The sequence below is a fragment of the Ruditapes philippinarum genome, unplaced genomic scaffold (assembly GCF_026571515.1).
Source record: "Ruditapes philippinarum isolate M1 unplaced genomic scaffold, ASM2657151v2 ctg911_1_1_1_1, whole genome shotgun sequence".
Taxonomy (NCBI): domain Eukaryota; kingdom Metazoa; phylum Mollusca; class Bivalvia; order Venerida; family Veneridae; genus Ruditapes; species Ruditapes philippinarum.
In genome coordinates, this window is record NW_026856278.1 from 29762 (window position 1) to 152045 (window position 122284).

General features: G+C 30.2%; 2 protein-coding genes and 5 long non-coding RNA genes across 11 annotated transcripts; 2 read left to right on the forward strand and 5 right to left on the reverse strand.

Moving 5' to 3' along the window:
• Positions 1-1713: 1713 nt before the first annotated feature.
• On the forward strand, positions 1714-13252 carry LOC132746071 (uncharacterized). Its single transcript, XM_060735140.1, has 4 exons — positions 1714-1800; positions 6622-6782; positions 7220-7439; positions 9776-13252. The coding sequence occupies exons 2-4, from the start codon at positions 6630-6632 to the stop codon at positions 12712-12714; spliced, it is 3312 nt and encodes a 1103-aa protein (XP_060591123.1). The 5' UTR covers positions 1714-1800; positions 6622-6629; the 3' UTR covers positions 12715-13252.
• Positions 13253-61826: 48574 nt separating this feature from the next.
• On the forward strand, positions 61827-118694 carry LOC132746073 (uncharacterized; the record flags this gene model as incomplete). 5 transcript variants are annotated; one of them, XM_060735146.1, is given in 3 exon segments in its annotated part: positions 61827-62112; positions 118044-118218; positions 118530-118694. In XM_060735146.1, coding segments are annotated over 2 exon segments (340 nt in total), but the record flags the coding sequence as incomplete, so codon positions are not given.
• On the reverse strand, positions 82006-83251 carry LOC132746076 (uncharacterized). The gene is made up of 2 exons (XR_009627941.1): positions 82561-83251; positions 82006-82249 (listed from the first exon to the last, which is right to left on the reverse strand). It is a non-coding gene; the product is annotated as an uncharacterized LOC132746076 (long non-coding RNA).
• LOC132746078 (uncharacterized) lies at positions 88058-90564 on the reverse strand. The gene is made up of 2 exons (XR_009627942.1): positions 89951-90564; positions 88058-89319 (listed from the first exon to the last, which is right to left on the reverse strand). It is a non-coding gene; the product is annotated as an uncharacterized LOC132746078 (long non-coding RNA).
• LOC132746072 (uncharacterized) lies at positions 96825-99626 on the reverse strand. Its single transcript, XR_009627938.1, has 2 exons — positions 97739-99626; positions 96825-97058 (listed from the first exon to the last, which is right to left on the reverse strand). It is a non-coding gene; the product is annotated as an uncharacterized LOC132746072 (long non-coding RNA).
• On the reverse strand, positions 101190-103871 carry LOC132746075 (uncharacterized). Its single transcript, XR_009627940.1, has 2 exons — positions 102493-103871; positions 101190-101887 (listed from the first exon to the last, which is right to left on the reverse strand). It is a non-coding gene; the product is annotated as an uncharacterized LOC132746075 (long non-coding RNA).
• Positions 106676-117082, reverse strand: LOC132746074 (uncharacterized). Its single transcript, XR_009627939.1, has 6 exons — positions 115952-117082; positions 114522-115549; positions 110361-113741; positions 109367-110247; positions 107907-109157; positions 106676-106928 (listed from the first exon to the last, which is right to left on the reverse strand). It is a non-coding gene; the product is annotated as an uncharacterized LOC132746074 (long non-coding RNA).
• Positions 118695-122284: the final 3590 nt, after the last annotated feature.

Below are 122284 nucleotides of genomic sequence, written 5' to 3' on the forward strand. Positions count from 1 at the left end.
ACTGAATATTATTCGGTCGTTTTCGGACAGCAGAATAAATTCGGATAGTGGCCTTTTAAATAGCCACGTTTTTTTACATATTTTGTATACAATTATTTAAGTCATAAAACTTAACTACCATTTAACGTATTTAGTATTCATCCGTCCTTGCTATACACTAATTCGTGAAGACAGTAGTTCGGCTACTACATAGATTTATTTTTTTCGTTTAACAAAACAGGATTTTTTTTGGAAGTCGTTTGTCACCGGGATTTGATGACATTGTACACGAACATAAGATAAATGATGGTTGCAAACATCTATAATACCTTAATACCTTAATTACCATTTTGATCTTAAATTTAAACATTTCTGTGTTCCAGTCCAAAGTAAACTAGGAATCATTCTCCCTGTGCTGAGCATGATAAAGTGAGGTAATCTTTTTACAGAAGGAAAGCCAAATACCATAATTAGCATTTTTTCGCCCAATTGCCCTGTTACCGTAAATCTAAAAATTATTTGTAGGCTTAGTGTATTTCAGGCTTGAGAATTGGGCCATAAAAAGCGGCTCAGATTTCTCAGCAAAACACCTGTCAAGAACATTAAGGGTCAATCTCAATGTAATTTAATCTCCAAGAAACAATTGCGCATGACATAAATTATTTAAACAATGTTATTCAGCATTCTTAGATACTAGCGCAGACTTAGATACAGTGTAGCTAATGTTAAAGGTTGTAACATCCAAGAAACCCTTTAAATCCGATTTATGTAATATTTATGCTTATTTTCCATTTTAATATTGCTTTTAATGACATTGTATTACACATTTCATTACAGGAAAATATCAAATAAAGAGGAAATAAATTGTTTTACCAAGTTTTTCATATGTCATTTCTATTGTATTAAATGACTCACTAATATCATGCAATATCACTTGTTAAATAGAAATATTTCAAAAAGTTCCCTTTATCAACAAACTTATCTAGCTTATCTTAAAAAAATCGTTGACAAGTCTTTTTTTTTTATATGCGGGTTACCCCGATACAGCTTATGTTTATTTTGAACATCAAAGCCAAGGAATCCCACCTGAGTAGGCGTATCAAACAAATGAGATAAAATGTGACGGTCTCGAGAAATCAGATATTCAAGGCTGTTTGATCAAAGTCCAAAAGAATAAACTAGTAATAAGATAAGAGGAATTAAATAATATTAAAGTTGCTTGCAATTTTTGTTACAGATTTTATGGTTCTTGTTGTTATGGTTATTGGTTATTGTCCTAGACAAGAGGCAAATAAACATGAATGTTAGTAGAGCAGTAAACGGTATCGCGATAAAAACTTAATATAAGAAAATTACTGTCGTCCGGAAACATGACAGTGTTAGTTGCCTATAATTTTGAATTCCTTGCAAACACATGACAAATCAGATACTTTAACCTGCACATGTAGAAACTAATAGGGTGATATTATCATCAATATTTTTTATGCAATTGTAATAGTAAATGCATAACCGGTATAATTATCTTTATTGTAAATTTAAAATTAAATATCAGTAAATTAAAAAAAAAGAGATAAAGAAAGAAAAAAAGAACGATATAAGGCAAAGGAGGACAATTTCCCGTATGTGTTTTAAACCATGGCCTTACTTTACATCTCAAACTGCCAGTCGTTCATGTGAAAGATACGCATGCGCTTTGAATTTGTATTAGATACGCATGCGCTGGCTATAGGTGAAACGTGTTCATAGACAGTTACAAGGAGCGCCCGTCTCGGAATTCAGTCCTGGATACATATCAATTCGGAAGAGATTTAAGAAGTCAGGGTAAACAGAAAATTATTTAATATATTACTTTACTGTAAGACATTAATATTCAACTATTCATTTGTTATAATCATTCAGCATTATTTTATGTTAAAATATGTAAAAATCATCTTGTTTTGTTTGTCATTGAAACACAAGTTTGAGTTATATGACCTTGAGTATATCAAAGTGTTAACCTGTCCGTGCTCTGTCTTTGCCCTGTCCTTTTTTTGTTCGTGGTCCGCCTGGGCTCTATGCCGTTGGTTCTTGTTGCTGGGTCTTATGGGGGTTGCGTTCATTGAACGCCGCCTTTCCCTGTTGATCTTGTTTATCATATTTTAAGAAAAAGCACATATTTCAACTAAAACAAAAACATCGAATTTTAGGCTGAATGCAATTGTCTAGATCGATATTGGAAAAAAATAAGTGTCTAGCTGCCAAGATAACCTTTTTGCTTTTATATTGATTATTGCTCTATAGCTCACTTGAGTTTTTGTGATCACAATTTGTCCGGCGTCCATCTTCATCTTCTCCGTCGCAATCGTTTTTACAAACAGCTTCTCAGAAGCCACTGGGTCAAATTTATGAATTTTCTTGTTGATGTTTCTGGCATGAAGCTGTACTAAATTATTCAAACGGTTTTGAACATCTCAGTCAGAAGGGCTAAAATAGATTTTTAAAATGAAATCCTTAAAAAACATATTCCTGGAAAGTGCAAGCCTAGAGCTTAAATAGTTTGTGTCTAGCATCATCTACGGGACCTGTTCAAACAACTTTTCAAATAATAGCTCTGGGGTCAAAATTGGTTCCGCCCAAGGGGTTCATTGATTTTCCTTAAACAGTAAATATATCAAACACTTCTTCTTGAAATCTACAAACGCTGTATCTTAGACAATTAGCATGATACTTTGTCTGGTGGACAGCTACTAAAATTGTTCAAATTACAGCTCATGGGTCAAAGTTCTGCGGATCTAGATTTTCCTAATATAAATACAGTAAATAATAAAATAAAAAGATTCTTCTCTAAAACTTAAAGAGCTAAAGCTAAAGTTTTTGGTAACATTGTCAAGTAGGCCTCTACAAATTGTTCAAATCCAAGGATCACAACTGGCCCTGTCAAAGTGGAAAATAAATGTTGCCTTATATCTTAATATTAAAAACCAATAAAAAGTTCTTCTACTTAACTATATAAGTTTGAACATACATATTTGGTATGAAACATTGTCTTGTGAACCTCTACAAAATTGTTCAGATTTAAGTGATAGAAATGCATGTATCACTCTACTAAAAATTGTCCCCGCCCGGGAGTCATAAAACCAGTGACTTCCAATAGTATTCAGTGGCTCCGATAGTAACCATTGACTTTCCATAGAAACCATGAATATCCATAGCAACCTATGTCTTTCCATAACATCTATTTTCTTTCATAGCAACCAGTGTCTTTCAATAGCAACCAGAGACTTGCCATATTAGCCATTCACTTTCCAAAGCAATCATTGACTTTTTAGCAACCCAGAATATCATAGCAAGCAATGACTATCCATAGCATCTTTTTTCTTCCATAGCATTCATAGAATTATTTAGGGACCAGTGACTTTCCATAGCAACAAGTGAATTTCCATATTTACCATTTACTTTCTATAGCAATCATTGACTTACATAGCAACCTGTGATTTTCCATAGCAGCCATAAACTTCCATAACAACCTAGGTTTTCCACAGACTTTCATAACAACCAGTGACTTTCTATAGCAGTCAGTGACCGTCCATAGCAAACATCTTTTTCACTAGCAACCAATAGCCTTCAATAGCAGCTAAAGACTTCCATTGCAGGAAGTGACTTCCATCAGCAACCATTGAAAACAAATTCCTGCGATATTTGCACATTCCTGCGTTACTGGGTATACACGGTGGTGATGCATAGACCACATTTCTTTGTTTATCTAGGGGTTACCTACAGTGTTCACTTCATAAAAAATGCTATCTTTGATATAAATAGCTAATTCACCTCCTTTATGAGTTTGTTTATCTTAAGTATGATATTTATACTCAGTTTGTATCCAGGTATGTTCTTTTAAAAAGCACTCTGGTTATCTTACATAAAATATCAGTATGAGGAGTATTGTCAATAAAGTACTTTATTTCGACTTTTGTTTAACATTAAGATTACCAGACATAACTGGGCTAATTGGTTGAAACTTTATTTAAATATATTAAATTTGGTGTTTAAACCATGTAGTTAATCAACTTACGGGATCTTTAAGCATACCAGGGGTGACTAGGGGCCTATAACCCCAACCTATCATGTTGACGAAACGGGAGGCTAAAGATCTATGCACCCTCACTTCATACCCCGGGTTTCACATTTGTAACTATAAGGGTTGAGGCCAAGTTGATTAAGAGGATAATTTTTAATGTATGCATGCAGCTTATTATTGCTCGGATTTCTTTTTTATTTATAATTAAAACCTTATAGTTGTCAAAGTTGTCATTTAATCTAATTCTATAGACTTTTTGACATATTTGTTAACCTGCAGGTCTATGAATTTAAACTTTATAGACGGGGACACTGTTTGAATGGTTTGATACGAAAATGTGACTCCCTCGGTATACTCTGTACGGGTGAATTATCAATTAATAATAACCAAGACAGAGATTAATTTTTATAGCCTCCAATAGTTCCTCGGGGTGTTATTTTAGCATATTATTTGTGATTCATTTAATTTCTCATAAAATTCAACGATATTCTAAGAAGCATAAACACAAGCTGTATTAGGACTTTCTAAGATCATCTAGTGGATGTTTGCCTATTTTTTTTCTCAATACATCCGCGTGATTTATGTAATACGCATCGCATGAACTGCTATGATAAAGATACGACTATTTGTTTATTTCAAAGATACGCATGTAATTTTGTGATACATACCAGATTAACTTGAGATAGTTCTATGCCTGTATCTTGCAATAATATTTTATGATAGTTACGAATATCATCTTGTGACAGATACGCATATTATTTTGTGATTGTTTAGCACAGAGGAAGGTAGTCTAGTACTGGTGTAACTCTCCAGGAACGATGGTTAGGAAACTACCCACCTATATGACTGAAATACTGTTGGGAAAAGGCGTAAAATGAAACAAACAAACAAACAATTTTGTGATTATAGATACACATGTTTTTACGATATCTACGCTGTTTTTGTGTTGTGTTTATGCAAGATACGTATGTAATCCACTGATAAATACGCGTGCAACATGTCATAGAAACACATATAATCTAATATTGTGATAGAAACGCATGTATCACGCATTTGATAATATCAACAAATATTATTTTGATATTGCTGGGCTTATTTTGATTAGATCTCCTTAATTCATAACAAAGATTTTGATCAAGCAGGAAAGTGGCCCATTAATTTTTGTTAAGATTAAGATGTTTCTTAGCAGTAATCAATATGAAAACCTTTGCAATGAGGATGGTGTTACAGATTGTTTAGAGTTTTCTTTTTTAAAAGCCTTTCATATATCAAAGCTTGTGTTCAGTGTCAGCTAAAAATTGCTCGAAGAGGCATCTAAGGTCATTATCAGTAAAGCACGTCTTGCTTACTTGTCATGTAGTTAATTATTATTTCAGCAGTAATAAAGGTAATTGTAATGAGAAGTGATAGAAAATTATTTGTGATTCATTTAATTTCTCGTAAAATTCAACGATATTCTAAGAAGCATAAACACAAGCTGTATTAGGACTTTCTAAGATCATATAGTGGATGTTTGCCTATTTTTTTTCTCAATACATCCGCGTGATTTATGGTATACGCATCGCATGAACTGCTATGAAAAAAGATACGACTATTTGTTTATTTCAAAGATACGCATGTAATTTTGTGATACATACCAGATTAACTGGAGATAGTTCTATGCCTGTATCTTGCAATTATATTTTATGATAGTTACGAATATCATCTTGTGACAGATACGCATATTATTTTGTGATTGTTTAGCACAGAGGAAGGTAGTCTAGTACTGGTGTAAATCTCCAGGAACGATGGTTAGGAAACTACCCACCTATATGACTGAAATACTGTTGGGAAAAGGCGTAAAATGAAACAAACAAACAATTTTGTGATTATAGATACACATGTTTTTACGATATCTACGCTGTTTTTGTGTTGTTTTTATGCAAGATACGTATGTAATCCCCTGATAAATACGCGTGCATCATGTCATAGAAACACATATAATCTTATATTGTGATAGAAACGCATGTATCACGCATTTGATAATATCAACAAACATTCTTTTGATATTGCTGGGCTTATTTTGATTAGATCTCCTTAATTCATAACAAAGATTTTGATCAAGCAGGAAAGTGGCCCATTAATTTTTGTTAAGATTAAGATGTTTCTTAGCAGTAATCAATGGGAAAACCTTTGCAATAAGGATGGTGTTACAGATTGTTTAGAGTTTTCTTTTTTAAAAAGCCTTTCATATATCAAAGCTTGTGTTCAGAACTACTCAGTGTCAGCTAAAAATTGCTCGAAGAGGCATCTAAGGTCATTATCAGTAAACCTGAACAATTGCAATCGAGTTTATCAGTGTCGATGAGACTTAAAATTCAACAAAATGAATTAGCACACCTTAAAAGGTAAACAAAAGTGTCGGGTGTCGACGGAGCTTTATCAATTATATCATGCCTTTGTATAATATTAACCGATTTATCAAAATTCTTTATGCTTCAAAGGATTTGATAGCTCAGGATATCGCTATATTTGAGCTAAATACTCTATCTTCATAAAACAAGCAAAACATTTTATAGCTAGATTAATTATTTTTGTATTTGTAGGACTAGATATGGCAGAGTCTGCTGATATTGAGATGGATATTGGACATAAAGTTTTAATTAAAAAGTTTATTGTAATAAAGAAATACATGCATCCTGATCCTATCATTGATTGTGATACAGGTGGTAAATTACTCACCGCTACAGACAGACGAAATATGAAGGTAAAATATAACCTTAAAGAAGTTTGATACAAAGTGCAATTTATTTTATAATTCTTTGGCTTTGGGTCATAGTGTTGACTCGGATATTTTGCATTTGATAGCATGTATATAATATGAATATATTTATTTTTAGGTCAATCTGTATAACTTTGTAATCAGATCATCACTACACGTATTTTTTGCCGTCTTCTGTCGTTTGTTAAAGTGTATGTAGTTATCTAATTCATTTGTTCGTTAATCATGACGTCGTCTTTCATTTATGACATGCTTAAATCGTCCAGACCATTTTGAAGTAAGATAAGTCTTGTCTAGTTTTATAAAGACAGTTGAAACCAAGACCAAATTGTAACTTTTTAAAACGTTTTGAAATAAGTATGGTAAACATTGTTTGACATAATACATGATATATATAAATAGTGAAAAATACTATGTTGCAGAACATGGATATAAGAGAGAAAAAAGATAAAATTCTGCGGAATGTTAAATCCAAAGGTGCTAAAGGTTACAGGGATTTTGAAGAGTGTCTAAGAAAGACTGGTCAAACTTTACTGTTAAAGCTGATGACCTGTGCAAAGAATGGGCAAGACACTAAGAAGATAGAGGATCAGCTTGAGAAAATGCCATTGCTAAATCCAGAGTATATTCAATATAAAAGAAGTAAGTTTACTCTTATCACAGTGCTTAGGATTGAGATTGAAATGGCATGTTATATTTAATTATTTTCCTCGTAAATCACAATTTGTCGTTAACTTCAAGGCATTTAAACACCTCCCCACTTGGACCAAACGTAAAAGTTCATTGAGACAAGTACGATATTAAGCGTGTAACATGATTTAAAAAGAGTTGTAAGAGGAGTAGCGCGCTCCCATTTCTCAGTGCTGGACAAAAAAAAGCCCTGCACATATTTCTGTAAAAAATATTGTCTCAGAGACCTTGGTAATTTAATCTATTTGATCTTAAATATGCGTGACACGTAGACCTCATGATAGTACGTTATATTCAAATACTATGTCTAATATTATCTCCAAAAATTATACTCCCCAGAGCTTGAATTGATTGAATGAGCATCATCTTGTCCTCCTTCACAACATTAGAGATAAATTTTATTCATTGATATAAAGTGCAAACATTCTTGGGTCACTTTATTTTATTTTTACAGAAAAATGGTATAAGTTTTCTGGTGCTGAGCCACCAAAATGGACTCTGCCCTACAATCGATATATGTCTATAGTCTTATAAATACATGTATAGTTCACAAATATAACATCCTCTCCCTGAAAACAAATGTTGAACAAAGCGGAGATTTTCTGCATGTAACATTTCTATATTTATAATCATACTTGAGAGTCAACAATATCTCTATTCTCTTGGAGATAATAAATTTTAAAGAATTTATACAGGGAAAACATTGAAGTCTTTTCGTGTTGAACTGCCAGTTGACCCTGTGGAATGTTTCACTTAGTTTAAAAAATACATTTTACATTACTACACACCTCTTTAAATCGATTCCTGTGGAACAGCAATGCCTTAAAGTGTAGTTTTGTTTTCTCATTGTGGTCTTCCATAAACGTTATATGAACAATGACCCTTAATTCATCTGGCCACGCCCTGGTAACATCATGTAATCCTATATAGAAATCACATTTATGCCTTCTTAATGTTTACTTATTATTCCACGAGCTTAGATATTTAGCATGTGACATCTTCAAAAATATAAATATCCATGTTTTTAGGCTACAAAATTTACATATGTTCCTGCCCTTATACGGAAAAAATATCGTATACATAGAACACAATTGGAATCATTTAATTTATATACTAAATATGGACTTATAAAGGAATACATAAGACTTAGACGGTGCTAGGGGGCGTGAGGGATGTTGCACTTATTCATTATCCCTCATGTACAGACTCAATCAAACCGAGTCTGCAATTCTTATGTTATTTTGTTGTGATCAATGCTTCCGAGGGATCACTTTGTTTCCAGAATTTTTTACATTGCCTTATGGTTAAGGTCCTCGACTTAAAATCACTACATCCTCACTGCTGCGGGATCAAATCTCTTCAAAGAATTTTGATTTTTTTAAGTGAGCGAGCTATCGAACTAGCTTAAAGAAAGGTCGCTTGTTCTAGTCAATTGTCTAGGTATTCCTTAATTAATGTATGGGCTTCCTAAATAGGTCATGCTTGCGGTCGCCATATATGACCTTTAAAGTGTTGGAAATTTTTTTTTCAAATACAACAAAGTCAATCTGAGAAAAATCACTGTACATAGAGCTGAAATGTATTGCATGTATATTTAGCATTGCATGGAATATATCTAAAACGGTATATTCTTTGAATATACGATATGGAATTTTTATTCAAGGCATCCAAATTTTGGGAGGAGTTAGATTTCACAAACTTCATTATGAAGTTTTATGTTTATACACTATATAACATAGTGTTAATGAAAACGTATTAAAGAAAGAAATATATGAAACTTCAATTTTAGACATAGAGTACTTTTTTTCTGTATGCAAAAGACAAAAAATAAGTATAAAGTATTTTACAAATCATATTTTTAAAAGTATTCATGTTTTAAGGAAATTGTACTTTTTATAATAGGTGCTATTCATCTATGAAACTTCAAATTTATACCTTCTACAGTTTGTCCCAATCAAAACATGAAGTAGACAATAACTCCAAAATTATGCAAAATAATAAAAGCAAAAAACTTCCATGATTCCCGAAAATCCCCTACCAGACATTCATTTCGAGAAAATCTATTTATTTTTCAAAACAATATAATTTTATTTGGTTTTCATAACTGACCGGGTGACTTTTTGAATTTCATATAAAATTACGAAAGAAGTGTTAATGTAGTAGAAGAAAATATTCAATCTAAATTATAATAAATATGTATATGTTAAACTATCTTTTGACAAAAGTTATGGTTCTCATTTATTACTAAATTTATAACTTATTTCTAATGTTCTGTTTTCATTATTTAGAATGGCTGAAAAAGCTGATCGATCATTATCGAAAAACCCTGCTGCAAGTCTCAGCAACACCTTTACATCCAAGAGGTGAAAAATGTAGCTTCCATGAGATTTATATTCGACCAAAAATAACAAAGGAAATAAAAGGAGTAAAGGGGGAGACAGAGGAGGTGGAGGTTAAAACAATGTCAGAAATCTTCACAAAGAATGGAGTTCCCCAAAAATCTGTATATGTTCTAGGAGATGCAGGGTCAGGAAAAACTAGCTTTTGCAAATATCTGGTTAACTGTTGGTGCGTGGCACACAGTCCGGAAAATGAAGCAAACAATGAAACTGAAGATGATTATGAGAAACATGGCGATTCGAAAGAAAAGCAAGGGGATGAAAATGATGACCTTGGAAAGGATACACTTAGGAGTGGCATTGAGGAATCTGGAGCGACGGCGGCAATGAAGAAATTAAAAATGACAACTGGCCTTCAAATGATGGATTTCAAAAGTTGTTACAGAAATGTATCTGAACACGAACTCGAATTTGATGGTGTTAATGAGATGGAAAATTTTGATTTCTTGTTTTACGTTGCCCTCAGGCAGAATCAAAACATTCACTGTATAGATGAAATGCTTAAAAAACGATATCAAACGAATTTTCTAAGTACACTTCTGGACGACGAATCCAGTAGAGTTATAATCTTGCTTGACGGCTTAGATGAATGGCCTTCTGAAAATATCCCCGAACATAGTTTAATGAGAGAGTACACAATAATCACTACATCACGACCATGGAAAGTTCACACTTTGAGCGAGGTGCACATTGACCATTCACTGAATCTGAGAGGTTTTGATTTGAAATCTGAAAAAGCAATGGTATATAGGACAATCTCAAAACTGAATGATATTAGACATGATACTAAAGACAGTAGAAATTGTTTGAAAATATTGAACGAAAAGTCTTTGGTAAGTTTTAAACAGGTTCCAATTATGCTTCAACAGCTCATATGCCTTTGGTTTGATGGTAAACTTGATAACACGACAAGTTGTGCTATCTACACGGGAATGTTAGAACTTATCTTTGCATGGAATGACATGAAAATTGCGGGAAAAGATGCTGAAAGAACGAAGGGTTCTCCGAAAATTGAACTCCCAAAGTATCTAGCTGATAAAAATAATTGTAAATTTAATAGCGATTTTATTTATGATGTGTCAAAGTTGGCTTTTGAAACACTGTTCAATTGTCCAAAGGACAAGTCCTTGACATTTGACATGTCTGTATTTGATCAACAAGAAATATCATATGATGTGCGAGAAAGATGTACGAAACTTGGAATACTGACAGAAAATGAATGTCCAAATGGCACTGTATCAGAACCTCCAGCCATAATGTTTTCTTTCATTCACAAATCAATCCAAGAATTTCTTGCGGCAATTAATATTGCTATCAATTTCAAAATAGAAATAGGTTCATCCAGTTGCACACACGATGTTGAATTGCAAATATTTTGCATGCAGTTTGTTGATAAAGTTTTACAGAAATGTTCAACAGTAAATGACATTTTACAGCAGTCAAATGTTATTTCTTTGCTTTCTGGTCTAGAACCTCAATTAGCAACAACAATTTCAAAGTATATACGTAGTATTGTGTCAGAAGATCCACGTTTTCATGCATATAAGAAAACAATCGATTTAACTATTACAGGCTTTTTTGAAAGACCTCCAAAGTGTGTAACTGATATTCAAAAGCTAATCTTTGATTCAATGGAAGAATGTAATGCATGTCTTAGAGCAGAATGTCCTGTTTTTTATTTAGAAGATTTGGTCATTTCCCCGTGCGATCAGTTTTGTGATTGTGATTTTGTTTTCTCAAGTATTGATCAGCAACACATTGATCTTCCCTCTGTGAATTCTATTTATGTAAATACCATTGAAAGTAGTAAACTTGAAAGTAGTAAACTTATATGGTATTTACCACATTTTCAGCATCTTGAAAAGATTCATGTTAGTTTTGCATATTCATCAACGGGGTTATCAAGTAAACAACACGTTATGGATGCTAGTATGTCTGTTGTCAATACAATTAGGGCAAATATTTCAACATTAAAATCACTGTCTCTGGAAGGGAATCCAAAAAATAAAATATTGTACCCGATGTATACAGTAGTTGTAGGCAACCTTCATAATATGACCAATCTTGTAGCAATAAAAATGACTAATATAACAATAAGTCATGATAATACTACCAAACTCTGTTCTTTTCTTCAGAGAAACAATCATCTTCAACAAATATGTCTTCATATAGTTAATTGTGAGTGTAGAAACCAACATGATTTAGAATTATCAAAGCACCAACATCTTCAGTGCCTCTTTTTGACTGGTAATGTTAGTGTTACAGATGCTGATGGTACCGCACTTGAATTACTTAGATTTGAGATTTTGAAAAATAGTGCCTTTGAGAAAATATTTGATTTTATCAGAAAATCTCACAGATTGAAAGAACTTTATCTTTCGTCAGATTCTTTACATTATTGTAGATCATATCATACAAACATAACAACGAACCTTATCTCAGCATTACAAATGTTACACAATCTCAGTAAGCTTGAGTTACATGATTGTAGGTTAACTGGCAATATAATAAAGTTACCCTTAGCGATGGAATGTTTGAAGCAGATTGATCTTAAAGGTGTCTGTATGAGCTTAACAACATGGAAACAGTTTGTCGATAACCTTCCTTGTATTCCTCATACTGTATATGTGAGTATATTAAGCTGCTGTATAACAGGAGATGGTGAGGAATTTAATTATGATTGTTTAACATTAGTGTCATCAGGATTTAGAGGACAAAAACGAAGTGATGCCATACAATATGTCAAAGATCGGGAACATTTATTTTACGTTTATTACAATGTTCTTAATTTTTCATTTGCAACAAAGAGGGTGCAGACAAGTACTTAATATGTTATATGTTATGTCGATGAAAAACGATTTTGACAAAAATCTTATGTATTTCGATAAGGACACGATGTTTATTTACGTTTTATTTCCTAGACAATATTTGGAGAGGAAGGATGTTCACATTTAATTGCCCGTGTCTATATTTCCGTCCTGTTGACAAGATGTTATCGTTGTCGTGCTTCCGTTTGTTGAGTTTCTTTGCTGTATAACTTTAAAATAACTTTAACTGTTATAGTCGCGTCATTTTTTAAAACTAGTTCTTATAATGTGCCCTTACGCACATGGATATTATGCTACTTTTTATAGCGAGGGAGTGAGTTATACCACCTGATTAAACGAAAACAACAAGCTGTTTCAGATTTGTTGCGCGTTTTCCCAACAGTAAAACTCTAAAAAAAATAAACTTTCTTAGAATATTCGGAACGGGAACCTTCAAATATTATAATTGTGAGCCAATGTTATTTGTGATTTTCAGTGACATGCCCCCTCACGAGTTTAAGCAAGCATTGTTATAATGTTTCGCGAGTAGCTCTAAAATATTACACTCTCTAAGAATAGGTGTAAGCATGTGTACAGATGAACATGCCAATTTGACACACTTTTAATGAAGATCAACAAATTTAATTTCTTTGATTTAGCAAAACAACCATTTTTATAATGTGATTCGTATTATTAAAAAAGAATACATGCTATCGCCAAAGAACTTTTTAAGAATTATTATGCATCTTGATATTTTGTCACATGTTAAATGGAAATAAGCAGTGTTGTGGCCGCCGATTTTTGAAAAACAAGAAGTATAGTCATAAATCCCAATTGTATGATTTTATACGTAGAGGTTTTAGCCTTTTTTCTTTTTCTTTTTTGTTTTATGTTGAATGTCATATGCTGTAAAATGAGATAAGGGAGAGATACAGTGCCCTTTGATGTATCGAGAAGGATGTAAACACATGTAATAAAGTAAAATGATTTACTTTTATATAATGTCAAGATGAAAAAAATATAAGAAAAATAATCATTTGAAAGGATAGATTAAGGATAAATTGGTAATCAAAATTTGAAAAGTTTATTTGAATACAATATATTATAGAAATTGCATGTACTGTTTCTGAGGATTTCTTTCTATAGTTTATTTATGATGCCTGTTTTCTTTTTTGTTTCGTTTATAATTGTATTCTAGATAGGGTGAGTATTATATGCATTGTAGGTATAGATGCGCATTGTTCTCAGTATAACAAAAATTACGTTATACTGTATTATTTATTTATACTGATTTTCGAATGATTTTTTCCGTGTATTTGAATGTTATTTACAGCTTCTTTGAATTGATATGAATAAAAGTGAATCATGGACTCAATTTGATGTTAATATTTTTTGTCTTCGTTTAGTTTTATAGAAGTTGAAATTGTTATACAAATATTTATGGCTGCAAGAAATAAAATTTCATTATTTCAGTAGATATGTTATAAAAATTGTCTTGATGTGATATTTATTATTTATGAGTGGAACTTACATATTTAACAGGTTTTAGTAGAATTAAGTAATTTTGTAATTTTTTAAGCTATTTTGTAATCGACTACAAGTTAATTATGTTTGTAACATGGAATATAGATTTAATTTCTTTCGAGACATATAAAATTACAGGTACATTTTAATCAATTCTTAAGTGATTGCATTCTAAGTAATGGATATTTCATGTTGAATCCATCAAGTATATATGACTGTGTGAACATACAATTACATGTACATGTATTTTAATGCATATTATCAATTATCAAAATGTTTCTTCAATTCTATGATAGATTAATTCACGTTTAGTTTTATTTTGCCATACATGTATGCATACATTATTTGACCACTTGGACTGTAGAATTATTCCGTCTAGTAAATTTGTCAACATAGAATAGATAACAAATATTATAATATAAAGGCTATGGAAAAGTCATTCGTATTTACAAAAAGAAAACATAAATAAACACTGAAAGTCAAACTTTAAACTTTATAATAAAGTATAGCTTTAAGTTGCAATTTCAAACTTCTAAGGGCAAATTTAAAGATTATCAGTGAATAATGATTGTGGTACATTTCGTTAAAAAAATAAAGGTTTTCTTGCAATTTGTTTATTATAAATGCCTCTGAAAGTTGAACATAGTTGAACATGTACATTGTATGCATCGAAAATAAAAACAAACTTTTCACTTAAAAGTGCCTTTCTGAATTTATAGAAAATATAGTAATTTTACTTATTTAGATGAATTTATTTGATTGGAAGTAAACATCACAATACACGAACAAATAAATACATTGTCGATATGTAGTAGTACACATTCATGATTAATTTAATTGTTATATTAAGTTATGCTATAAAATATTGTAATATAAGCAAACTTAGATACATATTTTTATAATATTTTTTATGTTTTTATAGTTTTTTTCTTCATATTGGATCTGAACACATAACTGCCATGACAAAATATCGTATAAACTTTAACTGTCTATTGTTTTTTTTTCATTTCATCCCTATTGCGTAGGACAACGTTTGCAAAGTAATTAAAACGAACATTGTATATAGGAAAGTAGAAAATATAACATTTGTAAAAGATACAGACAAAATATACATTTGTAGCCAACCTTAACACAAATGAAATGTCTTCTGTCGTTGTCAACAATGTCTTATCACAACATCTCCTTAACTATTTGATGAATTTTAACCAATCATGATTCTTAGTTGATCCTTTACAACAGGTAGGTAAATGGTAATAGTCTGATGTATAAGAAGGTCACAGGAAATAACAATATACTTGAAAAATAAGATATTAAAAAAAATCAACTTTTCAGATACTAAAATGCCCAGAACCAGAATATTTGGCATGCAGTATAAACTTGTGGTTCTCTAAATGACTTACATAAATCATGTCCCTGGGGTAAAAATAGCACCGCCCTAATGGTCACTTAAATGGCATAGGCTTATATTGGAAAATGCGTCTTATGTTGTGAATCTACAATTCCTTAAGTGACGATAATTGTCTTACGGCATCGCTAAGTAAACATCTTTAACAGATATATAAATCATACCCCTGGGGGTAATATTTGGCGACATCTCGGAAGTAATAAATCTATATTTACTAGTACAGTACGGATATCTATCAGAACCTGCAGAGCCGAGATTCGATATTTGGCATGTAGTATCACTCGGTGGTCCTCTACAAAACATATGTAGATTATGCCCCTTGGATCAAAATTTCCCCGCCATGGAATCATTAAATTAATATAGACCTGTTTCGATAAAATATTTCAGTTTAAGTTTGTGAAACTACCGGCCTGTCTACCTGCCTACCTACATATTATAAATTGAAAGCTTCATTTCCTCATAGAAAATATATTTCGTAATAACTACAACCTTTTATTACCAACACAATAATATTTAACATGCATATATGGATAGGTTGTTTCATAGGTCAAAGGATAATATGATTCGAAAACATTTTGAACAATCTTTAACGGTGATGAAATAGAGATTACAAAATAATGAAGAGATAAAAGATTCATAAAGAGGGAAGCCAACCTTTTTGAAGGAGAGGACTACCATGAGCTATTGTAGCTCTCGGTCCAATTCCTTTCTGCTTAAATTGTAAATATTTAACATGTATATATTACCTTGAATAAAAATATGTTTAAACCAACCTTTCGCTAAAATTCCTTTTGGTACGCATGTGCAATATTCAAAGAAGTACATATTTTATTTATTTTTCTTTTATTTAATCTTATTAAAGCTTCAACATTGTTTGTTACCAAAAAAAAAAACAAAAAAAAAACAATTCTATGTTGTTTCAAACGAAGTATTTCAGTAATTTTGTCTTGAAAAAGTGCATAATATCAATGTTAAATCTTCATCAAAAGCGTCCCGAAGAGCTATTTATAGTGCGTTAGTATCCAAACAAAAGAAGATATTGAAACGAATCGTCAGCTATAGAGGGCGGACCGGCAGATTAGAGGCATCAAGGTGATGCAATATTGTTTATGTATTTCATTTCCAAGTAAATTTCATTTTTCAATCTTAATTCTTTTGATATAACAAATGTTTGAAACGATTAATAAAAAAAACAAAAAACAAAAAAAAACAACAGAAAACAGACAACATTTTTAACCTTTGGAAATGACGTAGGCCGCTTTAAACATAGTGCTTAATGTATTTGATTTTTTACCAGAATAACCAATTGATATATAAAGGATATTTGTTTGTTTTGCATGTAAGATTGAAATATAATTTCACTAAGTGAACACCAGATGCAATATTTTTACGAGTGGCGTAGCCACGAGTGAAAATATAATAGCTGGTGTTCACGAATGAAATATATTTCAATCTTATACGTAAAACAAATCAATTTTCTTTTTATTTCATGCTTTTTAAGTGATTTTAAGTATTTTTTACTGATTTTTGCCACGTAACGTCACGCAGTCTCCTTTGTGACGTCATCACATAATGACGTCACATCATTAATTTTAAAATATAGTTCTGTTAAATTTCTCTAATTTTGTTACATTTTTTAACATGATGTATGGTGACATCGACTTTCTTTTCCTAAAGAAGCAAAATTTATAAATGGCGGCATTTATTTCTGCCTGTTATTCCATTTAGTTATGATTTTCTTTTTATTCGCATTTAGCTATAGTCCGGCTACAGTGAAATTTATATTTTATAAATTTCACTAGTGGTTTATCAGAATATAATCATCTGATATATTACAATAAAACACCGGAAAGCATGAAATAAAAGGAATTAAATCTTTGCGTGAGTTAACCATTTTTAAAAGGACTTATTCAAATGTTTTTTAAGTGTCTATACAACTTAAGCATAATTGTTTACATCGTCAACGTACAGTGTAAAATATATTGCTCGACTCACTAAATCAGTAGTTTGATACGTTTAGTCATATGTCCTATTCTAACCTTTTATTTGAATCAAAATGAACAGATTTATTTCACTGAACATTACATAATAGGCGATCAGCTAAATATTATTTCCATTGTATAGATTTTGAATATAATAGAAAGAAAAATTTTATATTTACATTCACATTCATTACATATTATACAATAAATCAAACACAGTAAATAAAGGTCATGGTTTAAACATGGGTTAAGCACATAAATTTATGACATACATCATAAGTTATAATAGTTATTTACATTAATAAATACAAAAATACACACATTATATTTATGACAAAACATTACATTAGAAAAAGGAAACCCTGCCAATGTTGGCCCAAATATTAAAAAAAAATTAATTTAAAACTTAATGATTTTTAATGTTGAGTTTGCTTAGATATTAAAAAAATATTTTGATTTTATTATTAAATTATCTTTTGGTATGGTTTGTTTAGGAAAAACAATTTTTTCAAAATTTAAATTACCGCAAAAAAATTGTTTAACCCGCAGTAAATTATAGCGATATAGTTAAAAAAAAGCGGGGAAAAAAAATTTTAAAATTTCATGAAGTTCGTTTAAAAAAAAATGGCATTAACTCTCGGGCTTATTTAAAAACCTAAAAGGTTATTCGGTAAATAAATTATCTCGTTACTTTATATTGAGTTACAAAACTGTCTATATTATTTCAAAATTTTATTTTATTTTTTTAATGATTATTTTAAATTTCTCACTAAATTTTTCTTTTTTAAAATTATGATAATTCTTATCATCATGGTTTGTTAATTATTTTATAACTCATAATTATTTGTTTTATATCATTGTACTTAATTCCGATTCATTTTTTTCCCATTCAATTTGATATTTTATAACTTTTAATTAATTAATTCGTCATTTCACTGGTTCGATTAATTGTTTGTTAAGTTGAGTATCAATTATTTTGAAAAGCAACTTTTTATTATATGAAGCTGCCTCGGATTATTAATTTATCTATAGTTTTTTTTTATTAAATTACCTTTTGATTATTTTCTTTCTGTTCCTAGAGTGATTTTGTTTTGGATGTTTGTGCTAACAAAAATACGTAAATACCTCTAATATATTGGAGTGACCCATCATTCTAATCTCTGCAAACTGAAATACGTTATTTAATTAGAATCAACATTATTAACATCATATAAGTATAGTACTCAATTTCAGAGAACACTTATCGAAAGCTATTTTTGAACATTCGACGTGTTTGTTTGTATTTTTAGTAGGGCAAACAATTTTTTTTCTAGGTATGCTATATATTTTACAGCAAATTGAGAAAATAACCATATTTTACTTACACCACATGTTTGTGTTTGTAAGTCAAGTCAAATTACCTTTATTACACACATTTCATGTTAACATGTAAAAATATTTTGCAGAGCCAATTTGAAAGCATATGTATATCACATTTTCTGTTGTTTTTTGTTGTTGTTGTTGTTTAAATATCTAATATTCATAAAAGCTCGGACTCATGTTATATATAATTAATTGGGGGTAAATAATAACAAATGCATTAATAAGTGTGATAGACACTTATTTCTAAAATAAGACAAGTAAAATGTTTATAATAAAACCGTGCACATTATCTGCTCTGGTGTTATATATATAAAGAAAGTTTTAAACATTACGCTAAGAGTGATTGCAGCGCATAAGGCATAACAGATAAGTAAGCAATTGTTAATATTTACTAACAAAACCCTCTGACAAGCATACAGTAATGATTTACATGATTATGAATTCAATTATTATATTTTTCACTATTTATAATATCAGTATGAGTTTATATGAATGAAAATAAATAAATAAATATTAATATCATCATAGAATTGCTATTATTTATTATGATAAATTTACTGTAATTTATTTCATATATTTCCTGTCTATCTTATTACAATAATAATGTTTGTGATATGCAGTATAATTCCGTTTGCATCTTGGCGACTATATGCTTTATCCATATGTGGATATTCAATAACTGTGCCATTGGCTATAACCGATTGTTTGATGAATAACACACAGTTTTGTTCTATTCATTCGTACACACAAGTAGAACAAAATAGTAAAATAAAACATGTAAACAGTATAGTAAAATATACTTGTTAAAAAATAATATTAAAATGTAACCTTCATTTTTATAAGGCACTGAATAAGGATGCATTTGCTAAAACCAACTAGGTAACAAAAAAAGTGCTGTTTAAAATGGTTTGATTTTGTCAAACGTCTAAATAAGAACAGAAATGATATTCTTTTACGGAATGGTTCAGACTTTTGATATAACTTAGATTTACCAAATTAATCTACAAGTCATTTAAGAAATAAAATATTGTTAGCTGAAATAATCTTTTTAAAAAGTGGTATTAATTGTCCCAATAATAAATTGCAACCCAGAATTTGCACAAGGTATCATTTACGATGGACAAAAATGATAAAAAGCGGGCAAACACGGACGAACAAATCCTATTCGAATGTAAGTTGAAAACCTGTTCATGCACGGAATGATTCTTTATCTTTCTACCCAGCTGCAACAGAATGTGATTAGCATTTTAATACAGTATTAAGAACGGCCTGTCAGCAAATCCGTACAGTCAGACTAGATTCTACAACGTTGTATGACTTAAGAGTTAATGCTTTTTTTATTGATATCCAAAGATAAACCAGTCCAATGAACCGAGGTCTGGCAAGTCCATTTAAGAACTTCAACCGTCTAAGATTATTCATTGTAGCTGAATTATTTAAGTTATGTAAAAACATCCTCGGGATATATTTTAACTACTGTAACTTGTTTGATACAAATCTTCATGTAATTGATCATTATCAGGGTTGATCTATTAATTCTATAGGAATTTGGATCATGATCAAGCTGCTAATAGCTTGTCAATCATAAATTTTGAAAATTGGAATAGAGATAATAATCTTTATAAACAACAAATAAACATATATATTGTTTTATTAAATTATGCTTAATATGTTATTTAAAAGTAGTTTTTATGATATATATATGTGTTTAACTGAATGTGATTTTTTTTATTTATTGAAATATTTTGGATTAAATTGTTAAATATTTAAGGTAATAAAGTATGTGGCTTTTTATTAACTTTGTCTGAAATAATGTCATTATCCTTATAATGTTTGGCCAAAGTTTTAGTTTAATAAAAACGCATTTTACCATTATATTTATAGTTAAATTTCTAATTTCTTTGCGTTATAAATATTCATTAAAAATATTCATTCATTAAAAACCTGTAAGTTTGCTTATCAAACAATAAGTCCCTGTTTTTTTACTTCTTCTTCAAAAAATGATTTAAATTGAGAAAAAAATGACACAAAAATGATAGGCGTTACAACTCCTATAACTTAAATCGGGCTAAAATAGCTTCAATTTATGTTTGAGTATTTTTCGTAATTATCTATATCCGTATCTTTTTGATTAAAGTGCCCAAGTTGATCTTAGAAAAAATCTAATGTATAATATCTAAGCTTCTAGACCTCAGTAGAGTTCATTTTAAAGACATTTCAGTCACGTTTTCTGATAATATGTGGACAATAAATCATAGATGATATACGTGTTCACTACAGTTTCTATGATTTTAGAAGTTACATTGACAATTGTTTTCTAACGAGATTCTTATTTCTAAAACAAATGAAATGCGTTATAGTACAATTATTTAAAACAGTTTAACGTGAATCGGGTTTTGGCAAGCAAACGTCAGAAATAAAGTCTTAAAACTTTTAATCATATTTTTGATTTATTACTGTGCATATTTGTTAAACAGGTATAGCATCAGAGACTGTGGTAGAAACATGTGGCATGTATTATAAGTTGGGTAGTTACATTAGTGGGGTATTTTTTATAATCTTACTTTCCACTCTTTTGAAGAACTATAGACAAAACTCTTAGCCGTACATGTCGGCAGCAGTCTGTAACAGTGTTGTTATTTGTTATTTAGCTTACAGTTTATAGATTTTGTTTATATTTCAAAACACAAAAGAATGAGCGAATCATGATTAATATTTCTTACAATGTCATCTATCTGTTCTACATTTTTATAAAACTTCGTATTTAAAAATCAGAAGATAAGATAATGAACATTTTAGTTAAAACCAGTCACCATAATCACAGAATTACATATTATATTGAAATTAAGGTCAACTCTAAACAATGCCAAATAGCCTTATACATATTTTACAAAAATGACATTCCCATTTCTTCTTTGGGTTTCCGTTATTTGTCTTAAAGAAAAATCACTTTTGATTTTGTAAACTTGTGTAGTTTTGATAAAAAAGAAACAGAATAAACTGATCAATTTAATAAGTTATAATAAAGGTCCTGTTATTGATTTACGCCCGCCAGATTCACATTTGTTCACTTTTTGTTAAAGAAATTTAATAGCCCTACTGATTTGGGTGTCAATGGGTCAAATGTCACGGACATATTGACCTCGGTTTCCTTCAAATAACTTCACAACCCATGTATGGATTTTACGTAAATCAAATGTATGAACAACAAAATGGTACTTTACAACACATTTTTTAATATACGGTATGGAATAACGGTCTGGAATTTGGAAAAATAAGAAAATGTCATTTAAAATTAAATTAATTGTCAATTTGTATATAACAGTAGGGGGCATTATATCTATAAGATTAGTGGTCAGAGTTGGCAATACAAGCATGTGGACAAAGTACATACTTATTTTGCACAGATAGAAAACAAACATTACCTATTAAACATTCCATGTATCATTACTAAATACTAAAATATATAAGGTCAAACAATACAGTTACGTCTATCTAGTCCATCTTTTACAATTAAACAAGTCATATTAGGTAAAGTGAATGGCAAAACATGGTGTCTGTTAGACTATTTTTACAAGTGAATATTATTTATTGAAAACTTAATTTCCAATTCACTTAGAAAGAACAAGAAGATATGTTACGTAACAACTGCAAGACAATATTAGTATTCAAATTATACTAAACATATATATAAAAAGGCTATTTCATAGGTTAAAGGATAATATGCTTCGGCAACAAATATGGAACACACTTTTGAGAATATGAAAGAAAGACTAAAAGGTAACAAAGGGATTAAATATTCATTTAGAGGTAAGTCAATATATTGCTAAGATACTTTATGGTAGGCATATGACATAATGAAGTATTTCAATAATTTTATCTTGGAAAAGTGCATCATATCAATGTAAGCCTTCCTCAAGACAGCGTCTCCATAGCTTTTTATAGCGCTTTAGTGGCTTTTTTTTCTTGAAAAATAGATGGTATGGAAACGAATCACCCAATTATGAATTTACATAGAGAAAGCGAAAAGGTATTGAGGTGTTTCCATATGTCTTATATATTTTTTTCGGCGGGAAAATACCATTTCTCGCATACTTTTATTTGATTTTACAATTATATGGACGGATTTTTCTAACAATAACATATTGAACGTTTAACAATTCTGAAGGCCGTTGTAAACTTAGTGCTTAAAATTATTTGTTGTTTTCTTTTTGTCAGAATTACCATGTGACATTAATACTTAAATATAAGTGTGAGTTAAGGACTTACCCAACTGCTTTTGACTTCAGTTTTAATGTTTCTTTACAGCTTTAGATTATATTCAAGTTCGCTGTAAATATGTTGCCAAAACTTTTTCTTTATTAAAGATTATCATCACGTATTTTTATGAAACATAATTATTTACCATTGCAAAGGAAAATCCGTTAGCTACATATAATTGTTTGCATCGTCAATGAAACATGAAAATGTATTGCTTGGTCTTTAAATAGAATAAGAGATCGGTAGTTTGACAGGTTTATTTAAAGATCACTACCCTGACCTTTTTTTTTGAATACCAATAGATTTGACTACAAACATTAACGCGTGTTTTTGTTATTGTAATCACACATTTGATCATTCAAATTACAGAAATAACCGAAATAAGTGTCATGGATGTGTTTGTTTTTAAATAAATCTGCAGTTTGTTTTCTTAATATGTTATTTGCTCCAAATTTGTTCAACATTAACAGATTTGTTTTCGAATTCACTGAACATTTCATGTCCGTCGGCAATAAGCGGTCAGCTAAATAGCTTTACTATTCTTTATGTGAGAACATTTTGTGGAAATTTTTAATTCTTTGATAAATCAGGTTGATACTAAAATTAGTTAAAAATATACAATGTATCCTTATAGATTAAATGTATGATAAATTACAACTCTATCCTTACTGGAATGATTACATTTTTTTTATATTTATGAGAAAAGGGGATCCTCACCAATGTTTGCAAACTTTCTTTAAAAAAGAACTTAAATAAATGTCAATAATTTGAATTTACATTTCTTCATTATATTTATTCAAGAAATATTGAATATAGGTTATGTTAAGCATAAAATAAGTTTTATTAAATACATAAATTTAAGAAATACAACAAACTTGAACACAACGACAACAACAACAACAACACCGACAGTGATACAAATAATAATAATGAAAAAAACACCTTAACTTATTTTTGCTTGACAATAAAAAACTTCTTTGCGTAACTTGAAATATAAGATAACACGAATGTATAGTTTAGATAAAACCAAGCGCATTAACTCTTCCGGTCTTATTTGACGTTTGAGAATTTTACACCAAGAGTTAATGTGGTGAGTGCATATAGCATAACGGCTGAGGTTTATATTGAGTTAGAAACTTCCCAACATACATTATAACATTAATTATTATACTTGTTACTATCATAGCTATTGTTATTATTACATAATTATAAAAATTGTTATCTTTTTTTCAATTTAAATTGTTATTATTATTACTTATCTTTTTTTTCAATCATTTATACATTTTAAACTAATTTTTTGTTTAATTTTGATTAAGTTTATTTATTTCACTATTTATTTATTATTTGTCTTCCTTTTTATTATTTGTTTTTATTGATTGATTGATTCCTTTATTTTTTCAATTAAATTAAATTCAATTTCGTTTAATTTAATTTAATTTAATCAAATCAAATCCAATCCAATCCAATCGATCTCATTCTAATCCTTTCCTTTCAATTCCATTCTAACCATTCCATTTATTTATTTATTTATTTATTTATTTATTAACTAATTTATCTATTCCTTTATTTCATTATTTATTTATTTATTTTTTCATTTATTTATTAATTTATCTTTTGTATACGTGTCCATTAGATCCTTCGTTCTTTTGGTTGATGATTAATTAACTTAAAAACTTTTTTCATTAATTGATTATTGCAGCTATCAAATAAATTATTTAAAAGATTCTGCTTTGATTTATTAATTTACTTTTTTTAAAGTAGTTTTCGACGGATTATTTTTGGTAAAACTACAAACTTCTGTTCTAATAATTGAAACTATTACAATGATTATGATTTGATGGTCAGTACTATTCAGTTTGTAAAACAAACAAACGGTAAAACGTACTTGTAAAAATACTATTAGATAAAGCCTTAATGTTTGTAAGACTCGTTAAAATATGGTATCATTTACTAAAAAATGGCAATGCAAAAAAAAGTTATTTTAATTCATTTGATAATTGTCTACGTGATCAGTTTTATGTAAATATATGTATATGTTTTTTCTAAAATATAAATTAGATTTATCAAGTTTATCTAACATTCATTTAGGAAAAAATGTTTTAGGCTGAAATAACCCTTTTAAAGCTACACTCCTCCTGAAGAGCCAAAATTTTTTTTAAAAAAAGATATCAATATTGGGAAAAATTCACTTAACTTTAAAGAGCGGTAAAACATTCAAATTCTAATATATATTTCACATGTTATGTATAGGATATCGACCGAGTACGAGGTCTTTCTGTTTAGGAAAGACCTGATGTACGAGGCCGATATCCAACTTACACACCGTCAAACTATTGGCTTGAGCAATGGCTGATCCGAAACATTTGATGTAATGCACAAAGATAATTTTTAACACAGCGCACAAACAGGTAAGCTTTTATCAACGTTCTGCTTTTATATAGTATATATTTTGCATTTAACTTTGGGTTTTTTTTTAAATAATAATAAAAAGGCTAAATGTGTAATTTGTCAATAATAAAGTGAATGGGTTTGTAATTGAATTTATGTAAAAGAATGAATAATTGTGTTGATAGTATTTCGTATCCGTCATTTCAAATTCTAGAACATTTGCTCCCCCCCCCGAACAGTTGCCCTCTCGGACGTATGCCCCCCTTTTTTGCTTGTAACTTGTCAGAGGTCATCTCGTGTATATATTTTATGTATTTTATTTTTTTATTTATAGATGCTAATTTTTAAGTTTTCACAAATTTTCGCGAGATTTTTTGTTTATTGAAGCAAAATGGAATTTCGACAATAGGCGATGAATTTTAATTTTTGTAACAAACAATTCAACAATTAATTTTTTTAACATTTTTAAAACATGGGGGTGATGGCAAATGTCCAACCCTTCCAAGGATATGGGGGGGGGGGGCAATGTCCGCCACTGCAAAAAGGGAGAAAACTCCGAGGGTGCAACTGTCTGAGGGGCAAATGTCCGATACCCAGCACACCATGAAAGACTTACATATGTATATTGTTGCATGACAAGTGTAAGATACATGATCCGAAATTATAATTTATATAGCAGATTATAAAGTGTTCTAGAATAAAAATAATGAAAATAAATTTTTAAACTAAATCACTTATAACTTTATATTAACATTTCTTTTTCAACATTTCTTTTAATAATATCCTAATCGTTTTTGTCGATATTTTAATGGGAGATGTCTGTCCATTGTAGACCAATCCACTTTGAGTACTTGTATCTGCATGTCACTATAAGCAAGGTTTGGTTTATATCTTTAACGTTCTTTGAACCTAAGCCCTGGATTCGATGGTTTTCAGGGGAAATCAGTTTTGATTTTTCGCGGGTTGAATAGAAAGGTAGGATAAAGCCAAACTAAAAGAGGGGGTGGGGACGGGTTAACGGGGATTTAACAATCTGATTGATCCTGAGGGTGGGAATGTAACCAGGGACTTTGCTATGAACTGTCGGTAGCTGCGGTTTCCTAGGCAAAGCGTATATCAAATGGACGTAATTTGAATCACAAATGAGACGGACATACTTAGGTTATATTTTTTCGATATGAAAGTTTGGTACAATTTTTATTTACTATGAATTTTTTGTGGATTAGATGATTTAGAATCGTGATAAGTATGCGGTCGGTGATAACTGTTATAGTTTCATAGAAATGAACTTAAAGCACCCATTTTTGTTATATTGTGAAATTAATGACAGAAGAAGCGCTTAGATTACTATTATTTTGAAAAATGACGCGATTAGAAAAATGCATAGGAACTCGAGAACGGGACCGCAGATTGCGGCGTATATTTTTCATCTTGTAACGGTTTTTAAAAACGTTTCTGCTACATCTAAATATCTTTTAGTATTATCCGAGTGTATGGACTCAAAAAATATATTATCAATTGAACCCAATCTGTCTCTTTTAAAACTGGTCAAATTTTACGGTATTATAAAATAAAGTTTCCTTTTAAAAGGAAAGGCTTGCACAGTTGTGCCTTCATCCCAACCCTTTAAAATTGTTTTTTTTTTTTTTTGGTTTCAATTTATTATCACATTTTGTTTTTGAATTACGGTATTTGTATATCATAAAGGGTTTATTTAGTTCTCTTATCTCTATTGTATAAAACTAATAAAGAAAATGATCAATCGTAAAAATACTAACGTGATACTGAAGGAAAACAAGTGTGCACATTTCATTTCCCCTTTTTCGCAGCGAAATCATTCCTTTGCTTTATAGACAAGTAAATGCACTAAAATACTTCGTTACGTGGTACCAATTAATAAGCATGTATCAACTATATGTTACACGATCACAAATAGACGATGCGCTATGACCATTCTCTATTGTATAAACTAATACAGACAAAAAACAATTATAAAAGAAACTAACTTAAATTGCGTCTTGAAAAACAATTGAAACGGAACAATTTCGTTTATAATTTATTATGGTAATCAAGTAAAAATAGAAATCCTATTTATATAAACAAACAGGGATTACCGAAGTAACTAAAATAGCTTAGATTTCCGTTATATTACTTCGTCTGATTCTGCAGTATGACGGAATCGCCCGAATTGTCACGATTGCAATCGGAACTACATCGGCTATTATCATTAATCCGAAGAGTGACGGAAAAGGCCGAAAGGTTGCGATTGGCACGATTGCGGCTGGTTTCCCGTTCAATCATGCACCAACAGATGTAAGCAGGAAACCACCTAACCGGAACAAGTTTTCCATATGAAATGGTGGCTGCAAGCCAAAAAGACAAGGAGTGACATCCGTCATTTGCCGCAACGTTTTCGGCATGAGTTTTTCCCCTTTGGCTACAATTGATTACTACTTTTTTCAGAATTTTGTTCCCGTTATTTTTGTCAACTATCAGGTATCGTCCGGATATAACGTCAACGGTTTATTGTTTACACGTGTTGACATGTATAGGCGGCATTATAACGGGCGTATTCGTGTATTGATTTGTTAAAATGGAGAAAACAGACACTTTAGTAATATGGTCCAACTGATTTTGCCTAACTGAAATAAAGTTTCCTTTTAAAAGGAAAGGCTTGCACAGTTGTGCCTTCATCCCAACCCTTTAAAATTGTGTGTTTTTTTGGTTTCAATTTATTATCACATTTTTTGGGGGAGGCTATGCCGACCCAATGTTAATAACCGTCCGTCAAATCTTACTGCCGCGGTAATCAGGTCAAAAAATAGTACCTTGATTTTTTCTAAGCTGACTCATCACTCATCACAGACATTTACAATATGAAAATATTTTCATTCTTTAATTTCATATCTGCAATTTGTAAAGATAATAATTATCTGAAAAATTCTTGATTTTTTTCAAAATCACTACTCCGTGACGTCATACTGCCGCGGTAATCAGGTTTAGGCATACGTACGTCTGTAATAAATAGTTCTGGTATGAAAACCCTTCTACATAATAACTTTATCAATAATTTTTTAACAAAAAGCATAAATGAAAATTTATAAGTAAATGCTTTAATTAGGTGGCAAATATTCTTTATTATTTTTGATAACAATTTTCCAATTACTACGCAGCGACCAACTGTTTATGACGGGTCATTAACTAGAACGTTGCAACACCGTAGTCTCAATATCATGCATGTTCTTTTGTTGATATAAACCATTAATAGTCCTTAATATTTTTTAAAGACAAATAATGGTAAATTGTCGCTTTCATCAGAGACATGGATCGTGCTTGCGTGATAACTAAGGAAAACTAACTTATTAGTACACCCTAGGAGACTGTACGCGGAAAACGCTCATAAACCGCTATATCATATAGCTGTAAAGTGAACAGTTAAATGACAGAAATATGTGGTCAAATATGTTTTAACAAGGAAATATTTATTTCAGAGAAAGACGCAAAGATCAGTCTTCAATCAAATGAATGACCCCGTATTGTGTAATTAGAAAGCTTATTCAATTCTAGGGCAACGCATCATAATTTGATAGTCCATGTGTAATAAAATTCAAATTTTCAATACAGATTATGAGATACATAAAAAATATTAAAGAATAAGAAGCTTAAAAAAAAACAAAAAAAAAAAAAACAAAAACGCATATATATACGAATGACTTACAGTCGAGCATCGGGAATTCATCAACATATCTTACGAAACTTTAATTTGAAAACGATATTTGCGCGCGCTGAAGTGATTAATGTTTATTTGAAGAAATCAAATAAAAAAACTTATATGTTTGTGTTCTAAAAATAATCGGCGGCATAAGAGGAATTTCGTATTCATTTTACAACACTTGAAAAAATACTGCAGAAAATGTGTTGTTGTTTTTTTGTTTTGTTTTCAACAAAAGTGTGTGTGTTTTAAGTTTATTTATACTCGGGGCCGGAATAACCATATGTCCGAGATTATAGCATCGGGGACGTCTTTTTCAAGCCGAATCTTCCTGGTAGCCCATTCTTCGTTCGTTGGTGGTAAAGGAGACGACAATACTGTCAAGGCATCAACTTCCTGACTGACGACAACAAAAACGGCATTCATTAGCGCCAAACCTCCAGAGTAAGTCACGACAGGTCAACCAATCACCTCTGGTACTTGAGATGACTTGACTTTGACCTGCCGTGTGCCTTCTCCGCGACGTGCACGCCTCTGGAGGGATTTGGAGAAGTTTCAACAAAAACTTCCAAAACACGCTATTTATAACACCATTCATATATATAGCACTGACGCTTCGATGTTCTCATCTATTTGCGGGAAATGGTCGACAGGGAAAACCCTACGTAATAACCGCACACCCTGTTAACAATAGATTTTCCGCTGTTATATTTCAAGCTAGTGAGGTTTAAAAATACATGTAGAATCTATCTATTAACTACCATAAGTTGGTAAAAAAAAAGATATAACTTCCTGATCAATTTTCACTTAGGTTGATTCAATTTTGAATAAGCTTTGCAGATATGTATTTTTTCAAGAAATATTTAGTTTTAATAAATATCCGAAGCCGTCAAAGTCAGCGACGAGTAATGAAATGGGAATAATTTTCTGAAACGTGATTTTATTCGAGATTTGCTTCGGGAGAATACAACTTTCTGTCCGTAGAGCATGAATATTAATACTCATCACAAGACAGTATCTTATTGATCTCAATTATGGTACATGTAAATATGTATAATTTTTATGTTCAATAAAAATGTTGCATAACTTGCAGTTGTTATTATCATTCAATGATAATAAAATGACATAAAGTATTTATGATGAACAGTCCTAGAATATTTTGTAAAATGTTATTGTTATCTTATAATGAACAGTCGTCATACTTTCTGGTATGTCATTTATTATTGACAGTTTAGGTTTTTCAAAATTTGCAGGATATGCAGTCCGAATGTAGACCTCAATGAAATGTTCTGGAATATTAACAAAATGAATAGTCAACCATATTAACCATATATATGAATGGTTGAACACAACAGTAAGGATAAATGACACAATGTGCATATCTTCATATTTTGGTAATAATTGAAATAACAGCACATTTTAAGCAAAAAGAAAAGAAACTATAAGTCTGAAACATTCTGTCATAGCCTCCCCATCAGCACATTCAGTGCTTTGATTTTAATTACGGTATTTGTATATCATAAAGGGTTTATTTAGTTGTTTTTTTTTTGGAAAACCGAATATTTTTTGTCAAAACGATTTGAAATCTATTCTCTATTGTATAAAACTAATAAAGAAAATGATCAATCGTAAAAATACTAACGTGATACTGAAGGAAAACAAGTGTGCACATTTCATTTCCCCTTTTTCGCAGCGAAATCATTCCTTTGCTTTATAGACAAGTAAATGCACTAAAATACTTCGTTACGTGGTACCAATTAATAAGCATGTATCAACTATGTTACACGATCACAAATAGATAATGATATGCATGGGCTATTTTTAGATTACCTCACCAAGAAGTTCAGTATATCTAAATATAACTCGATCATGTGTGATTTGGTAAGCAGGACCACCCTTTGAAGACGGAATACTAAGTACTACAGTGTATAAAACTAATACAGACAAAAAACAATTATAAAAGAAACTAACTTTTGCGTCTTGAAAAACAATTAAAACGGAACAATTTCGTTTATAATTTATTACGGTTTAAACCGATAAATCAAGTAAAAATAGAAATCCTATTTATATAAACAAACTGGGATTACCGAAGTAACTAAAATAGCTTAGATTTCCGTAATATTACTTCGTCTGATTCCGCAGTATGACGGAATCGCCCGAATTGTCACGATTGCAATCGGAACTACATCGGCTATTATCATTAATCCGAAGAGTGACGGAAAAGGCCGAAAAGTTGCGATTGGCACGATTGCAGCTGGTTTCCCGTTCAATCATGCACCAACAGATGTAAGCAGGAAACCACCTAACCGGAACAAGTTTTCCATATGAAATGGCTTGCAGCCGTGACTGCAAGCCAAAAAGGAATATTAAAACATGATCCATAGATAAATATTTTAGGCACTCATCTCGTATTCATTACTAGAAAAATTAAAACAAAAATCAAGCATATCAAGGGGGATAACTTACACCGAACGTTTCGGTAAATGGCGGATGTCACTCCTTTACTTTTTGGCTTGCAGCCACGGCTGCAAGCCATTTCATCTGGAAAACTTGTTCCGGTTAGGTGGTTTTCTGCTTACATCTGTTGGTGCATGATTGAACGGGAAACCAGCTGCAATCGTGCCAATCGCAACTTTTCGGCCTTTTCCGTCAGTCTTCGGATTAATGATAATAGCCGATGTAGTTCCGATTGCAATCGTGACAATTCGGGCGATTCCGTCATACTGCGGAGTAATATTACGGAAATCTAAGCTATTTTAGTTACTTCGGTAATCCCAGTTTGTGTATATAAATAGGATTTCTATTTTTACTTGATTTATCGGTTTAAACCGTAATAAATTATAAACGAAATTGTTCCGTTTCATTTGTTTTTCAAGACTCAAAAGTTAGTTTCTTTTATAATTGTTTTTTTTTGTCTGTATTAGTTTTATACAATAGAGAATGGTGACTGTAGTATTATTCCGTCTTCAAAGGGTGGTCCTGCTTACCAAATCACGCATGATCGAGTTATATTTAGATCTATTGAACGCAATTCAACTTCTTGGTGAGGTAATCTAAAAATAGCCAATGCATATCATTAACCTTGCCACGTGCTGATCTATGTATCATAGTTGATACATGCTTATTAATTGGTACCACGTAACGAAGTATTTTAATGCATTTACTTGTCTATAAAGCAAAGGAATGATTTCGCTGCGAAAAAGGGGAAATGAGATGTGCACACTTGTTTTCCTTCAGTATCACGTTAATATTTTTACGATTGATCATTTTCTTTATTAGTTTTATACAATAGAGAATAGATCTAAATCGTTTTGACAAAAAAATATTCGGTTTTCCAAAAAAAAAACAAAAAAAAAACAACTAAATAAACCCTTTATGATATACAAATACCGTAATTAAAAAAAAAATGTGATAATAAATTGAAACCCCCCAAAAAAGAACAATTTTAAAGGGTTGGGATGAAGGCACAACTGTGCAAGCCTTTCCTTTTAAAAGGAAACTTTATTTCAATATACCGTAAAATTGACTGAATTTTAAATTAGCAGATTATATCAAATTGAGATTAGATAATTAAAGACCACCCGCTCGCAATATATGAAAAGATATTCAAAGGTCGGATAAACAATATGTGAAGCCGGCACGGATTCGGATTTATGCGCCGCAATATGCGGTCCTGTTCCAGAGTTCCTATGGAAAAATGTTAAATGTTTCCTAACTTTGATATGCTATCCATTTATTTCATTCAAAGATTTAATATAGAAATGTTGGAATAATTATAAACATTATCTTGTTTAAAAGAATGTATCCAGATTTTGTCAGACAGGAATATTATGACAATCATTTATTTACATTTTATTTTCAATTTTTGATTGCATTTCATGTTTTCTTTGTCTACGCATAGGCAGGTCTATTTTTTCACGGGTTTTTCATGACCGGGTCTGTCTGACTAGAACAGACCTGTGCACGTGCAAAAGATAGACCTCATAACGGACTTTCTTTTGTTAAAACAGGTCTATCCGAAAAATATAGACCTGTCACAAACAATAGAGGAGGTGTGTAAGCGTCGTATAACACTGATTTTGCAGTATTTTAACACCATATTTCTACTGAGTTACTAACGCAGTAAGTGCTGTTTTTGCATATGGTTACCACTTTTTGTAATTTTCGTGGATTGTAATTGGCGATTGCAATATGTAAATTACTTTATTTGTTTCACTTACAATATTTTATATTTAAATACATTTCCAAATTTTTTATTAAAATTAACATGGATCTGGGGGCGTGCTGCTTTAAGAAATGTTATTATTTTTCTCCCGCATAAATAACTACAATAAAGCGCAAGGTTAGGCATTTCACATGAAACTTGTATTTCCTACTTACATTACAACTTTTTTAAACATACACTTTTAATGCAGTTTCGATGGACTCAATGATAAATGGCGGACCATCTCGGACGAACTAAACCCGTTCAAATGTAAGTTGAATAAACCTTTCATCGGGAGTCATATAATCTAATATCACAAATCCATTTGAACGTTAAAAGTCATAACAGTCTTAAAGTCATTTCAAGTATTCGCAAAGACAAAGTCTTTAAATGATGTAATAAAACATTCACATTCATTACATGTTATACAATAATTCACACAAATATAGTAAATATAGGTCAGAGTAAGCACATAAATTTATGTTATGCATCATATAAATTTGTATTATACTGATTTACATTAATGAATACAGAAAATACACATATGAGCCTATGACGTAATAAAACATGCACATTCATTACATGCTATATAATAATTCACACAAAAATAGTAAATAAAGGCCAGAGTTTAAACATAGTTTAAGCACATAAATTTATGTTATGCATCATATCAATTTGTAATAAACTGATTTACATTAATGAATACAAAAATACACATCTGTGCTTATTATTTGACTAAAAATTACATTAATTACATTCTTGAGAAAAAGGAAATCCCGCTTATGTTGGCAAAATATTAATGAAAATATATCATTTATAAAACTAAAGTAATTCAGTGTTGAGTCAGCCTATAACTAGATATAATTTATTTAAATATTATTGAATAAGATTTGGATTAAAGATTATGTTTTAGTTGTTAAACTTTATTTATCAAAAGCAAAACAAAGAGCAAAAATACGTTCAATATCACCGACAGTAATTATAAAAGCGATAATAATTATCATAATAAACGCAATAAAATAAGATAAATTATATGAATGTATCGTTTAACTAAAAACATGCGCATTAACTCCTCCGGTGTTATTTTCAATCTTCACACCAAGAGTTATTGCGTAAGTACATGTTCACTTTATATTGAATAATATCGATATATATTATTACATTTATTATTATTCATTATAACTATTTTTGTTGTTACTCACTGATTGTTTTCGTTATTATAACTTTATAATAATTCTTATTATTACGGTTTGTTAATTATTTTGTAACTCATTATTATATGTTATATATTATTGAACTTAATGTCGATTCATTTTGGGTTTTTTTCCGTTCAATTTGATATTTTATTACTTTTAATTAATTAATTCGTCATTTCACTCGTTCGATTATTTGTTTGTAAGTTGAGTATCAAAAAGTGTGAAAAGTAACTATTACTTAAATGAAGCTGCCTTGATTTATAAATTTATCTATACTTATTTTTATCAAAGTGCCTTTGGATTGTTTTCTTTCTATTCTAAGAATTCCTTTGGATGCTTGTTCACACAAAGATATGAAAATATCTCTGATATATTGGAGAGACCTGTCATTCTAAATTCTTAAATCTAAATAAGTCTTTCATGAGAATCAACATTATTAACATCATACAAATATAGTTCTTAAGAGAACATAGTATCGGAAGCTATTTTTGAACATCCCGGGCCCCGTGTTCACTAAGGAAAGATCAGGATCAGGATCAAGTGATACTGATTTTATTTTCATTGTTTTATGTTAATAAAATTTCTCGTGTTTGCTAGAATTGAATGGTATATATTCGAAATGTAAAAAATGCTGATTTGCAAAGAAAAAAATCTGGAAACAAAGTGAACACGGGGCACGACGTTTTTTTCTTTATACGCGTTCGACAAACAGAGTCGAAAATTGTTTGTAATTTAAATAAGGCAAACAAAAAAAAATGTTTTTTTCGTGAATATGCTATATATCTCACAGCGAAATAAGAAAATAACAACGTTTATACTAATACTACATGTACGTGTTTGTGAAAATATTTTGCAGAGTCAATTTGAAAACATATGCATAACACATTTTCTTTTTGTTGTTGTTGTTGTTGTTTTTTTTTATATATCTAGTATTCATAAAAGCACGGACTCATGTTATATATAATTAAAATAATTTACTTAGGGTAAACATTATAAATGCATTAATGAATGTGATAGGAAATTATTTTTAAAGTTAGACGAGTAAAATGTTTATTATTATAAAATAGTGCTCATTAACTGCTCTGGGTTGTAACTACCACTGACGTTCGAAGGCGGCACCCCTCTGTGTTCCTTCGTGTGTTTTTCGTGTCTGTATTGTTACTTGTTTTGAATGTTTACATGTTTTGTAATGTCCGTCTTGTTTGATTGTCCTTGACGGTAGGTATTTAATCACCCGCCTCCCTCCCCTTTTTCACCCTTACAGCCCTTATCTCTTTAATTCCAATATGGCCCGTTTTAGTTTTTGTGTGCCCCTCTCCTTTCGCCGCCTTTATATCCACTCCCGATTTAGTTTGGTACCTCTGAGTGCATTGCTTGTGTGTGTCGGGGCTGCGTTCTGTGAACGTTGCATTTGCTTTGGTGATCTTTATTCTCGTTTTTTATATATATCAAGAAAGCTTTAAACATTACGCTAAGAGTGATTGAAGCGCATAGGGCACGAAAAAATTGAAGGCAATTGTTAATATTGACTTACAAAACCCTCCGACATAATGATGATTTTCATTATCATTAATACGATTATTATTTTTTTACTGTTAATTATATCAGTACCATGCATTTATTCTATGTCTATTTTACATAAATATAATTTTCATTTTGTTTTATTGCATTTCAATCAAATAAATATAATGAATTAATAAATGAATGAATGAAAGGTGGAATTGAATTGAATGAATAAAAAAAATGAAGTAATATGAATGAATGGATAAAATAAAATATAAATAAATATATAAATGGATTAATAGATTTGCTTTTATTTATTATGATAAATTTAATGTTATTCAATTTATATATTTCTTTTTCCTCTTATTACATCTTGGCGACAATATACTTTAACCAATATGTGGATATTCATTCATTTGGCCATTAGCTATAACCGATTTTTCGAAACATAACGCGTATTTTTGTTTCATTCATACACAAGTAGAACAAAATAGTGCAATAAAACATACAAACGGTAAAACATACTTGTTAAAATACTATAAGATGTAATCCTTTTAACTAAACCAACAAGGCAACAATAAAATTGCGGTTTAAAATGGTTTCATTTTGTCAAACGTTTAATAACAGAAATGACTTTTTTACGGAATGGTTCAGACTTAATATGACTTAGATTTACCAAATAATCTACAAGTCATTTAAGAAATATAATAGTGTTAGCTGAAACATTTTAAAAATTGGTATAAATCGTACCCATAATAAGCTACAACCCTGGATTTGCACAAGGTGTTTCTGTCATTTACGATGGACACACATAATAAAAGGCAGACAAACACAGACGAACTAAACCTATTCGAATGTAAGTTGAATAACCATTTCATGCACAGGAGGATTCTATAGTTTTCTACCGAGCTGCAACCGAATGTGATTAGCATTATCATCCAGTATTAATCCAGGCCGGTCAGCATATCCGTACAGTCAGACTAGATTCTTCAATGTTGGATGACTTAAGTTAATGTTTATCTTGATATCCAAAGATATAACAGTCCTTAGAACTGAAGTTTGGCAAGTCCATTTAAAAATTTCAGCTAGCTAAGGTTATTCATTGTAGCTGATTTGTTCCAGTTATGTAAAACCATCCGTGGGACATATTTTAACTACAGTAACTTGTTTGATACAAATCTACATGAAATTGATCATTATCAGGGTTACTCAATACATTCTATAGGAATATGGATAAATCTGCAGTAAGATAATAGCTTGTCAATCATAAATTTTGAAACGGGAATAGAGATAATTATCTTTATAAACAAAACAATAAAACTGCATATTGTTTTATTAAATTATGCTTAACATTTCATTTAAGAGTAGTTGTTAGGACATATATGTGTATTACTGAATGTGAAATATGTTTTTCATTTATTGAAATATTTTGGATTAAATTGTTAAATATTTAAGGTAATAAAATATGTGGCTTTTTATTAACTTTGTCCATTATAATGTCATTATCCTTATAATGTTTGGCCAAAGTTTTAGTTTAATAAAAACGCGTTTTACCATTATATTTATAGTGAAGTTTCCAATTTCTTTGCGTTATAATATTCATAAAAACCTATAAGTTTGCTTATCAAACGATAATTCCCTGTTTTTTACTTCTTCTTCAAAAAAATGATTTAAATTGTGAAAAAATGACACACAAATGGTAGGCGTTATAACTCCTATAACTAAAATCGGGCTAAAACTAGCTTCAATTCATGTTTGAGTATTTTCCGTAATTATCTATATCCTTATCTTTTTTGGGGGCGCATGCGCAATGCGCCCCCAATGTAATAACGACAAATTCAGATTTACTATGATGTGAACACAATTAGTCAGCTACCTACGCTAAGCAAAATAGTTCCAAAACTTCGCAGTAACTCCAAAATCATAGTTCCCTATCTATTTTAAAATTGACTGGCCAATTTTGTACTAAATTTAGCAATCGTCTTTTAAAATTGTATGTATATTTTTGCTTTACGCGATTTTAATATTACTACGCCAGCGGTCGATTATAGCCAAAGTACTTGCATAAATATAGTACAAATTACATGTAGTCACAAGTTAATTAAGTGTCATAGAACTCAAAAATTTAGCAAGTAATGGAATACGGATTTCAGATCAGCTAACTTTAAAGCTTATAGGGCCTAATGCTTCATAAGTGTAAATTTAAGAAAAACAATGCATGCGTATGAATACGAACTATTTTCGCCCTTACGTCATTTTACCGCAATCGCCATTGTTTACAAGTTCATCCGTGAAAGATTGAGAAGTTTATATAGAAGTTCCACGTGTTAAAACGAGTTGTAGGTTTTATTTTACAAAAACCTTATCTCCCATTTACCTAAATGTTGTATAACTTTGCTTGTTTTGCATTTATCCATTTATCAGTGGCGAAATCGTCGTCAAATCGTTGGCGATTCTGGTTGCTTACCACAGGAACCTGGAATTCTATCCAAAACAAAAAAATAACGATTTAAAAAAAATCCCAAATCTATACTATAAAAAAACACAGTATATGTATGGGATTTTTTTTAAATCGTTATTTTTTTGTTTTGGATAGAATTTCAGGTTCCTGTGTTGCTTACAAAAAATACAAGGACTTAATACCGGATATGACTTTAAATACAACGTTATTCAAGATGACTGATGTTCATTGTTTATATTTCATAACGTTGATATTTAAGTTGCAATCAAAAGCTGTATTTTTTACAAATTTTCTTCACAATCGGCCATTATCGGGTAAAGCTTTTTTGTACTGAATTGACCTTATCAAATTTTAAGTTTAGCAGTTCCTTCCCTTGAAAGTCCTCCCTCAAACCATTTCCTACCCAGACATTTTTGACCCATTTTTTTTTTTTATATATTTTTTGGAGGTGAGTTATTTACATCTAGCGTATACATATTGTTGATGCTTACCTTACAGCTTTTTTAAATAAAAAATATACAAGTTCAGTAATGATGTCTTATTACATTTTCTCAAAGAATGAACTGGATCCACGGTGCATAATCCATATTTGTACCCTCTTTGCGAAATCTGCTGAAACGGTACCTATCATTCACTGCTTAAAACAAACCCAGCGGTGGATAACAATCATGTAAAATTTCATTGTAATAAGGAAAAGAGCTGAGGTATGACACTTAGAAACCACAGAACACTAGATTGTTTTATTTATGTGCTGATTCATCATGTGCCAGTCTCTCATGTACTGCAACTTCATAATAAGCTAAAAAAATCGACATGTCTTGCCTTGTCCATCACCTCGGCTTACAGACACTTCACCCCCCAGACACTTCACCCTAGGCCCTTTTTTGCAGACACTTCACCCCTCATTTTAATAAATTTGAGTAAGGTTATAATTATATTTACACTGGGGATTAGCATTGAAAAACCCTGACATTTGCTTAGTTCTGTGTAACATCTATACGCTACCAGTACAATTTTTTTTTGGAAAAAATGCGTTTTGACTCAAATTGATACTACATAACTGACAGGTATTCATGCCACATGGTTAATTTAGAATTTTATCCAGGGAGACATGAGAATTATGCATAATATTTATACACATTTAAAGTTAAACCATGCATAATATATTGATTTCTTATTGGAGTGAAAAAAATGAGTACATGTACATAAATAATGTTCGGAAGTATAAAATGAACTAGGTACAAATATTGCTCTGTCAGATGTAGTTATACTTGGTTTTTATCACATATCACTTATCAATATGAAATCATCCATTTTATATATGCCAATTTTGGATGGGAATTTTGACAGTAATTTTGGGACTTTAAAAATAAAACATTTGAAAATTTGCTGTCTTTTTTTATTGGGAATGTAAATAGTTTTATAAGGGAAAAATGCTGTTCTATTACAAATAGAATAGATAATAGTTACAAATACTACAAATAATATATCAGGGATTGAAAAACGAAAAACAACAACAACAACAATGCTTAAAAAATATAAATTTCCTACATGTTCTGACTCATTTTTCTTTTTTGAAGACATTTTTTCTTTTTTGAAGACACTGTTTAACTTACTTTTTTCTGGCTAAACATTTGCCAAATATTGCATTGTGACATTTTAAAAAAAATTTGTGGAACATACTGGAATCGCCGCACGGGCTTTTAGTAAGTTTTTACAAAATAGAATCAGACAGAATTAAGCGTTGCATTCAACAAATCAACATCAGTTTTGCCCATCAAACACAGGGGATTTATTTTGTGCTCTGTCCTACTAGTAAAACTTGAAAAATGGTTTCAAAAGAATTGAATTGAAATTTGATTAATTTATGCTAGAAATTTCACACGTCCTGCAGGACGGGCATTTTTGGGAGATTAACTTGTCCAGAGTCATTTTTACTCGTATTTATCATTTATGAGCGGACAAGTGGATTTGTCAAGCCTTGATTAACTATAAGTGATTAACCACATTATTTCCATAAAACTTATACTACATGTAATTACATTGTTTGAGATAATAAATCATTTGACTTACTAGTGAAATAAGTTTAAGACTGCATAATATTGATATAAAAGTGAATTCAGTTAGTGGGTTCCAAACTACAGGTGGAAACTGTTCTATTTTCTATTCAAGTTTTTTTTTGATGAAACAAAACTTAATCCTGACAACAGTTATATATGCTTAACAGTGTTGTATTTTGATTATTTTAAAATCTGTTGAAAATATTCATATTAAATTCATGAAAAGAAGTTTAAAAAAAAAGAGAAAGAAATGAGATTTGGGCATAATTTTTAAGAAGGTAAAGATACTTCAATGAAAAAGTAAGATAGGTAACAAAAATCAATCAAACGAAAAACTCATTTAAATTTCAAGTTGTTCCTGACATGTCTAAGTTGTTCCTGACATGTCAGAACAAAATTAATAATTTTTTTTTTTTGAAATCTGGTAACCTTGAGCTATGTTCTCTACCGATTGAGCTATGATTCCGACAATTATTACTCACTTTTACAATAATTATTGTTAGTCAATCATATCTGGACATGCAACATTCAACTTACCCATATATATGCCTTTAAAAAGGACTGTTTCGACTATAAATACTTGAAATTATAAAGAAATTGCCCTATTATTCTTTACAGTCTATTGTGTATAGGCTAAATTTAGGAGACACTTTTTTCTGACTTTGATATATATATCCATCTTACTGTAGCATAACAAAAGAGAACAATAGAATTCATTCCATAACAATAGAATATGGGGCCATGGCCCTTTAATAAACAAAAGGAAAAACAATAGTAATGGTCCTTAATCCCTTTTCGGTCACACGGGCAAACATTTTCTTCAAGTAAGACCATACATTATATATGTTAGAAAGTTAAAAAGGAAAATGTTCATTTTATATATTTTATTTGGTTTAAAAACTTGCTAATTTTCCCAAAATTTTTACCAAAAGTTTCTCAAAGTAAATTTTTTTGACATTAACTACATAAAATTTTGCAATGTTTTTAAAATTTTTTTCCAGGGGGTTTTTTCAGATTGATGAAGTGAAATTTTAAAAACCCATTTGAGGATGGCCCTTTTTATGAATGGAATCACGAGGATTTAAGTTTTAAAAGGGATACCCGTCAATGTGGGGCAACCTTTTAAGTTTAAAAAGATGACACAATTTTTCCCAAAGTCATGGGCATATAAATAAGGAGGGACATGAATTTATTGTAAAACACTTTTTCCCTTAAAAAAAACTTTCTAAAAAGGTTTACATTTTTTAAAACCAACACAGGGCTCAAAGTTTTTAAATTTAAAATCTTTAAAAGCTTGGCACTTAAGAGCCAATTGTTATATTAATTAATTTCAATATCCCTTTTCAGTTATGGCATATCTGTTGTTAATTTAGGAACAAAAGATCGATAGCAAAAACATTTTAGACCCGTGTCATGACCGAAAACCAACAATATATGGGCAAAATCCGCCCCAGTCTGATTCAGATCCATAAACTGTTCGCTATCAGTTATCTTACTTGTAATAAGGTTTGTAAGCGAACAGCTCGATGGATCCTGGATCCAGAAACCAACCTGGTCTGGATCCGATGCTGGTCGCAAAAACCCATTATGTTTGGTTTTGCTCATGACATGGCTCATTTGTGACATGTAATTCACTTAAATTGTATTTTGAAATTCAAGTTTTCATTCCTTTCACCTCAAGGCATTTGACATTGAAATAGTGACTTCATGTAGTAAGCAGACCTGGGGATGATTACATTGATCAGTAATTGATTAAATTACAATTACTTTCAGATTTTATAGTAATTGATTAAGATTGATTACTCACACTTGCCTCTGTAATCAATTGAATTACAATTACTTTAAGAGAGTAATTGATTGATAATTGATTACATTGAATGTACATTAGACCACCCTAGAATTAAAAACCACCCCCGCATTTAGGACCATTTTTAAAAAGGTTTGTTATGCCAATGGTTTCATGATCCAGATTTAACCACCTGCTTATTCACTTCTAAGACCACAATATTCAGTCCAAATTTTTGTTTCAATTTTAATGTGACTAATGAAACACTTAAATTAAGTCAACATCTATCAAGATCTTAAATTTGTTGCTATGATCTGCTTGAGGGCTGTGATTTCAAAAGGTGTGAAAAACTGTTATTGCATGAAATTAGGTGAGAAGGTCCATTTTAGAGTGGTACATTGTTGCATTCAGCACATTTATTTTTTTGAAAAATTAAATTTTTATTTGATTTATGTACATCATATAATAAGTGATACTGTAAAATTAAAGTTAAATTTCTTCAGAAATATGTTTTCTTTTTATCAGATTAAATATCAAAGCATTTTTTGATAGCGTCTTTTATAATGTATTTGTAGTTACATGTTAATATACATATTGTTTATTCATACAAAATGACTAAAGTAGACCATGGTCTTAAAGTATGTAAGATTAGACTATTCACTTTGTTTCAGTCTGAATAGTGGTCTTAATTGAGGATTTTGACAGTATAAATGTAAAACAAAAATTAAACTGTATCATGTAAAATAAAGGCATCCTTTGAATTTAAATAGTTTTCTGTTAAATCTGAAAGTAATCAATGTCAATCAAAATGTAATCATAATTACTGTCTTGATTTAGGCTGTAATTGATTGATTACAATTAATATAATCAATTTTGGGCAAGGTAATCAATTACATGATGATTACAGTGTAATCATGTAATCAAATACAAAATCAATGATTACAATTAATGATTACCCCAGGTCTGGTAGTAAGCAGTCAGTAAAACCTAATCATCTCATCTTGACTTAGCTATATATAGATTATCAGAATCACTCACATTTACAAATTTATATGACTTTAAAAAGTTGTGTTACTAAGCAAATAAATAGATTTAATTGGGGTGACCATAGTCAAAGTAATGCACCTAAACCACTTACCTTTAAAGATATACTATGCTCATCAGTAAAATATTTTAATCATGAAAATGTATTGAATTCTATGCAATTCTTTTTGAATATGTCTAATTTGAATGAATTAACTATGCATTGGAAGCCATGTTCCTTCTTACGAGACAAAAAAAATTTCGTCCTTCTTAAAAAAACTGTCAGTTTCCTAACAACACTATATATTTATATTGTGACCAACTATAGCATGTGGTGTTTTAACATTACATAGCTACTTTATGTAAACACAAAACATGCTTATTTTATGTTTACAAAGAGACTGTGTAGCAATTATCAATGTTCTATTATATTTAATATGGATTCTTTAATGTGAGAAAGCAATCCAGCTAGCTTTAAAAAAAGGCGGTGGTTCTACTCAGCTGCTCGTTTGTGAAATCTGATCAGAGGGGTTGAGCTCTGGCATTTGTCGCGCATTTTTTGGTTTTATACCTTTATAAATCAGAGTAATTCTAACAGAAAGATGCTGAAAAAAAGTTAACATACAAGTATGGAATATCTCGGTCAGCAATAAACTTTTTCAAAACTCTATTTCAGAAAACAGAGATGCTTGTTTGACAGATACAGTAATAGTAGGAGTTATGAGGGAAGATAGAATGCAGTGATAACTATATTGAGGCACCACTTCATCACCAAGAACATGAAATGAATTATCAATGTTTTCAATGTGTTTGAACACCCATTTTAAATAATACAGCTCAGAGTGAATTTTTCAAAATAATTAATTCTGTTTTCAAAGTTTTTTATTTAGATGTTAGTTGATCTTGTCAAGTACTTAATTTTTTTAGGGATGGCAACAATTACTAAAATGAATACTCGAGTACTCGGTCATTTAGAGTATTCGGTTACTGGGATGATTTCCAATGATCTTTAAATTTTTATCACACAATATCAACACCGTCTGCATGCTACCTTCATTTCTATTTTAATTCATAGAATTTGTAGCTATAAATAGGATTGCAAGAAATACATATAATAAATATAAGCATAAGAAATGTCAATGACAGCATTTATTATATACCTATAAATTTTCTTCCTAAAACACAGGATTATCTTGAAGTGCAAATAGGCTTCAACGGTTAGAAAATTCTGTATTATGTTAGAGACAAATACAGTACCATATATGAAAGGCCTGGACTATTTTTATGCTCCCCAAAAAATTTCGGGTGAGCATATAGTCGCCGCCTTGTCCGTTCGTCCGTCCATCCCCTTTTCTTGTCCGGGACTTAACTTTGAAACAACAACAGGTATTAACATGAAACTTTGTAGGTAGATAGATCTCATTGAGTAGGTGTGCAGTGCACAAGAACCATAACTATGCCTTGCTTAATTTTTGAATTATTCCCCTTTGTTTATTTTACACTTTGAACTTTGTCCGGGACATAACTCTAAAACTATAAGAGGTATCAACATGAAACTTTGTAGGTAGATAGATCTAATTGAGTAGGTGTGCAGTGCACAAGAACCGTAACTCTGCCTTGTCTAATTTTTGAATTATTCCCCTTTGTTTATTTTTACACTTTGAACTTTGTCCTGGACATAACTCTAAAACTATAAGAGGTATCAACATGAAACTTTGTAGGTAGATAGATCTAATTGAGTAGGTGTGCAGTGCACAAGAACCGTAACTCTGCCTTGCTTAATTTTTGAATTATTCCCCTTTGTTTATTTTACACTTTGAACTTTGTCCGGGACATAACTCTAAAAGTATAAGAGGTATCAACATGAAACTTTGTAGGTAGATAGATCTCATTGACTTGGTATGCAGTGTACAAGAACCGTAACTCTGCCTTGCCTAATTTTTGAATAATCCCCCTTTGTTTATTTTACACTTTGAAATTTGTCCGGGACATAACCTTTAAACTATAAGAGGTATCAACATGAAACTTTGTAGGTAGATAGATCTCATTGACTTGGTATGCAGTGCACAAGAACCGTAACTCTGCCTTGCCTAATTTTTGAATTATCCCCCTTTCTTTATTTTACACTTTGAACTTTGTCTCTAAAACTATAACAGGTATCAACATGAAACTTTGTAGGTAGATAGATTTCAATAAGTTGGTAAGCAGTGCACAAGAACCTTAACTCTCCCTTGCCTAATTTTTGAATTATCCCCCTTTGTTTATTTTTACACTTTGAACTTTGTCCGAGACATAACTCTCAATGTAAAAGAGATATCAACATGAAACTTTGTAGGTAGATAGATATCGTTGAGTAAGTTTGCAGTGCACAAGAACTGTAACACTGTCTTGCCTACTTTTGGAGTTATTGCCCTTTGATCATTTTGACACTTTGAACTTTGTCCGGGACATTACTCTAAGCAGTGCTTAAGAATTATTACTCTGCCTTGCCTTATTTTGAAGTAATTGCCCTTTGTTTATTTTTACTTTTTGACTTTTGTACGAGACATAACTTTAAAACTATTAGAGATATCAACATGAAACTTTGTAGGTAGCTAGATATAATTGGATAGAACTGCAATGCTTAAAGAACCTTAAGAAAGCCTGGTCTAATTTTGGAGTTATTACCCTAATTTCATTTTTACACTTTGAATTTTACCTTGGACATAACTCTGATATCATCAGGCAACTTTATAGATGGATAGATCTAATTGAATAGAAGTGCAGTGCAAAAAAAAACATAACTCCGCTTTGCCTAATTTTGGGTTTTTTGCCCTTTGTTCATTTTTTTTATACTTTCCAGTGTCCAAAACCTTCTCAGGGAGCATCACCCGGTTCAACCGGTTCTTGTTAATGTTGGTTCTGATCTTAGCTGTGTATAACATAGTATATGGAAACGGCAACCAAAATAATAAAAGGTGTGGCTGGTTTTGCACAAATTACGTATTCATCTGTCAGTCATAATTTATTTCTTGACAGCTACATTTCTTTTTCTGAAATTTCTTATATAAGTGTAGTATAATGAAAATCATTTATACTTCAAACGAAAAGGTATATTATTAAAGGAAAATTATGTTGTAGTAGCTTTCTGAGGCTATGCATTTTTCTACTTGCAATGTTGGAAAATTGTTATCTAGCTCGCCCTTTAGTCTCGCAAGATATCAATTTCCCACCGCTGCTCATAGCAAAATGAAAAGCCTCAGAGAGCTACTACAACATAATATTCTGTATATATATTTTTTTATAATTAACAAGTTTGGGCTATCCTTGAACTTTTTTTTTATTTAATCAAGTTTGATTTTTTTAAAATATATTTATATGAATGCATGCAGCTTTGAAATAGATTTTACTTATGTATATTTGGCAGCAATTTCATATGTAGCTCTTCGAAAAAAAATCACTTGAGCAAAAAAAATTTTATAGGCATAAAGTGATACCCGTTCTGTCATCATCAGTTTTTGGTTTTTAGCTCACCTGAGCTTGCTCAGGGTGAGCTTTTAGGATCGGTGAATGTCCGTCGTCCGTCCACAATTGCTTGTGAACACTCTAGCGGTCGCATTTTTGCCTCAATCATCATCAAACTTGGTCAGGATGCTTATCTAGTTGAAAGCATGGATGAGTTCGAACATGAGTCATCTCGGATGAAAGACTAGGTCACAAGAGCTAAAAAAAGAAAAACCTTGTGAACACTGTAGAGGTCACATTTTTGACCCAATCATCATTAAACTTGGTCAGGATGTTTGCCTAGGTGATAGCTCGGATGAGTTCGAACATGGGTCATCTCTGATGAAAAAGTAGGTCACAGGAGCTATAAATAGAAACACCTTGTGAACACTCTAGTGGTCACATTTTTAAACCAATCATCATCAAACTTGGTCAGAATGCTTGTCTAGTCAATTGCTTGGATGAGTTTGAACATGGGTCATCTCTGATGAAAAACTAGGTCACAGGAGCTAAAAATAGAAAAACCTTGTGAACACTCTAGTGGTCACATTTTTGACCCAATCATCATCACACTTTGTCAGGATGCTTATCTGGTTGATAGCTCGGATGAGTTCGAACATGGGTCATTTAGGATGTAAAACTAGGTCACCGGAGCTATAAATAGAAAAACCTTGTTAACACTCTAGCAGTCACATAAAGTCATTGCTGGGAATAAATCGAACATGGGACATCTCGGATGAAAAACTAGGTCACAGGAGATAAAAATAGAAAAATCTTGTTAACACTCTAGTGGCTACTGTTGTGATCCAAATATTCTGTTAATTGGTCTAAAAGTTTGTTTTGATGATTTCTAAGTCAAGATCCAACATGGGTCATCTTGGATGAAAAACTAGGTCACACCGCCCAAATATGGAAAAGCCTTGTTAACATTCTACTGGTCACATTTTCGACTCAATTATCATCAAACTTGGTTGGTCAGGATGCTTGGATGAGTTCGAAATCGCATGTGAAACTAGGTCACCGGAGCTAAAAATAGAAAAATCTTGTTAACACTCTTGTTGCTACTGTTTTGATCCAAGTATCCTGGAAATTGGTCTGACAGTTTGTTTTGATGATTTCTAGGTCAAGTTTGAATATGTGTCACCTGAGTAAAAAACAAGGTCGCACTGCTCAAATATGGATAATCCTTGTTAACACTGTAGTGGTCACATTTTTGACTCACCTGTCGTGAGACTTGGTCAGAATGTTTGTCTAGGTAATTGTTTGGATGAGTTTGATAAGTCAGGTGAGCGATCTAGGGCTATCATGGCCCTCTTGTTTTGTATGGTTTTATTTAAGAAATATTTTGTTCCAGTTATTTACAGATGTTTGTATGATTATTGGATTAAAGTTAAAGTACACTGATTTTCTTGTTATACACTACAATCCATTGTAACATCTTGAAATGTTTTCCATGATATATACATATATATTTATATATGGAATAACTATATGGTCTCAACCATGACTTGGTAGTTTTTAGCTCGACTATTTGAAAAATATGAGAGCTATTGTAGTAACCCAGCGTCCGCGTCTGCGTTGGTTTAAGTTTATTTTAAAGTCAAATATCTCAATTATTGCTTGAGATATTCAATTGAAACTTACAATAGTTATTTATAGTAACAATGTACATCAGATTGACAAGTTGGATAACTCTGCTTACAATATTAAAACTTCACATGCATTTAGGGTCATAATTGTACATGTAGGTTACTGACCAAGATCCATAATTTTATCGAGAATTTAGGCTTATTTTTCTCCCCTTTTTCAACTTAGAATTTAATGGTAAAGTTTTACTTGTAAGCATGTTATCTCAATAACTACTGAAGGGTTTGTGCCTTTTTTGGGACAATTTTATGCATTCATGATAATAAAGCAGTGATTTACTTGATAAAACATCTTAATCCAAGCCTTTGTACCTTTTCGGTCAGTTTTATGTATTCATTGGTAAGCATTTTTATACTCAATAAACACCCTTGTGACAACTTTTTCGAATAGTCGAGCCTTACTGTCCTCAGACAGTTCTTGTGTTTGTATAATAATAACTGAACAAAAGTTTGAAGGAGTTATATTTCACAAGGTATGCAAACAATAGCTGTTGGTAGGACAGCACACTCAACTATATGCTTAGTGCTTGACAATAGAAGAACCTTGGTTATTTAAAATATTTTAAGTTCAAAAAAGGACCAAAAATTTCTTTAAACCCAATATTCTACAGATATAAGCATTGGAGAGAGTCCTAGCTAGTATGCTCGCAAAGAAATGTATAACATTTCAATTTATTTCAAAGCCAGATGTCTATGGAATACGAAAATATCTTGAAGCCATAGGCAATCTTTAACAAATGGGTGCCTGATCGGGATCAAGTGTGCAAAGTTTCAATGCCATATGTCAATGGACTTCGGGAAAAATTGAGGTGATAGACGCCAATGTTCAGATGACTAGGATAATTCTACTTATTCTTATCGAATAATCGAGTAAAATGTGACATCTGCTTTGAAAGTAGGAATGGCATCTGCTTGTAACAATAGACCACTATACAATCAACATAATGCGCCCCCAGCAGTGCTTTCAGCGCTTTGATTTATTAAAGTGCCCAAGTTGATCTTAGAAAAAATCATATCTAATGTATAATATTATATAAGCTTCTAGACCTCAGTAGAGTTCATTTTAAAGACATTTCAGTCACGTTTTCTGATAATATGTGGGTATAAATCATAGATGATAACCGTGTTCACCACAGTTTCTATGATTCTAGAAGTTACATTGACAATTGTTTTTCTAACGAGATTCTTATTTCTAAAACAAATCAAATGCTTTATAGTACAATTATTTAAAACAGTTTTGCATGAATCGGGACTTGGCAAGCAAACGTCAGATATAAAGTCTAAAAACTTTTAATCATATCTTTTTTTATTTATTACTGTGCATATTTGTTAAACAGGTATAGCATCAGAGACTGTGGTAGAAACATGTGACATGTATTACAAGTTTGGTAGTCATATTAGTGGTTTATGTATTTTCTGATCACAAGATCAGTAAATACATAGCTAACATCCACGGTCTAACACAAAATTTCCTAACAGTTCTAACAACGCAAAGTAGTTCTCACTCAGAACTGCTTAAAAACCAGCAATTTAAAAGAAAGAATAATTTTTAATGTAGGCAGTTAACGAATTACAGTGCATCAAAAGTTTAGAGTAGTCAATAGAAATATGAGGTTACAATCACAAATGTCGCGGATGAATATCTTTTTTATCCAATGAAAAATGTTCGGCTATTTCCGTAAAGCTTAATCAATGAAAATGCTATTTTTAGCTATGTCGATTACCGAATACTCCAGAGCGTAGTACACAAATAAATCTGACTGTCGAGTAGTGGAATATAAACATGTCGTACTGTTTTGTCGAGAAGATTTTCGCTAAATTATTTTCATCAGTGTTAAACAACAGGTTTATCGTGAACAAAATACCTCGAAATTAGTAAGGATTACAAACACGAAATGGAAATTCTCAAATTAGAATTACAATGTATTTGTTTTTATTCAAGCTACATATGTATTACTTCACCGTGGTGCAGAGGTAGCGCGCTCGTTTAGGGTGTGAGAGACCTAAGGTTCAAATCCTAGCCGAGGCAACTTTTTTTTTTGAAGTGTCCTTTTTAAGGAAGTAGCCACGATATGCAAGGATAAAGTGTGGCTGTCATAAAAAAATGAAAAATGATTTTTTGATGCAACTCTAGTCATGCAAAATTCCATATGTATAAATCTCAAACTGTTATAGACGCAGTCGCTGCGTAAGATTAATTATAGTATATAAAAATAAACTTATACAGGAAAATACATACAGATAGTCAGTATGATTTAGATTGAAAAGATCAGAAAATACCACAGAGGTTGCAGCCCTTTGATTTTTTATAGTCTTACGTTCCACTCTTTTGGAGAACTATTGACAAAACTCTTAGACGTACATGTCTTAAAATGTCATCCATCTATTCTACGTATTTATGAAACTTCGTATTTAGAAATCAGAAGATAAGACAATGAACATTTTAGTTAAAACCAGTCCCATAATAACAGAATTACATTATATTTAAATTAAGGTCAACTCTGAACAAAGCCACATAGCCTTCTACATATTTTACAAAGTGAACATTCCCCTTTCTTCTTTGGGTTTCCTTTATTTGTCTTAAAGAAAAATTACTTTCAATTTTGTAAACTTGTGTAGTTTTGATAAAAAAGAGACAGAATAAACTGATCAATTTAATAAGTCATAATATAGGTCCTGTTATTGATTTACGCCCGCCAGATTCACATTTGTTCATTTTTTGAAAGAAATTTAACTGCCTATTACCCTACTGATTTGGGTGTCAATGGGTCAAAGGTCACGGTTATATTGACCTCGGTTTCCCTCAAATAACTTCACAACCCATGTATGGATTTTACGTAAATCAAATGTATGAACAACAAAATGGTATTTTACAACATTGTTTTTTTAATATATGGTATGGAATAACGGTCTGGAATTTTGCAAAATAAGAAAATGTCATTTAAAATTAAATTAATTGTCAATTCATAAATAACAGTAGGGGGCATTTTATCTATAAGACTAGTGGCCAGAGATGGCAATACAAGCATGTGGACAAAATAATACTTATTTTGCATAGATAGAAAACAAACTTTACCTATTAAACATTCCATGTATCATAACTAAATACTAAAATAGATAAGGTCAAACAAGACAGTTACGTCTATCTAGTCCATCTTTTACAATTTAACATGTCATATAGATAAAGTGAATGGCAAAACATAGTGTCTGTTAGATTATTTTTACAAGTGAATATTATTCATTGAAAGCTTAATTTCCTATTCACTTAGAAAGAACTAGAAGATATGTTACGTAACAACTGCATGATAATATCACTATTCAAATAATACTAAACATATATATCAAAAGGCTGTGTAATAGGTTAAAGGATAATATGCTTCGGCAACAAATATGGAACAAATTTTTGAGAATATGAAAGAAAGAATAAAAGGTAAATAAAGGAATTAAATATTCATTTAGAGGTAAGTCAAGATGTTGCTTAGATTATGTGTGGTAGGCATATGACATAATAAGGTATTTCAATATTTTGATCTTTCAAAAGTGCATCATATCAATGTAAAGCCTTCTTCAAAACAGTGTCCCAAGAGCTATGTATAGCTCGTTAGTGGTGTTCTTTTACTAAAAAGGGAAGATCTGGAAACGAGTCGTCCGATTTACTAATTTACATAGGGAAAGCGAACCGGTAAATAAAAGGCATTGGGGTGTTTCCATATGTCTTACTTATTTTATCGGCGGGTAAATGCCATTTTTTTTCACATACTTTTATTTGATTTGACAATTATATGGAAGGATATTTCTAACCATAACATATTTAACTTTTAAACTTAGCGCTTAAATTTATGTGTTGTTTTCTTTTTTGTCAGAATTACCATGTGACATTAATATTTAAATATCTGTGTTAGTTAAGTACTTAACCAACTGCTTTTGACTTCAGTTTTAATGTTTCGTTACAGCTTTAGATTATATTTTACGTTCGCTGTAAATATGTTGCCAAAATATTTTCCTTTATAAAATTTTAAGATTACGTATTTTTATGAAACATATTTATATCTGCAAAAACAAACATTCGTTAGCTACATATAATTGTTTAAATAGTCAATGAAACATGAAAATATATTGCTTGGTCTTTAAAGAGAATTAGAGATCGGTAGTTTGATAGGTTTATTTATAGATCCCTAACCTGACCTCTTATTTGAATACAAATAGATTTAACTACAAATATTTTTGTTAGTGTTACATTCGAATTACACAGAAAGGGTCAAGTTTGGATCTATAAATTTGTTTGTTTTTAAATAAATCTGTAGTTTGTTTCCAACTTTGCTATTCAAAATAAACAGATTTGTTTCCGAATTCACTAAACATTAAATGTCCGGTGGCAATATGCGGTCAGCTAAATAGCTATTTTATTCTATACGTGAGAACATTCTGTGAAAATCTTAAATTCTAGTATAAATCAGGTTGATACTAAAATTTGTTAAAAATATACAATGTATCCTTATAGATTAATTGTATGATAAAGTACAACTCTATCCTTACTTGAATGATTACATTTTTTCAAATTCTTGAGAAAAGGCAATCCTCACCCATGTTTGCAAAATTTCTTTAAAAAGGAACTTGAATTAATGTCAATAATTTGAATTTACATTTCTTCATTATATTCATTCAAGAAATATTAAATATAGGTTATGTTTAGCATAAAACAGCTTTTATTAAATATATAAATTAAAAAATACAACAACAAAGTTGAGACAACGACGACAACAACAACAACACCGACAGTATTATTATTATTACTAATAATAATAAATATCATAATAAAAACTTAATATATTTTTACGTGACAATATAAACTTCTTTGCGTAACCTAAAATATAACATTATACGAATGTATAGTTTAAATAAAATCATGCGCATTAACTCTTCCGGTCTTATTTGACGTTTTAAAATTTTTCATCAAGAGTTAATGTGGCGAGTACATATAGCGTAACGGTACAGGTTTATATTGAGATGTAAACCTTCCGTTGTTACTATCATAGCTATTGTTTTTGTTTACTTATTTTCATCTTCCTTTTTTTTAATTAAAATTGTTGTCATTATTACTTAACCATTTTCTTCAATTATTTATACATTTCAGTGATAGTTTAATATTGATTAAGTTTATATATTTCACTATTCATTTATTATTTTCTTCCTTTTCATTATTTGTTTATTGATTGATAATTTTATTAAATTATTTTATTTTATTCTATTCTTTTTATTTTATCTTTTTATTTATTCTTATTTGATTTAAATCAATAAATTATTTTTAATTAATTAATTAATTAATTTATTAATGAAAAGTATCTATTTATCTATTAATTTATTATATGATTTATTTGTTTGTTTGTTTATTTTTTCATTTATTTATGTTTTTTATTCGTGTCCGTTCGATCCTTCGTGTTTTTTTTGATAATCAATTAACTTAAAAAGTTTTTTTTTTCATTAATTAATTATAGCACCTATCAAATTAATTGTTTTAAAGATTCTGCTTTCAGTTATTAATATATTCATTCACTTATTTTTGAAAGTAGTTTTCGACTTTTTTTTGGTCAAACTACACATTTCTGTTCCAATAATTGTTTGGATGTGTGTGCACACAAAAATACGAACAAGCCTCTGATATTTTGGAGTGACCGGTCATTCTATGCTGTTCAAACTGAACAATTTATTTCACGAGAATGAACAATTTGAACATCGCCAAAGAAAAATATAGAAAAAGATGTTTTTCTGTGATAATGCTATATATTTCACAGCAATTGAGAAAGTATCCACATTTTGTACTCATGATATGTTCTCGTATAAATGTTTTTGCAAGAGTCAGTTTGAAAACGTACGTTACACGTTTCTAGTTTTATAAACTAATATTTATAAAAGCGCGAACATATGTTTGTATGTAATTAATTTATTTTGCTTGAGGAAAATGCGATTTTATTTGTTGTAAATGTCATAGGAACTTGTTTTTAAAGTCTAAAATGCACGGTAAGACGAATATTATGTCTCGAAAAAAAATCATCAAGCGCATTAACTACTCTGGTCTTATATACATCTCGTATAATCAAGCAAGCTTTAAATGTTTACAACAAAAGTTATTGAAGCGCATATAACTCTTAACGGCTAATTGCTAGTAGGGCAAAACACAACAGTAAGCCATTGTTAATATTGACGTTTTATTTTTTTTATCATAGTAATAATTATATATTATTAATATAATTATTATTTTTATTATTATTATTTTTATTATTATCATTATTATTATAATTATTATTATGATTATTATTATCATCATTATTATTATTATTCATTTTTTCATTATTATAAGTTATTATTATTATCATTATTATAATTATTATTATTATTATTATTATTATCATTATTATGATAATAATAATAATAATAATAATTATTATTATTATAATTATTATTATTATCATAATAATAATAATAATAATTATTATTATTATTATTATTATTGTTGTTGTTGTTATTATTATTATTTATCATTTAAATTGTTATCATTACCATATATTATATGTATCTAATAGAAAAATTCATTTCAGTTCTTTTATCATTTCAATTGAATTAAACTAATAAATGAATGTAGGAACGAACGAACGAACGAATTAATTAATTAAAAAACTATTATCATCAGTTATTAGTTATTATCAATTATGAGAGATAAATCGAATTCAATTTATTTACTTACCTTATTCATTAAAATATTTTATTTTCCTGATTCTTATAATATGTATTCATACTTTATTTTTTGTCTCATTCGTATGCATGTTCGTGCATTTCTATACATATATTAAAATATCAATATAAAACATGCATACGACCATAATAATGCATACGAAAATTAAAAAACTGCCCTAAGAGACTGGGACTGAAACTAATACAATGATAATGATTTGATGCTCAGTACTTTTCAGATAGTTTCTTTACGACAATTTGCTTTATCCGAATATGTAATACATGTATTTTGACATCGGAAATAACGAATTGGCATGGCAAAACGCACAATTTCTATCTAGTATGCATAATTTCACGAAAGTTACTGTAGTAAAGTTAGTAAAACAAACATACAAACGGTAAAACGTACTTGTAAAAATACTATTTGATAAAGCCTTCATTTGCTGAAAAATGGCATTGCAAATATAAAATTATTTTAATTTATTTGCTAATTGTGTACGTGATTTGTTTTTTATAATAATTCTTTTTTCTAAAATATAACTTACATTTACTAAGTTTATCTAAAAGGCATTAAAGAAAAAAAATGTAATTGAAATAACTCTTTTAAGAAGTTGTTATTACTTTTCTCCCGCATAAATAACTACCATTGATCTGCACAAGGTGTTGAATTTCACATGAAATGGTATACAGCTATTGTTAAACATTCACTTTTTATACAGTAACTATGGACTAAAATGATAAATGGCGGACAATCACGGATGAACTAAACCAATGCGTATGTTAGTTGAATACACTTTTCACTGGGAGTCATACAAACTAATTGATATCACAAATCCAATTGAACGTTAAAAGCCATGACAGTCATAAAGTCATTTCACGTATTTCTCAAATACAAAATCATTAGGTGATGTCATAAAACCATAAAAAGCAAGGACAACGGCGGTTATTTTGTAATTAAGACAAGCGTAAAAGTATTAATGACTTTAAAGTGTAAAATTGTGCATATTTAAAAAACGTACTACAGTTTGTTATTGTAAACATTACATAACATAATATTCTAAAATCATTAAATAGTGGTACCAGACAAAGCTGAAATTGTTATACACAAATGTATTCAGGCGGCACTGGCTATAGGAAGATCCGTGATATCAAATTTGCGTAGTAAAAAAAGCAATATAAATATTGCGATTCCATGAATGTAACTTTATACATTTGATTAAGTACTTCTTTTAAATTCAAACTTCTAAATGCAATACTGAATAAAGTTATCTTATCTCATCTTAACTTACTAAACGTTTATTAGGCAGTTACCTGTTGAACTTATATACTCTATGAATTATGCGTATCAACATTTTTTCTTACTGAATATGAGCCGCGTCACGACAAAACCATCATAGTGGGTTTGCGACCAGCATGGATCGAGACCAGCCTGCGCATCCGCGCAGTCTGATCAGAATCCATGCTGTTCGCTTACCAACCCTATTACAAGTAGAGAAACTGATAGCGAACAGCATGGATCCTGATCAGACTGCGCTGATGCGCAGGCTGGTCTGGATCCATGCTGGTCGCAAACCCATTATGTTGGTTTTTTCATGACGCGGCTCATATAAAATATTCTATTATTTTATACGTTTGTTATTCTGTAAGGCCATACAATTTCTGGAAGGGGACCTATATTGGGAGCAATGGAAATAAATAACAAATTTGTTTTATTATAGAAATTCCACGAAGGTCCAAAAGCCTATAAAACAAAATTTGAATTTCTTACATAGATAAACTGGGGCACGTTAGACAGAAAAAAAATATGCAAAAGAAAATTATGGAATATAAAAAATCAATTAAAATCTGTACTTGTGTGCCATTCCTTGCACGAACGGAGTGCAACGCTTTTCAATTGAGGATCTTTTTTATGATTAGAATAATTATTCTGGAAAATGGAGTGATCGAATGAACTGATAATTGAGCCGTGTTACGACAAAACCAACATAATGGGTTTGCGACCAGCATGGAACCAGACCAGCCTGCGCATCCGCGCAGTCTGATCAGGATCCATGCTGTTCGCTATCAGTTTCTTTACTTGTAATAGAGTTGGTAAGCATCCTGATATGCACAGGCTGGTCTGGATCCATACTGGTGGTAAACCCATTATGTTGGTGGTTTTGTCGTGACGCGGCTCATATTTCTCACACAAGTTATTGGTCTAGACCTTCATCAAATGAAACATTAATCTCTTAACATTCCAGTCCTGTCATGTCAAAAATAAACTCAGTGGAGTCCTTTAAAGATAGTGAAAAGTGCAACATCTCCAAAACTCCCTTCACCCCTAAGTAAGACTACCTTTGCTGACAAAGGACTCACTAAATATTTAGTTACTATTATATTTTATATGGATATGATTGGAATAGTTCGTGTTTTTTTTCCATTAAGTAAAAAGGAAAAACGTGATACATGACGAATCATTCTTTACCACGACTAAAAATTACGTCAATAGACATTTCCATCAATGCAGTTCTAGCAATTAACTGAGGTTCTTCTATAACTTGTAAATAGCTCCTTAACATCTTCACATACGTGATTCGTAGTATTAATGCGCACTAAAAATAGTTCTACTAGTATATAGACAGAAACAGCTTTGTACAAGTTATACATCCAAAATAATATGATTGTGACTTTGTTAGAATAAACTAAAAATGAGTACGGACGTCCGTGCCCGCCGAGTGGTTCAGATCGAAAACTTTTAACCCATTGCCCTTCATCAATGTGGCTTCGGGTCCTGCCAGGAACGTTTGACTCTTTCACGTAAGGCATCTATCCTGCTAGCTAATGGAACGTCCATGGTTCTACTCTGGGTGTCCGTTCGTATTGAAATAATGCACAAAGGGACACCAGTAAATCTTGAATGTCGCCATGTATTTAAGTCTGAGGATTAAAGTGATTTACCGGATGTACAAAAACTTACAGAATATAGTAGGTAGGTATAGTATAGAAATGTTACGTAACAGTGTTCTGTACTCGTACCCTGCTGGGAACCGGTCTAAATATATAATGCGTTATATTATTTTTTCGTTTATTGGCAAATTGCAAATTGGCATTTCAAATGCCTTCGGCTTTACTAATATGGTTAAAATATAAATTGTAATAAAATGGATAGACCTCAGTATAATGACTATATTTTACGACTAAATCCTGTCCGTGTTCTGCCTTGTGCCCTGTCCTGTTTTGTTTGGGGTCCTCCTTGTTTTGTTTGGGGTCCTCCTAGGCTCCTCGCCACTGGTCCTTGTTGCTGGGTCGTGTGGATGTTGCGTTCATTGAACGTCTCCTTTCCCTGTTGATCTTGTTAACCATATTATATGTATATATAAATAGTTTCTTCAGACTCTTGAGTTTGACATTTCTCATTTTACATTCTATTTCCGGTCATATTTGAGTTCTAGTAAATCAAGGAATAATGTAAATACTTTAGATATGAAAGTCATGATAATTTTCAATATCAACTTTCAACATGTAATATATTGACAGAAATATGTTTGATACATTCGAGTGATATTGTCATTTTGTATAATCTTGATAAAATGAATAGAAAAATATTGCGTATAATATTGGAACCGCACTATTTGATATAAATGATTGAGCCAAGATAAACAATAAATAAATTTTTTTTTCTTCAAAACAAAAACATAAATATAAATATGGCTCTAAAAATACGGTTATTGAGTTTCAAATTTGAACAATTTGTAAATGTATATGCATAACTGATTTTGTTTGGTATTAAATGGTTCCCGAATTGTACTGATAAAACTTTGTTTGGCCGAAAATAAAAAACAACCTACAAATACCGCGCTAGAAATATATATTGAAGCAAAGGTTTATATCATGATGTATTTAGTTGTTATAAACATTTCAAATATTATAGATCTAAAATTACATGTAATAGAAAATAGGTATACAAATAATCGTTTTAAATTTTCAATTGATTAAACACAGCAAAGAGCATTAACTCTGTCGGTCTTATATATTTACAACTGATATCCGTTAATATATACATAAAAAATGTTGTATCAAGCGCAAATAACTCTTAATGGCTTACATTCTGTTTTTTCGTCATGCAGGAACTTTATGGGAAATAACTCTTACACCCTTATCACAATAAGTACACTTTTTACTTATGTGAGTACCATCTCCCAACAAGCGTGATAACTCTTGGAGGCTTGGTGAAGAGCGTAGAATGTAATAAATGATATGAAAAATGAATGTTTGTTATGTCACATTTTATGTAACTCATATATTTTTTTCACTTTTCAATTATTTTTTATTACACAGTTGGTTAAATGCTAGTTAAAAATATAACGTATGATTAATAAACTTTTATCATTAAATAAAAAGCAAAAACAATATTTTAATTATACTGTAAAACCTCGATGTAATGTGCACCAATATGCTACAGGCGGAGAAGGGCGGGTCTCTCGGTCATTCACCTCTTATCATGTATAAAAATGTCACGGGAAAGTGTGATCCCTCGAAAGCATTAATCACAACAATATTACATGAAAATTGCAGACTCGGTTTGATAAGGTCGGTACATGAGGGATAATGATAAAATGCAACATTCCTAATGTCCCCTAGCACCGGTTTGAGCGGTACTCCATTTTCATCCTTAAAAGTGTTTGAATCAATGATCCTGAAAGACCAGAAAAAAGATAATATAACAACAATGAAATGAAGAATGGGGCAACTTTATAACAAGTCAAAGTTATAAAGCGCGCAGGTGACAGTGTGCAGATTTTCTGTTTTGTTGGCATTTGACGACTGTTTAAAACGGAGGTAGGTCAGGGAACCATTGTTTAGGTCTATGACAACTCGGGGCAAAAAATACTTTAATCTTTAGCAATGACCCGCCAAATTTACTAGTCAAATCAAAGATTACTCGTGCAAAGACTGTTCATATCTTAGACAGTATTCTGTATTTCATCTGATTGATCTTTACTGTTACATTTATACTCAGTAGTGTTGCATTTAACTTGTTTATTGTAACAATGCTATCGTAAAACGCTCTTGTGTTTAAAAAAAACCCACTCTTAATCAGTAGTAACAGCGGAACAAAATGAATTTTTACAGTATAAAATGAAAAATGATGAATGTTTCGTAGTAATAAGACACCTTTAAGTGTATGGTTAACATTCCCATAGGCAGTCAGATATATACAAAGGACAAATAACTGACCTGTTTAAACATTTTCTATTTCTGTTTGATTTCATAAGTGATACGCAGGAAAATGAATGACAAAAGTATTAAAAAATTATCTTATATACTCAAATCTCGCTAAAATGACTTTTCTTTAAGTCCCGGCATGGATTTCTGTATCAATTCTATGTATTTTGGGTTTGAGGCGCAAATATATCTAATATAGTATATAAATTGGACAAAATCTAGACGCCGACAGAACCAAAGAGTAGTTAATTCATGTGACTTGAACAAACCCTGGAAGTTACAATAACAGATATTGTTGATATTGTATCATTGAAACAAGTCTAAGTCATTCATTTGACATGTTTCTTAACGTTTCCAGAATTCACTGTGACAACTATTGTTAATTCTTAACGCTCTAATCTGAACTACGTGGGTCAAATTAAGAAACCACCATTTTATTCTTTATAAAGAAAAAGTTTTGTCCCTGTGACTGCCTAGTGTATTCATTTTGAGGACTATTACAGAATAATGAATGAAAAAATCAAAATCGAAGAAACGAAACTTTTGCCTGTGTCTCCCAAGAAAACACCAAAATAGCGTACTTACGTCAAGGGACATCAGCAATGAAAGATTATATATCTTTTGAGCTTATTGACGCCAGAGATGACAATGAATATTATCTTTTGCAAAGAACGACTGACCTTCTGAAATAGTATTTGATATATAGATTTTATAATTTCATAGCATAGTCTTCAGCTTACATGCCTGTCCTTTATTATATATCGTTGCCGAATTTACATTATTCAGGATCAAATTTCCAATGGTAGCGTTAGTTAAGTTTTTGACGAACACGTAACAATGGCCATAGTATCGTGATGTTACTGTATTTATGAATAAAAGCAATAAAAACGAATTAAATTAAATAGTGATCGTTCAAATTGTCATTTATTAATTTTTTATTATAATCAACATTATTCAAAAAGCTTAACCTTAACAAAGACATCAAAGTAAATTGAAAAAACGTAAATAAAACGTTTTGTTTTTCGAAAACTAACACGTCTTTTGGGGTTTGTCATTGAACCGACATGTACTGTATTTTTGAAAAAAAATAGCATACTTATATATCTTTATCTATTTCAAACGTAGTTATCATTCGCATTTATCTACATTAAAGTATTATGGCCACGTGAAGTGTGTTCGAGTGTACGACTGCGCCCATTGACATAAGAAAAGCAAGACTTGCAAAGCACAAAGAACCCTTTTACGTCGTAATTTTGCGGACAAAGGCTTTTTTCATATCAACAAATTGATTCCCACACTGTTTTTTAATCATTACAGTATTGAATATCATTAGATACTGTTTCTGTTTACATATTGTTTTGGTTACAGCACATGCGTATTCCTTGTGCGTCACAAGTACAGTTTTAGGTGCGTGTAATAGTGGAAACCCAAACACTGGATTTATCAATTTGCGAGTAGTTTTATGAAACAGGGACTTAATAACAAAGGTGAGAGGTTTCTTTAATTATTTTTAGCTCATTCTATAGAAGACTCCTCCCACAGAGCCTGCGCAGTAACGTCTTTTTTTCTAGGTCAAACCCCCGCTTTGTCCTTTGTTCTCCCCTTGCCACGTCGGCAGTGTTAGCGCCATCTTGTTTTTGCGCAGAAAAGAACATTGAATGCCCTAGTTTAAATACAATTTTACAAACCAAGCACGAAGGAGAACATTTCATAGAATAACAAATTAAAATTTCAAAGAAAGATAATATCTTTCTTGTATTTTCTGAAATGTATTACATTGATTGTGGTCATAAAATTAATTAGAATGAAATTGCCGACATAGAAATGGAAACGAAACAAGCCAAAGCACAATTAATTCTTTAGATTTAATTTTATTTCTTTTACTTAGATCGATTTTAAAAACAAAATATTTATTTTTTTGAATCATTCCATCTTGTTATGTAGATATAAAATATACTATATTTGGTCACACCTATGTTTATAATGTATTGATTACTGGGCTGTATAGTAATGCATGATTTATCATTTGTTATTTCTGAATATATAAATTTTATATATATATTAAGATGAAAGTAGCATATAGTAATTTTATATTTTATAGTTTATACAATATTGAAACATTTTATGAAAAAGAAATATTGTTTAATACGGAATTTACTTTAAAAAGTACGCATGTTTATTTATAGTCCTTATTGGTAAACCAGGCGGACTTATGTTCTAGAATAATACATGTATTAATCAGGCGATGTTGGAGAGAAACATTGATTATTCTTTAAAACATCTGTTTCAGTCGGACATTTTTTTCTACTTCTACTTTAAGGCAATCCAAATTTCTTTATATTCACTCACATACAACATTATATGATATGATATATATTATCATGTCTTACAGATTATTTACAATATCCATACTTCTATCGTATATTTCTAACATCGTCAATGTAGTCAGAAAGTACAGTTGGTGTCAAGCACTTGATATCGTTAGGGCCAAATATTTTATATCAAAATTTGTTATACTTCTTTATTTATTAGAATGAAAAAATGGCCGGGAAGAATATTATTGAAAGGGCTTCTTTGTAACAGACAATTTTGTAAGTTTATTAGCTCGCTCTTCAGATATAATTGCTGGTTACCTTAATTTCATACCAATATCATTTAATACCTAATTTAGCTCTTTATTGCCCTAAGTTAAGAAAATGATATATGACGTCATAAGATTTGACGTCAATTAAACATAAATTGTTCAAGAATGATACTGAATAGCTTGTACTCTTTAAAAATGATATCTATGGTAAAGGCAACTTGAAGTTTCAATGAGGGACTTTGATCCTATCCTTGGACTTTGATGTTGTCATGTTAGACAGCTAAGTCAGTTCACGCCTTTTCTCTTTAAAATCATGACACTACATGTTTGTAATGATCAGCCGGTCATGACTTATCTAGACACTTAAAGTCTGAAGCTATATGAATTAAAGTACATTGAGTAATACAACATAGAGTTGTATAACGACATAAATATCAATTAAGTTAAAATGCGGTGAATTTTCAGCTGCGAAAGCATGGTCGCAGATATGCCGCACTCGCAGTATGGGGATAATTAGAGGGGACTTTGAGATCAGAGCGGGACCTTTAGTAGGGATATGAAAATTCAAAAGGCCATGTCCCCTTGGTGTGGGTGCCGAATTTGCAAATGACTTGATACTTTATACTATCTTTGAAATATCGCAGCTCGATACATTGTAGTTCTAATGGTTCTTTCAGTTTTCATCCATTCGCCCGTCCGTCCATTAATCCAACCGTTCGTCCGTCAGTCCGGTCAAACATCTAATGGTGAATGAGCTTCATACCGTCCATAATCTTAGTTTATGTGGTAATCTTACTGGTTTATGTGGAAAAGTGTCACATTAAGATCAAAGTAAAATCACATTAACCCCAAATGATTGCATGTATGTCCGTCTGTCCGTCCGCATGTCTGTTAATCCATCCATCTGACCGTTCGTCCGTTCGTCTGTCCGGGCGAACATCCAATGGTCTATGAGCTTCATTCCGTACATAACTTTAGTTAAAAAAAGAAGGAAATCCCACTGGTATATGTGGTAATTTTACTAGTTTATGTGGAAAAGTGTCACATAAAGATTAAAGTAAAATCACATTAACCCCAAATGCTGGCATGTATGTCTGTCCGCCTGCATGTCCGTTCATCCATCCATCCATCTATCCAACCGTTCGTTCGTCCGCACTCACAGGAGAGTAATTATGTGGCTAGAGGAACAATAGGTAACTTTGATGTCATTCGTTCCGTTATGCTTTTATGTAGCTATTTTCTTTTGTGTGGCCAAAAAGAACAATAGAGAGAGCAATAGAGTAGCCACATAATAACTGTCCTGTGAGTCTGCCTGTCCGTCCATCCATCCATCCGTCCATCCAACCGACGGTTTGTCCGTCCGTCTGCCTGTCCGTTCGTCCGTCCGTCCGTCTATCCATCCATCCATCAATCCATCCATCCATCGAACTTTGGTATTTTAAGTAGTATATATAAACATTGTATTGTTTTATAAACAATATAATTTTATTTGTTTAATAACATTAATAATATCCTACATAACCTCAAGAACATTACAAATAAAAAGAATATTACCATTATTTACAATATTACCTGTACAAACAAAGGCATATTTTCTAGATTTACAACAAAATAATAAATCATTATAGAGTATTGCTTAAATAGAAGAATATTCTTCATATAAGCAGAAAATCGACTAATAATAATTGTTAATGCAGTAGTGTATCTTTTAAAAAAATTTTTATTAATATCATTTTCACAAGAAGAACAAATGAGCCGTGTCACGACAAAACCAACATAATGGGTTTGCGACCAGCATGGATCCAGACCAGTCTGCGCATCCGCGCAGTCTGATCAGGATCCATGCTGTTCGCTATCAGTTTCTCTATTGTAATAGGGTTAGTAAGCGAACAACATGGATCCTGATCAGACTGCGCGGATGCGCAGGCTGGTCTGGATCCATGCTGGTCGGAAACCCATTATGTTGGTTTTGTCGTGACACGGCTCATTAATGTATTATGTACCAGTCAGTTATTCTTGATAATATCACCAAAGAGTAATACAAGGCCCCCCTTAAGTCCCCATCCTGCAGATCCATGGTATGAAAAATGTTCCCCCTTTTCTCGCTTTTCATGGGATAATTTTGTATATCCTTAAATATTTTGGCGCAAAATCAAAACCCATACATTCATATGGGAATGGGGAATAGCGGGGAACATATCCACTCGTTGATCCTCACTCTTGTGTGAATATGAAGGGTACTAAAAGCAGTTGAGGCATATTATAAAAAGCAGACTTGTTGTTTTGGTCAATTAAACATGTAGATGTAATTATCAAATCGGTGTAAAGTGACTGATGTATAATAAATTAACCAGACTTTATGTCTGCATTTCATGATATAAAGATTTACATCTAGATTTATCATATCTACTGAAAGATAAAAAAAAGTCTACCAGTACATGTATATCGTAGATATATCGTCAGGTATCTAACTTTTACTTATTCAATGAATAAATAATTGAAGTTTAAATTCACAAATTTAAATTACAAAAGTGAACCATGTCCAAAATACCTATGAGATAAAAATAGAATGAGATAACAAAATGAGCTAATGATGATAAGAACTAAGTTTTTGAAAAATCAAACTTATTTAAAATCAGAAGAGAAACTGATTATAAACAGTTATTATGTATTTAGTACAACAATTGTAAAAGAGGAATAAATAAATAAATAAATCATAAATTAAACTGCTAAATTGATTCATTCAATCTCTTAATTGATTAATAAATTAATTGATTGAATTGATTGATTGATTGATTGATTGACTAATTGATAACTCATGTACCTAAATTTGAATTAGCTATAAAATTGATTTGCTTGATTAAACAGCTTCATGTTACAAAAGAGAATGATGTGAATGCGCTTCAAAGTTTATATATATACATACATATATAAATGAAAGCGTGACATTACTTAACTAACGTAAGCCTTGTATATCGATCTATATATAAATATGCCACGTATATAAAGGAATACCGATGACTTGTCTTTGGTAAGACATGCAACGGAATTCCCCGTATATTTTCAAGTTTTTTTTAAATAGTTTATCTAAATTATGCTATAATCATATGTAAATTTAACATTTGATACATTTTCTTTCTGATATAAACATAACAACTGTTACCGTCTATACGTGACTTCATTCTTTAACATAATTATAACAAATAAAACTTTAACGTGTAGTACTCTATTGGAGTGTAACCTTACCTTACTCTACAAAACTACTAAAGGTTAAGAGTAAAGGTAGCTTATCCCCCCCATTTCGCTCAATAAACCTATACTTTTTTGTTTCAGTTGTAATATCAAGACTTCAATACTTTCCATATGAATAAGTTGCTACGTTAAAAATTGTCGTTAATACATCGACATGAGTGATATATATATATATACATATGTGTGAAAATATTTGATTTGGCGCACAGCCTGATGCAGTAAAAGGAAAGATCTTTTAAAGTATGTAACAGTATTTAACATCCAAATATTGGATCAATAAACAATATCAAACTTGATAAAAAGATTTAATCTCTTTGAATAATGTTAAGTGGCTGATATAAAAATGGCATGTGACCAAAATTGATTGTAACAAAAATATTTTCTCTCGTATCCCAGGGCATCGTACAAATCGATTTATATAATCATTTTTAACGACCATTTGTGCTATAATGGCCTAATTATACAGGTGACTGATGTTATATTTCTTTATGCAGATTGTTCACCAGTCAGCTTCCGTTATTTTTTCGTCACCCTTAATTTTGTCATAAATAAACCTCCTGTTTTTCTTTGCCTTAAATTACAAGATATTCTAACGTATTGGTTTATATTTTTTTGTAATAACAAAACGCCTGTTGTTTAAAATATTAAAAAAATTCCATTCCAAAGATTGATGATAGAATAACTGATGATGAATTAATTGATAGATATACGTGAAATAATGCTATATTATATGATGATATATTAACTGATGATGTGTAATGATGATATATTAATTGATGATATATAAACTAATGATATATAAACTGATAATATATAAACTTATGATAAATGAATCGTATATTAATAGATGATATAAAAACTGATGATTTATAAATTGATGATATTTTATTTGATGATAAATTAATTAATGATATATTGATACATAATGATGATATATTAATTGATGATATATAAACTAATGATATATCAACTAATGATATATATCATCATCATTATCATTATTATTATTATTATTATTATAAAAAGTCGATGATATCTTTACTTATCAGCCCCTTTAACGTGCATATGTTTAATTTTATGCCTTTATCTAAAACATAAAAACATGATTCATTGATAACTTTGTAAATAAACTTAAGTAATATAAAAACAAATAATCAAGTGACGAAAATGAGGAGAAATGGTCATGGTTATTTTTTGTGCAAATTATTACTCTTGTAATTTGTCTGTGTATAAAGTTCGTACCCTCTTTTAAAAAGAAAACTTATAAATATTTATATATGATATATTTTAAAGACGCATGCGGAAAATAAGCGTAAACAGTTTATTTTATAAAATTGTCCGTGTAATTACACAAATCATTCAGCATGTATGTTTTCAAAATATTTACGTCGACTCGCCTACGGATTAAAACAAACACAGACCCTAGGACTACGGTCACTTATTGAATATACACATTTGATTTTCAGAAAATTTGGCTTTCAAAATTGATAAAATATTACACATGTATAGCTTTGTTCACAAACTATTCACGGTATTTTGGACATCTTCCAAATCATGAATAAAAATATAGCCAGTCGTTAAAACTGATAACAATTTTTAAAACATGTGAAAGCTTTCAGGAAGAAAAGGTAGATAAAACTAATAAGTAGATGCCGAAGCCTTAAGTAGATGCCGATCTATTAGTATTGGTTGTGACGTTGCATATTCTGTTTTATTTCAATTTGTAACAATTAATACATTTGTCACACTTGATTAACACGTCTGCATGTATGTCGATATATTATTTCTTTATAAAATATGAATATTTTCTTTTTTTTGAAAAGAGAAAATAATTAATATTTTCTCACATTAAGAATCGACACTCCCTTATCATATTTATATAACAAATGCGTAACGCCAATAAAGCTGATTAAACGCATGTTTCAATGCGAGACGATGGCCTATATTTCAGTTAATCACTTACTAATTAAAACAAGTGGGTGGAACCGCTTTCTCAACATAATGTGCCAGTACTTTACAATAAGTTTTATTTATTAGTCACTGTTATCAGTAAAAAAACACTTAATGTGAATTTTTATATTTATTGCGAAGTACATGTAAAACGGCGATATGACGGTAATATAGATCGTTTATTTAAACACTACCACGCTGTGTAAATGTGTACTACGAGTATCGATTTAACGAGTATAAAGTTGTTTACATGAAAGGGAGACAACTGGTATTTTAAATGGTTATTCCCGACTGCAGTAAAGTTCATAATAATTGTAAATAATTACATCTTTTTTTTTGCTGTATAGAATATGTCTCGTTAAAAAAAATACTATCGAATATTCCCCTATTACATAGTGTAATAAGACTACAAAAATAAACCTTTTAAAAGCTGCATTCCTCCGGACGAGCCAAAATATTTCAAGAACATTAAACTTGGGGAATGTGTACTAAGATTTTAAGAAAAGTAAAATATTAAAGATTCAATTGATAATTTATATATCTTGTGTGCAATTAATGACTAATTTTTGCATAAATTTATCAACAATTATTTCTAACTGCGTTAGTAACGCAGTAGGGGCTATTTAAAATTGCATATTTTGACCTCTTTTTGGTAATTTACGTGGATTTTAAGTGCCGATTGCAATGTGTCAATTACATTCTTTGTTCACTAAACAATATTTTACTTTTTATTACATTTTCAAAATTTTCATGAAAATAAGGACATATCTGGAGGCGTGCTGCTTTAACTGTAGCAGTTATGATTATTGACAAGACTGTGTTTTCGAAGTTTTTCTACACCTGAAAAAAAAAAAAAAAAAAAATAAAAAAAAACCCTAACTATATCATTATCCTTAAAGAAAATAAAAGACATACAAAACTAATGTATATATTTTATAGTTTGAAACAATGCGTGGATAAGAATAAGAATTAAACTTATACTATTTTATACAAATTAAAAATAATAAATAATTGTAGGATGTAGAGTACAATTTATACATGTTTAAAATGGGATTGAAATTTAATGATTCAACGAGGATATAAACGAACAGAAGGAAATTGTTACTCTGTTTAATTTCCCTACATTAGCTAAAGTTTCCGCTATCAGTTAACTTCATCATAAGATATTGTAGGTTTTAGTGAATATATTATTTCCTTTTTAAAATTTAACACAGATTAAGGTGGTTAAAGCAGTATAAGAAAACTTAAATGATTAAATGACGTAAGGCGGCATGAAACCATGGTTAACGCGTCTGACTTATAATTCAAAGGGACTCCACTAAGGTTTTTTTGAATGGGACTAATTTTTTTTTTTGAGATTGATGTTGGTCTAAATCAATTACCTTTGTGCAAATTTCAGATCATTCGCTCACTTCGTTTTTTTTTAAAGAGTATCAATTTTAATTGTGAAAAAAGAGCCCAAATTGAAAAGCGTTTAAACGCCTTTGACACAAATTAGGATGAGAAAAGCACAAAAATACGATTTTCAATTTATGTCTGATAATATTTCTTACTTAGTTTTTTTTCATATCTTTCTGACTAAAGTGCCCCAGCTAATATATATTGGAAATCAAATTTCATGTTTTGAGCTTAAGACCTTTTGTGAAGTTCCTCTAGGGATCGCGTGGGTAAAAAACCCAGTTAGGACCAAACCGTAGTTTCCTTTAGTAAGAAACTTAACACTGATTGTTGAGTACTGGTTGTTTACAGAAATGCATTTGATATCAAATTCTGTATAAACTAAGATGGTGCTAGTCAGGGTACTATAAATAATGGTAATATAGAAATGTTAATATAAATAATGGTAATGTAAACATATGTAAATATAAATACTTATAATGTAAATGATGGTATTGCAAATAATAGTGATGTAAATGATGGCAATATAAATAATGTAAATGTAAATAATGGTAATGTTAATAATGATAATGTAAATATGGTAATATAAATAATGGTAATGTAAATGATAGTAATGCAAATAATGGTAATGTAAATAATGGTAATATAAATATGACAATATCACAGTATACTAATGTAAATATGGTAGTATAAATAATGTTAATGTAAATAATGGTTGTATAAAAATGGTGATGTAAATGATGGTAATGTAAATAAAGGTGATGTAGAAGAATAATCATGTAAAAAATGGTATTATAAAAGTATAGTAATACAATAATATTATTATAAATAATGGTAAATTAAAAGTAAAAGTATGTAAATATAAATAATTTTATGTAAATGATGGTAATGTAAATCATGGTAATTTAAGTGATGGTAATATGAATAATGGTTATGTAAATAATGGTAATGTAAATAATGTTAATAATGATAATGTACATAATGGTAATATAAATAATGGTAATGTAAAAAATGGTAATATAAACAATGGTAACATAAAAATGGTAATATTTCAGTTTAGTTGTCTAAAGATAGTCAGCAAAATTTCTCATTACTTCTTTCAATCAAGATCATTAATGAGTTGTCAATAATTGAGGTGAGAGTGAATGTATTGTGACGGAAAAGGGAAAGGGGGGGGGGGCAAAATATCGGGGAAATGCGTTACAGGGCATAAAAAGAATTTCCCTTTGGGTTTTTTAATTTTTAAAGGGCCTTCTAAAAGGGTTTTTGTCAAAGACTAATTTTGGCCTTTTATTTCAGAAGTTTGTGTTTTCCGGTCTATTTTAGTGGGTTTTATTGTAATGTGCATACAGATAAAAACAAATGAAAATCGTTAAAAAGCTGTTAAAATCAGTTATATTTCCCTTTTTTTTCTTTTGGGATTTTGTATTCCGTTTTAAGTTCCACAAGTGATCCCAATGATCAAAATGATTTACCCTTTTTTGGTTTTAGAAATCCTTTTTTTACCTCAGGGGGGGTTTCTTTTAAAACTCTTAAAAAAAAAATATAAAAGGGAGGGGAAAGGGATTTGTGATCAATTTGTCTAGCTCAAAACCGAGAGATCGTGAATTCGAGCCCTACTCGGGTCACGACTTTGTTCCTCAAAGTGACTACAGCTCTGGTGTGTTAAAATAAGCTTCAAGTTTTTATAAGAGTTAGGATATGAATAAACATGTTTTACTTTTAAGTTAACTTCTTGATAGAATTATATTGTAAAATTACCAGTAGGTGGCAATGATTTATCTATCTTCCATTAATGTCAAACACCTCGCGGGGACGTAGGCATGACTCTAGAATAGACACTTCAGAAACAGCTATGACATACATGGGAATCCGGGAACGAACCAGTCCCTAGCTCTTATTGAATAGACTCCTTGGTTCTTTTACATGCCCAGTGTATAGCACTGATACATGCCAGGACTACCTGGATTTCTTACCAGTACACCTCTATTTAACATAAATATGAACGACGGAATATGATTTTAATGTGAGATAATTGGGACTGATATAACCGGTGGTCCATATAATTCAATAATGAAGTCTGGCGATTAAGGCGGGTGGGAAAGCGTAAAAACAATTTCAGTGTCTAAGAAAAAATAAGCCATTCCAAACTCGGAGCATCTGCATTGTCATTATAAAATAATTATCCTCGGGGCTCATTATCTTTTCTTGTAATATTTTTCAGGATATTTATTATTGTTCAAAATGAGATGTGACTGCTTATTAATCATAACATCTAGTGATTGTTTTGAAATACTAATGTACATGTGTATATACATGTATAATTTTTAGTTTGTAATAAAAATTCGCACATTTACATATCAAAGTATGATATCTTCCGAAATGGTGGTTAATATTCAAGCATACCAAAATAGTTCAAATTCAGTCATACGCAGTGTTCCGATATAAACGCATGAAGTTCAGGCATTATAAGTAGTCTGATGTAATTAAAGGTTCAAAATATGTCATATACAGACATAGTAATGGTTAATATTCCAGCATTCAAAGGGTTATGTACGATAAATATCGCGACATGATTTACATCCACACAAATTACGAGTTCCGATGCAATAAGCAGGGCTCCTTGCCGCTGGGTCGTGAGGGGGTTGCGTTCGTTGAACGCCGCCTTTTCTTGTTGATCTTGTTTTAATATAATATTTTGTGACATAATTAACATCTAGAAGAATTCAAATATACTAGTATATAAGAGATATTTAAAATGCATTATAAATTGTTTCAATTCAGATTTACAATAAGAAATTATGTTAAAGATAGATATATGAATCAAATCCATTTTGGTCTATGGTACAGATGATGATTTTTCCCGCTACAATGTTAGAGCGTATATATAAAACGTCACAAACAAACATGCATTTTGGGCCGCACAAAACACGGGATATGTTTAACATGCAAACATGTTAGTAATTCGAACTAATTCATACTGTGACATATAAGTATTTCACACGTTAAAGGATATTATTCTAATTTTTTGGCGCCGTCCAGTTGAGTGGAGTTAGTTATATATATATATATATATATATATATATATTATATATATATATATTATATATATTATATATATATATATATATATATATATATATATATACATGTATTTCGATATATTTAATATTATAAAAGGGTAATTGAGCAATAATTGATAATGAAAAAATGTTTAGGATAAAATATAAAAACTACCTTATATTTCCTTTTTAAATTGAACGTTACCGACACATTCCGAATGATAGCTATAATAATGTCCGTCGGTCAAGTAGTCTATTGATAATTGTTACATAGTACAATGTAAAATAGAGCACATCCATGGCCAGAGGAAAAGCTGTTTGAATTTCACTTCTGCACACATCATTTACACTAAGATAGGCATCATGACACTTTAATATTATTATCAAGTTTCCAGATGTTATCAGTTTCCTGAAATTTATTGCAGCAACCAAACTATCCATACACATTTAGTGTATAAAGTAAAATGTAACGAGATAAGCTTAATATTTAGACATATAAAGTATTTTCATTTTTAGATGTCGAATTCTACATAAACCGGTGATATGAAGCGTGTGCGGTAGCTTGGAAATACCACTACCGTCCAAAAACAGGCTCAATCAAACCGAGAATGAACGATTTTTAATTTTGCCGCTTTGGGTATTCCTCAGGAATTCTGTTTCTATATATTTCATCAATAGGCTCAAACCGAGCTTGCAACATTTTCAATGTTATCGTTTTAGACGTTCTTTGAGGATTCCGTTTTTCTCTATTTCATCTTGACAGGGTTTAAATTGAGAATGTTAAGATGTAATTTGTTTTGTGGTAGAAATGATTATCCTGACAGTTAATTATGATAATTAATTAAGACGGTGCTAGTGGGCGTGGACGGTAACTACGTCCATAAAATGGCTCGATCACACCGAGTCTGCAATTTTCATTTTAGTTTTTTTTTTTAATGCTCTCGAGGGATCACTTTTTTCCAGATATTTACACCCTCCAGTACTGTCCATGAGCAGGCCATTTTGGACTTCCTTTAGCGATCATATTTCTCTCTATTTTGCCCCTGTCATGGTTTGAACTACGCGACCAGCAGGCTTCAGATTGCTTATCTTATATGTCAACCACTTTTCCATGAAAATTAAGTTATGCAAAGTAATGTTTCTTCTGGGTGCCCTGCTGTGGTAGCTTTGTTGTCTCGGGGGCTGATCCTTTTTTCAAAATTCCATTTACATCAGTTCCGCCCATTGTTTTCTCGTTTAAGGCACAAGCATTCTTTTACTTGGGGACCATACGCCGCTTTTCATGGAATGGCACGAAAGTGTCACATTGACGATTCCATGATAACCGCAGTATGAACACATCTGCGGATGTTTCTAAATTCAAATTTCTCTCTATTTTGCCTTGTTGATCTTTATTCTAGTGTTTCTCTTTCCTTAATGTTTTTAATGTAATCGTGAATAAGGTAATACTTAAAATTATTAATTATATGAGAGATTCGTGATATGGCCGATATGAAGGCATATTAGTTCCCCCAAATTCCATTTGACTGTCTTTTGTAAGACTTAAATAAGCCGGTGCTAGGGAGCGTGAATGGTAGCTTGTAAATTCCAGCACCGCCCATTAACACGCTTAATCAAACCGAGCCTGTATCATTTTCAATTTTGATGTTTTTGGCGTTCTATGGGGAGTTCTCTCTCTTTTGATCAATAAGCTTAAGGTCAATTATGCTCGAAAATGCTTTTATTGTATGTCTCAAAATTCATTTTTTGTGTGCTATGCCTTGTGCCCTGTCCTGTTTTTCTTTTGGGTCCGGTCCGCCTGGGCTCCTTGCCGCTGGTTCTTGTTGCTGGGTCGTATGGGGGTTGCGTTCATTGAACGCAACCTTTCCTTGTTGATCTTGTTTATCATATTTTATAGATTTCTAAAAAGTACCTGATTTGCCAATTACCCTAATAATCGATTTCTCTGTTGCTTTTTGACAATAGTACAATTATAGTGATTTAGTGTTTAAGTCAAAGTACTACTTTGTCTACATTTTTTACTTTCATGGTAAATAACTTTACATTTAGCGCTACTATGTACATGTAATAAGCTAAAATCATCACTTTAACGGTTATCCTCTTGAAAGAAGTAAAAATGTATTTGTTTTCTGATGCATGTTCTTATCAAATTCAGACATACACATTTTTTTTCACATTGATAACGCATGCGTTCGTTTATTTTGCTTGATTGACCTCGAATACCTTCCTTACTTGTTGATCTTGTTTTTCATATTTTGCGTTTTAAATAATTTTTAAAAAGAAAATTGGCTGATGTCATGTTTTTACTGAATTTGCAATTGTATAATTAAATGCACAATCATGGCGAGTTCATGGTTTATTCATTGTAAAGACGAAACTAGCCAAGAAACCTTGTAAAACAAACCTAAGGCCTGAAGCCGTATTTGAATAAAAGGAAGAGCATATTGTCCCAGAAAGTAATCATATTAAATGAAACAGGAGAGAGTTTCATATTAGCTTTAAACTTTCTACTCAATCCTGAATGCAAAATATATATTGTAATTTTGTCTGTAAATATTGATGAAGAAATAAATATTGTTTAAACCAAACAAATTGTGAATTACTATTATTTACACCTTCAATAACTTTAACAAATGAAACTTAAATAACGGAAGTAAACTGTTTTGAATACATGTATAATATTGAACTAAAACAGGATATTTTTGATTTGGTTGATAAAACTAAAGTACATGTAATTAATATACTTCAGAAGGAGGAAAGTGATATATGCTCTATATACATGTATATGGTTAAAGAACGCTTTCCGATCAATTTAATTATACACATTCCCCCTTAAATGTGAAATGAAACCTTAATTCATAATATGTATAGTATTTTAGTTTACAGCTAAGATATCACGTATTGTTAAAAATATTTTACAGTCGCCTTTGATAACATTTACGGAAAATAAGTTAGTTTTAAACTCTGTATACTTGAGAAGTGACCTGCATATGTTGGAATTACCCTCAAATTCTTTGTGATATTAACTGCGCAGAAAGGTAGGCTTTTGTATTGATTTCATTTGGTTTTCCAGTTTGAAGTCTAGACAGTGTTCATGGAAACATGACCATATAAGGAGTGTCATAAATTGTTCATAGGTTAAAAAAAGAAAAATCAACAATGAAGGGCGGCGTTCAATGAACGACAATATCACGTTTTAGAAATGAGTAACTCAAATGTTCATGCGTGATAGTGTAATGGTTTCATAATATAATGCAAAGCCTTTTACGTTTAGCAAATCCAACATGAAATGTTTTGTCATTTTTTGATGATTTTTATGAAGTCTTGAGGCTTTTAAGGACTTATATGTGTATTTCCGGTTAGCCAAGAAAACTTGAGAGTAATTGCCGGCTTTTGTCTACGACACAGAATAATTAAGAAATATATAAGACTTGCCTATAAAAACTGCAGCCATATTAGTGATTTTATCTTTTTGCTTACATAATTGCCTGATAGATCAAGTCATAATGGTATTCAATATTTCTTACTGCAGCATGTGTTCCTTTGTTCTTTCTTATGGTGCGTGTTTGCGTCGTCATGACGGCGACAGCACGGCAATAAATAAACATTTTATTATAAGAGAATTTCGTATTAAAATTTTTTCTTTTATTCACCGAATGTATAGAAATGCATGCTTCATTAAAAGCCGATTGACCTTAACGCTCACTCCTAAATATTTCTTTATAAAATGTAAGTATAATATAGAATTGAAACTTTAAAAACAAACCGAATGCATATTGAGTTTCCATATTAATGAATATTTATGTCTTTTGAACAGAAAACAATGATCATAAAACATTGACAGTAAACTATTTCATATCATTCGGTTCCATTTTTGGAATCAACTATAGTCCTTTAATTAGTCTTTGTAGCCACCACTGAGGCATTACTTTTATAAATTAATTAAATGAACGATTTAGGCGCACTTCACCAGGGGGGAGACTTCTCTATTTTATGGTCACATCAGTGTTATTTGTGCCGTGTGGCGGCTGTAAAAAGCCTCCCCGTACATTTAATCAAATATGTTTTATTTCCAATCCTTGAAGAACATTCAGCACGACATAATTATTGTGTATATTCAATTTTGCTGTGTTGGGCCTTCTTTAGAGATTATGTTTTTCTCTTTTTAAGATAATAAAAATATATTTTAGATAATATCACTAAGTACTGCGTTATTTTAAATCTTAGTGGTATATGTTAATTGAAAAAAAAATTTCCTTATCAAATATTTTTTATATTCAAGGAGGAAGTAAGTATATTATTTAGACAAAATCCAGAAAAGGGCAAGCCTTGAGCAAGGAACTTTACACCCATTGTCCAGTGCTTCCTGGTTGGAGATCGTGTCTGTTATTATGGTTACGTTTTACTACACTGTCAAAATAATATTATGTATATACTAAAACAAATTTGTATTTAGTAACCGTTTTTGTAAATGACCTCAGACCTCTACTTTTTACGTATGAAAGAATACAAACTATCACAAATTGCAAAAGTATTATACACACTTTTATTATTTGATTTGATAATCAGAATGTATAAACACTACAGTCAAATTAACTGTAAAGTATTGATATATACATATATTTTTAATTGATGAGATATGATGTACATGTATTGAATCACAATGTTAAGTGCAATCATTTTACATTAAGGTATTGCAATATCATTCTGTTGTTGACCATGTCCAATAAAGCTACATGGCCAAATCCAGCTACATGGCGTACTAATATCAACCTCTGGTCAATTTTGTAAAACGTTATTGTCTTTCGGACTTCCTTGTGTCATAAGTTTTTTACGCATTATAACTATTTTCATTGCATGCAGGAATTTGCAAGTATATTGTGGCAATTTCTGGGTTATTATATCGACAATAGGCTTTTTTGTTGCATTGTTTTTAACAATAGATGCTTAAAATTGTTTTCTTAAGTATAACAAATGTGTTTTTGTGAATTTGAATACATACATGTAGTTTTATCATTTTGATATTGTATATGTTTTCTTCTATTGTTAGATAATATGGCTAAGGAATTTGCGTATTAAGTTTGTGAAAATGCATCCGGATTTCTACTGTAATAGACAATAATAATAGAAAAGCATTATGTCCATGATCACGTTTCTTGTTTTCATAATGCTTGGACGAATAAGCCTTTGACTGAAACTAAATCTCTGTTTTAAAATGTAATTAAAATTTGCATTTTGTAAAATATATTGTGGTATTTATATAAAACTTTTAGACCTTAAATTACAAAAAAATATCATCTAAATTATCTTAATGCTGCTCTTAGTATGTCTTGATTAAAAGATAGACATGTTCATTTAAGATATTTTCCGTGAAAAAATGGGTTATAGGGTTGGACTAAATCAAACTGATTTTGCAATTTTCATTTAATTTTGTTGTTATAACTGCTTCTGTGGAATCATAGTTTTTTTCCCAGATTTTTATACATGTATATAGCCATGCATTTCAGTATTTTGTCCACTTTAGTATCCGATAAGAAAAATGGCCAGCTAAATAACCATGTTATGAATTGAACCATTACAAAAACAAGCTTTACGTGATAAGGGTAAGCTGGAAGATATTATTTATGCGCAGTAAATTTTCTTAAGAAATAATTTTGATAGGACGACGAAAGCCTATTTATGCCAAATGTTCATGAATATACCTCTAAGTATGATTCATTTATAAGATATAGGGCAAATCCTTTATGAAAGTAAAGATAAGATATTTTATGTAAGCGAGAGCAAATCATCTTTAAGTTTCCATTTAGGCAAAATGCTTGCCAAGTTAGTCTAACAACGGCACATTAGCATATGCAAACATAGTTTGAACTATCATGATATTAATATAAAAACAGTATATGTAGTAGATCAGAGGGAAAAGATGAAAGTGAATGTTTTGAAATGGTAAAATTAAAAACACTAAAGATCTTCATTGTTGTGGATTAAGATATATGTAAACATTTCATTTACGTATAAGCACACATCTTTCATTAAAAAGATATTTTAATTAATGGGAATTCATATGAAATATGAAATATACAAATTATGTAGGATTAAAAAGGAAATGTTTAGCAATAACGCTGTTATTTGTTGCAAATGTTTGACATTTGTTATCATTCATTTTGCGCAGTTAGGAAACGTAGATGATTAGGTAAGGTCAACTTTTAATTACAATTGTAATTAAATTATTTTAATAGATCACAATAATAAGTTACATGTTGCCATTATATAGCCTTATTGACATGTACTTTTATATTTTTGTCAAATTTTTAAAATGTAAAAAATATCTACTTCTTCGACTGTAACAATTCCAGGTTATTTTGAGAACGAAGTGTTTTGAACGGGCAGTAAAAACAATTTTGCAATTATAAGGCACAGTATTCGGCCAAACCGAAATTGATTACGTTATAGCGTCCATTGAAAAGGAACAAGAAATTCATTTCTTGAACCTACCGACATATCAGTCTCATTTTAATGGACTATAAAACAAAGTCTTTCTTGTAATTGGTTGGATTTCTTAATGTGCGTTTTTTTAGTAGATTGTAAATACTTTTTTAATGTTTTAGAGTGAAAGATAGCAGATAAATTCAATTGATCACCAGTTAGAAATTGTCCTGAATGTTTCTTTTTGAAACAAGTTGTAACTAAACAGCAACAAAGATGTGAATTTAAATTGAAATAAATTTTTGTAAAAAAAGTAAAAGCTTTTATATGATATTTTCTTTATGGTACACATATTGATTGACACAGGGACCGTATTCCGACGTATATGGATGTATATGCAAGTGTGAGATAGAAATCTAATTTCCATGATCACTACTGTATGAATACATCACTGGATTTTACAAAACCTCTAAATTGATGAGCATTTTTTACAAAACTCCTACATTGATGAGCATTATTTGTATTTAAATTATGATGAATGCTTGTAAATCGCTTGCATATGTAGTGAGAACACATTTCCTTAATAAGAACGATCAGTGGTCTCATGTGTCGCCATAACTCGGCAAAAATAATTCAACCTAAAAACTTGTGTAATATGCGCAAGAATGTGAGCTATCGACCAATCCTGTTTCATTGAAATTGCATTAGTGTTGTAACAGGAGTAGTCATGACAAGTTTCAAATTTAAAAACATGAAGGGACAAAAACTCTGACAAAAATCAAGGAACATAAAAATGTTGATAAGATGCACAACTATACATAGTTTCAGGTGAAAAACATTTTTATAAAGCAGAAGTACTTGACCTTCCAATCGATCATTCTCCTAAAGTTTTTGAAATTGCATCAGTCTTTTCTGAGGAGTAGTCCCGACAAACTTCTGTGTAGCTGGCAACACACACAAAAAACCTTTTTATTCAAGGGCAATAACTCAGCCAAAATATATTCAGGTGAAAAACATTTTTATAAAGCAGAAGTACTTGACCTTCCAATCGATCCTGTAAGGTTTCATTGAAATTTCATTAATAGTATTTTAGGAGTAGGCCGGGCACATTTTATCAACAACCTTTTCATTCAAGGGGAATAACTGGGCAAAAAAATCATTCAAATGGAAAACCAGTGTAATATGCGCAAGTAAAGATTCATTGAAATTGCATTAGTAGTAGTAGAGGAGTAGTCAAGACAATGTTTGAAAAATAATTAAAGAGCCATAAATCCGACAAATTCATTGAATCAAAATAGCTGATGAAATGCACAACTACACTAAGTGCTGATCATTCCAGTAAGGTTTGGACGAAATTGCACCAGAAGTTTATGACAAGTTTTGTGACAGACAAAAAGAAATCTACACAACAAAAAAAAAACGACACAAAAGTCTAGAAAATGATATATTTACTTGCTGAACGTTATGTTCTTCTTTCTTAGTTTCCAACTCTGACAAAGTGGATTTTTTTTTGATAAAACTGTACAATTTTAAAATTTGTTTTGTAAAAAACTATCGTCTCTCTTGAGTGTCCTTTTTATTTGTAAAACAATGTTACAACGCCGAACATCATTGTTTGTTGTTAAGATTTCATTTAAAAAAAACACAAAACAGCGAATAAGCAAAAACAAAAAACAAAGTTTGATGCTTACCATTTGTCAATACTTTTTATTTGAAAAAAGACAACTGTATCTAAATAGTAAGTTGCATTTGTTTCTTATAGACGGATTTCTTACAGCTACACGCCTCCAGATTCATGCTAATGTTTATGAAAATTTCGAAACCGTATTAAAAAGTAAAATATTTTCAAGTGAACAAGAAGGAAATTTACACATTGCAAACGGCACGTGCAATCCAAGTAGAGTACCAAAAAATTTATATGAATAAAAATCAAACTTGATTATGAAACTGAAATATATGTATACATATTAAATAAATTTAATTTCTAGTATGTACTGTTCATGCTTATTACAATTAAACTTCTATGTAATGTTTATATATTTGAAAGAATCACTGTATATTTTGTATCATAAAAAATATAAAATAAGTTAAATGTTCTGTTTAGACAATTCATGCGTATATTCCAAAAAAGTATTTCACAAAATAACTAACAAAATTGTTTTTCATTCTACATCAAGTGTAATCACATTTTAAAAACTTTTATTCTCAACATTTTGTCGAGTAATTTGTAATTTCTTGAATGAAATCCGAATAGTTAAAAACAAATTGTTAATAAAACCTTAGTTCTGTAACATACATTAGGCCAGTTGCATCTGTGTTCAGAAATATTCAGTATCATCAACTACATATTAATATCTAAAAAGTCTTTTGTTTAGACGTAAATTAACTGCAGTGTTCTAGACAAAACATTATAATTGATATTCAGCCAATTTATGTAAGATTTCTTGATACAAGAATATATAAGTCACGTGATCATATATTCATTTCCTCTATCAAAATTCGGATTGATTCGTTTAATTAAAAGTGCCAGTAATTAGGGCCATGATTAGTAATTTTTGTACAAACAAGGTAATACTTTAATGCATTTCTTGCTGGTGATATATAATTAACAAAATATACACAATTTTTCCATGTGAAAAATACCATTGGAGGGGCGTTGAGGCTTCATTTTTACACCAGTAAAGTCAAGAGAGCAAGATAGCATACAAAGATAGAAAAACACATTTTTTATTAGATTTTGAAACGTGCTAAATGAACAAATATGTTTAAAATGTTAATTTGATAAATACATTTTAATTGAATTTTCGAAAACAGGTCAGATGTTTCCTAGGCAAATTGCACAACTTTGTCCCTGTAGATTCAATGCATAGCGGTTTTCTTGTCTTCACATTATGTAGAGTTGTAATTGGTGTAAAGTTTCATCTAAGCAAAATTAATCCAGAAGCCACAGTTGGTCTGAAAATAATAAAAACTACGAATAATTGCCTCTTAATGTAAGGATTAGAGAAGTTAATTCCAATGATAGGTTCTGTGAAGTTAAACGTGTAAAAAGAAATAATTTTGTGATTTTTATCAAACACAATTCTGTCTGAAAGTATGAAATGGAACAATCGCATGAATTCATATTAAAAACTGACGCGTTAATTGATTAACATGTAAATTTTAAGCGTTTCACAAAAAATCTTTTACGTCATTGTGTCATTGTAAATTTGGTGGTATTATTTGGGGTCGCATCTAAAAAATAAATATATTTGTTTTATATTTACCTTTTTACACCTTTGAATATTTCCATGTTGGTATATCTCTGGATTTGAACAGAAATTATTTATATACTGCATAGTGATATTTTAATCAAGGAACAATAAGATAATTATGACGCTTCTTTCAATCCTAAAACTGTTAACTAAGAGACTGTTTTATAGTCTTCGGTCCTGCGGAAAATCACTTGGAGCAGGATTGTCGCCTCCGAAAAGTTTTTTTCCGAGCCAATAAATTAAGTAGCTCGGGACAGTGATTGGAAAAAAAATCACAAATAAAACTTCTGTGACATTAACATCGCTCATGTTGAAATATAATGTGTGTTAGCTATAGATATCAAATGTTTCTGGTAAGTCTGGTAACACAGAGTTTTTCTTTAATTTGCAATTCTATATAAACGATTCACTTATATGCGACACCCCCTTATTTTGATTGGCCATTTTTTGTGTAAATTTATTTTGACGTGAAAACCAATCAACTTTTTTTACATTGTCATATCCAAAATCATACCGAAAATCTATTCTGAATATTCATGCATGTATGTGCTTGCAATTTGGAGTTCCTCCAGTTTGAATTTACTACTTAATATTCTATAATAAGTGATTTTGTATTGAAATATCATTTCAATTTGTCCTTCTTGTAATACCCCTTTTAATATTCTGTTAAAAAAACTGAAAATGTGTTCATAACATACGTATACATAATAAGGTCATGTTAAATACATTCAAGGGTCGAGATTGTAGTGCAAAAGAGAAGCTGCTGTCTTTTAGTATCACCGAAAGGCAAAGTTTATCTTACAGTCTGCTTTGATATCAAAATACCATTAAAGTTTTATCATAATCGATTAGAACAATAAGAATAATATAACATGCCCCCCCCCCCAAATATATCTCTGGTCTTGTTAGTGAACTCACTTTTAATGTTCTATGATAACAAATTTTGTGGATTCACATTCGTACATCAGTGTCCATATGGACGCATTTCAAGTTTATGTTTTGATTTATTGTTAATAAAATTTAGAATATTAATAATAAATCAGAAAATATTTTTCTTACAAGAAATACAAAAATTAATATGCTTTTATTTAATGATAAAACCTAGATTGTGTGGCAATAGCCAATGTTGATTTCTTTCTAAAAATGCCTGATGGACCTATTCAAATTTTATGTCGAATCTTACGTTTGTTCAAGCATCATTATAAATACAACATCCGAATAAAAACAATCGAAAACGGCAATTTAAGAATGTCGAAATCCCGGCACCAACAATCAATAAGTATTTACAAATATAAACGAATGAATAAATACTTTACAAATTATTTCTTATAAAATATCAAATAAATAAAAAAAAACATAAATTTAAGGTAGTTTCATCATTTTAAATGTCTCTGGCTCTCAAAATACTTCCCACCTACCGAAACACACAGTTTGAGTCGCTCAATCTAACTTTTATCGCAGATTTCATACTTTTTATTGGGGACAATTATTAATATTTTCTTATATAAGATTGAGTAAGGTATATCGTTGAGCTTCATATCGTAGACGTTTTTAATTTGTATCCACCTGTGTGCACACAGTCTTTTGATATGTCAGTACAACTGGCTGTTTCATGGATTTTGATAGACACTATGTTTCAAAGAGAGTGATATTTATCTTTAAAAGCACCTTTTTACCAGCAATGTAAGAATTTACATGTATTGAGATCAGAATACAATGTATAATATTTGTCTGTGTTACAAGTCAAGTACATCATTTAACCCTTTTCACGGTCTGCACTGTTCAAAGATTCAGCCATTACAAAATTGTCCATAAAAATCATGAACGGTTTAAGCCTGATTAAATGATGGACTAGACTTTCTGACATATATGGCATGGTAACGGAAATATAAAGCTTTCCATTTCTTTGTGTTCTCTTTACTTTCCCATCCAAAAAGAAAAATAGTAAGTTTTATTACCGTGTTTATCTAAACCTACAATAAAGGCAAACTGCACGTTGTAAGTAACAGTTATTTGATTAATGCGCAGTAAATTTTCATAAATAATACATTTGTTAAGACGACGCAAGCCAATTTGATGCCAAATTTTCATAAGCACAGTATATATTCATAAGGCAGGGGACTTGTACTTTATGAAAGGTTACTTGTGTAGGCGAAAGCAAATCATCTTGAAGATTTTATGCAAACAAACGCTTGCCAAATTAACCTAACAACGGATCATGAACATATGCAAATATGGTTTGATTAATTATAATATATATAATAGCAGTATCTGTGAGAATGGTTGAAAACAAGTCTAGGGAGAAAGATCGAAATGGCCCATCACATAGGATTAAAATATGTATTGCAGTTCAACTTGTGTGAATATTTTATATTTATTTGGCATTACAGTGCTCAATCATAAGTAAATATTAACCAGAGAAATATATATGAATTATCAATGCTTAAAAGTTATGGAATAATTTTAAAATAATGTTTTGGGGATTATGTTGTTTCTTGTTGCACGTACATAAATTTTAATTCTAATTCGCAGAAATATACATGAGATGTTTAGGTAAGCTTAAAGTTGTTTTTTTGCTATATTGTTAAAGGCTGCCTTTTTGTTGCGTTATAACAACTATTTATATATGTTTTCATTTTTTAAATTTTCACTTTTCAATTCTGATTAGTTTTTCCTGTTTCGTAGTATGTATTTACAAAAAAAGATCACTGGTGATTAGCAAAATGAAACCAATAACAACCTTCCTCAAATAATCAAAAACAAAGCAAAGAAATTTGAAAAGTCCTTAAAAAGTGTGTATTAGAACAGTAGTAAATGAAACAAACAGCATTTTTGTATTCATAATTTTACGAAATGTGTGGATACATTTTAATATAATTGCTTAAACATAATATTTTCTTAAGACCACACATATTCTTTAACTCGGGGTACCACATGCCAATGCTCGACAGTGCCGGAGAAAATGTAACACGATTTCCGCCGTATAAACACATTTGTGGATGTTTCAAAATTAAAAATTGTTTACTATTTTCAAATTGATTGTTCAGATTTGCTGGATAAAATAAAGTTTTCCGCTGCCGTCCGAAACAAATAAAATCAAAAAAGAAGAAAAGTCAGGCTAAATTTAGCGAGTCTACAGAGATCTCATTTTTATTTTAATGTTGGACGAGCTTTTAGGTACCATTTTGTTTAATTAAGATATAAAAGTAGCAGCATATGAAGAATTTGTTGATTTATAGATTTTGATTAATTGGTTTTGAAAGTTTAAACTTAGGTATGATATAGAAATAAACATATACAGAAACAAACAAGATAACAACAGAACCACTGACATGTTGCTTAAAAACTGGAAATACAGTTTCAAATTATTTTAACAACCATATGTAATGGTGTGGATGTTAAGTATTTTTATTAATAATTATTTATTACTTTAAAGGAAAAACGTTTGATTTGAAAGCAAGCAAAGACATGTTACATAATTTTGAAACACACGTGTAACAATTCTATAGGGTTTTATCCTATACATATTGTTATAGCTGAGCATACACAATTGCGCAATAAAGTTAATATGAGTATATTTGATGTACAACTATAATGATTTTTGAATATTTGAATATCATTTTTTTATATTATACTTGATGTCCACAAAAGTATTAAGATACATTTTTAACGATTCTATGCATTATCATAATTAACATATAGTCATAACAATAAGCTTTCCTTTTAAATAATATTTAGTGCTTTTAAGAGCAATGATGCACAAATTTCCGTGCTGGCAATCTGAGTTCATAGTTGTTATAATTGATATTATTGAAGCATTATCTTCTAAGGAATAAATCTTTTGTTAAAGAAATTATACCAGCTTGGGCTGAGGTTATCTAAATTCTTTACACCGATTTGCATTTTTGATACGTAGGAATTGACCATAAAGGCCAAAACAGCTCAGTTATTTTGATTCAAGGGAGATCACTCACTATTTTTCGAGCGAGAAATAATTCTGCTGCCGATTTTCGTATCTGATTGCTCTACTCTGCACCCTGGCTCGAGATCACAACAAAAATAAATTTATAAAGTTTCTTATATATCTTTATTTGCAATTATTTATTTAACAATTAAAACATACGTATCATACTGGATTGTATAGTGTTAACATACATGCTAGAAAGTAATTCTTCTTTCTCAACTGTATATGTGTTAATGTCATTCTGGTGCCATTTTATGATTTATATACTGGAGACGTCAATACGCTTTGTATAAATTGCCATATAAATGATGCCGTTGCTAATCTATTTTATCGCCGGATTTTAATTTGAACAGGAACAGCCAAAGTTTATTGACAGTTTTACACCTGTATCTTCTTTGTGTGTATAGTGACAACATAACTGGTCGTGCTATAATTGGGAAAAGTAGATCGTAACAGCTTAAATCACTCGAAACATGTATTTACTTATTTTGTCATACGAAGGAGTGGCTCAACACTTCTTCTTTGAAATGTCCTGATAAATTTGAGATATGCTATGTTTTTGGTGTTTAACATTTTGATCTGATGACATGGCTTGAGCCATTTCTTGATTTTTTTTCGTTTCTCCGATGGGCTTCTTGCCGGTAATCACGTGCCTATGTAGTTTGTTGAATGATGTGCTTATTGAATGCTGCCTTTCATATATGATCTTGGGTTTTCGCATATTCTGAAAAATATTCCTTTTAATGTTTGAAAATGAATTTTTCAACACAATTTCCTTCTTCCATTCTTTTAACAATTCTATAATCCCAAAAATTAATGTTAAGTGTTGTTTGGTGGTTGGTAAAAGGTTGGTACCTTTATATCCGTTTGATTGTATACATTTGTTGTTGAATACAGTTCGGACAGTTTTAATAAATGCCACCTGTTTGTGACCATTAATCTGAGTTTTCATAACATCTTTGTCTATACGGATTTCTCAATTTGAAAGCCAAATACCTGACACAAAAGAGCTATTTTCCTTTTCAAATTAAAGATTTTATTTGTTTTATTCTAATTATGTTGGCACTTGTATCTGAGGCTCGTAAAAGGGGTATTGAAATGCCTACAGTTTACTCACAACATGTTTGCCGAACGATGTGTATGAGTAATTTAATCCAGTTAATGGCATGGATGTTTTCATTACTTTAAATTTTAACATGCAAAATTCCAGCAGAAAATTATTCAATTTGAGTATTTTATTGTTTACACTAAAACTAATTACAGCTAGTTTAAGAGGTGATATTAAGCTTTTTAGTTTAGTCGTTTTGGTAAAAAGGCATTAATAGTTTACGTTCAATCAAATTAAGTATTTAATATAGGAAAAGCATGTATTTTATGTACATAGAAGAAATAAAACCGTATGATAGACAATCACCAACAAATTAGCTTTTCCTAGGTCGTCTGGGTTTGATTGTCTTTCGGTTGATGTGGTCCCTAACCAGGAGGCAGTGTTATAGATGATGCACTTGCCAAACATTTGTCACAAACCAAACCAACATCAACCTATTTCTACGTTATTATTTTAATTTATTGTTTTCATGGGTCTTGGAATCTTAAACTTTTAAAATTTCAAATGATTACTCTTTACTCATTTAATAAAGTCAATGTCTCTATTAATAAATTTGAAACAAAGAAATGATTACTTGCAAGATAAATATTTGATATGGAATCAGACCTTTCTGGTCATTGCTCTTTGGTGACATTTACATCTACTGCAATGGCATTCTGGTACTGCACTGGCTTGTTATGCAAATCCTTTCCAAAACTCAGACTTGTGTACACAGGATATATATGTATAAATGTCTTTGTGTTTTCAATGACCATGAGTACGCAGATTTAAGGTTGTCCAAAACGGCAAAATTAAAAATGTTGCAGGTTCATAATGTTTTTTACCAAACTTTTTTTCGTGATGTTATCCTTAAATGAGCCTCGCCACGACAAAACCAACATAATGGGTTTGCCAGCATGGATCCAGACCAGCCTGCGCATACGCGCAGTCTGATTAAGATCCATGCTGTTCGCTTACAAACCCTATAACAAATAGAGAAATTGATAGCGAACAGCATGAACCCTGATCAGACTGCGCGGATACGCAGGCTGGTCTGGATCCATGCTGGTCGCAAACCCATTATGTTTATTTTGTCATGGCGCGGCTCAAATATAAGTCTTTACCAAAATATCATATTTTACAATCGTTTCGCAAATCATCTGACATTGCAATCATTTAAAAGATGATAACACATGAACTTCAAAATGTCATAAAGTATGGTAAAAACAAATAGGGTTATATTGAAAATTTCAAGGGCGCCAGCAATGTACACCTAGAAACAGAAATGTTGATTTGAGGTGATATCATATCTTATCAACATGAGTCACATGGTCGTTATATTGAACTCTGATTTTTGTTTCGCACAGCAAGATAATATTTATATATTAACATAGATATATTGTTTCGTTGCATGGTGTTTGAAATATCATTTATTTTATTTCAATAAACACAGTTGTTACTTTACAAAAAGTGCAAATTATTCGAAATTCAATGAAAAACAAATAGTTATGATAAACGTTATAATGTCAAAGATAAAGGCACGTCGAGACAAAAATTAGATGATTGAAAGTATATCAGCTGTTTCTTCAGAATTATCCCACCCATGCACCTGTTTACTTTTGTTGTGATTTATTTTTGAAAAAAAAAAGAATATCCTGTCGAGGTATTTATGATCAAATTTGGTGTCTTCCTGTCTCGTTCTCCAATATCCATACGTCATCTGTAAAATAATAAGGATAATGATACAAATCACATTATGTACACGTAATTATGACTCAAATATTTCAGATGCTAATAAAGTGGATATGTAAAATATGAACGGTCTCAATTAAACCTAGCCTGCAACATTTTCGATTTTGCGTTTCTGTTGTACCCCTTTTATCATTTTTGTACCAAGGATTAAAAAGGAAAAACGAGCAAGGTGAAACGTTGAAAATTTATTCAAAACACCCGTCAATTTATATTTTATCATTTTCATGCTAAATCAGCTTTAATTAATTCCCAGTAAAAAAAGAAGTAAGGTTCATTAGAAACATTTAATAAACACAAATAATGTATTAAACAATAAAATTATGATGCAATCGACATAAATATTAAAGCCTATTCATAAAAGATTGACGGTGTTTTATCACTATATATTACATATGAATTCAAAATGAAAGTCAAATACCATAGTAATGTTTTAGATAAATACATATTTACCCATTTTGTTTTCTTTGACATGTTTCCTAAAATTTTATCCGAACAAAGTGAAATTTCAATTTGCATGAAAGTATTTATTTTACAAGAATAAGAATATTATGACACATGAATTTTGTTGCGAAGGTGTATAGTTTCAAAAAGAAGATTACTTTTATTATCTTCGGCCCTGCGGAACACTCCTCGGATACCTATCTATATCTCCCGAAAGCGTTTTTAAAAGCAAATAGATTAAATAACTCGGTACAGTGATTGGAAGAAACAGAACAAATAATATTCCTAAACCAATTTTTTTGGCATTAACATCACCCATGTTGTTTTATATTATGATTATGTGAAATTCTAGGTCGTAATTGCTCTTGATTTGAATGGAAGTATTGTAACTTTGATTGACATAATATATATCCACCCTCATGTTACACCAAAGATTTTTGATTGGCTATTTAATTTTAGACATCTTATTACCGTCAGCTATCTTGATATTATTGCACTTATTGCAGTTCAATATTGTCTTCCTTCCATGACGACATATACACCATGTAGTTTTTTTTAATCATTTTCAAGTGTTAACTCGTAGTGGTGAAAATGTTTTCAAAAATGTTGATACAGATAAAGAAAGGGGTTGCTAATTTCATTGCCATTGATTTATGGTCAACCAAAAAATGGATGCAATTTGTTATATAATTTTAATGTATTTAATTTTACCCGCGGGAGGGATAACCAGCTGTCGGAAATTTCAAATCGTAGTACAAAGATTTGTTTATAATATAATGAATGATGTACGTCTTAACATACTGCGTTTGATAAATAATATTATCACATACGGTCATAGAGACCCCTTTATGTCAATATCTTTACCTGTAGTTACGATTTTTAATATGATAATTGAAGTATATCTTTTACTGTCAAATGACATGAAAACCCTATGAAAAATTAAAATTTTCAATAAAAAAAATTAACACACGAAAATTCCAGATAAATTATCAAAACAGTTTTTATTTATCTTTCTTTCAATGTCAGAACATTTTCTTTATTTTTTAAATTTTTGTTGTTCAATTAAGTGCTTTACGTTCTAATGTATATAATAAGGTTGTGATGTACATTTTTATACATTTATCATGCTTTAGTCTTCTTATTGTATTCGGACTGAAGCCAGAAAGATAGTGTATTAAAAGCAAATTATGCCTCAAAATGATTTGTTTCTATTTTATCATCATAACTTATTTAAAAAATCAACAGTAGAAAAAGATTGTTAAAGTAATTGTGCATGAGAATCTTATTTGGAAACTTAAATAAGCCAACAGGTAAATAAATAAATAAATAAATAAATAAATAAGTAAAAAAATAAAAAATAAATATATGAATAAATAGATAGATAAAGAGGTAAATAAATAAAGAGAAAAAAAAGCATATATTGAGCATATTTGGCCTTTTTAACTGAACGAGATAGTGTTATTTGAAAATGCAAAAGGAATGTTACAATGGAAGAAGTACATGTATTGGTATTGCCTTTACTGTGAATAGTTGTTATTATCAAATTTCAAGCTTTTGTTACTGTTATTGTCACAATAACAATAACAAATAGTAAATATTTGCACAATTCGGTTTTTTCTTTGCAAATAAGAGACAACCTAAAGACAAAACCTTGACTATCCCACACACACCAGCATTGACTGTATTAATATTGAATCAGCAATTATTATATGTAATTAGAGGATTCTATGAAACACAAAAAAATGAACAACACATTAAAGAATTAAGCTTTAAAAATGCATTTTTATTAATACATTGCTTTCATGTTTTCACCCAAAATCCAATTACTTTTGCAATACCTGAAGATGGAAAAAGATTGTTAGACCAACAGACGGGTTCACAATAAAATGTTTATCTCTGCATTTTAAATCAGACAATTACAGTTACGAAATATTTCAACAAATATTACAAAGTAAAAGACATACAAAATTATGTTTCTTATTGTTCTAAAAGGTATTTAATCTTCATTGATTAAAAGTTCTTTACTCTTCCATGGATGATGTTCTAAGTGTATCGCCTTCTTTTGAATATAACTTGATAGAAAATGATTGATTTAAATCAGATGTTGTCACGTTGCAACTTTTTAAATCTAAATATGATTCTAACAGAAATAAGTCACTGCCTTGATTATATAAAAGCTCGATCAAACAAAGAAAATCAAAATATACCAAGAATACTTCAATAACTTTACTTACGTAATATCTATATTTCAGTATTAACGTGATTAACAGGTCGAATTCTTGGACAATAACAATGAACAACGAATCTTTTTCCAATTTTGTTAAGGCAGCATTTCTGAGAGACATGCAGTTTTCTGCCCCAAACAATCCATTTAAGCCGGCAACATCGACAAATAATACAAAGAAAACCTCCCTTCCTCGATACACTACAGGCATCTGAATGCTCTTTATTTTCTAACACTCCTACGTCTTCAGATACATTTACGTCACTCATGTTAATAATATATTACTAAATGATTTGAATCCGAAAATGAAGTCTGCCTCCCTCTGTTCTGGACAAGTTATAATCTTATTTAAATCTAACCAGTCAGAAATTCAAGCATAAAAAGGAAGGATCATGACTTAGGTATTACGTGTTCATTCAATCGATTTTAACATTGATAAATGACAATTGACGATAGGATAGGTTTTAAGTGTTTTTGTCCGGTTAAAATACCTAAGCCTTAACTAATGATAATTTCCAGCAATGAAGAACAACGTTGCTAACTGACATTTACATAACTAAGTTTTGCTCAGTATCGAAATGTATCATTTCTTTTTAGCCTTTTCATATGAACATTGTTTCAGAGTGAACTGTGTGCCTTAACGTTTATACCCTTTTATAGCATATCTTTTCAATTTGGGTTGAGGCCAAAAAACATTCTGACTAAAAAAATATATACAATTTTACTACTGATGTCAAGAATTATTACATTTATAAATATGAAGTAACAGGAACCCGTTTGATATCTATTTCAAGCATATAAGGCTTAAATGTTGCTTACTGTACAAATGCTAAATCAGCCCATCTCGGTGTACTACATGCTAAAAGTTTGTGAAGACAGTTGGTGGTTTTGTTTGATCTTATTTAAGATTTCAGAAAATGTAAACCGAGAATAGAAGTAAAAACATTTCTTAAATGTAGCCACGTCATTACAAACTGGGGCATAGGAGACAGTATTGTCTGATTTTTGGAAAGTTATTCTGTCACAGGTTTAATCAGAGTTGTTTGTATTAGAAAAACGACAAATGAAAAATTAACATGTTTGATGATCCTGAGTTTTTTTATTGTCGTTCAATTAAGTCCTTTACATTCTAATTTAAAAGTAAAGGTTGTGATGTACATTTTGTATACATTGATCTCATTGAGATGGTATTCAAACTGAAGCCATAAATCTTATTAAAGGCACATTATATCTTCTACTTAATCACCATAACTTATTTCAAAAAGCAACAGAAGCAAAAGATTGTTACAGTAAGGGCGCATGAGTATTTTTTTTGGAAACTTTAACAAGACAGAAAAAATAAATAAATAATTAAAAATAATAGCATATCATGAGCATAACTGGCATTTAAACTGCACGTGATGAGGTGATTTGAAAATTCGGATGGAAAATGAAAAAATCAATCAACAATGAAAAGCAAATATATAACAAAGTATACTTCAATTTTCATAGCTAGAATTCCTTTAAAAATAACTTTACTTACGTAATATCGATATTTCACTATAAACGTCGACTAACAGGTAGATCACTTGAACAATAACAAATAACTACGAATTTATTCCCATCTCTTCTAAGTTTACATTTTGATGAGACATGCAGTTTTCTGCCCCAAATAACCCACGGAAACCAGTTACAAAGACAAATTATACAAAGGCTACCATTCCATCTCCATCCATTACAGACACCTTTGTGCTCTCTATTTTCATTTATGTCACTCATTTTTATGGTATATTGCTGAATGATTTGAATCAGAAAATACAGTCTGTTATGATTGATTTGAAATCCAACCTGTCATAATTTTAAACGTCAATAAGGGAGGAGCATAACTAAGTTCCTTTGTGTTCATTCCATTAATGTAACAATGATCAATTACAATAGACAATATAATTGGTTTTAGTATTTCTTTTCCAGTTATAGTATCTTAGCTTTATCTGCCAATGAAGAACGACATTGCTAATTGAGATATTTAAATTATTTAGTTTGCTCACTATCATATTTAAATTTTAATGGTAACTATTTTCTTGGTATATTTAGGTGGACTCTTTGGGTTACATTAAGTTAAATATGTAATATATTGTTTTTCAATTTTATTTCTTTGATTACTATCCATGTACATTTAATAATGCAATGCTGAACTTATATTTTGTGCATAATTCATTTTTCAGTTACAAAGTTTTCATTCCATTTTCCAAACACAGCCTAGTTCAACAGATATCCAGACTTAAGCTAAATTTTTATTTTGTTAAATTGTATAATGCGTATTTTCAAAATGATGCCATCCACATTTCTGTTCCTGTTTAACTTATGCACTGTATTGCAATCTTATCTTCCGAAATTTATTGACACCATTGTAATCATAACACATTTCTGCGAAAAATATGAGTTCTAAGAATGATTAATACCCTCAAAAGCATTAAGTTTTGTGTCTCTACCTTTTTACTATAAGAACGCCACCGAAAAATATACGCTGACTGATGACAATCTTTCTTTAAAAACAATGCTCTTGTGTACGAAAAATGAGCAGTTCATAACATTGAATGAAACTGTAAGCACATTGTCAAAAGATCGAAACACGTCTTAACGCCTATCTTGTGGCACCATTCTAGGGCAATAAGATATTAATGGTACTATAGTGTTAAATACAAAATGATTAACGAATCTATTTTACTATCAACGGTCCTGTGAATGAGCTCTTGGTATACAATTTTTGTCCCCTGATAGCTTCTTTCTAAAAAAATTAATTTAGAAATACGGGACAGATATTGGAAAAAACAACACAACAATAAATCCAAGAGCAATGTCTTTGGCATTTATATCACTCATTTTCTTATTAATTTTAGTTTCTAATTAAAGTATTATCTTCTTAATTACTCCGTGCTTAAGGTATTAGCACCTTAATGCATTACCTCCGCTTTGAAGAGTATTCAAATAGGCTAGAACTACTGTTAACTACATTGAAAATGAAAACACTGGGTTCAATCCCCAGAAGGGTCAACTTTTTTTCTTTCTTTTTTTTCTTTTAACATTATTTATGTTTCTCTCATGTCCCATTTGGAAAGAAAAAAAGTGTTTAATTTTGATTTTTTAATTTATATAGGTATTTATTGGCTAAATTATGCTAAATCTAGTAATAAATATGGTACCTGATATTTTCAAAGTGTAATATAATAAAAAAAAACTAGACGTTAAAATTATTTCATATTTTACAAGATCAACCAATATACTTTTTTAAAAATTTAGGGAAACTTTGAAAACAGACACTCATTTGGGTAAATTTTTAGAATTTTTTAAATTAGGCTCCCTAAGTCGAAAAATGGTCAGACACGTGGTAAAAATGGGTGGGGTAGGGTAACATTTTTATACAGATTTCATAAATTTTAAGTAGAAACCATAATTTTGCTTATTTGGATTGTTAGCTGAATGGTACTATTTGTTTCTTACCAAAAATTAATGGGAAAACATTTTTCATTAGAATGTTATTGCAGATTATTTAAAGGTTCCTACTTTCTAAAAAAGGGCCTTCAGAACATCCTAGCTTGAGTTCAGAAAAATGGCCATAACTTGATTTCCGTACGGTAAACTTTGTTTAAATTTTGCATACAGGTGTACTTTAAGGTATACATCTGACTTATGATGTCAATTTTTTAGTTCCTGATTGTGCCCATTAGGGTCCTAATACCTTAATACATGTAATAAAAACAAATAAGACGCATTATTTTCTTTAAATATGTATTCATGTTAAATCATTGATCAAATTTTCTACATTCAAGAAGTGAAAATAACGTTTTAATAGATTGATATTAAAAAGGTGTGTGCCAGTAATGACAATTAATGAAATCTAAAAATTTAAAAGATTTTGTATATAAATTTCCTAAATAGGAAAATGCTTTTTTTCAGCGGATTAATCGATAATTAATGCTTTAAAAACAGTCAAAGAAGGAAAATGTAGGAATATCAAAAGCCGACTATAGTCAACTAATTTTACATCTTTATTTATGTTCTAATTTTTTCGTGACAAACATTTTTTGTATCGCCTCTCCGGAGTAAAGGGATCACCTCTACGTCGTCTTTCAATCTGTCCGTCTGTCACAAAATTTGTCCGCAATAAAAACTGCTTTAAATTCTTCAATATCTTACAGGAATGATAAGTACCAAGTCTTGTTGTGCATATTTTTGGCAATTTCTGGTTCAATGATTTTTGTCCCTTTAATGATTTTTATTTTAAAATTTGTTCCGAGTACGTCTCTTATACCACTGAAGCAGTTTCTGTGAATCTTTATAGGATTGCTCTGTAGCTCAAGTACATGGGTTTTCTGGTTGACAGACTTATGACCATTGAATAAAAAGCTGCTTTTGTGTTGCAAGGTACGCAGAATATTGTTCGCACTACTCTTTAGAAACTTCTGAATTTCAAACAATCTTTACAGAAATGATCAGTGTCAAATATAGTTGCGCATATGGTCAGCATTGTTTGGTTCAATGTTTTTTGTCTGAGTTATGGCCTTTTAATTATTTTTATTTTCGAAGTTTGTCCGGAATACTTCTCTTATACTTCGTATGCAATGTCAGTTAGGATATGGTTATTTTCCTTAAACGAAAAGTTATTCAAAATCATTTTATTGTTTTATTAGAGAAAGTGTATAGCAGTTTCCGAAAATATAATTTGCAATCATATTTGCTAGATACGCATGATAATTTCTTAGCTCAATTCTTTGCACATAACAAGATCATTACAATCAATAAAATATAATAATAAGAACGCATAAATATATATGTTTACTATTTATTGCTTATCAAATATCACATAATTTATGAAAATATAAAAAGGATATCTGTGTGCATTGTTCCATCATGAAATTGATAAATATATATACTGATGTATAAGTCTTTATACTAGTATTTCTAACAAAAACTGAAACACTCATGCATGTTGATATTGGTCGGTCTTAATTGCCCTTCGTTCTTTTCTGTTTCTCACTCTGTAACCTTGTATTCATAGTTCTCTGAAGCGAGAAAAACAGTGACATAAATAATATATTAATTTTTTTTGAAATCTCAGAACTGGAAAATCCATTCAAGTTTTGCTTAAATGTAAAGCAAACAAACCTATAATATGTGTTGTTATAGAAATATTAAATAAAATTGATGATATGGCGGAAGAAAAAAAATGGTTTGATTTTGTTGATGTTTAATTTTGACGTGAAAATAAACAAAAAAAAAAACGTTTGATCTGGGATTATTTCCTTATAATTGTTCATCCTTTGTATAACGCTTAAAATATTAAGAAAAAAGTATGATTTCATATTTAACGAATAACTTTTAATTGAACTGATGCATACATTGCTTTTATAACTATTTATTTTCCCACTTCTACTAACGGAATAAGTGGTACCTCATAGATATTTTGACATATTCCATTTTGTTAAATCAAATAAAAATAGTTTTACCTATTTAAATCTGTATATAAGTTAATGCATTAATATTTCATCCACAAAAGCATGCGTTTTTGGAGTAAAAGTAAAAAGGTCTCATGTTTAAGAAGTAAGTGAAACACAAACCTATTTCAAGATGTAGATTTAAATTTGCTGCTAAATCTGTTATTTTTAACAGAGAATGAATTGACAAAGTTATTTTCTCTACTGAACACTCTATTGATAAATTACGAATATATCTTTATACATACTATTGAATCAAGCACCACGAATTCTGTAAAGAGTAAAGGTCTCTCGGACAAATGCAATATTTCTCTATCCTAAAATTATTCCAGGGAAGACGCTTTGGGTCTAAATATTGACATTTTTCATACAGGTGGAACTCCACACCATCGCCAAAATCGTGAAGGCGTACATGCCTTTCCTTAAGTGTGTCGCCAAGTTTGGTTTTGTCATAATACATTCCACATACACATTTGCAACATGAATCCAAATACCACGGCTAAGTCCATCTGTGTTAAGTTCGTCAGTTGTAGCAATTATATATGTACAGTTGACATTGTTATGGGTTTCTGAAGTATTTACTTGAATTTGTTTCAATTTTTGGTCCCACTCGTTTATAGTTGCCATCTTGGAATACAGCCAGACGATTTTAAAGTTGCTCAAGTATTTATACTTGATTTAATAATATTTTCCACCAATGAAGAACCTCGTTGCTAATTGACACAATTAAAAGAATTTTATTGGCTGTTTTGATCACATTAGTGTTGTTACATATTGTGTATAAAATTTGAAGGTCACTTTTCTCTATGTATGGACTTTTTGAGTTATATTGATTTAAATATCTAACTGTTTGTGGTGAAAGGAAAATTATTCATTTACTTTACTGTTTCAAATGTTCCTTTTTTGTCTCAAGAAAAAGAATAACAAAACTTCGAAAACAAATATTGATGTCAAATTAGCATATCTTACTTCCCATTACAGAATAAAACTAACAACTGTTATCAAATTCAAGTTTTGTTATTTTTGTTTTATTTGTAATTAAGCGTGTTTTATGCAAATTAGATTCCTTGATGTCGGGTGCCAATACGCATGGATGGATACATGTGGTCATTCTCAACCAGTTAATTTAGCAAAGTCGCCAAATGACCCTAACTCTGCTGTTGAGACGTAAAATTAAACTCAAAGATAAATAAAAACAATAACAATTGATTCTACAATTTGTTTCATCCTGCCGTCTGTACGAAAGGCAAACGACTTTATGACTTGAAAACAAAACACGCATATAAACTTATGTTTGATTCTTCGTTCCCAAATTTTATTTTTTGTATTGATATTGATACATACATATATACACACATCTTAAATATACTGTTGCTTTATGAAGTGGGAATATCTGAAAGCAAGAAACGGAAATATTGGATAAAAATATTCCCGCTTTCATTATATGTTATGTGTAAGCTGTGAGAAAGTACACATTTAATTAGAGAAACATGAAATAATAAAAAAACTACTTACAATCACAATTAGATGTTTTATTTTTCTTTAACAGTCTAAAAACATAATCAAAATTAAACATTTGTTCCATTTTTTTGATTACTGTCCATGATGTTTTTCTTTAATGCAATGCTGAACTTATCTTTTGCGCATAATTCATTTTTCAGTCACAAAGTTTTCTTTCCCTTTTCCAAACATAGCTTTGCTATATAAATATCCACATTGATTTTTTGATTAAATTATTAAATGTGTATTTTCAAAATGAGGCAATTCACGTTTCTGTTCCTGTTTAAATGATTTCCTGTATTGCAATCTTATCTTCCGAAATTTATTGACACCATTGTAATCAAAAAACATTTCTGCGAAAAATATGAATAAGTTCTAAGAGTGATTTATACCTTCAAAAGCATTTTGTTTTGTGTCTCTACTGTTTTACGATATAAACGCCACCGAAAAATATACGTTGACTGATGACAATCTTTCATTAAAAACAATGCTCTTGTGTACGAAAAATGAACAGTTCATCGCTTTGAATGAAACTTTAAGCACATGGTCAAAAGATCGATACACGTCTTAACGCCTATCTTGTGGCACCATTCTAGGGTAATTATCAACACTTTTCCCACCTGTTATCAAATCTTTAATATATATTTACTAACCAAGGCACAAGACTATAAGGATATCTTAAACCCAAAACAAGTCCGTTTGTAATTGGACAATAAAATTTCATTTACGTCTGCCAGTTTGATTTTCTTTCGAAGAAAACTTAAAGAACAAATTCATATGTCTTTCAGTGTTTTCATAGGACTATATTGTCAGAGTGACATATGTGCCTTTACGTTTATATCTATTTATAGTCTATCTAATCAACTTGGGTTGAGGCCAAAATCCATTCTGACTGAAAATGTTAAAACTATTGATATCTGGAACTAAACCCGTTTCGTATCTATTTTAAGCATTTGATGTGCTAATGTTAACGTTGCTTGTGTATAAATGCTAAATCAATTTTTTTTTGGTGTACGTATACATGCTTTAAGTTTGTGAAAGCGGTAAATAAACCATGTTGCAGGTTTTGTTTGATCTTTAAAAAAAAACAACGGAAAAAGTAGACCGAAAATAGAAGTGAAAAATGTCTATATAGCCACGGCATTAAAAGTAGGGCATAGAAGATACTGGGTTTAGCTTATTTCAACAAGCTAACACATATTTCCATAAATTGGACGTACGTATTTTTATTCAAATTTGTATAGTTTAAGAATCAGTTAAGTTGTTTTTTTATTATGTTTTATCATATTTTTTCAATAAAAATATAAATTAGTTTTGTTCATTTTCTTGTCAACCAAAAACTGTTCGCCATGTCATCAACCTATCTGACGTTTCTTTGAAAAGGCAGTTTGTGTCATTGGTTATTTCATATTTGATGTTCCTTGTTTGATATCTGATTTACAATAGATATATATCGGAGTTGTTTATACATTTTCCAAAGGTGTTTGGTGTTTTCTTTTAAAGTTATTATACAGAGACGCATTGAAATTTCTTTGGCGAAAGGGGGGGGGGGGGAAGGGGTATCGTTAACTTATTTTACTCAAAACAAAATTACCGTTTCACTTCTACTCTCTCAAATTGATATGTGGCTAGTTTCAAGTTATATTTGTATTTAGGATGTGATATGTTGCACTGATTACTTGTGCATGTCTTTGATAGTATATATGATTTACCATTGCTTCACCAAACATTTCCATTATTTATTTATTCATATTTATCTTAAAATTTCGGGATATTTATAGTCAAGTAGACTATCACTAGACATTAGATCAGATACAAACAATACATTTTTGACCATTTTGCTTAGATTAAATCTAGGTCCACACGTAGGTAAACACCTACACACATTGCTTGTATTTCAACGTTTCCAATGGTTGATCTTCTTTCAATATTGTTTCAGAATATATTGTTCTACTGCTGTGCTATTCTAGTCATAATAATAAATGATAAAACAACAACAAATTGATGATATAAATCATTATTTACCAACAAGTCAAAATTATGTCTCTGTTTTATATCAATCTGCTGTTGTTTGCAAATATTTTGTAGGTGCGTTGCAACGCCTTTCATTTTAAGGTATTTTGGCGTTACAAAAATAATTTCTCTTGAAAAATGGATTGAGGGAATGATCTGAAAATTGCGACAAGTTATTTGTTCATACCTGTTTCGAATGTATGTAATAACTAATGATATATGATTATCTTAACATGCACAGCAATGAGCAAAAAGGTAGAACATTTTGGACATTGCATAAGTGTTCATTTCAAACTCAGGAAGCAATTTGAATATAAAATTCGACAGATATTTGTTTGAAAAACTGAAAATATTTAAAAGCGAGAAAAAATAAAATTACCATTTGTTTTGCAATATTTAATTAAACACATCTTAAACACATTATTTTAAATAGCAAATTATAGTAAAAGAAGATTTGTTGTTTCAAACTATATTGTTTATATCCAAATACAATACTTATATTCCTAAGCAAGAAACAAGTGTTTGAACCCTTGACATAAGAAATCACACAAAAGTATAACATATAACGAAATATTGTGCGTTGAAAAGTCCTAATTATACGTTTCATCTATCTTTTATCTTTAATGTTTCTTCTTTCCTTGGGTAATTCTTTGCCTTTTGCATCTCTTTCGGAATGAAATAGTTTTATTTGTTTCCATGCTGTTTCTGCCAAGGCTGTGTTTCAAATATATATCACAAGGTCACCGATATGTGAAATCGAACATAGTCACAACATATCAATTATTTGAACAGGCTTTTCTGTTGTTTTCTTTTTCACGGCTGTGTTACAAGTATATGTTACCAGATGATCGTAATCTCAAAATCTTTTTTCTTTAAACAACATACTGAAAACAAATATATTTTAGAGATAGTAATTATTTGAACGGTAAATGTAGCATCAAATAAATAGATCACAATTTTTCTACGTCATGTGAAATGACAAAAATAAAAAGATAAAATCATGAAAAATATAAATTAATTTTCCTTTTATCCTCGAAGTATATAAAGTTTGCATATAAGATGAAAGAAAGCACCAATAGAACGAACTTCATTAAATTTTATAAAAGAAAACATATTTAAAGATGTGAATGCTCTTTTTAGCCACTTGTAAGAGCACCTGTAACGTCTTTCCTTGTTGATCTTTTTTATCATATTTTGTCCCTTGCATGTCACATTTGCTTTGTAAAATTTGAACTTGTAATATTTCCATTCTCTTCATTCAAAATGTTACATTTTGTTACCAGCGGTGGCTTCTTTAATTGAATAAATATGATAAAATAGTTTACATTCATGTCTGAGTTACCAGGTGTATATGCAACGCAATATTGCATAAAAGCTGTAGGCACAATCTAATGATCTATTTGGTCGTAACTCATGCACGTGGAGCACAGCGGAAGTCAAGTTCATGTACAACATTTGTATACGACAATTGAAAACAATTCAATCTTACCTTTAAAGTGATTATCGTTGAGCCACAGGCCAAATCTTATCCTCACAGCTGCAGTACCTGTCATGTTGGACAAGTTTTTGGAGTGACCCTTTTGATTCGTACCTTTGTAATTCAACTGGAATTCGCTTTGGGTTATATTTACAATCTTCTTCTACATGCAGTTCTACGCCGTCGTCATACTCATATATTTTTATTGATTCTCTGTCTAACATTTTTTCTCTGTTCTTATACCTTCCACAATAACAAACTCTTATCAAATTACGGACATGAAACCTAGTTCCTCTTATATACCAGTCGCCTGGAGGTTCTTTATATTCGCATCCATAAACAGCTATGTGGTCCTCTGAATAACTAGAATCATTTGATTTTTTTAAGGTTAAGCTCCAATTTTCGTTTATATCGCCCATGGTTGGTCTTTATATCTATATCAAAATATGTACCTTATATAGCTAGAACCATGGAAATTTTATTCTAAAATTAGTTTATGAAGTAATGCAATATATACGAATGTATAACACTTGTTTCCGCTAGAATACTTATAAATAGGTGTGTTCTAGGATTGACAACGATGATGGTTGATTTCATTGAACATTCCAAAGTATTTTGAAATATTCAATACACATTCAAAGTAAGATTTGTACTACTTTACGCTATCTTAATAACATATTTGTCATAATAATTATAACGTCTTCGATTAAAACCGTGCTTTGTTCTACTAATGAGTTGAGTTGCCAACATTTTGATAAGTTAATGACATATAATGGACTCAATTGTCATAAATAATGGTGTAAAATTGAAATAGTTGGTGAGCTGTTTTACCTTTTAAATTTATGATTTCGGGCAAACTTGATGCCGTAATGATAATGTGTCATATCCCAACTGTTCTTGTAAGTCTTAAGAAATTCTATTAAACAGTTTTAATTTTGTCTATATGTCTATATAAAAACTCCTGAAAACGTCTGTAAGATTAATTTCATTTAACATAATCTATTGACTTTCAATGGGGTTGATAATTTAATTGGTTCTTAATGTGTTTTCTTATATAGAATATTATCTATTTTGTCCAAGTTTAATTGTCTGTACTGGTATGTTGCGATACTGTATTTTGTAAAGCCTGTTTGTTCGGACCCTTTTCTTTTTGCATTATTCGAACAGTTATTATTTCTAAATATAGAGGAGAAGTTCATCATATCTTGTCTAATGGAAAGCCAAAATATTACGTATTGCTATTATAAGAGTGGTGTTGCCGAGGATTTAATTCAAAGTTCATGGGTTTTCCACGCTTGCTTTAAGAAGGAGCTTCAGAATTGCATACGTCAAAAGAGATTTCAAAACAGGTCAATCTTAAGACATGTATACAATGAGTTATAAATAAAGATTAGTAATATGCTAACCTGCTTTTCTTAAATTGAAAACAAATCCTTGAATTTTTCAACGAGTTTTGCAAAGACGATTTTCTTTTAGAATAAATTTGTTGCCTATAATAACAATTGTAATGAAAATGCACACCATGAGCGTCACTTTCAGTAACGGATTGAAAGGGGTTGATAATTTTATTGGTATATAATATTAACCATACTATTTTTTTTTTACAAAACATGTAGTTTATTAATTACATACAAGCAGTGTTGAGTGATTTCATTATTTATTTGTTGTTTAACGTTCTTTGAGATTTTCGTAATTGTATATTTCGATTCATAAAATTTTAATAATATTTCAAAGCACTTCTTCAATTTCTAAATTAGACTTGCTTTTATTGTATATATTACATTCTTTTAAATAAAAATGTCGTTATATAGTTATGTTACTCATTTATATCTTTGTTAATCATCTTGTTTCTGAAACGAACGTTATCTTCTACATGACAAAAAAGAAAAAAATGTTAAACTTAATCAATAAGTTATTAATACTCTTCTTATTTGTATACTTCAATGACTAGTGCGATCAAACGAGCAAAACAAACTTTTAAGAACGTTTCTTGAAATACATTTATGTCAATGGAAAAAAGGTTTGAAACATTGCATAACTGCCATAAAAGGACCGCGTGATCATAGGCCATTGACAATTTCCACATATAATTGTTTATGATTGATAAATATTTATTGATTGAACAATTAGTAGTAATATAGAATTAAAACACGAGTCATGTATCATCAATGTATAACATGTGTCAAAGTCATAAAAACGTTTGTTTATTTTTCTAATTTGTAACAATTATTCTAAAACCATGCGTTTTAAAGTTTTAAAGAAGTATTTGATTAGGAAATGTGGTCTGCATAAGTTGCGTTATCATAGTCATTAAAATGGATAAGTATACACTAGATACATTTTCCATATTTTCTTTTCAGATATTATGATGCAAACAATTAAAGAAGTATATCATTTCGAAATCTCTGTTTGAAAAAAAAAATGGAATAGTTCTTAGTGACTTACAAAAGAGCATTTATATGATGAATTATAATATTTTGTTATAGAGTATTTTATTATCTGCTATTTATATATATGTAATATATGATCATTTATATCAAACTTGCCAAAACATCATAGTTCTTTCATAGTTAGATTTTATATCTGATACTTAATTCTTTGAATGTTATTTTTCATTGTATTAGAGGCGTTCCATTATAGAAAATGTCTCTTTAAAACATGAAAGGAACTGGGAATATAAACAACAAGTCTGATTTTTGTTGTTATGTAAGGTGCAAGAACCTAATACATTCTTTAAATAATATATGTATTTGTTTTACACGATCACATACCAAAAGAAGAAAAAGAAGAAAAAGAAAGACAAAATAACTGTGTTTGAAATCAATTGTTTATTGACAGATAAATTTCTAATTTTTTTTCAAAAACATGAAGTTTTCTCTTCAAATACCTACTAATTTGTTCTTACAATATATTATTTAAAAAAAAGAAATGACACTTATGCAAGATTTTCTTTAAAAAATAATAAGAGATTAAGTAGTTGTAAAAGAATGTCATATTTTATAAATACCTCTCATTTGGTCGGTATTAACACATTGAGCAGAAGAAGATGCTTTGTTTAGGTTTTGTTTTATTCATTTTTGTTATTAAGCTTTAGAATTATGACACAAAGGTAACAACCATGCAAACATATTTTTAAACTGAAAAATATATCCAGAAATTTATTTTTTTAATATTGTTTTGGTCTGTCATGAAGTCATTTGATTCGTTGAACTACAAACACTGCATAAAAATTCTTCTTGCTATGAAGCGATTGGCGCATTTCTTACGTGTTATAGAAACTATAAATGAATTTGACTTTATCTTCTAGAAAAATGTTAATTTTTACCAACAGCATATGGTTTTGGACAGTAACATACAACACTTATTTTTCCACCATTGTTCACAAGTGTACATTTTTTTGAAACATGTACTTTTTGTCCGTGAGTATGTGAAGGGAAAAGCCAGTGCCACCAAAAAAATCCACCACAATAACATATCAAAACGAGCTTTCCATTTATAAGATCTAGTTTTCCTTTACACGATCCCCAATGTTCGTGATTTGTTTGAAATATTTTCTTGTCCGCAGCAAGATTAATGTCAGACATAATTTACTTTGGTTGATATTAACGAGCTTTAAGTACTTTAATGCCTACATAAGAGTAAATATTCTAAGGAGGGAATCAAAACGTTAAGGACGTCACTACAAATGTTTTAACGAATGGCAAGCCGTTAACTGTTTCATCCCTGTCCAATCATTGCTTTCCGTTTCAAATTCTGGGTGGAGTCATTTCAGACGCATTGACATTCTACTCTACTTCCTATAAACGCTTTGTCTGCATGAGATTTGTATATACTTATTGAAATTGATATAAAGCCTCGTTTTTAAAGTACAAGTAAACATCTTTTTATTTACACGCAGAAAGGATATGATATGTTTATTAATCACATCCTATGGATAAACTCCGCGTGGAAACATTACATAACGGCGGTTTTCATTTATACGAAAGGACCAAATTTACTTGATTAGAAATCTTGGATTGAAGCTTCCTATACAATTTTTGTGCATTTTCTTATCTTATTTGGACATGTTCAGTAAGGCTATCTTAGATTCTTACCCGAAAGGCATTTTCTATCCAAAAATGAGCATGGTATATCTTTAACACACTAATAATACCCTATGATATTGGGCTTATACAAATCATAAAGAAAATCAACATATTTAAATCATATTGTTTTATTTCATATTATATAGAAAAAATAAAACACTTGCATAATAAACAATGCAAAACTTTAATGTAAAAATGTTTAACATTTTGACAAACGTCCTTTTTTATTCACTTTTTTATGTTTGGTGGTATTTGTCTTGACATCTACAAGTTATAAACGATCTGTATCCAAATTTGTTCACTTAAATGATTTATGTCTGTATAATGTTTTCTGTCTCCAAAACGGTTATCTGTTTTTTCCGTCTGAAAAAGGAAAACAAATCCCGTTAATTTCAAACTTATATCACACTGTATAAAACGATCTAGCTATAGTTTTTACAAAATAAATATATATAATGAAAATAAAATAGATAAGTTACAACAAAATAAAAATTTAAGCACATATGCAAAGTCAATAACAGAAATGTTATAGATACTTCTCCTCTAAAAATTAAGTTAGAAAAAAATAAATTATTGTTTATCGTACATTCTCCTGTCGATTAAAGTCCAATTTGTTTAGGACAATAACAGATTTTGTTCAATTTTATTCTTCCATCAGGTAAGTGTACAGCTCTATAATGACAACTGTTGTCAAAATGTATTTCAACACCATCATCAAAGTCTCCAATGTTAATGAGTGTATTCCTTAGAATGTACTTTTTATCGTTTTGTTGTCCACAAGAACAGACTCGGACTAGCATTATCATTGTATGATTTGTCCCAATAATCTGAATGTTTCCAATTATTTCAAAACGACACTCTTCTCTATAGTGAATTTCATGAGCAGCTTGTCTAGCAACTTTAAACTTTGAGCTCCATTCAGAAACAACATTTGTGTCAGCTTGCTGTGACATTATCTATTTTTTCTTAAAAATTGTTTTCTTTTCTTAAAATATAATATTTTGCCCAAGTCAAAATGTCTCTACTGTTATAATGCGATACTGCCTTTTGTAAAGCATTTGTGTTTGGCCCCTTTTATTTAAGCATTATTCGGAAAATTATTGTATCTAAATATAGGGAAGCTAATCATGCCTTGTCTAGGTAACTAATGGAAAGCCAAAATATTACGTATTGCTATTAATAGAGTGGTCTTGCTGAGAATTGAATTCAAAGTTCATGGGTTACCAACACTGGCTTTAAGTCAGAGCTTAAGAATTTCATACGTAAAAACAAATTACAAAACAGTTCATTCTTTAGACACATATAAAATGAGTTAAAAATAAAGATTAGTAATATGCTTACCTGCTCGCCTTCGATTGACACAAATCCTTCTATATTTCAATGCGTTTTGCACAGACAATTTTCCGTAAGAACAAATTTGTTGCCAGGATGTTCAGTTCGCCTATAATCACAATTTTCATTAAAATGCACACTATGACCGTCACTTTCAGTAACAGATTGATCAGAACTATCAAATGACTTGTAAATTCCACATTCACATCGACGGCAAAGACGAAAACATGTTTTGCCATTTAGAGTGACTTTTATTTTTTCATAAAAACAATTTTCGTTTGTATGCCTTTCTGCTTCGGCCATGATTCAAACTATTAAGCAGTATGAAGTGTTTAAACACGAGAATCGCTTATAAACAACTTTTACATCTCAAGTAAAGAAATAAAATGTTAAACCCTATAGCTTAAATCACTATTACATACATAGTATTATAAATGTGATTTTAAAGCATTACTAGTCATTTAATATATTTTGATTTGAAAAAAAAATATTTTGTATTTATTTCTTTAAATATTACATTGTCTTTTAGTTTAGAAAACATTAAAATACATATTTAAATACAAATATAATGATTATCTGTTTCAGGATATTGTATCACCGTCACGAGACGATCCCGTGATAGAGCAAACTAGACTTTTTGGCAAGCGTCCATAAACAAGCGTAGATAACAGTATTGATTAATCACTAGCATAAAGGTAAACACTGGAAATACAACATTTTATTATCTATCACAGATTGAAATTTCTGAAAAAATAAAAGCAAACATTCAAATCATTTTCCTTCAAATATAGTGCTACCCGATTGCGGGGCCGCAATTAGTTATTTTTAACTGCATTCCTTAAATTTGTTAATTTTCATTGACAATGTATTTCGTAAAATGTCTCATATATACTCATCCTTTAAGTGACCTGGTTATTTACTCCGGGTATCAAACAAATTGATATTGATAATATAAGTTTAAGATATATACAATGAGTAAAATCTGTCATCTGTTGTACTCCTTTTCTAAGTGTTCCTCCCCCCACCTCTTATTGTTACGGGGTTGGAAGAAGCACAATGGCATACAACAGTAAAATTATCTCCCAGACGACGTAAATGACAGGCTCCTGACGAATGTAATATCCTGCCATTGATTTTTCGTCCCCTTCCACGGCAATAACAAAGAATTCCTAATGTATTCCCGTCTCTATAACTTTCACACTGTAATAAATGTGGTTGATTTTTAAACATTTCTCTCTCTTCATTGATATCTGCCATTGTCTATTTTGTTTGAAAAAAAAAAGAAATCATGCATTAAAATGGTTGCTGATGGATATTTACAAAAAATAACCTAAAATTTAGAAGTGGACTTGAAACATTCTATAAATTATAACAAAAAATATTATTTTTTAAAGATATAATGACATTGAATCAATATAAAAGACAAAATTGCAAAATTATTTTAGAAATTATTTCTTTTAAAAACTAACCTTTGGTCGTGCAAACGTGTCTGCTCAAAGTTATAGCTGTATAAGACCCGTTTTTTTACGTCATCTACTTTTAAACTTTGAACGAATTTGTCAAGTTTTATCATGTTTAACAAATGAATTTGTCAAGTTATATCATGATAAAAAAGTTTAATGTTATATCTACAATGTATATATTTTTGCTCGTGAACAGAATTGATCAAATCATTTTTTTAATTTCAAATATCTGGATAAAATGTGAATTTCGGAAGCACTAATAATAACAATATTACATGAAAATTGAATTTGATTGGGTCTGTACATGAGGTATAATGAAAAAGAGCAACAGCCCTCACGACCCCTAGCACCGACCTGAGCGGTACTCAATTTTCAACACTTTAAAGATTTATATTCGGAGGGTAACAAGACTTTTCAGAAAAACACACGAACACAAAAAGACAAAATGAAAAAAATATTTTTTGGTTAACGATCACTTAGGTTGTTCCCATACATAACAGGCATTTATTTAAAAACATATTTGAAGTAATCTTGCAAAACAATTAAAACGATTCTTAACTTATAATTAATCTTTAGATAAATAATATGGAAATACAATGACTGTAGATGAATGAATATGCATTTTTGTATCGACTTTGTCAGGCAACAGCAGGTTGTAATAACGATTTACTGATATCTAGTAAGGTTATTATATATAGAGTATATTCAAATTTGATGTGATTTCTTCCAATCTTCATATGTTTTTCACATTTTTCACTTAAGTTATTAGTATAGAGACTAACTAAAGTTCGGAAACATGCACGAAATAGTTTGATAAACTGTCTGATGAGAATCAAAAAATTCAAATCTTGTGTTGATTTCCCTTCAATCATACGAGAATCCGACTCCTGAAAATACATACATATATATAAATGTAAGTGAGCTCGATAAAAATGTCTTTAAACTTAAATGTTTAAACAAAGCATCAGTTAATGAAAAATAATTGAGAGACTAAACTTACTGTTCATATCACTTGACACTGCATTGCAGTGTTGATTATCAATGTCATGGTTACATTCAGTGTACAGAATGTAAACCTTGCCTTGTGGCCATCTTCTCCACTTACAACCTTCACAACAACGACGGTCTTTACCGTCCTCTTCTTCAAAGTAAAAATAGTACGGAAAACGCCTTTTAAGATAACTTCTGTTTGGAAAAGCGCCACATTTGCATATTCTTAACCAACAAAAGACGGCTTCGTCATCGATAGTAAGATGATGCCGTTCATATTTACATCTTTTTCTGAGATGGTGCTCTTCTTTATACTCGCATTCGTAGCCCTCACCACAATCACTTGAACTGCAGCTAGATGTTGAACTTTGGGGTATATTCATATTAAAGTTATATTGTCAGATGCTAATTCAAAATGAATTTTTCGTAAGCATGACAAAGAATGCAAATGCTGCCTTTTGAGACATTTACAGCTTTTATAAGCTTAAGCTTAAGGTTGGCTGACGTGGTTGGTATCGATTAGGCGTTAATTCGTGGGTTCCCTAATTAATGGATTTATTTCTGGCAATTAAATCATATAGTCCGGTATACGCTTGAAGTCACTTTAGAAGAGTTTTACACTTATGAATCTTAACATAATTTATGAGTGATTAAATATCATGTTTGTTTAATGTCATAGTGATATCATAACAAGCCTTCCACATAATTACATGACGGTTATATATAAAAATAAATCTTCTTTCTAGTAACATTCAATTTTTGGCGTCCTTTCAAGTATTCTTTTAAATTCAACAATGGACTCATATTTGGCTTAGGTTTCATCATTTCATTGATATATTATACATATTAAACATATATGTTTGTATTCATTGATTAATGTTGTTATATTTTCGATCCTGGAATATATTCAGCATGAGTAATTGTTGTGAGGTTTTTGGTACCTTTAGTTCTTTTCAATTTATCTTTTTCTGTCGGGTGGTCCTAGTATACCCCAATTAAATACTTTTTATTGACCCTTTGTTGTTAGTCCTTTGACAATTTGTGATGTGCAGGCGTCATCTCATTCAAAATTCTTTTTTTAAACTTCGCTCATTGTTTTTTGTGTGTTTTTGTTTTTATTTAGGGCACGCGTATTTTCATTTTAGTACCATATACCGTTTTTCTTTGTAAACCGCCATATGAACGAATCTGTGGATGTTTCTTATTTCAAAATTTTCTCAGTTCATGTAAAATGCTTAAGTCGTTGCTAGAGGGCGTGGATAGAAGCTTGAAATCACTGCTTCTGTTCATGAACATGCTAAATTAAATAGAGCCGGCAACATTTTCAATTTTTGGCGTATTCGGATTTCCTTAGAGATTCCGTTTTCTCTCTATTTTATTCACAATAAAAGTTTTGCTATTCATTGTATACCTCTTTGTTATACACAAATCACACATAATCGTATTGTTTGATATTGTACATTTAATTGTACATTTAGTTTTGTGTCAACTGTTCAAAAGAAAATGACGTGCCTTCAATTGAAGGTCGCAAAATACCGATTTAGATATTTGTTGGTTGTGCTTCAGTTTTAGGACCATTATTCTGGTCCTCATCAGACTCACTTGAACTATTAGCTTGTGCCCGATTCATAATTTCTGTGAACAATCGTTGAAAGGTTTATCTGAAAACACTGTTGTTGAACCTTTTTATAGAACGACCTGCCTTGAAATGATGGGGATTTCAAGTGGCGTTTAAGTAATGGTGCTATATCCGTTGATAAGTGGTAAGAATTCGCTTGAATTATAAAGATCTGTTTCCTACACAAAAATCGAGAATGAGAGCCTCGTTTTGAAAGGTATCTACGTCATATTGATATATAGCTGATTTTGCCGGTTGTTATTTTTATTAGATTAAGGATAGGTCTCAAAATCCCTTGAAATGAAACAACAAGAAAACTCGTCCAACGTATTTTCCCCATGTATTATTCGTTACTACGTTTGAGAAATATACATTATATTTTTGAAAGAAACCAAGTTTTGGTACATTAATAACAAATATCCAAATAAGCTACATGTATAAGTATTTATTATTTACCAAGATTATTTTACATTTTATCAAGAAAACCATATTATTACCAATTTTCATTTTGCTTTTTATTAATTCCAAAACAGCAAAGCTGGCTGTTATTACGGTACATAGTTGAAAGGGTGTAAATGATTATTATTAGAATTGATTTTTTTATATAAAAATGGGATTTATTTTTTATTTCTTTCATTCGTGTGGCTTCGTTTTTTTAAAGTACAGGTTAACTCCCCATGTCATGTTATCTGTTAAACAAGCAGTAGTTATTTTAAATATCGAATATAACTGATGTATTTATCAAATCAAATATTCTGGTCAATAAATTGACCGATGGCCTATGTATTTGAATTTTTAGATAAAGAAAATCCAAGTGATTAGTAAAATGGACGTTCTGTAAATGTTGAAACATTAATAGTGCTAAGATGCCAATTAATATAACTCTATTGTGAATTTAGTAAATTATAATATGGTACTGATGAAATTTAAAATATTCTTCCAATATTTTTCCTGTTTCGATATCTGATCATAGGATAATCATTTTATAATGTATGTAACATGTTAACGTTTTCAATTAAGGAATAAGTAGTACACCATAACGGGAATACTTTTAAATTATTCTGTACATCTTCATTATTTAATTGATCTCATTCAAAAATCTTTTATTGATACCAACAGGGCTAATAACCAGAAATAGATTATCAATAGCTAACTTTACTAAATCTGATATTTCGTTAACACTGCATGGCATAAAACATGTTTGAAGGTCAAGTTGTGATATCTATGTCTGTATGAAGCTTTAAATTTTTTGTACAATGAAATTACGCAACTATACAGCAACGTCGATAAATCTGCTTTTATAATATTAAAAAAGCCTGCACAGACATTTTACCGATTGCAACGTTTTCATGTCTTTTATTGAAGTTAACGCAATGTTACAAAAATATTTATCATATTTCTGTAAATTATTTACCTTTCTTTTTTTCCAATTCATACTTGTCGAATTTTTTTAAATAGCATCACTAAAATATGTTTAAAACAGGACAATAAACATTTCAACTCTTCACTATTTTTTATTCCAATCATCTTCATACCACAATATATTTTAAGACAATAAAATACTATAAGACAATGCAATGCTGATAGACAATGAAAAATTATAAGACAATAGTTACAAATAGCATTTTTTTGTGATATATACATTTGACAATTGCTACTGACTAAAATTAATACAATTTTTTATCTTCTATCTTTATTCATCTGCTTTCTTGTCCAGGTAGTAGAACTGTCCTTGTTTTGTAGCAACAAATCAATTCCAGCTTGGCGGAACCCCTGAAATATAAAACAATTTGAATAGATCATCTCATGAGAAATTGTTTTAGCTTTTTAACATAAATAAACATATAAGTAATGATAGTTCATTGATCATCAGAACAGTACCGAACCGCGTTGTCATTAAGTGAGGAAACAACAACAAATCAACAATCAAAATGATAATAAAAACAAACAAAGAAACAAACAATCAAAAATCAAACAAATTATTATACGTGTTTCTATTTTATTTATGAATTTGCATAATTTAGAATGGAAACCCTAGGGAAATGTTTAATCAAATTGCATAATGACAATACGTTTGATATTACATTTGTCATTACACGAAACAGTGAAATGTTTATTGAGTTAGTGAAACGTTTAGTTTATATGCAAGATGACCTAATTACAGTTTGCTTCAGGCAATTAGATTAAATCAAAGTTTAGAGTTAAAACAGAAGTTACATTTCAGTCATACTGGCTTTGTAGATTGTTAGTTTATGTGTAAAGGAATTTAAACATTTCTATCTAAGGTATTTGTTTTACAATTTATTTCATATTTATTCATCAATCATTATGTTTATTTAGCGGTATATAACTACAATCGTTAAACTTGATTATTTAGAATTTATTTAATACCTTTATCAGAATAATATTTATTATTTTTCGACATAACGTGTTTGTTTTATTTTCTTAGATTTGTTTAGTGTATTGAACTGAATAAGCTAATTTCACGAAAAATGCATTTCATTGTATACGGTTGTTACTTCGTTACAGGCCGTAAATTGGAAATCAACTTACTGTTCGTTTCGCTCGTACTTTGGCTGGTCTGTAGGTTTTTACAACCACATAAACGATGTAGAGTGTAGAATTTCCTCCCATTAATTTGTTGCGTGTGTCTCTTCCATTTACAACTTGTCGAAAAATGAATTTCCTTTCCGTTCATTTCAGTTGCATCAATAGTACTTTGTGCTAAATATCCCATATCGCAATAGTTTCCACATTTACATATTCGTATATGCCCGATGACCTCTCTTCCATTAATTTTACCACGATATCGCTCATATTTACAATGTTTGTCTGAGTGGTGTTCCGTCTGACCAGTTGGTTGTGCTCCATAACTGTAAATATAGCCCTGATCTTCATCAGATTCACTTGAAATATTACCTCTTGGTTGATTCATTATTACTGATAACAATCGTTGAAAATAACGAATCAGTTAGAAAACACGGCTGTTGATCCTTTTTTATAGACCAACCTTCTTTGAACTGTAGGGGTTTTCTATTTGTTACTATTTTTAGCAAACTCTCACGCTCACTGGGATTACAGAGATATGTTGCAATTGATTACAAAAAGCTGTAAACGTGAGCCTCGTTTTGAATCGTATCTATATCATAGTAATTGTCAACTTAGTTTGCATTTTTATCTTTCGTAAGATAAAGGATGGGTTTCAAATTAGCTGAATTGTTGTAAAAAACAACAAAAAGGAAACACGTTTAATATTATTTTCTTATATATTTTATTTGTTAACACATTTAAGAAATTTACAGCGAATTTTAAAAACAAAACACTTGACACGTTTTGGTATATAAACAACACACACTCAAGTTAAAAACTTTTAGTATTGATTATTAGGTTACACTTTATCCCAGGAAGCAAGTCAATTATTATAAAGCTGAATACAACTTTATTTATAACTATAATACACTCTTTATAAGTTCAATGAATCATGAGCAACAATGATAGTTCTGTAAATGTATTCAGGTGGAAATATTTGTAGAAGTTGATTTAACATACTAGTTTATAACGTCAGTTTGAAGGTGTAACCACTGAAAAGAAGACAAATATATCGTTACATTGTAATGACAAGCGCCTGTGTTAATACAACTATATTTCATTATACTCTATCTTATATTTTCCTCTCAATACAAAATGGTAATGAACTAAGCTAAAACAAAAGAAGCATTATTACTAAATAGATAGTATTGCAGACTACATCACCTACATTAATGCCATTATTGATTAATCTCTTGTAGACAATTTAGCTAGACGTCCATATTGATTTCCTATTGCACAGCTCGTTTTTATCAATAATGATGCTATTATTGCATTCTTAAATTCATGGCATTAACTTGTTTTGATATTTTACTGGAATACAAAAATAACTGTAAGTTTTTGTTATATCTGATTGATTTTGTTTACATTGATTGTTTAATTTGCACAATACTTACTGTTCATTGCATGCGCGGTATCGCTTCTTGTTTGAGTAGTACATCCACTGCAGTATTGATTAAGAATATACACGGTTTGGCCGCAAAATTGTGATGGAAATCTTCGCCATTTACATGCACGATCAAAATGGATTTCCTTCCCGTCCATTGCTGTAAAATCCATTTTGTCTTGCACCATGTAACTTCGGTCAACGTATTCACTGGAACATTTGCAAAATCTTACATGAATGTGCACTTCTATACCCTCTTCGGTTGTGTAAACGTACCTCTTATATTCGCAGGATTCCAATTTATGTGTTTCTGTAATGCCTGTTGGAGAGGCGTTACTATTTCTATAAGCACCTGGGTTCTCATCGTCTGAACTTGAATTGCTTATTACAATGTTTGACATTTTTGCTCTGTACAATTGCTCGTTAAAGTATGAAAAAAATGATCGAAGAAGGAATAATGGCGTATGAAATTAACATAATTGTTCAAAAGAAATGCTTGTTTTCATTGGTCAGATTTTCAATAAACAACGCCTTCACCTTCATGACAAGGTCGCAAAGACGTCATGTATTTATAGCAAGTAAGCAAAAGTACAATGAAGTTCGTGAATGCGTGAGACGTGCTATCATTGCATGATTCTGTTGCAAAATTAGAAAAATACAACATTAGGGGTTTCTTTGTTTACTTCTTCACACAATTTGCGATGTATGATTTCGAAGCCTTATACAATGCATTGGGATTCCATTGCTTTCGAGCGATTGCACAATTCCCCCATATTTGTATAGCTATTGTCATGTACTCAGTAACAAGAAATACTTATTACGATTGGGAAACCATTGAATTCTACCGTCTAAAAATTAATTTTGTCGACGATTCATTTTGACCGTGGGAAATAAGTACAGTAAATATAACAATGTCCATGTATCTTGGTTTTCTCTTTATACACAAGTATTTCATAACAATTTCACATTTTCAGAAAATACTATTCCAGTGACGATAAGGGTATAAATAGACGTTACTGCACCTAGCATTAGTAATTTGTGTATCGATATTACTCATACGTCATCACCAGATTTCGTAAAAATAGAACGTTATAATTGTGCAAACACACAAGGTCATTCACCGATATCAGACATTTGCTACTTGTTTAAAGCTTTGCAAGAAAATAGGCCATTGGAAATAACCAAAATCTTTCCAACGTAAAGTTTAATCATTGCCATAAATACTTAAACCTTGAACGACATTCCAGACTTGCCACGTGTTCATTCATGTCTTTATAGCAACATGTCCATTGTATTCACATGGTTTTCCAAATTACGACATTGCGCAAGTGGAAATTCATCTAAATTTCCAGAGCAAATTGTTTATGTGTTGTAGAATTATTGGTTTGATTATAGAAAAAGTGTTGTTTGATTGGATAGTTGCTTTAGGTAGGTCATAACTTGAAAATCTATTTAAAGGTTTTGAGGTTTTTGTTGACTATCGATTTACCTACCTGAATTTTGATACTACTAGTACATTAGTTTCAACATGTTTTGCTGGATCACGAGTGTCGAAATTTCTAGATTAAGTTTATCTCTTTATCATAAGTTTTTCAATAATTGTTCATTCGGGTGAAAACTTGTCTGCTTTGTTATAGCTCTGCGTGAGGCATGTCTTAGTATAGAATTTCTCACGGGTAAACTTTAAATTATTTTTTTACTTTGCATGTCATGCAACAAGAATTTACATGAATAATTCAACTGATAAAATATCTGTCTTTATAAATAGATTGTATTATTGACACCATTTAGGTTAGTCGGCCGCATGATGAAATACGGTGAAAAGCTCTTGGCATTTAGCCAAACGAAAACAAAACTGAAAAAAACAATTGAACTTAAACAGTTTTAAGAACATTAAAAACATAAAATCGTCCCGAAAAATAAAATAATTAACTATAAAACGACAATTTCACTTTGATTATTTATAAAATTAAAAATGTATTTATTCCAAAATCAAGCACAACCTATCAAAGTTCTTATACAGTCAAGCAATTTTTACTTCAGCGTATTATTAAAATTGTTAGTTAAATTATATGTTGAACTTAGTTTGCATCTGTTTTCAGATGACTGTCAAAGACACTGCCTGTTCAGACCCCTCGAATCAATCAATGGCGAAACGACAGAAAGTCGCAGCAGATGAGGACAAACAGATATCAGATGAAATGATTGGTGCAATATCTGTTGCCATGGATTCAAAAGCAGACATGAACATAGTGGAGTTCAGTTACAATATCTCTGGTATATATCATATTGCGATCAAACATACTTTCATAATATATCTTTAAGATATAATTGCACATATTTACATGTATTTTAGAACTAAAGAGATGCGTATTTGTACACTTTGATGCATATTGTTAATTCATTTATTTAGTACAGTTTAAATTTATCGTGCTTTTAAAATACACTGATGTTCGAAGCATTTTACAGTTTCTGATGTAGTAAGTGTTTTACATAGGAATTTAATAACAAGTAAATATCTCCGATGTAGAAACATTCTGATTTTTAAGCACATGAGTAACGTAAATTCTCTTTACATATCTTTTCAGACACAGAACTCGCGCCCGGTGATCCTATATCTGATTCTGAGCTTCCACCTAGAATAAAAAAGGACAAAAAGAAAAAGAAAAGGCACAGTAAAGAAAAGTCAAAGACGGTTACAGCAGACGACACCAATACTCAAGGCACAGACGGAAAGACTCAAGGCACAGACGAAAAGAAAGACACAGTGCAAAACTAATAAAAAACTAAAAATATATAAAACTATATTATATATAATGCTGAACTGAACTTTGATCTCAATCACCATTCATCATAAATACATTATTTTGTTTTAAATACATATTACACTTTATGCATTTGTAATACATAACGTCTTTATTTTAGATCTTTCTTGATTAAAGGGAAGTAACTTATTTGTAAAAAGATATTGCATTTACTTTTGTTGATAATTTGGTGTTCTCATTTAGAAATGGCTTACTCTAACATGGAAAATTACAATTTTGTTCATATTTTCTATACAGGGAAGCTATTATCTAATGATAATACAGAGGTTATCTACATTATGAATGAATTAGTTCTGGCAACATGTGTGATTGTTATTGTGTATATTTTTGCTTAGAAATTGTATCGTTGGATAGAATGTGTCGTACATTTTTCATAATTAGTTTAATCTTTTTTATAATAACCATTTTCATGTTAAATATATTCATGCTATATATTTTATTGTAACAAAAATGTTTCTAAACAGATGATTATTGCTAAATTAAGAAAATGTTTTATTATATTGCATATTTACTGATTAAGGGGAGGTAACACTTATACTTGACAATGTTAATGCCTATAATTTAATGTTTTCACAAACAAATACATAGGAATAGAAAAGAACTTTAAATTTTAAGTGAACAAATACATAGGAACAACTTAGAAAATAAATTCAAACTTTAAGTGAAGAATATGCAATTGAAATGAAAGATATATGTATTATCTGTTAGTGTAATACGTTGTATTAATAGTTTTTGCGTTATTGTTTTTCATTTAAATTATAATTTAATACAATTGTTGCCATTTTTTGTAAGAATTTTTTATAATGGGACAGTTTCAGATGTTTAATGAATTAAATGCTAATTTGCACATTTTTCTTTTTTCTAGAAAAAAAAATAAGAATAATGTTTTATAAAAATGTATGCCAGGAAAAGACACAATAATAACCAACAAAAAAAAGACAACATCCACACAAAACAACAACAACAACAAAATGATATATACAATAATCAAATTGTTATTTTTACAAACAAGAATAGACTACGGTTTATATAACATACGTTTGTAAAAATGATTTGTTTTCTGTATCATTTTGAAAATTCCGTGTTGCATAAAATATTATTATTTCATTATATTATAATAAGTAATAATTAAATAATAAATAGTAAACAGTAAATTTAAATGGAGTTTGTTATATGTAAACTAAAGAAATATTAGTAATTACACGCTTTACATGGTAACAGACTGGTATTGATATCTATGAATCACGTATAACTCTAACGGCGTATCGATATAGTTTGACCTGCGATAACTGTTTTTAGCTATTAGGGCCTGTATATTACATACCTTCCATCGAGTGTGACAGTTCTTGAAGAGTACGTTTCTTTTAAACAATTAAAAATTACATTTGGTAGCAAAGAAACACATCATCTTTGTGATGTGTTTTTTAATACTTTGATTGTGCGCATAAGTAATATAAACGAGTCCGAAAATAACACAAACTGCACGTTTTGTAGTGGAAATGATTACTATTTTAAATTTTTATTGTTATAATAAAGATAGAAATTAAGATAAGATTTTACACGCATTATAAAACTTATGTTGTATACGAAATTAGATTTGTAATATAACAAGACTCTAAATAGCGTGTTGACTTGTTAAAGGGAGACAATTCAGAAAAAAAAATCAAAAATATGTAAATATTTACTTTAAGGTACATTCGGTTATTGACTTTTATTTGTAACGAACCTTTATTGCTTTATTTAAACAAGTGTTGTTAAATTCTTACATAATGTTAAACATAACTGTATTATTAAACTTAATTGATTAAAGTTAATTTTGCTTACGGAAGTAAATGTTAATAAAAGATAAAAATATGCAACCCAAACTCACCGATGCTAATTGCTTTTGGTAGCTTTAAACAACAACAATACATGATCTTAAATTTTTTAATAATGTTTATGCATATAATTAATTTTGTTTTATCTTTTAAATCTGATTTTATAATTAGTTAATAATTAAAATTAATTAATATGATTTTTATTACGAATAAGTGTCATGAAAACCAAATCGTTGAAATAACAACGTTGTTACTTTGAATTCAAATTCCTAACTTGTGTGAATAACGGGCAACACTGTATAAACTACTATTCTTATAGTTTGGTATATCATTACCTATTTCTGACGCTTAAAGTTCATTAATTAAGATTTGTTCTCTAACAGGGTTTTAGATTTTGTTTACAATGAAGGGAGACAATTACAACACATTATTCTTACAAGTGCATATGCAACGCTAGTTCAGTATAAAGGATGTTATTTGTTAAGTAAAACAATATCGTGATTTAAACATATTTCGAAAAGAAAAAGTTATATGGTGAATATAATTTACTTAAATATGATGGAAATACTATCAAATATGATGGTAAATTAATAATAATCAAGTTTGTAACAGAACAAACAATATATCTTTATGGTATAACCCGGGTTATGTTTAAATTCTTTGTTATTGCAATTAAAAAATCACATTTAAGCGCTATATGTATACTTTCGTTTAATTTTTACTGTGTATTTTATTTTTCAATAAAGGAAATGTTTTCTTTTATTCTAATCAATATCAAAAATGTATTAATAAACACGTTGTTATTTAATTAAAGAATAAAGTGGATAGTTTTAAATATGTTTATACCATCGTTTTAATCAAATAATTGATATGTTGGCAGTTATAATTGATAAATGAAGGTGTTTCTATTGAATATATATATAGGGAAATGTGTACTATTTACCTTTAAAATGACATGCATTAATTTTTATATACAATCAACACGCTTATGGGTTTCATATTAAATCATATAGAAAACCCTAATTGTAAATGTTGTTACCATAAACAAATGTCTGTTTAAGGGAAATCTGGATACTAAATGGAGGCAAAACTGTGTATAAATTATCAAATATGTTTATAAAACAAATGTTTTACTGATAAAGTTTGATATTTTGTTAAATATAGAATTATTTTATGGCGTTTTAAATATATATTAATTACATGTTAATAACAGAAACTCTTTCACATTTTAAACCATTACAAAATAGTTTAAAATAACTTTTCATGCTCCATTTGAATCATTATTTATAAGCAACTATTATTAACTTATTGATATCAATATCTTAGGATTATGTATAGAAGTGATGTTACTACATGTATAATATGTTTTGTTTAATAAGATAAACATCATGAAGTTCAACGTATATTTGTTACGTATATCCATTTTCTTTAAACAACATTTGTCTTAGAAATTTAATAATAATATGTGCTTGTTAAATTAAAACAAGAAATAAAACGTTTGATATGGACGTGAGAACTGTTTTTATATATTATAATACATGAAATTAAGTTTATGATGAAGGGAATAAAGATGAATAATACTAACAATAAAAAGGAGCGAAGAATAAATGTATGGTTATTCTTTACGGTTTTTACTGAAGATGGAGACTTACTGTATACGACTGTAATTTTTTCTTTCCTTTAATTTTTTTTTTTTTACCC

Bases quoted from the DNA above. Each gene is read 5' to 3' on its own strand.
- LOC132746071 (XM_060735140.1), top strand. From the start codon at position 6,630: ATGGCAGAGTCTGCTGATATTGAGATGGATATTGGACATAAAGTTTTA. The intron at 6,783-7,219 runs GTAAAATATAAC...ACTATGTTGCAG, and splicing joins CAGACAGACGAAATATGAAG to AACATGGATATAAGAGAGAA. The intron at 7,440-9,775 runs GTAAGTTTACTC...TTCATTATTTAG, and splicing joins GTATATTCAATATAAAAGAA to AATGGCTGAAAAAGCTGATC.